Here is a 122,376-nt window from a genome sequence, read left to right as displayed (position 1 = left end):
CATCCAATGCATCCATATTCACATCCAATGCATCCATATTCACATCCATTGCATCTATATTCGCATCCAATGTATCCATATCATGGAAACCCATACTCCACTTTTCTATATCAACCAATAGGTCTGCCCAGTAGTTACTACTCGCAAGAACTGTCCGACGGAACAGTAGTTGTTCCGCAAGGTTTCGATACGCACTCGCGTTTTGACTCAACGGCGCGACCAAATATACCGCCTCCACCTCCCGGTGTTTTGCCAAATGCTGCACAAGTGGCACAAATGCAGGGAAAGAAAGTATTGGTTGGGAAGAGTGGCTCGTCATTGCTTTTCGACGACAGTGACACTCAATTTAATTTCTGGTAAATTATTAGTTAAATATTAGGACACTTTTATAAACTAATAGTTTTAATTAATTTAAAATTAAAGTCAATTATATATATATATATATAATCTATCAATATTTAATAAATAATGATAAACTCAAAATTTTAATAGGAGTAAATAAATTGACATTATCTAATAAAATATTAAATCTAATCTTTTATCACTTTTTATAAAAAATAAATATTACATTTTTCAACATTTGCTATTTACTATCTATAGGTTAGTTTTAGTAATATTAAATTTATTAGCTTTTATACAGTGTTTTTATAATATTACAATATCTTTTTATCATAAATTGTCACTAACATCATTAAAAATAAAAAAAATTATTTTTAAAAATTGATTAATTCAATTGCATAAATAAAATTATTTAATTAATTTAAATAATGTGTAATATAGTTATAATTTATATAAATAGTAATTTAAATATCAATGAATATTTTTTATTATTTGTTATTAAAGATATTGATTAGATTTATTGATTATACAAATTTTAATAATAAAAAACACAAGTTTAAAGTGAATTGAATGGCATATAAATTAATATTTTAAACATACTTTTTAAAAAAAGATTTGCTATTTATAGAAACAATTTTGAGGTCCACTTATGAGATAATGATTTTTTAAAATTTATTACTATTATATATGTATTATCTTTAGATTAAGACTTGTACTACAGGTTAGCTTTAAAGGGATAAATATATTTTAACATAAATCTAATTTGAATTTTAGATTTTTTATTATTGTTTCATTTTTTACTTTTTCAAGTGTATGTACACTATATATAAATGTGAAATCTTCTCACATATGAAAGTAAACAAACTTTTGCTAAATTTACTTATGTTTTATTAAATTAAAAGTATTTTATTGAATATAAATTTGTTAACAGAATGATTGCAAAAATGTTTTTCACAATTTTATATATAATGTTATATAATAGTAAATTATGTTTTGCTGTTTCACAATTAATATCAGCCATTTCATCTACTGGTATAATGCGTCAAACTGAATTAGGCCCGCAATCATATTTGCCGGGTATGGGTCATACAAATACCGGTACTCCTATCAACAGTCAATCACTTTATAATATGCCATATAATTCATACAACAATATACCACTTCAGTATTCCGCTTCATTTATTCAACCAACCATTGATATACCAAGAGGTAAGTCATTAATCAATTAAATAAATATTTTTTTTGTAATGTTATTCATATATCAAGAAAATTAATTATATTATTAAATTATTTATTGTCTTTTAAAATTTATTTTATATATAGTGTACAATAATCTTAAGAGTATAGTTGCTTCAAATGCTAACTCTAATAATAACATTAATTATATAAAGAATAATGAAAATCAGTTAACTTCTCGACCAATATCACCAGTAAATAAAGTAAATCATAATTTGCCACAAATTTCGGGTACAAAATATGTGTCAACACCTGTAATATCAGCTGAAAGACAGTCAAAATCAATGTCTTCTTCACAATCGGTATCCATAGCTAATCAAAAGCCAATCAATTCTATATTACTTAAAATACAGCCAACGGTATCACTAATGCCTCGACGGTATCGTTCAGAAAGAGTTAGTAAATCTGTTGTTACCTCAACTATAGCACCGACGACACCAAAAGCTAAAGAAACGAACCAAACATCTGGTTATTCAAGAGTTTATAGCATTTACTACAATAATTGGCCAAAAACTTTGCAACAAATTCAAAGAGATAGACAACAAACACAACAGAGAGATGTCGATAAAGAATTGAACGAAAAAAATGTTTTGACTCAACAAACGTCTGAAGTGATCACTGAATTGCCACAAATGAGGACAAAAATTCAACCACTCGTTAAAACAGATTCAATGACTACCACAACATCAACGACAACAACTCCGACAACAACTCCGACAACAACTCCGACACCAAAAGAAGAACAAATAACAACAACCATTACTGTCGAACAAAAAGATGATACAAAAGATTCAGAAAATAGAGAAAAAATTGATTCAAACAATTCTGAACAAACATATCAGTTCATCGACAACAACAACAACAAAGAATTAGCTTCAAGTTATGATATTATACCACAAACTGATGCAATTGATGCCAATGATGAACCAAATATAGATAATTATCCTTATTATGGAACAAATGTAGAATCAGATATAGAATCAGAAACAGAATCAGAAACACCCGATTCCTATGAAAACAGTGGTCAGATGTCCAATGATGAAGACACTAATGCATCACAATTTAAGTCACTTTTAGAGCAATTCATACAACAAATTGAAATATTGAAGACAGTGGCCACTAAAGAGTTGACCAAATCTAATGGTGATTATTATGGTAAACAAAACGATGAATTAATTACACAAAAAGATATTCAACCATCAGTTTTGCAAAGTGGTGTCTCTTATCATGATTATCAAAATGAAAGAAGTTTTGAACAAAATGTGGCAAATCTGGACACCAAAGCATATAAAGATACTCACGATAAGTATTTAATGTAAGTTATAATTATTAACAATAAACATAAATATAGAAAAATTTATTTATTTTTATTTCAGTAAAAAATTATGCAAAAAGCCGTTCACATAATCGACTAGTTTTTCATATTCCGGTCTGAATTCACTTTAGATGTGTCCATATAATTGACAAAACATTTTTAAATCATTAAAATTTTATTATGAATTTAAAAAATCTAATGATATTATTAAATTTATTAAACATTATTTTTTAGTCATATAAAAATTAGTAATTTGTTAATAATAAGAAATTATCAATTTTATAATTTATTAAATATTAAATTTAAATAAATAAAATGATTATTAATCACACAATAATTTAATGTACGTTTATATAACTTATACATTATAAATATAAAAATTAATTGATAATTTTACATATAAACTTATATTAGTATATATACCGTATATAAATAATTATAAAATATTAAAATATTTGTTGTAAAAATATGTTAATTAAATCATAAATAAAATACACTTTTTATTTAATTTATTGGTTTTTTAAATTTAAAAATACAGTTTCTATTTTCAAGATGTTTCATTAATTTTTTATAGTCTTATAAAATTTAATTATTTAAAAACTTGTGTATCAACTATTTAAATAGGTTATTTTTTATAATTTGTAAATAAATTTTAATATGCTAAACACTTAACCTATATACAGTATTTGTATAATATATAAAAGTTATTATTATAGTCTAATCTAAAATCTAAACTGATTTTCTAAAAAGTATTATTAYACATAATTTATAATAATATAAATTATATTAATAAATATTAGCATTTTTTAGAAATCTATATTTAAACAAATAATAAATTCAAATTTTATAATAAATGTAAGAATAATATATGATATAATTTACTAATTAATAAATAATAATAATAATAATACAGTACTCTTAATAGAAAAATAATAATAGAAATTAATATACAGTAATAATACTTGAAATATATTGAAACAAATATGAATAATATTTTTACTTAAATGTAACCAACTTTTCGGGATCAGTTTCACCAAAATTCTGATTTATTACATAAAATCGTTCGGCTTCTCGACACGGAGTGGCAAATGTCTCGTCCTGACAGACCAACAATCTCTGGTCAAATATGGTCTGATTTGGACAGAAAAAGCTGAACTGTTGTGCCGGAGGAACACATACATGAAATATCTGACAATTGTTGTCCGAATCGGCGTAATAACCGTAATCACGATTTTCACAACTGAATGACTCTCTAATATCAGGAACAACCAGATCGATGCCGTCGGCAAATCTATAGGCCAATGATTGCCGTTTTACCTATTAATTCATAAAAAAATTTTAGGTTAACAAAATTGCAATTTACTTTCAAAACATTATAAATAACTCTCAAATGATTTTACCCTTGATTTTAAACTAAAACTTATAGAAAATAGAGATAAAATTAATATAAGAGAAAAAATACAGCTCAGATGTTTTGACATTTTTAAAAATATCAATTTAAAATTTGCTTTAATCAAAAAAGTTAATTACAAAAAATAACTTTCTCTGAGATAAAATCCAAACATATATATAGTTTTTTGAAAACAACTTTCACTTAATATTTATTTAAGTGACTCTCTCGATAAAAACAGGGAACCAAACCAATTGTTTTCGTCATTAACACACACCTGATGTTTGTATTTTTTAAATATTTTTTTTTCGCAAACAATTGACTTAAATAAACAATTAATACGAAGAGTCTTAATATTCATAGCGTTGGGTATATTTCTCTTGAAAATTTACAAATTAAAGTTCATATCAAAAATTCAATTCAATTAATTTACAATTAATTCAAATTATATTATTTAAAAATTAAATAGTTAAAAGTTGTAATATTTATAAAATTAATAATAAATAATTTAATTACAATTATTTGTTTAATTCATTTACAAATATTTTACTAATAAGTTTTTTCCTACAAATATAATTTTTGTATTTTAAATTTTATAGAAACTTTTTAGAAATATTCAAAAATAATATTATTTTACATTATAAGCATAATTTCATATAGTATCTTCAAATCTTATTAATTTTAACAATAAATCACCAATTAAGCACATCATATAATAAATTACAATTGTAAAATATAATCTAAAGTATTAAATTTAATCAACTATTATGGCATCGTTTACAATCAATGAATAAAATAAAACTTATATTCAGTAATTTTTTTATTTAACTTTACAATTCAAATATTATAATTGTGACAAAAATTTTAATAACAAGTTAACCAAAAAAAAGTCATATTATTTAATTTTTATATTATTTAATATAAAATTATTTTAATTAATAACAATATATTACATAAAATCATTCAAAAAATAGTTGGAACCTTAATAGAAATATTTTTAAACAGTTAAAAATTCATATCTATTAGAAAAGATTAAATTATTTATGAAACTATATTATATTAATATTTTAAATATGTATTTTTATGAATAGACTTAATATAAATTACAAACAAAATCTCTAAAAATATTTTTCTATTTTGTTACCTATTTTTATGTATATTTTATAAATAACTATAATTAATAAATACTGTACAATTAAACATAATTACTATTAGAAATAAATTAAATTATCATAAATTTATTCAAGTAAATTGTAAAATATATTAAATATACAATTAACAAAATAAACATTTTTAAATAATAAAGTGGACACAAGTGGACGTCAAATAAATATTTTTATCCAATAAAATACTTGACACAAATAATTTTTACAGGAATTACAGTACTTTATAGTTATAATATAAAATATATTCAGATATTGTTTTTGCATAAATCTCAATTATAGACTCTTTAAATAATATATTGTATTTTATAATTGCACTGGAACAATTAATTTTCATGTATATATAAATTTAATTACTTCCGGTAAAAATAGTTATTTTTTATTAAAAATGATTAAATATTATTTGTATTTTATTTTAAATGTTTTAGTTAAAATATAGTATTCAGTAAAAAATAGTTATATAATACTAATATAAAGGTATATATTCTATAATTATGATATATTTTATTCATATATACTGCATATACTACTACATATAAATTATCTCTAAATAGGCTAAACAGTGTAATAATTAAATATTGACATAACAGTAGCTATTTTAATAACAAAAGATGTGCCAAATGTTTATATAATTTATTATTTTGAGGTCAAGAACAGTGAACAACAGTCTATAATATATAATATTTGTTTTTTAAATCAAAAGTCTCAAAATTCAGACACAGTTTTGAAACTGAAATCCCAAATATTGACAAAAATGCTAATATATTAGCAATAAATGATTTTTTTTGGTAGTTTTTTGTGTGCAAATGTGCCAAATTGTTGTTGACTTTTATAATCAAATCAAACACACAACACATGTAACAACAGGTCAATCAAACTAAATTAAACTTTTCCTTAAAAGTCAACCTAATATTATATAACAATTTGATGTTTGTGTGTATACTGGTATTTACATATTAATCTCATTAAACATTTAACTTTTATTATTATATATTATTGACTGTTAATGTGTTAAATGTTTATATATTTTTTATTTGCTATAACAATCAACATATTTAATACTACTTAAAAAGTTTTTATTAATTTAATAAAATCAGATATAATAGAAACATGAATAATCTATAAAATTATAAACATCAAAATTACATTAAATGATTATATATATATATATATTATATTAATAATCTATTAATAATTAATACAATAATTGAAAATAATTAAAACAATGATATACTTGTATAATATACAGTATATATATAAATTATATATAACTTTTTACAATAATTTTGTGCCATATAAGATGTATTATATGTTATAAATATATATTTAAAAATCTAACAAACAAAGGCACCAATTCATGTCTAAAAACGAGTTTACATTTTTCAAGCAATTGGTAATACATTGTGTGTTTTCTATGCGCTTTAAGTATACATAAAGTATAGTATAGTAAATACAGTAAAATGACTATAATTATTATAACAATAAAAACTAATAAATTAAAAAGTAATTTCAAAATAATATTTCTATTATTATCAAGAATTAGATTGAAAGTTGATTGACGTTAAGTCTCATCTCAACCATACCATTGATGCCATTTAAGTGGACAATTGCGGCCAATACGACCAATATATGAAATAATTGGTGCGATTGAAACCAATAGTCACACTTTCCCGGGAAAAATCGTTCGGGTATTCGGACAACATATAAGAGCGCACCGATTATATATAGGAGACCCTGGAGTATGAATAGCAGGAATGAACTGAATAAATGGGAATCCAAGACAATAAACCAATGAATGCCTGGAATGACATTTGAGAGACCAAAAGCCAAGAAGACTGCCGTACGTAAGGGACGGAACTTTGGTTCTCCAAACTTATCCCATAATGATATCACAATCGATATGATACACAATATTACGCCAAATGTTATATAAGTTAAATACATGGCGTGGTTGTCATAAAAGCCATAATAGAGAGCGGGAATCATTGATCCGATAATCTGTATGGATATACCGCAATAGTCCAGTTTTGAACAAAATTTGGACACTTCGCGGGAATGACAACTACATGTATGAAATACAGTTGAAAATGACAGACATGTAATGGCACCGCAAAAATAGATGGCCAGCATTAGACGGTCAACATATGTATAGTGATCTTTGAATGTTATAAACGTATAGACAAACAGACAAAGAAAGAGGACGGCACCCAATCCATGGGTCCATATATTACCAGTTTCTGTGTGCAGTCTAAAGATAGACTTAAAACAGACCCAAAACGATGGTAGGGGTGGTCTGTGTCCTCTGTGCAAGAAGTCGTTGTCCTGAAGCCATTTGGGCAGTGCGTTGAAGTGACAGACATGCCAGGCCTCAGTACATAACTTAATGACCGCCTGTTCGGCCACCTGTTCCGCTTCGGTCACAAACTTGTGCACCAATTGCTCGGCGTTTTCCAGTCGTTGCCTAAGAGACGCTGTCCGTCGATGTGTCTTCACTTCGGGTTTAATAATCATCACATCGTCTGACATCGACCGCATGTGTTGATGCAAATCATCGCCAGTCGTGTCCACTAAGATGTCTGTCGTCGATGATAACTCTGTTTGCATTTTTGTTGGTCTGATCAGACAATCGCTGGTATCTAATGATTATCACAATTGGTTTTATAAGTCATTTTTGATGACAATTATGTTTAAGACATTACTTACAGAGATATTAATGAAAACAAAAAACAACTGATTTGTCGATTAGTTGTTTTGTTTGACACAACTGTTAATTAAAAGATACTTTTGATGACTAAATGTATTAAACAATTAATTATAATATTAGACATAAAAAATAATTAATTAAAAATAAAAACATTTAAATTGATATTTCCTTTATAGACATCAAATCATATAATTTTTGTCTACAGTATTAATATTAAACAATATAATTAGAGTTCGAGCACTTTATSAGAGAAAGAAGTTCCCTAATAAAATCCCTACAATTTTCCCTAAAATATTTTTTAAAAATAATTTTCCCTTCCTTCATAATTAGAAATGGAAAAAAATATTTTATATTATTACAATAAATAATACAAAAAGTTAAATATTTTACAAAAAAATAATTAATTTAATTTAATAAATTGAGTCATACTATTTATATAATAGGTTTTATTCATTTTACTTTAAACCATTCAAAATAATTTGTGAACTCAGATACCGGTGCTAAACATCCAAACTATTGAATGACAAGTCAGAGCAATGATACTAAATCTCTTAAGAATAGGTAACCAAACGATAATCTGTATCTTCACTTAAGCCGAGTATCTCTGGCGCCGACATGTAATTCATCACAACTTTATTTTTTCATTGATTGCATAAAGCAATTATACAATCCTTTGATGTAATTATATATTTACTTATTTGTAATTTAGAAAATTTTATTGATTTTTTAATTTAACATTTATTTATAATAAAAATTAATTAAAAAAATTAAATTTAAAAAATTAATAAYATACTAAAGAATACCCAAAATACAGTTTAATATAATATTTGTTTTCAAAGATAAAATATGTTGTTTTGGGTTCAATAAGTGGTAACACAAGAAAATAAATACCTTAGAATTCCCAGAGAGCAGGAAAAACTTTTGTGAGAACTTTTGGATTGTAAAACAAGCGGGGAATTTGATCGAACCCTAAATATAATACAGTAAACAATATATGACATCAATAACGAGATATTATACAGTATTACATATACTGTACTGAAATTATAAATATTATTCAAATGTTTTAATTAATTGTTTTTATAAAAATAATTAATTATTGGCTAAAAATGTATTTTATATATATAATTTATAAATTTTATTTGATATGTTTATATAGTTTTTATAATTATTATATATCACATAGTTTTTCAATCAATGCTAAAGAGTCTAAAGTTTTTATAATATTTACTATCCGTATCTGCAAATCACTGGTATTTTATTTTTTAATTAAATGTTATCCAACTATTAGCTCATAAAACTAATGTATAAATTAGTTAACTATATATGAATATTTATAGTACAGTATATACAGTAAAATAATAAAAATTATTATTTGTTATTATTAATAGTCGGATGTGATTATCAAAGTATAAATTATTTAAAAAATGATAACCAATTGTCATCTATGAGTACATTTCAGGACATTTCAAATCCCAAAGTCATTCAAATATTTTATTTATATATTTTTATTATTTATTTAATTAATATTATATATAATAACTAAATTATAGATTTTAAAGTTTATTTATAACAAACAGTAGAGAAAGAAACTAAATGACATTTTTAAAATAAATATTTTTATTGAACATTATTGTGTAGTAAACCTACAGTACTTTATACAGTAGATATAATATTTAATATTAACATTATATAAATATTATAGTTCTAATATTACATTATCTTTATAAAGTGATATTTATAAATATTAAAAAAAAATTTAGACTAAATTAAAAGTTCATAGATTTATTAAAATTAAAGCAATTAATGTCCAATAAAATTGTTTGTTTAGTAATTTATTAAACATTTATTTATAAACTTATATAAGTTTATAAATCTAAAACTTGTATAAGTTTATAAAGTTATAGTTTTCAATAAACTATTAATTGGTAGTTAGACCTTGAGCATATATTAAATAAATATTAAATTTACAATGAAATCTATATAATTAGTGTAAAATTACATCAATTTGTTAGTTATTTCATAATAATTGCTATCATTATATTATATTATAGTATTTATTAATGYGATATAATCTTTTAAAAGTTTTGAAAATAATGAAGTGTTAATTATATAYTTAATTACTCATTATATGATTTTGTTTTAAAATATATAAAATAAAAGGTGATAATTTGATTTATCGTAAAATTTTATCAATAAACTAAAATTATATTATTTCCAAAAATAACATATAGTTTGATAAGATTTAATATAAACTTTCTATAAATCACATGAATTTAAAAGCTGATGGACTCTAAATTTAAATTAATTTGTAAAAAAAATAATCAAATAATTAAAAATTTATTATTAATTATAAAATTTATTTGAATAATTATACTACTAAAATATTAACATTTGAAAAAATAGTTACCTATTTATAAAATAATAAATAAATAAATAAAATGATATCAAAACATTTTAAAGATATATTACAATTAAAAACTATATGCATTGGTATAATAAAATTGATTTAAAATGTAATATAAAATAAATAAAATGAGTGGTGACAGGGGGTCCGTCCGTATGTCTGTCTGTCCCTTAACGGGAGGAACTGTCTCTTGTCATTGAATAGAAAGTCGATTGTTTGTTTTGAAGCAAACTATTTGGTGAGTCATACTCGACAATGGATCCGCTGTCCATAACAATCACTTTGTTGTAATCCATTATAGTATTCAATCGGTGGGCAATCGTAACGATAGTACAATCAAAGAACTCGTTCCTTATTGTCTTCTGAATCAATTCGTCGGTCTGCAGATCGACGGCAGCCGTCGCCTCATCTAAGACTAGAATCTTCGACTTCTTCAGCAATGCTCGCGCCAAACATACCAATTGTTTTTGTCCGACACTCAGATTGTCTCCGCCTTCAGTGATTTGATGGTCGAGACCGGCTTCAAGAGAAGAAGCGAATTGTTTCAAATGAGCCAACTCTAAGGCAGTCCATAATTGTTGATCAGAATATCTGTTAAATGGATCCAAATTTAGTCGAAGACTTCCTGTAAACAAAGCCGGATCCTGTGGTATGATTGTCAGTCTAGACCGGAGATCTTGTAGACCTAAATCAGCAATATTAATGCCATCAATTTTTATAGAACCGGCGGCCGCTTCGATGATCCGAAATAAGGCCAGTGTTAGTGACGACTTGCCGGCACCGGTACGTCCAACAATACCGACTCGAGTTCCAGGAGCTATGGCTACATCAACTCCTTTGAGTATTAAATCAAGTCCCTCCCGATATCGGGTGCTATAATTGTCAAATTCAATCACTCCGTTTGTTGGCCAACCAATTGGCAATTTGGATATATCGCCGAACCAATTGGCTTCTTGAGGTACTTTTGTGTACTCTATTATCCGTTCGACTGAAACAATATTAGACTCCAAATCAGTGCTTCCTCTGACCAATAAATTGAGAGTTGCCGTAATGGTCAGCGCAGATGTTATGGATAACGCAGCGCTTCCGGGAGATAAGGTTCCTCTGTATAGTACAGCAAATAACGCCGTGAAAAATACCACACAATTGCCTGAAAAAATAAAGTAAAATTTACGGTAATTAAAAAATATTAAGATTACCGGTAATGCCATAAATTTATAATTACCTAAAAACTCTAGTCTAACAGTAAGCCAACGACTGGATACAAGACTTGCATAATAACAACTATGATTTTCATCGACTTTAAAATGGGATTCTTCTATAAACCTATTAACGGCGCCGTAAGCTCTGATAGACGAAGCGCCGGACACTGTCTCAGCAAAGTGCGAATAAATCGGCGAACGGGACACTGAGTCCAGACGTTTCAATTGACGCGACGTCGAGATGTAGTACTTTTGAATTCCGTAATAAAGAATACCTAACGGTATGAATGCCACCAATACGATAGGTGTTCCCATACCGATGATGACAATACTACCTAACGCACGGAACAATTCAATGACAAACGTACGCAAAGCCACTAAAAGTGTTATATCAGTGACATCAGTGTCCTTTGAAAATCGATTCAAAATACGACCTAAAAATTTAATTTTTAAAAATGTATTAATAACTAATTTGTTTGTTTATGCATTTTYGACAAACCTATAGGTGTGGTATCAAAGAAAGACATCGGAAGACGTATAACATTGTTGAGCATAAGCTCATGAAGAGTAGTTGATCCACGAAGACAGGCTAAGTTGAGTGTTATTGTGGCTATCAATATGAAAACAGTTTGACCACAACCAAGAAGAGCATAAACATCGAGTCTCCAAGACGTCGACATAGTATGTGTGGCATTCTTGTTATCGTCATCTGACCACTCACTCAACCAGACATTGGATCCAACATTGAAAGCGTTGGCCACAATATATGATATAATAATAATAACTGTACCTAATATGCCAATGGCTTTCATATAGTCGTAATAAACAGCGAAACCAACGGAACCGGTTTTCATCTCTTCATTTGATATAAGTTTTGAGTTTTGCATTTTGATTTCGTCTTCAGATTTTTGRTTCACCACTTGTTCCAACATTTCCGATTCGGCGACACTAATCGTTGAGTTGCTTCTCATGGAAAATCTTCGTCTAATACTTCCTCTGTTTGAATAACGTGACAGTTGTCGCTCGATATGAGTGGCCATCTCTTCGATAATTTCCATATCTTCCGGTTCTACTATTTCTTCGGGTCCCTCAACCATAAACTCSGCGAGAAATTCTGCAAAACTACCGCCGTTTCGGATTAGTTGAGAGTAAGAACCAATTTCTGATATGTATCCATCTTTGAGTACAACAATTTCATCGACATGTGGCAGAACCGCTATCTTATGTGTCAACAATATTCTAGTCTTATTCTTAAGTAATCCTTTGGGTCCAATAGCTTTGTCAAAGATATGTTTGCCGACGTGAGAGTCAACTGCGGACAATGGGTCATCCAATAGATAGACATCGGCATCGCTATATACAGCCCGAGCCAAACTGATACGTTGTTTTTGGCCACCGCTTAAGTTAATACCTTTCTCGCCTATTTCGGTCATATCTCCGCCTATTTGTCCGAAAAAAATAAAATTAAAATATATTTTTTAAAACTGTTTTCTCAAACCTGTTAGCAAAGCAAAGTCTGGTTCAAGAGCGCAGCTATGGATCACTTGATTGTAAAGATCTTTTTTGTATGGCTTTCCAAATAATATATTATTTCTTACGCTAGCGTTTTGGATCCACGCCTGTTGTGGCACATAAGCTAGAGATCCAGTCATATAAATATTGCCATTAATTTGTTGCATTTCACCCAAAAGTGCCGACAATAGCGATGACTTTCCGGTACCAACTTTGCCGACAATTGCAATCAATTTATTTGGTTTGATATCGAGATTAATGTTTGACAATATAGGAGTCGTGTCCTCCAAATCCCATTTAAAAGTGGCATTTGTTAACACAATCTGTGAATCATTTGTTTTCTTGTCATGGATTAAATTCTTCTCTTTAAAACCATTTTCCAGATTATTTCCATCTTTGGATAACACATTAGGTTTCAATTCATCACAATTTATAAACTTATTTATTCTACGAATTGATACGAAAAACTATTTTTTAGAAAATAAAGTTTAGTTTATAAAGTTTAGTAATAAAAATATGTTATAAAAAACTAAAAAATCATACCATCATTGTTGATGTAATCAATTGTGGAAAGAAAGCAAGAGGTCGACGAAGAATATTGAATATGGTTTGAGAAACAAACGCTTTTTGGGCGTCCAATACATTATTGGAGTCAATYATTATATAAGTGGCAAAACTGGCGACAGCCACCTATAGTATACATTCAAATATAGTTTTAATTTTATATAAATTATTTAAATTATATAAATTGATTTAATAGACATACGAAAAACGGGGCCGAATTGAAGGCAAACGTAATGCCGGCCGAAAGGAATGATTGTTTTCTGAGATTCATTAACTCTTTCGACCGAAACTTCTGTATCAACTGTACGAATGATGTCTCCCACGCGTATAACTTAAGAACTTTAATACCATTTAGTATTTCACTCATAAGTTTGGTTCGTTGATCTCTTTGTTTCAATAGATGGATCTGTTGTTTACGCATCAGTGCACCGATGAAGCCATTGATGGGAAGCAATAGTAACATTACTCCGAGTCCGGCCAATGAACCGTAGCTAAGCTTTTGCCACAATAAATAAATACTGATTCCTATTTGAAGGGGACATATCCATAAAAGATTGGCGATCTGGACGTACTCCATGACCCGTTGGGTGTCCACTGACATTATGTTAACAATCTCTCCCGTTGTGAACACTTTCTTACCATTTGACGACAGTTTCATCACTTTGTTATATATAACTGATATGAGTGCCGATCTTATTCTCATTGCAAGAGTAAAGATGTGATAATCATATTGTGAATTAAGAAGCGATTCCACTGTTGATGACATAAACATCACAATTGCAAATAAAAATCCGTGCCATAAGGGTTGACTACAATCACCGTATTGACCTATTGGTGCAAATATCAATTATTTTTTATTCATTGTGTGTGTGTGTGTGTGTGTGTGTGTGTGTGTGTCTGTGTGTGTGTGTGTGTGTGTGTGTGTGTGTGTGTGTGTGTGTGTGTGTGTGTGTGTGTGTGTGTGTGTGTGTGTGTGTGTGTGTGTGTGTGTGTGTGTGTTGTGTGTGTGTGTGTGTGTGTGTGTGTGTGTGTGTGTGTGTGTGTGTGTGTGTGTGTGTGTGTGTGTGTGTGTGTGTGTGTKTGTTTGTTGCTATCGGTATAATTATAATTAAATAACATCATACAAATAATCTTTAGTCTGCAATAAATTTATAAACATTTTGAAAGTTAATAAAAATTTAAAAATCCTATATAAATATTTAGTAGTTTAAGATTTGTTTCAATGCATTTTGCAATTTTCAAACATTCAATTCAATATTGGACTTTGATTTTAATTTTGAAACTATTGATATATATGATAATGTTATTGTGTTATATTAAATAACAGTACAACACTTATGATTATTAATTTGTAATATATCTAATAAATTATATATTTATATATAGTGTTATAAAGTATAATAATTAGGTGATAAAATGTTAGTATTACTATAATAAAGATAAAAAGTAAATCTATGTTACCCATTATTATCTAAGCTAATGTTTACAGTTATAAAGAAATATTATTATTAAAATTATTTAAGCAAATATTTAAATTTAGCAAAATAAGGTAATAAATAAACTAGTATTACATGTTTACGTAAACTAATAATTTCAATATTTATGTGCATTAGAAATAATTTTCCTAAGAATGCTATTGTATTTATTGTTATATTTAATAGGAAATTATCTAATTTCAATATTACGATAATATAGTATTATTGGTAATTAATTTTGTCTGATGATTATATACTGTATATATTTATATATAATAATAATTATTATTTTTTTATAAAAAAAATTGTAAAAATATAATATTAAGAGGACTGACTCACCAGATCTCATGAATTCAATTAATTCATTTAATATGAGTGGACTGACAAAAGTGAGAACACTTGGGATAAACTTAATAAATGCTATAAATAACAGATATGACCAATACATGCGAAATATAGGACATATGATGTTCATGTCATTGACTGAATTTATATTATTATTATTTTTATTAATAGTTTGATTTTTTAATGTAGATTTTTTATCACTATTTCTTTGGTTTTTATTTAAATAATTGTCTAATTTGTTAGCTATAAACTGAGTCCTGTTTTGTTCACTCAATTGCCACATATCTTGTTGTATTAAAGATTTTTTGAAGCCTTTGTATATCATTGAGGAAAACCAGAAAAACCATAACTTTGAGAAATAAGAAGCCGTTTCTTTGGGATTACGAGTCTATTAATATAAAAATGCAATTATTTCTATTCATTTTAAGTATTATCATAAAAATTTTGTGATATATCAAAGTTATAAATATTTATTATTGTTATTTATAATTACTTTTTGGGACTTATTTAGCGATGCATTAGAAAAACAGCTCAAAACAAGTTGTGCCAAAACAAGTGGAAAGTTAGCAAATGTTGTACTTATCTTCATCTGATCCGTCTCTATGTAATGACTGGATATTTTGCTATCCATTTGCAATGTTTGGCTTATTAATGAATAAACATTAATTGCATTACATATGGATAGGAGACACCAAAAAATAAATAGTGATCCACAAGCGATAATACCTTTCTTACGGTTAAATATCTGTATGACTAACACTAACATCTGTCACACAAAATAAAATAAATCATTTCATACAATACATTAATTTAGTTAACTTTATATAACGTTTTAGGTATTTTTGGCAATCAATTTTTATGTCAAAATACATAATTTATATAATATTGTTTAAAGTTAATAAACTTACATATGTTAAGAGTTGGATGAATGACGATAACAATTGGTATTTATAGTATGAAACATATTGAATATATTTAATTATTGAATTAATTGTATCACAAAAACTAAGAACCGTTAGCAACACAGTTAATGACTGTTTTTAATAAAAAGAAATTTATTTATTATTAATATATAGTTTTAAATAAATTGAGTTAACATATAATAGGTGTAATGAAAAATTAAATCATATGATACATACAATTTTATATTTACTGATTTGATTGAATTCAAATACTTTACTAATTGTGCGCTCATTATAGCGAATGTAATTAAAAACAGCTATAATGCAGACGAAGACACAAGGAATCCATACAAGAAGTGTCTCACGAAAACACAAACTAAATGTTGGTTCAGATGACCACCAAATCGATGAGTCCTTTATTAAAACAATCATTTTTTTAAAAAGTTATTCAAAACTTAATGATCACAAAAGTTATACAACATAATACACACATCATTAATATTACACTGAAAGTCAAATAGTAAATGTTTTATATTAAATATGAGAAAAAGGTTTCCCTTAATTGCTCTCATAAGTCATTTAATAAAAAATATTAAGAAAAAGTGTGAGAAAACTATATGAAAATTATAATATATAAGATTTTTTTCGTATTATCATTGAAATAGTTAATTCATATGATATTGAATTATATTCAAGTATTTTAAAGCACACACACATCGAGACAATTGGGTTACAAAAAAGGGTAGTTTTCAAATGAATTGTTAATGAAAATGATTATTATTTTAATAATAAAATACATGTAATTACTGATCTCTATCAAAATTTATATTATAAAAGTATGGGATTTTTTTTAAAAAAAGTTTAACTGAATGCCATTAAACTTTTATTTTAAAATTGAAAGCTTCTTTAGATTATAATATATATTAATACATAGAAACTTGATATCTATTACAATATTGATGTACATAGAAATATGATGCACTTTATTTTTTTTTATTTATATGCACTATAAGTGCAAATGTACTATATTTWAAATAAATATCTATAATTTTATTAAATAGAAATGAATTAAAAACTTGAATAGTTATTTTTAAATTATTATAATAAATTCTTTAAAAAAAATTTACCCAAAATTGTGTGCCACAAAATTCGTCCATTATTCATTAAAATTTTAACAGGCAAACCAATTACTTTATTATTATTAATATTAATAATATTATTATTATTATTTTTAGTATTATTAATTTATTATTATTATTATTATTATAAATAAATATTTTATTCATTTAAAAACTCATCACGTTTTGCATAAARTTTTAATAATTCATTAATAGTTTTTTTTTCTAATTATTAGCACAATATATGTCAACAGTTCACTGAAAGTTAGAGAATCAAACATTTAATTATTAAAACACTTTCAATGCATTAAATCAAATGCAATTAAAATCCTAGAAAAATGTGTATAATAGCAGTGATATATTGATATGCTTTCAGGTGTGTGTATATATATATATGAGAGAGATAGTAATTGAAGTAATTAATACTTCGATATTTTTATATTTTAACTTAACTTATAATATATTTATAGTACAGCACAGTTTTAGTCAAAACATTTATTGAGTCTTTACGGTTGGTTATGTGATTTGATAGGATTTCAAATACATTACACAATATATATATAGATAGTTCAATCACAATACAGGTTATTATTGAGACAAACCCCCACAAACTACTGATTGATTAATCATCAGTAATAAAGTTGCACTAATATGAAGTTCAAATGTAAAACATTTTTTAATGAGATATAAAGTTCACATTTTAACAATATTGAAACAACAAATATTGATAATATTGATAAAATTAACTTTAAATAATGATCTCCACACTTATAATACATTAATTTATTATTGAAAATGTATGACAAASTTGTTAATTACCAATTGAACAAACTTTTGACAAATTTTATCATGCTCATTTAAATAATTTATTTACACTGTTTATATACTCTAAATGCACCAATAGTACAATTGTTTTTTTAAAACTTGATTAATAACTATAATTTGTAATGGTATACTCAGTGATTAAATTGTTTTTCAATAAACTAAATGTAAAAGTAGATAAAATTGATGATTATTTAGACATAACATTTAATAACATGGAATTATATGTAATAAATTATTTGGTAAGTTAATGGACATTATTTTTAAAATAATAGTTTATTTTTTATTTTTGATTGTAATCATCATTTAATAAGTCTGTCCTTCAAAAGATTATTTCACTCCACAAATAAAAAAAACAATAAAAATTTTGATTAAATTAAATACCAAAATAATGATAAATCAGAATTAGATATAATTACAGTACTGTTTTATTCACATAACAAAACAAATTACACTCAATTATTATTATTATTATTATATTTAAAAATGTCGATTATTTAAAGTTATTTATATATTTAATATATAATTTTATACAAAACGTTAAGTTATAGAAATGAACTTGAAATGGAAAAATTTATATTTCTTTAATGATAATATAACTTATGTCTGATTTTATAATTAGAAATTGAGATTTTTATTATTTTTATTTGTGATTTCTTAAATAAAAACTTTTATTTTATTTTATTTATTACAGAAACAAAATTAAATGGTTATAATTGATATTACTATAGATAATTATTTAAACCAAATTTATTTAATTATCAAATCACTTTTAACAAAAGCTTGTATTTAAATTTTTTTTACAGATTTATTCACAAAACAATAATTTATTATTTATTCAATTAAAACAATAAATATTTTAGATATTATTACAGATATACAAAATATAATATGTTAGAAATGTCAACATTGAAATACATTTGATTTGCTGTTTAGGATAAAATAGTTTATTGGATCACCAAATGTGTGTAACATATAATTGTGTTTAACATCAAATAAAAACATAATAAAATGTGTTACTATTGAAAAATATTACATTTATAATAAAATAAATTTWAAAAAATAAATATTAAAAATTTTATGGCATTTATTTTTGTTATATACAAAAATTTAAGCAATAAATAACTTAGTTGTTATTATTTTGTGTCTTGTTTTATATTGTTATTATTGTAAATTTATTTATTATATATTTTATTATTATTATTATGTATTATATTGTAAATACAGTATTTTCATTATTTCAATTTAATTATTGAATGTTATATATATATATATATATATAATAAAATAATTTTTAAGTTTCGTCCTTAAAGACAAACAGTCGGTGAAATATTTTTGGAAAATTTTTATCTAATATTTACTATTAGTTTTATAAATAAAAATTGAAAAATATTTCAATAAACTTTACATCAAAAAAAATATATATTTATAATTAAAATGTTCAAAATTATCTGATGTGTATAAAAAATACCGGTTTTAATTATTAAAAGTAAAGCATGGTTTTGACATTTCTTACATTTTTATATTACAAAAATCAATGTCAAACAAGTTATAAAAATCATTGTCACTGAGGCATCAAAATTTAATTATAAAAGATTCACTCAAAACTAAATTATTTAAATAAAATACTTGTAATAAATTTTAAATTATTTAATCAGATAATTACCAACTAACTTAACGACTAACTTATTTATTATATTTTAAATATAAAACTGTAAATATTGTAATATTATAAATAAAGTACCTGTCCGGAAAAGATTTTGAAATATATTGTTATGGATATTAAATTTATTTAAAAATTAAATATTTAAATATAATTATTATTTGAAGCCCACATCCAATTTAATGGTTCATTGCATTGACTCTGTGATCCATTTAAACAATTATTTGTATTATTATTATTAATAATAATTTCACCATCATCATTCACCAAATTAGTGTCATTTAATTGTTGATAATTTTGATTTATATCTTCATAAAAAAGTTGATAATTTAAATTATTAGACAAATTACTTAATCTGAGACTATCGTATTGATGTGTCGGTTCAATTTCATTATAAATATCATTAATTACTAAATTTTGTTTCGTTTTAGATTTTAACCAAAATATTAAAACCATTACAACTAATATTATAATAATTAATAAAATTAAACAAATGATAGTTATTAATAAAAATTTATTGTGTAATAAACTACTGTAAAAGTTATTATCATTGATAATACAACTAAACTCGGAATCAGTCCATTTGCCTCTAATACATGTCCTAAAAGATTTGTCACCAGGACTTAGCTTTGTTTTCATGTCATCGATGGTAATGTTTTCACACGAAAAGCTAGCAATTGTGTTATTATTAGTTGTGTTTTTACCATTAATTACTTCAAACTCATTATTATTATTAAGATAAGTAATTTTAGGTGAAGTTTGCGTTAAATTATCAAATAAATTACAATATGTTTTCTCCAAACAAATGGGAAAATCTGAGTCCCACTCGCCGTTGACATTACAAACTACATGATAACCGTTGGACCGAAACGGACTCAACTCATAGCCTTCAAGACAACTAAATTGTTGGTAATTATCTTTAGACGACACTATTGAGTTCAATGGTTTRTCGGGTTGACCACAATTATTCATATCATATCTGAATAATTTTACTTTGCATATCATTACTTTAATAAATGATAAATTATTAATTTTATCATTTAATTGTTTCATATCAAACTGTAATTTAATTTTATTTATTTTATGAACATTTTGTAATTTTTCTCTATTTTGTAGAATATTTGTTTCATTAAATTTGCATTTTATTGAAACTGTTTCGTAAAAATGATTGCTTTGATTATAAAAAATATCTTTTTTAATGCAATTCAAAATATTTGAATGAATCGATGTTTGTAATGTAATGTTATTTGGTTTATTAATATTAGGAAAAGCAATAGATAATTGAATATAATTAAAAAATATTTTATTACTTAATTGAATATTTATGAACTGTTGACCAACTATTGATGAATTATTGATTGTTGTATTGATACAGTTGTATGGCCAGTACGGGGCCCGATATGCGGCTTGCATTGTATTGGTTTGATTTGGTCTAATTATATCCAAACTAATATCTTTGTCATTATCTTTATAATAAACTTCTATGTATTGAACAACAGTTTTATTATCTAATGATTTAGCTATCAATTAAAATTTGTATGAATTTCTATTACTTATAATTTAAAATTTGATTTACTGTATAATCAGTTAAGTAATATATGACTGACCACATTTGTGTATGCCCCCCCTGGACCATTTACCATTGTCGCATATCCTCATTGATTGATTGRTTAGTTTGTCCATTATTTCATCATTTTGATCAATACACTCATATTGAATAACAGTGCCATTAATAAAATTGATTAATTTATTACTTAAACTATAATTATAGCCAACAATTGTATATTTTGTTAGATCATAAACACCAGGTGTTCCACAATTGGTGTCAGTGTTATAAACTTTTTGTAGCAAATAATTGATTACTAATATTACACATATTTTAACAATATTGTTAGATGTAATCATTTTTAAAAAATTGTTTTATTATAAATTAATTTTATAAAAATTTTCTAGTAGTTTATTATTATTATTACGCTATATTGAGTCAAAAAATCGTTTCATAAATGTAGAAATGATGTCATATCCAGGATTTTACTTTCTGTATTAATTTAATCATTTTTATTTAATACACCTTTTATTAGTTAGAAACATATTAAGAGATAAATAAAACTAAATATTATTTTAATATAATAAGTATATAAAAGGTATGTCCGGAGACTTACTGGTCCGACATAGTAGTGATCCAGACTATCGACGGGTCTGAAACAATTTAATAGCCAGTGATTACTCTATAATTATTGATATCTAAAATTATTAATAATTCTATTGATTATTATAATTATCAATCAAAATCAATTATTAATATTTAAAATGTAGATACAATGTAAGTGCTAAAATGCAAGACTATCGCGAGATTATATGTAATTTCAAAATAAATGGCATTACAGTAAAACACAGACTAAAAAATATTTGATAAATAAGTTATGAACATAAAATTGTGGTACACTTGGAGAGTTGTATCAGTTTTAATACATCTAATAGCTGTCGGATGTTATGGTTTTGCACTACTATTTCAATTGTCTCATCCAAAAGGTTATTATTGGCAAACAAACGACAATGAGTTGGCTCTGACTAACACTACATTATTGCCGGGAGAGTATACGTTTGGTTGGAAATTGAAATACCTGACCATTTGGAACCTGGTTTAGATTTTTTAAAAATAATATTTAAAATATTCATTTAAAATATTCAATTAAAAATTTTTCAGATCATAAACTTTATTGTCTTTTTATTTTGTTTGATATGCGATTGTTTTAAATCAAATTATATGTTTGATGAGCCCATGAAAAGTCCATCAATTGAATGGATGTACAAAATTCGCGATACATTATTTCATTCACTAGTTTTTCCATTGGGAACGGTATGTTCTACCCATAAATTCAAGTAATTTGTAAATAAATAAAATAATTGATTATTTTATTGAAAAATATTTAGTTTGTATTTGTCATGTTTTTCCTGTTAATATCAATCAAAGGGAAATTAATATCCGATCAGATATTTCATCGACGAAATCCTGTTTTCTTAAGCCATTTAACTGTAAATTACAAACATAACTATTAAACAACATTTTTGCTGATCTTATAAATAACTTTTTCAATTAATTACAATTTGTTTACATAAAAGCATACCATTATATTTCCACTACTATTATCTGAAATACTGATAACATATCACAAAAAATGGGTCAAAAAACTGATAGAAATTGCAATACTTATGACAACTGTCTTATTGTATAGCATTTGGTGTCTATATTTAGGACTTATTCACGATCTCTGGCCATACGGTATACTTCGACACATGAGTTGGATATTAAGGATTATATTTATGATTATTTGTGCCGTTATAGCCATTGTTGTCTACTTTGTCGGTGTATTTATTCACATGTATTCGTGGCCAACAAAAAGGATCAAACAATGGCACACAAGTTATGACAATTGATTTTATCAATCAATTTTATATATACTTTAAATTAAATATTATATAATATATATATTTCACACAAAATAATTAATATTAATAGTAAAATAAAATATTGTTTATAAAACTTTTTTTTAAAAGTAATAGTCAAGAATATTCTGTAGAAATAATAAATTTTTTAATAAAATGTTTTTTTTAAATAAATTAATATTTTAAATATAATACTACTTTAGACTACTTTTATAGTATATTTAGTATTAAAATAATAATCGATAGACTGTTTGGACACTCAAAGCAATTACAGATCACTAACGGGTCGTTACGTATGAGTAATGAGTAAACTATTGGTCTATTAGTCCGTCATTTAATTCAAACGATTAACACATTTAGTGACGCAATCATTGACTCAATTAATTGATTCCCAAATCAATTGTTATTATAATAGATATAAATATTTGTTGTTTTGTTTGTTAAGAAAATGTCACAAATATTTCCAACGTATCGACAAACGGGTGATTATAGACATACCATCAGTTGTACGACAGATATGAATGGATATCATGACATGTTTGGTACGAATGGCAACAAAACAAGTATCGATAGTCAAAACAATCTGTTCGGCGGATTGCGACCACAAATGCCCGGACTGTGGACAGAGGCCGCAACTACTATAACAACGACAACATCAGTACCCAAATGGTTACCAAATGAAAGACTTATCCCAACCACTCGGACACCAATTTACAACCCAAACAGTACTGTTAAGACGTCATCGATTACCAGTCATAGCGAGCGGACGGTCATAATGGCAGTGACCGAAGGCAGAGGTCGTGCCAAACACGTCATCGGTTTAGCGCTCATTGATCTCTATAATCCGGTTCTTGTGTTGAGTCAATTTGAGGACAATGTTGACTACGACTACTTGCGCACCAAATGCACTGTCTTTCGTCCAAATGAAGTGATTGTTCCCAACTCTATCTGCAACAGTGACAGCCGTTTGGTCGCCATACTTGTCGATCACTGTTCGCAGTCATTATATAAATCACTCGACAGAAAGCATTTCAATGAACTCTCGGGTTTGGATACAATCCGACGGCTTTGTTGTGATGACTATAAGAACGTTGAGATCGATCTCAAAGACAAATATTATTGTTTGTCTTCGTGTGCGGCACTCATCAAATACATTGAATTGAATGAACACATTATATATGCGGACAAATCTTTGCGAGTGATGTACCAGTGCTCAGACTATACTATGTCTATTGACTCGAAGACAGCCAAACTCTTAGAACTGATTGTCAACTTAAATGATCCCAAATCAAGTCACACACTGTTTGGTGTACTTAACCGAACTAAGACCCGGTCGGGCTATCGATTGTTGCGATCAAACATATTACAGCCGTCGACCGATACCAATGTCATCGACAAGAGATTGGATATGATTGAAGAGATAATCAGTTCACAGACAATGTTTAACAATTTGGATTCACTGTTGGCTCAGTTGACATCGATTGAGATGGAGAGAGTTATCACTCAATTAGTCCAAACACCAAAAATTAAGTCAACAAAAAGTGCTGAAATCAAGATCGAGTGTATTATAATTATCAAACATGTGGTGTCACTGATTGAATCGTTAATTCAAATACTGAATACGTCTGAAAATGATGTGTTCAACGAGTTCACAGACCTCTTAAGTGATCCACGATTTGAAATATTAATGACACAAATAAATAAAGTGATCCTCGAGTCGTGTAAATACACGAAAAATGCTCACAGCATGAGACTCGAGAAATGCCATGCAATCAAAAAAGGTGTCAATCGGCTCTTGGATATCGCCAGACAGGTCTACTCGGAACTGGTCGATGACATCAAATATATTAGTGATGATTACAGCGCTAAGCTGTCGATGCCGTTAAAAGTTATTTACACTTCCAATAGAGGATTTCACTTACAAATTGCCGTCAAAGAGATCCACAAAATAAACCTTTCGCTGCCACAAGACTTTATAAGAATTGAATCCAAAAGAAATGTATTGTCATTCACAACACAAGAATTGATTTCAAAGAATAACAGAATTAATTCTGCTGTCGAAGAGATCTTTTTGATGAGCGATGCGTTAGTTTTATAACAGTATTAAACATTTTAATCACTTTTTTATGTTTAATTTGTTAGAGTAATATCTGAATTAATTGGAAACATTCGCCAACATATCGGATGTCTGTATAATTTATCGGAAATTATTGCCAAAATTGATGTCATATTTTCATTGGCCTATCAGTGCTCTGTTGGCAATTGGGTTCGTCCAACATTTGGCTCTTATTTTGCTATAAAACAAGGCATTCATCCAATTCTTGAGAAAGTTTTGAATACTAAACCAGTGGCTAATAAAACGGTATTATTTTTTAGGTTTAAAAATTTATCACTTATTATACTTTATTATAATTTGATTGTATTTAACATTAGTTTATATGTGAAGACAGTAATTTCACGATAATTACCGGTCCAAATATGAGTGGAAAATCCATTTATTTAAAACAAGTAGCACTACTTCAAGTGATGGCACAAATTGGTTCATACATTCCGGCAGAGTTTGGGTGCTTCAGGATCTGCGACAAACTGTTCTCACGAATCGGAAATAATGATGAAATCGAGAGCAATGCGTCAACATTTATGGTAGAAATGAGAGAAATTAGCCATATTTTGCATAATTGCACCGATAGTTCATTAATTATTATCGATGAGTTGGGACGAGGAACTAGTGTTGATGAGGCAATTGGTCTCTGTTGGGCTATTTGTGAACAACTTATCCAAACAAAAGCATTCACTTTATTTGCCACACATTTTATTGAATTAACAAAACTTGAAGACTTTTATTTCAATGTTTCAAAGTTTGTATGAAATAATAATTTTAATAAAATATTAATTAATTATCTTATATTTAGTTATCATTTTGCCGTTGAATACTTGACTATAGAGCGTCCAAATTGTGATTCCTATACTTTCACACATATCCTGGAGCTGGGAGTCACTCAGGAAGTACTCTATGGCTTACGTTTGGCACATCTCACTTCATTGGATCCATATATACTGAAAATGGCACAGATTTTTGCACAACAATTAAACGAAATTCAAGATCAAGTATTTAACAATTTTATTACATTGTATTCGTACAGTATATGTCATGACATATTAATTGAAAATTAATTTTTTATTTATTAATTAAAGCCAATAATAACTGGAGAAACCAATAAAGAAAACAGAGCTAAATATAGGTTGGCTATTATGCTGAAGACATTGACAAGTTATGGACAAATACCAAACAGAGATACTTTAGATGAATTGAAGCGCCAGTATTATAGCGAAATACAAAGTTCATCTCAAACAGAAAGTAATGATTTCAGTCTCATATAAATTATTTTTTTTGTCTAATTAATTAAATATCGTAATTATTCAATATTATTATTAATCAATTTATAAATCATTTAAATATTATTGTATAATTAACTACAATTAATTTAGTAGTAAAACAATTTTATATATAATTATCACTTTTAGAATTTTTTTAAATCAACGATAATTACAGTTTACTCTCTTCGAAGAAATTGTTTTCGACAATCTTCTCAATTGTATCCATAATATTTGACTCATTTCTTTGAATATCATTCAAAAGTAACTGAAAATTATATTAAAATAAATTAAAAAATTGATATTTATATAAAAAGTTAATAAAATGCAAAACCTTTTGAAAAAGTGTTAATTTTCGGTTATTGACCACTGGTTCATAAGTTTGGCCACTTTTTGATCGCTTACTATTGTTATTATAATTTGCTGACCTCTTATTGCTCTTATCTTTAGACTTCCTATCATTTTCTCGTCGATCACATTGTTTTGCAGTCATTTCTTCAGACAATTTATTTCTCCTTTCAATGTCTTTGAGTTTCTCTTTTTCTTTAACTTCGTCTTTAAGACGAATATTATCTTTAGTGGGAAAATGTTTTCTTCGTTCTTCTCTCCACTTTTTAATATCCTCTTCGGTATCCAATGACATAAACTTCTTGATCTGAGTCTTATCTTTAAAACAAAAGTGTTGCATCTTTTGGTGATTGTCAATCACTTTGGGATGTGCTTTGAATGTACAGTCATCTAAACCACACTTTTTTATCATAAAATATAAGTAATTGTTATAATTTAATTAATGATTAACTAATAATTTAATCTTAATATTATAATTAGTTAATCAAATCATATAATATGTATAATATATTAATACAAACCACTATATGTTGACTAATGTGTTGATCTAAGAGCTGTTGGTTAGGAAACTGACGAACACATGTGTGACAACTGAATGTCTTTTGATTGTTATTATCAGAATTAGATCCATCGGTTACTGTCGTTGTCTTAAATGACTTGTTATTATTGTGATTGACATTTTGTATATAATTTTTATGATAATTATTAAATTTATTATTGAAATTATTTTGATTATTAAATTGTTGGCCATAATTGCCGTAATTAAAACTGTGTCCATAATTATGATGAAAATTCATTTGTTGTGGTTGTGATTGAAATCTTTGATGATTTTGTTGGTATTGTTGTTGTCTATGATAATCAACTGATCCATTCAGCGATTGATTGCGATTATAATCAAACCACGATTGCGATGACTGTTGCGCTGATTGTTGCCATCCATGGCTTGTATTGACAGCAGATGTGTCTGAATTAACATTGAACTTAGGTTTGGGAAGCATTTGGTGATAATTGAGTTCACAATTAATTAATTGTTTCAATTATATCATTGATTGATGTATTTTAGGATTTGAAAAAAACTTGAAATTAAAAGTCGAGTGTAAAACATGTGATTATATATCAAAACACATGTTATTTATTAAATGCATATTCAATATAATATACATTTGCGCCACGTTTTTACACATTAATAGTATTAAAGGAGGAGCTTATTATATACAACACTGTACTATACAATACATTATTTATATTAATCCAAAATTGTATGTATATATAAACTTATATAATATATTAATATATGATACAAATTTTGGCGCATATACTGTAGTCAATGRTGAATATTTTATTAASACTGTACTGTTGAACAACATGTTGTCAACATTGTTAATAATAATAGACGTCACAGTCTATTACATTAATTAATTAATTTCTCTAAGTTAAGCCCTTTTTTCAATAAACTACTTACTTATTAATGCTTTGAACAAATTATATAAAAGGCATTTAACATTTAGAATTGTATTAACAGTACATGTGATTACTATTGACAGTATTAATACATTCAAAGTGTATATTAATATTGATTTAATTGATTATACATTAGTTTTATTGACTGTCACTTAACTGATACTAATAGTTATTATTACAGTATTATTATTATTGAAATAATTGTTGATATTATCTTTGGTGACAATGGTATCGACCAAACAATTAATCTCTCAGTTGTCTCGAAACACAATTTATTTGTCGTGTATTTCATCGATTGGTCTTTTATTGTCAATATATTCGCTGTCCATTGAAATCCGTCACCAAAATGGCCAAACATATGACGCCTTCTGTGATATTAATTCATATATCAGTTGTTCAAAGGTTTTCCTCTCGAGGTTTGTATCCATTAATTAATTTAAAGAAAAGATTAAATTTAATTTTAACTATTTTTTAAATACCGTTTAATTGTTTTTGTTATTTGATTTGTATTTCCCAGTTATGGCAAAGGTTTTGGTTTGTTGTCCGCACCGTTGGATTTGCCGAACCCTGTGTTTGGTGTTATACTATACTCATTACAGGCTATTGTGGCCAACATTTTGCATACAAACCTTTTACTGACCAAACTTTACATAATAGTGTCGTTAATATCAAACTTGGGTTCATTATATTTGGCATATATTTTGGCATTTGTTTTAAAAAACTTTTGTATAGTTTGTGTTGCAATATATGTAATCAATTTTTTACAACTAATGATTGCTTACAATAGATATCGTATTATAACATCATTTAAACGATTAAAAAAAGACTAATTTATTATTATTTTTTAATAAACAATAATATATATAAATATAATTTTTTTTTAGTTTTATACTGTATGATGCATAATAATTTAATTGTTTTGTATTAAGCTTATTGTACATTAAGATTAATTTAATTATAAATAACAAATTATTAAATATTTATACACTATTATGATAATGTATATATCTATTATAATTACCGTAATAATTATAATGTTGATTATAAGTGTGCTTAAAGTATGTAGTTTTATGAAAAGATAATTAATATAACGATAAATAAAATTGTTTGTATAATTTTAAATAGAAAATATGTAATTTGAATCTTACATCTATAATAAAAATAGGTTGAAAATTGAAGGTAAATTTATTTATTTCGTTAATGATGTTAGAAAATATTTTTTTTTTAAACTACATAYTATTGATTGATTAAAATAATTAAAAAAGAATTAACAGTATTTTTATATAAAACCAGTTAAGAATGCTAGAAAGCATTATCAGAAAAAAAACTGACGACATAAAATATTATCTTCGACAGTTGATTTAAGACATAAATCAAATATTATTACAAAATATACGCCAATTAATTGTCAGTTGATTTAAGACATATAATCAAAAATGATTCAGTATTACAAAATATACTTATAGTCAATTATAGTCAAAATATACTCAACAATAGTTGTTGGTATCAAATGATTTAGTATGACAAAATATACTCAATTATAGTCATGTTGGGTATCAAATGATTCAGTATTTATAGTCAGTATAACAAAATATACTCAATTATAGTCATGTTGGGTATCAAATGATTCAGTATGACAAAATATACTCAATTATAGTCATGTTGGGTATCAAATGATTCAGTATAACAAAATATACTCAATTATAGTCATGTTGGGTATCAAATGATTCAGTATGACAAAATATACTCAACCATAGTCATGTTGGGTATCAAATGATTCAGTATGACAAAACATACTCAATTATAGTCATGTTGGGTATCAAATATTTCAGTATGCCAAAATAATACTTTTGCAACCATATTTTGTAAAAATAAAAATAATTTTGAGCTATTATCTTATTTTTGATGCTCTATAAAATTCTAATCGTTAAAATTTGAATAAAATTTTCTATTTTTTTTGCCGCCATTTATGAAAAATTATAAAAATAATTTTGAGCTATTATATCTTATTTTTGATGCTCTATACCTATACAATTCTAAAAGTTAAAATTTTTACTTAAAATTTTTTACTTAGGCCGCCATTTTCTCTGTTCCCGATGAGATATCAAAATTTTAATGCATATTTCTTATGCTTGATTTTGATACTTTATTCAAATCTATACTTTAAAAAAATTTTCTTAAAAATTTCTTTACTTTGGCCGCCATTTTTTCTATGTTCCCGAAGAGATATCAAAATTTTGATGCAACTTTTCAATACATTATTAGTAGTCCTCTAACCGAATCTGAAGTCAGAATTTCAAAATTCGCAAAATGAAATGCTACACACACACACACAGACAGACAGACTCAAAAAGCCATTATAGATTTCAGTAAACAAAACTTTTCAAGTTTTTTTTTTAAAATATTATATTATTAGTAATATAGTTATTTAAAGTATTGATGAATAATTATTTAATCTATATCAAATAGTTGTTATAATAATTGCTAAAATACAAATATTTATTGTAATAGTTATTTATTTTTTTAATATTTGCAAATGATATATAATTCATTTGTTTTCAGCATATTTACAACAATAATATACACAAATATACACAAATTATTTCTAKTGTCAACAAAAAATAATTTTAATTAAAAACATTTTGCTTTTTATATAATTTTTATAAATATTTGTGCAATATTTTATGCTTATATATTTTCAAAATCATTGAATTAGTTATTTATAGTTATAATAAAATTTAGTGAATAACGTTCACTGGTTATGTTTGATGGACACACTAACAATAATTGTAAGTCTCATTTATAAGCGTTAAACCAATAAAATAGTTTTTTTAGTTCAAATCAAAACACTAATTATTACATTCAAAGTAATGCAATATTTGTACTTAATATAAGTTAAATACAATACATAATTTATATACTGTAGATTCAATATACTCTAATAGTAATATGTATAGTATTTAATAATTATTTTAACTATCAATTAACTTTTCTTACATAAATAAGTGAAACAAAAATTTATAAATAAAATTCTAAATAAATTTATACTATATTATAATTGTTTTTATAAAGTATTTTTTAATTATATATTTTTAAGTTTAGTAAAAATTAAATAGTTTTTATAAATTTAAAGAAATATTTCGTAAAATAATGAAAGTTACTGAAAATGTTTTTATATTTTAATGGAAATTTTGTTATATCAATATATAAATGTAAATTATTGAGAATTTATAAGTAATTGTCTTTTAACTTCACCTTAATTTTGACATTTTGAAAATATTTTTTAAAATTTAATAAAAGTATAATACATGAAAAGATTTTTTTTTAATTTTCCATTTTATTTGACACAATCTTTTCACGAATTCCTGAAAGGAATACGTATATGCATTCTATAAGTCTGTCTGTCTGTCTGTCTGTCTGTCGGTCTGTCTGTCCCACGAGGACATAGGTTCGAATCCACTATCCGCTACAAATTTTTTTTTGAATTTTTTTTTGTTTTTTTTCTTATTTAAGTTTATTTTTTAGGAAATTGAAGAAAATGGTGTCCAAAAATTAATTAAAAAAATTTTGAATTTTTTTTTTGAATTTTTTTTTGAATTTTTTTGAATATTGATTTTTTATTTTTTTCGTTTTTAAGTTTATTTTTTAGGAAAATAGTAGTTTATTTTGTAATACTGAATCATTTGATACCCCACATGACTATAGTTGTTTATTTTGTAATACTAAATCGTTTGATACCCTACATAACTATAGTTGATTTTATTTTATCATACTGAATTTAATTTTTAATTATGATTAGGAATTCGTGTGGAAATGCTTTCTAGCATTCTCAACTGGTTAGAATTGAAAACTTTGTTTAACTCTGATTTTATATTGTAATTACAATTATATATTAAATCTATTTAAACAATTATTTTATAATTATTTTTTAGTTTAGAAACAATTGTGATTCAAGCCTAGATTCAAAGCCAAGTCGATTGATTTAAACAGTAATTTAGACAATAAATATTATTTAATAAATAATTAAATATATTTAGATAGAAAATTTATTATTTTAAAAATATAAAAATGTTCATATTATTTAAATATACAATTAAAATTTTATTTGTATATTTTAGCTATAGCTATTTTAGCTTATCTGAATATTCAATAATTCAACAATTATTCTACAAGTAGTTTAAGCAATATATTATTGATAATAAATTAATGTTATATATTGACATTACACTATATGATTGCCATAATAATTATTATTACGTAATTATATCAAAATTATATAACTTTACATAATTTAATATATTATTTAATAAATTGTTGTTTTTGTTTTTAAGATTCTTTTATATTTATAATATGATCAACTTTTTTATAACAGTATAATAGTTTTAAAAAAGCTTTATATTGACTGAACATTTGTAATAACATCATTAGCATAAATATCACCAAAATTTTAAGATAAACTAATGAAATAATGTTAAGAATATTTAAATAAATTTTTGCACTACAATAATGTTTATTTATTTAGAAAAGTGAAAAAATTATATATAAATTAATTGAAAATATAAGCAAATACTTAGTGCCAAAAATTGGTTTATTTAGTCTTAATTTAGAAACAATCTATTTTTAGTATTTATTCATATATTTTCTGCCATACATTGTGTTGATGTTATCTCTCATTTCTAAAGGTGTATTGAAAATTCACAAATTGTTTTTACTGTATTTATTTAACAAGTTTTACCATTAAATATATGATATATTTATTATTTATTAAATATTATTCTAATAATGATATAATAATTGATTGATTGATGGATTATTTCTTTTTGAATTTTATTATTTATTTGATTAAATAATTTGATGACAATTAGTAGTGATGGCAGTTACGGGTCGTAAACATCTGAGTCGATGCGGAAAATGTTGTTATTATTGCCGACAAGTGACCACTTTCTTGTTCTCACACATAGGTCTCTGTACTTTACTTATTGGTTATGCAGTGATGGGTGCCTTCACTTTCCAGGCATTGGAGCTCAAGAACGAAGAACGACAGCGACTGGAAATGTTGACAATTAGGGAACATATGATACAACAACTCTGGAATATCACACAAGAGAGTACTGTTCTCAACCAACTTGAGTGGACACAAGCGGCCAAAGACACATTGGATCACTTCGAGAAAAATCTTCTCGAAGCTGTTCTCCGAAAAGGATACGATGGTATCAATTGGTTTTGTTGTTGTTATTATTAATATTTTCTTAAATATATTAATTATATTAATAAAACATCATTATATCTAATTATTAATCAAAATTGTTTTAAAAAAAATTATTGATTACTTTAAGGCAGTGATGATTTGATCCGAAAGTCGTCGCAGTGGTCATTCTCTGGGTCTTTGCTTTACTCTATAATAGTTATAACAACTATCGGTTACGGAAACGTTGCTCCGAGAACTGGTAATATTTCATAATTTATATATTTTTAACTAATTTTGTAAATTAATTAATTTTTTATTGATAAGATTGGGGCAAAATAGTGACGATATTGTACGCTATAATAGGTATACCGTTAACATTGTTTTGCTTATCAAGTATTGGTCACGCAATGGCCCATTCATTTAAGTTTATATACTGGAAATGTTTGTGCTATCTATGTATTGCACCCAAACGTCACCGAAAACCGTCCCAAAAGCGCAAATCATTGCGTCGACGGCACCTTCAAGTGTGCCAACAAATTGAAATGCAACCCATGACTACTCATACAAGAAGTGGTTTATTATATATGCCATACAATCAGTCATCAAATTGGCGGTCAAACAAATACAGCGATTATCGGGACTCAACACCAATCATATGCAATAAGTATGCACTTAATGATGAGATTATGGACATTAACTCAAGATTTCCAGGTATAATCAATTGTTGTCAGTTATCATTAAATATAATAGTAATTGTCACTATCAGGTCCACCTCCAACACCATCGCCCACACCCACCACAAATCCTCCAAGTTTTCACACAGCAATCAATTCAGGACTCAATCATCCTATGGCTAAACATGTAAATTCTGTCCGATTTTTCAATGATACCGGTGCTCAACCATTATATTCGGAACAATCAATAATACCATTACAGCAACAGATGAGCACCGGTTCCAGCGATGAAAGCGACGAATCAGAAGACGAAAGCGAAGGAACACAAAAAAGTATTCCCATAACTGTTTGCTTGACTTTAGTAATCAGTTATATCTGTGGCGGCGCCTGGTTTTTCTCCAACTCCGAGGACTGGACTTTTCTCGACGCCTCCTATTTCTGTTTTGTCACTCTGTCGACAATCGGCTTCGGAGATCTGGTTCCCGGAAGAACTGTATTGTCGACACCGGCCGACGGCCAGATAACACTAGCCATCTGTGCTCTATATTTACTGTTTGGTATGGCTTTACTCGCTATGTCTCTTAATTTGGTAAAAGAAAAAGTGACAAAATGTGTCCGTTTTATTGGTCAAAGAATCGGTATATTAGTCAAAGATGATGACGACTATGATTTCTAAATGTTTCTTATATTTTATTATATTTTATTTATTTTATTGTTATTATTATTGTTATTGTTATAATTTAATTTATGTTAAATGATTTTATTTTAAAAATATGTTAATATTATATTTATATTATTGTATTACCGATACTGTTTATACATTTACATATGTATGCCGTTGTAATTTACTTTTACTATATTATGTATAAATTATTATTATTAAATACAATTACATTGTATTCTACAAACTTAATTTAGTTATAATATATAAATTGAATGGTTGTTTTAAATATTTCTATTGATAATTAAATATCATATAATAATATAATATGCTTTATATACTTTACAGTATACTCACTAACCTTGTTTTCTGTGACTTAAGTCATCGGTGGTAAATCTCCAGAACTCATTGCTGTCCAATAAAATATGGTGTTATATTATATTTTGGATAATTATATATTATAATACATTTTATACCACAATGGAGTCGGACAACACATAGCCGATAATATTTTCAATAATTTGTAAAATATGACATAACTCAAATATCACTTTTGAATCATTATATTCAACATAAATTTATATACTATTTTTATTGTAATAATTTATTTGTTGAAAAATATATTGAGAAATCTATGTTGTATTAGTATTGAATTTAAAGAGTATTTAATTTTTAATACCACTAAATTTATTTAATGAACAAATCCCTATTATTATATTAGCTATAGTTAGTAATTATATAATTATATAAAGTTAATTAATTTTTGCTAAATTAAAATTAAAAATACTTCTAATATGATATAAGTTTATGCTATTTCCTTGAAATAAATGCTAAACTGTAGTCATTTATAAATCATAAGTATTTAATTTAAAAGAATTTAATATAAATTGAATAAAATGTAAATATTGCATAATTTTGATGGTTTATTGTTAAATAACTCTTATATGTTTATAAAAATTAATTGTTCAGTTCAAGTTTGCAATTATAAGTAAAATAATATTTATATATTAGTAATAATAAATAATAATTATATTATAATGATTACAATTAAGAATAAAGAATTTTTTTTAATTATAAGATTTATAATTAATTAAATTAAAAATTAAATTAAAAAGATAATTTAAATAAATCAATAATAAATATAGTTATATAATTAAGTCGAAACATTCGTAAATTGGGTATATTTTAAAAGTAAAATTTTAATAACATTTTTAATTGTTATTTCAATTTTTCAAACTTTAAAATATTCATGAATTTCCTAGAAATCAAAATTTTTATTTTACTTTGTATGAATATTTGCTCAACACTCAATATAACAAAWATATAATATATAATATAATTTATATGAAATAATGAAAGAAAATAAATAAAAAACATCATTATTTGAAAAAACTGTCAATTTATTTGATTGCAATTTGAATAATAAAAGGTCAACAATAGGTCACAATGTTCTAAGTGTTTATACTTATAAAGTAATATAATGTTATCCTTGAAATGTACTTTTATTTCATCAAAATACTAATTTGTGTAATAATATAATAATAGGTACAAACTTGTCATCAATAGCCTTGTATTTTATATAATATCATACTTTTTTTGTATAATATTAATTTTTTAAATTTTGCATTAATTAAACTTAATATATTAAACAAAACAAAAATCTGATCTGAAAAAGTATATAAATAAAAGTTTAGACCACAGCTTACAATAACTTAATATTATTGTACGAGTTATATAATATTTTGATATTTTGATATATATATAATTTGATAATAATTGTTGTATAAAAATGTATAAAAGTATATTATTTACATTAATTGGTATGTAATGAAAATTAATAAAAACTTTTATAAACTAATTTAAACTGTATTCCCAAAAACAGGTATCTATTTTGTGATCCAAACTGTGATCAGTGCTCCACAAGAGAAGAAGTGTCCAAATGAGACATTAAGAGAGACATGCGTTCACTCGTTATTCATAATAGGATCGCCTGATTCCAAATTTCCCGATTCCTCTGACCAATTGAAAGCTTTTTGCGGTAAACTTAAGGACACCGATAAATGTGTCAAAGATTATACAAAAAGATGTATGAGTCCAACGGGTAGAAGAGCTACTGAAGTAGCCGTCGCTGGCATTTCACGACTTCTTAAACGGATGTGTAAATCAAATGAACGAAGAGCTGGTCTGTAATATAATAATAATTTTATAAATAATTATATGAAATAATGTTTTTTTTTGTCTTATTTGATATAAATTTACAGAATTTGTGAAGAATGCTGGCTGTGGTAATGCTGTCATACCTGACATGAGATCATGTCTTAATAGTTACAAATTGTCTTTATATGGCGCACAAAAAGCACCACTCAGTGATAAACTACCGATCCTTTGCTGGTAATTAATGAAATAGTGTTTTAATAAATGCAATGCTAATAATAATATTTTTTTCAAATTATAATTTTCAGTAAATTTCATGATTTCCGCGGATGTGTCCGCAAAGGCTTCGATAGAGTTGGTTCACAAGTGTGTCCGGAAGAGTCGAGAAAATATTTCGGTCACATCGCCGATGCCTTCCAGTCGGATGTGTTTGACCTGATTTGCAGCAATTATGACGCAGACTCTGACAAATGTAAAGCCGTTGTAGTGCCAGAAGTGACCGAATCAGAAGAGACCCGATCACTGTTGAAGCCATTGAGAAATGTACTCAAGAGTGTACTCGAAAGTGATAACAACTGAAATAAATTACAATTTGTGTCAATCAATGTCTAATGTTTTACAATAATTCAATAAATTTTTCCAATTAATTAAGTTTGTAGTAAACTGTTTAATGTTATTATTAACTTATGACTAAATATTGAAATAATTTTTTTAAAATTGTAAACTTGATTTGTCTATAAATTATACTTTTAAAAAATAATTGATTAAAATTTAAATAAAATGTCTATTACTTACATACAGTACTTTTATTATTAAAATTTTATAATAAAATTATAATATATTTATATAGTATGTATTTTTACAATATTATATTTAATGTTCATTCATAGCATTATTATCATAATTAATGACACTTTCATAACATTCAAATATTAGTAATATTAGTAATGATAATATTGATATCGTATTAAAATAATACTAACAGTTAGTCGTATAAAATATTTAAGTAATCAATGGTAAATCTAAGAAAATAATTGTTGAATATTATTGAGACCTTTTAAATCTAATGAGATATCAGTTATATTTTATAACATTTATTTTATTACATTTAAAATTTATTACTTTTCGCAATACTTATTTAATATTTTATTAAATAATTTGCCATTAATAGTAACGAAAAAACAAACAATTAATGCAATTATTGTTGTCATTCAAGAATAAACACCTGTTATAGTAAGCAATTTTTATACATTGAAATCAACAACAAAAATAAGTTACAATATAAACATTAATTGAAATATATATATATATTCATTCATTTCATTATAAATATTTGTGGTATAATTAATGCAATGGGACAGGCAGTGACACAATTGATAAAATAGTTGGTATATCCCGGGATAACAGGCAAACATAAGTTTTTATTCAAACACTTGACATTACCCTTACATCCCTCAGCGCATAACAATAAATATAAAAACTGAGTGAACTGTTGTTTGTTAATCAGATCACTAGTCTTGAGAAGATTGCATTTCTGTAGACAACTGACACAGTAGTCATCAGCACATCTTATATTAGGTTTTTGTGTTTCACCGGAAAATTTCAATGCATTAGTAATTACTGTTGAAAGCGAAACGTCAGGATTAATGATATCTTCCAACAAGTTTTCGTCAGTATATTGTTTGCTCCGAAAATTAAGTGCCGAATAGACTTTGTTTGGGTTCACATAATATCCATCTATCGGATCGTAATTTTGGTAGAGATTAGAAAACGATAATAATGATGATAACAATATTACTATTATAATTAAAATTGTATTTTTTAGTTATTTATTATTAATTGTCTTATTTATTTTAATCATACTTACAAATAATGCAAATTTTTGATATCATATTAGGATTATAGTGCAAAAAAATATTTGATTATAATATTGTAAATAAACTATATATTTAAATGTAGTTTTAATTAAAACATAAATTATGTAATTTTTTCTAAACTATTTGATATTAATTATATAATATTTATTTCTTCAATTATTATAAATGTTTGAAACTGTTCTTATAATACACAACGGTGTCAGTGATTGTAATACTCTTCTACTAATAGGAACCACATATCGGTTAAGAGGAACGTAACTCAAGACCCGCTTTTCAACCAATTTGAAGATGCGATCAAACGATTGTTTTTCTTTATAGTTTTTGTCATACATTTCGAAATCAAGTCTTAATTTTGTCAATTTTGCGATCTCTTCGTTCATCTGTTGAGTCTTTGCCATCAGTTCTTCATTTAAACGCTTTTTCTCTTCCAACGCCTTCTCGATATCCAAGAGTTTGATGTCAAACACTGATTCAAAAGACTCTTCGTTATCATTATAATCGATTGAATCGAGTAATTTAGTCAACGTTTGGTTCAAGTCGTCAATTGATATGTTGGACACATTACCGGCATTATCGTCGTTATTCATGTCTTCACTCTTATAAACTTCAATCAATTGAGTCAACTCTTGGTTTTCTGTTAATGTGGTCTCATATTGGTTGCGGTAAAACTCGCGCTCTTTTTTAATATCATTGATTTCTTTAATTATCTTATTTTGTTCATCAATGGTAAACAAACACGATTTCAAATCCTTTTTTAAGTTCTTGATTTCATCTGATTGTTCGTAACTTTTTTGGTKAAGAATTTCTATTTCATTCAAATCTGTTGTCACGCGTTTGGTCAGCGACTCGACTCTGGCTTCACTTTCGGTCAATTTGATGGACAATTCATTGTTATTATCTTTCAATATCACATATTCACTCAATTTGACACAATTGTCGCGAAAGTGTCTCAACTCTTGTATAACATTTTTCTGTACTTCGATTTGCTTCTCCATCACTGACTTGTCTTTTGACATCTGATCCAATTGAGTCTCCAAGTCGTCCATCCTTAGCATATCCTCTCTTAACGTCATTTTATTTTTAATTTATTAATAACTTTACTCTAGAAAAATGAATGTTAATAATTATCAAACACTTTATATCACTTAAGATGTGTGCCTTTGGAACCAATTTCTGGTGTGGAAAGGGATGTAAAAATTGTGACAAAAATTGTGTTTTTAAAACAAACAAATGATTGCGACTACAAATAGTCGTTTAATAAGTACTGTCGTTAATCTTGAAACCAGTTTATAGAGATATTGATTAGACATTTGAGGAAAAATTAGTCAAATTTTTATATTTAAAAAAAGTTTGACTAAAATAATAATTAAATGCCTTTCTCTCATTGGTTGCAATTCAATGCAGTGGTAATTAAATATCTATATGAATATTAATACCTGTATTTGTATCGACAGTGTGTGTAATCGTTTAATTTGTATAAATATATTGTAATACTATAGAGTAAACTACAGTAGTGTTACTGTACATACAATATCATGTATTAATTTTATATTAATCAGTGTTGGCAGAGACAAAGTGTATGTATAATACAAAGCGTATTATACAGTATAATACAATGTAAATTACATGACAATTTTGGCTTACAAAAAAAATTTAGCGCCACTTAGTAACAAAAATACAAAAATTCACAAACAAACACATGTTTTGTAATAATAATAATTTTTTTATCTAAAAAAATTTGAAATTAACTATTCAATTTAATTCTGGTATTGAAATATATTAATAAAATAATTAATATTAATTTTTAATAGTTTTAGAAAACAACGATTCTAATAATAATATTGAAATTATGTAATAATAATAATTTTAATAAAAAATAAATATTTTATCATTGTTAATGTAATTTTTCTATAATTGTAAAATACATCCAGTACATTGTATTTTACTGTAATTTACAAAACCAAAATTGAAAACCTTGTATTTTTCCAACCCTGATATTAATAAATATAAAAGAATCTAATAGTAGAAAATCAAATAAATAAATATTTTGCTTTTTGAAACACTGGTTTTGATGATTATATTTATACATTTACATGAAGATTGAAATAATATTTTATTAATTATTTTAAATATATAAATAAATTAAACTTTAAGGAAAATAATATTAGTTTATAAATAATTATATAATTTGTAATAATTTCACAAATATACTAATAATTATTATTAATTACAATTTTCAATTATTATGATTACTAGAAATATTATAATTATTTTCAAAAATAATTTTATACTGAAACAAATAAGTGGGGCATCACTGGGAAAATGTTGCAACTATTGACACAATAGACAAAATAATTGGGATTTTCTTTCATAACCGGCAAACAATTCTTTTGTTTAAAACATTGAATAGATTTACGACAACCGAGAGAACAGAGAATCTGATAGAAAGCATGAGTTGCCGGCAAATGAAGTAGTGATGAGTACTTGAGATGATCGCAGGTCTTCATACAAGAGGGACAGTCATCATCACAATAGTCATCATTTGAGTTACGGTTTTCAGATCCGCCAGAGATTGCATTCGCCACAACCGATCGGTCCAATACATCCGAAACGGTTTGTCTCGGATTTATTAAATCATTTAATAGTTGATCGTCAGAATAGACTGACTTTTTATCAATTGATACATCATTTGCAAAATTCATTACATTATTATCATAATCTCTATCATAATAATAACTGTACTCATCTTCATAATTATCTAATGGATAATTATAATCAGTATATCGTTGGTTACAACTTATCGTATTCAATAAATTAGTAGATATTAAAGAAACTACAAAAAGTTTAAAAACTTTATTACAATAGTAATTTATAATGAATTTTCATACTTACTGATGAAAGTATTGACAAATTGTTTAATAGGCATTTTAATTAATTAATAAAAATTATATTATATCGTTTAAATTATTTAAATACTAAAAATGATTTCCATATGGAAATTGTTATTAACTTAGTGTTGGCAAAAAAGAGAAATTTATAAAATAATAGAGAAATTTCTAGAAAGTTTCTAAAAGAAATTTCTATTTATGGGATCCCCATGGTTAATTTTGTTTTCTCGATATTTTTTATCTTTAACATTGTTTTTATAAGTAATATTTAAATATTAGTATTAGTATTTTAATTATTAATTAAAGTAAAAAATTTATTTATTTAATTATATTAAACTATGATATAATAAAATAGTGAATAAAATTTTACAAAACTTATTATTATTAAAAAATTATAATTATTTATATAGGTATCCCATTTGTATAATATAGTATTATACAGTAATCTACATTATATAGTATAATATTATATGTATAGTAGTGTCTCATTAATATATTTATAGTTTTACAATATCTATAGATATGGGGATCCCATAGTATAACAAAAAAGTTAAATTTCTATAGAAATTTATTCTTGAGAAACTTTCTAGAAACTTTCTCAGGGAAATTTATTAGAAACTTTCTATTTGCCCATCTCTATATTAACTGCTAAATTTATAATTAAGTAATTCATAAATGATGAGATATTTTTATTTAATTTAAAATAACTATTAAATTAAAGATAGTATAAAATAATTTAACAATTATTGTTTATTATTATATTACTAATAATTAAAATCATAAATTATTATTAACTAACAATTTTCTTTAGATGATTTAAACACTTTGCCTACAATATGCATAATTTTGCAATTAATTTCAATACAATGATAGAAAAAGTCAGGATTTTCTTTCATAATTGGTATACAAGAGTTATCTTTAATACATGGTATCAGTCCTCTACAGGCTTGTGTGCAAACAGTTAGATACATATATTGTTTCAATTGATCCCCTTTAAGATTTTTGGCATTTTTCAAGTAATTACAGGATCGTTGACATGAATTGGGTGCTCTTGAATGCACTAATTGTTGAGAAGGACTCTCTAAATCCATTGAATATATAGGTTCCCAATCATCTGCTTCTGAATCTGATTCATCATCATTTTGTGTACAATAAATTAACAAATTGATTGACAACAAAATAAACAAAATATTATTTGTTTTTATTGCACATGACATACTGTATTAAACAAAATTAATAATTATTTCAATTTTAAAAATTAAAATGTCAATTATTTATTATAATTTTTATAAATAAAATATTTAAATTGTTTAATATTAAAGTATTAGCTTATTCTAATCAATAGTTTAACATTGAATACTATACTTTATTAGATTATCTAACTAAATACTATAAATATATTTAATATATTATATAATAACAAAACAGGAAATTAAACTCCATTTAATAATTCAAGATATATATATATATATATTATATATATATTATAAATAAATAATATATACTATACTATAGAATGTAAATACTTTAACATATTAAATTATATAATTATAACTATTTTTTCATAATGTATTTATATTTGACTATTCTAAGTAAGTAAACCTTAGTTGTGATTTGATATATTAATAATAGTTAGCATAATTGAAATATTTGAATAGATATAATAATTTTACTGCAAATAAAGCCAAACGATAATTATTACGATAAGGATTATAACGATGATTATTATAATTACAATTGGTATGAGAATATTCCTTTTAAAAATTATTTAATGGAAAACTTTGAAGTGTATGACTTATCTGGTCGATCAAAAAAGCCGTTACCGAGTGGACAGTTAGATGACTTTCTATTGCCTATGTCTATCAAATCCGATGACCAATTGATGGACGATGTTTTGAAAGTCAAAACCGATCCATTAGTAAGAAATCCGTTTTCCAGTTCTACTTCTACTTGTGATAAGAGTTGTCTCTCATGTCTTGACACTTGTAATTACATCAAAGGGGCTAAACTGGCCAAAGATGTGCCTCTCATTCAATACATGTATTTAGTTGTTTGTGCAAAGGGTTGCAAACGACTACTCAATTGTATTAATGATAACTATTGCTTACCAGTAATGCAGGAAAATCCCGACTATTTTATTATTTGTGGTAAATAACAACTAATAACTTTGATAATTATAATTTTTCAATAATTAACAATTGATTTTATTTACATAGTTAACAATTGTCCACTTTTTCCAGTAATACCCAAGGTATATTTTTCACAAATATGATCAAATATATATAGTATTATATAATTACATAAAACAAATTGTTTAATTAATTGTATATTTTTTATTTTATAGGTTTTTCTCAAGTAAAGAATATTTGAATATGTGTTTAGTTAGTGTGAAATAATTATTTTAAATGTACATAATTTATAAACAAATAAAGTGAAAATTACTTAATTAATTAAATTATATCATTCAAAAATTTYTAAAGTTTCTAAAATTAAAAATACTTATCTAAACTTAAATACATGAAACACAAATCAATATATCAACTCAATTAACTTTGGATTAAATTTCACTTTTACTATCACCTCCCGGTGCATATTTCAAATATTATCTCAAAACTTTTTAATTTTTTTTATCATAATATATAGTCAAGTTATAAATTAGAACTCATTTTTTAAATTTTTATTTAAGAAATTATATTATATTTTATATTTAATTTTAATTTTTATATTATAATTAGTTAAATAAATTGAATTTTTTAGTTAAAGTTTAAGTATTTTGATTTGAGTACAGCATTTGGGGTATTGAACTAAACATTTAAGTGAATATATTTAATATTTCATTTTATTTATTAACTTTATATATTTTAAATATTATGTTGTATCTTCATATTATCAAAATTTTAAATGATTTTAATAAACAATATTATAACTTAATTATATTAATTTAGTATAATTATTTATTATATAATACTTTATGTAGAGGAAATTAAAATATACTGTATTTTTACTTCACTATAAGTAATAATTTATAGTATAAACAGTTAAATTAAATTGTTGGAAACAAAATGTCTCTCAATATTTATTTATTTATAATAAGTAAGTTTTTTATAAAGACAATTGTATATTATCAATATAATACTAATTTTAATACTGTTTAATACTAGAGTTAATAATTTTATTGCAAACTAAGCCTAACTACAGTATTTATGGTTACAATTATTACAACGATTATTACAATGATTATTATGACTACAATTTGAGTCCAAAGTTTCTGGAAAATTACGATAAAATTGACAACAATTTACCAAATGATGAAAATTCAGTTCTCATTATTAAGAATCCATTGGCAGATAAAGTGCTTCCACTAAATCCCGATCATATAAACCAATTAAACGAATTGACTGATGAGATACTAGAGCCGGGTATAAATAGAAGAGACAAAGATTCATGTGGTCAGACATGTCGGTCGTGTTTAATGTCCTGTAATTACATCAAACAAGTGGATATCGTCAGAAATATGCCACTCATAGAGCTATTGTATCTAAATGTCTGCGCAAAGGGTTGTAAAGGGATTATCAATTGTATTTCAGAAAGTTTGTGTTTACCGGTTATGAAAGAAAATCCCAATTATTTTATTTTATGCGGTTTGTTGTCACTGTTTTCTAATATTTGTTAAATTTTTATAAAAAAATATACTGTTTTAATACTGATTTTTCTCTAAATAAAATATTAATTTTATTTTTATAGCTAATCGTTGTCCTCCGTTTTCAATTTTTCCAAAGGTTTGTATCTATTTAATTATATTTTTACAAATAAAAATTTATCATTAATTAATTAATAATTTATGTTTTTTTCTAACAGATATTTATTAAATAAATTATTTTATAAATATTATTAAGTAATATTGTTTGAGAAATGCGATTATTTGTAATTTATATAATTAAAGTTTTGATAATATAATTAAAAATATTTTTAATATAACTTAAACTAAAATTAATCTTATTAAAACTATTGATATAAAATAAAACTGTAATATAATGATAATATTGTAAATTAATTAGCATTAGTTAACTGTTAGAAACAACAAATAATGTGAATTCTATTAATCTATAAATTTAATTCATATGTTTTGCTTACAAAATGCATTAAATAAATTTTTTTTAAAGATTTTACGATATTAAAGTGTTTAAACAAAAACTATTTGCATAACAACTTTATATTATAGTCAATAATTTGTTGATAACACTTAGAATATACTGTACTTTTGCAAAATAAAAATTTATTATAATATTAATAATAATATTTTACGTTATATATGTTTGTCAAATTTTAATTTAATTAATTAATTAATGTTGTATAAATAATTAACTAATATTGTAAATTGTATTGTAATAAACATAGAAAAACTAATTAATTAATTAATTTAGTTGATTTTTAATAAACAATTGTTAACCAACTTATCAAAAATACTATGAGATATATAATTATATTTATTATTATTTTCTTTATAATTGATACAATAAATGGTCAGTATTTTAATGCTATGAATAATTATGACAGACCAAGATATACAGCTTATAAACTCCAGGACAGACACAGGGATCGGTATATTAGACAACTGGAAAATAGGTTACAAAGATTAGAAAGTTTTGTTGAAAATATTATTGAAAATAATAACAGAATTGCTGACGAATATATCGATTTGTTGGATACGGGAGAAGCAATTGGAAACAAACCTTTAATATCTAATTATAAGAACAAATTTGATTCGTTTAACTCATATCCACACGATTTGAATGAAAGTTTGACTAATCAGGAGATGTTAGACTCAGTCTTACCGATAAACAGCCGTATCTCTCATGAAGGATGTATGCGTTCCTGTAATTACATTAAATTTGCGAAAGGATTTCAGGGATCAAAGGATTCGCTCAGTCAGTACATGTATTTGATGGTCTGTGCGGAGGGTTGTAAGCAAACCATTCCGTGTCTAAACCAAAACTTTTGTGTTCCCGTTATGCGAGAAAATCCCGAATTTTTTGTACAATGCGCTAACACTTGTATGTAAACTAAACTAATTGTTAATTACTGTATTTTCTATGRATTTGATTATGAGTTGCAGTAAAATTGTCAATCAATTCAAAACAATATAATATGTAATTGATATCAAATATCTTAAAACCACTTTCAAAATCATATACTCAGCCCAACTATAACTAATACAAATTTAAGAAAAATGTTAACCAATTTTTATCAGATATTTTTTGTGCAATATTTATATGCAATCAGTTTTATTATCATATTTTGAAACTAAATTTACTTTTTTAGAGTAAAAATATTATTTTAATATTAGTGTTTTAAATTTTAATCTAAGAATAATTATTTTTTTGATAAAATTAATTATACTTCAATTTAATTCAATTTAAATTAGTCTCAAAAAACAATAGTTTACATATCGGTTGTACTATTTTATTGTAACTCATAATTCAATACTAAAATTATTATTTTATTGTAATTTTAAAGTATAATTAATTAATTATTTACTTTATAATTATTTTTAGGTGAACTCTTCAAAATTGCTCCAAAAATTTTCAAATCTGCTAAATGTTAATACTGTGTTAATACAATTAACACTTAAATTATTATCTATTTTTATATATAAATTATTTTATTATAAAATAATAAAAATAAATTAAACAATTATTGACACGTAATTATATTGTTATTTTTAAATTATAAGTTACGGTTCAAACAATTGTATGCAATTGTTTATATTAGATGACGGTTAGTCCACACAATTTAAGGTCCCGACAACAGTCCATCAGTTAGAGCGCACCGGTAGGAGAATGAGTCATAAAACTAATTCAAGTTCATCACAAAAAAGTGGAAAACCAAAACCCAAACCCAAATCACTACCATCTCCTCCGTCACGTCCGCCGCCACCGCCGCCGAAGGTATCTGAGAGCTTGAAAAACAAATCGGAAAATTTCAAGGCTCAGGACAAGAGTGCCAGTAGTCCTTCATTGAAGACCTCATCAGACGCAGCAGTCAATGGACAGTCATCATTAGCTCAAAGAAAGTTTCTGGGCTTAAGACCAACAGTTTGGGTGATTATTGGGTCCACCGTTTTCATGTCAATTGTGGCCTATGGTGTCTATCGTTACTGTTACCGATCAAAGAGCTGATCCATTAGCCATCCTATGAGAAAAAACTAACAAAGTCTTGAATTCATGGATTAGATTTGTGTCTCAAAAAGTTTTTTGTTTAGAAATACATTTATATGTTGTTTCTATTATTAATCTATAGAAATAAATGATTAAATATTAAGCAATAGAGTACTGTATATTGAAAACAATAATTATTTATTGTTTGGTAATTTATTTTTATTTTTATAGATTTTAATTAAGGATAGCTTAACATAGTTTTTAAAATTTTTCATTGAAAAATGAATTTGTTTTATTTATCGACAAAAAAGTTATTGAAAACAGATATTTTTTAATAATAGAAATAGCATTTTTGATTTATTATTTTGATATTAAAACTAAAAATAGGTAAAAAATAAATAGGTTTTCAACTCATTTTATTGTTTTAACAAATATAAAGATGAAATATGTTATTAATAATAACAATAAAATTAATCACTGTTTGATGCAATTATTTTATATACAATAAAATACAATTGATTGCTAATATTTGTTTGCAAAACAATTGTAGCAGTTTTGAAATATCACTAACAATCAAATATAGTATAAATAGATGCATACTATTGTATAAAAAAATAAAAAACTATTAATTTAAAAGTTTTAATCAAACTTAATAACTAATTTTGTGATAATTTTTCTTTCAATTTATTTATAGCAATGAAACAATTATCAGTAATCGTAACGTTAGTATTACTGGGAATCATTCAAACCGAGGCTCAGCCACAATTTGGAGCGTTGGGAGGAATTTTTAGTGGACTGGGAGGTCAGTTAATTAGCGCTTTCACCAATGCTACCAATTCTAGTCTAACAAATAGTTTGGGCGCTATTACCGGTGCTGCCGGACAAGCAAATAATATATTAGCCACCACAATTGGACAAGCTCAGGGTGCAATTTCTGGTGCTATTGGACAGGCACAGAGTGCCATTGGACAAGCTTTGAGTTCAGCCAATTCAACTATAAATACATTGCCGACTAATATAACCAATGCATTCAATCAGTTAACCAATACATTGACGTCCACACAAAACATGGTTACCAATGCTTTACAACAAGCATTTAATGTGTTGAACCTGATTCCTAATACCGGTGCTACCAGTAGTGCCAGTGCTAGTTCACAAGTATCTACTGGTCCTAAAGTTAACTAAACTATTACCGGTAATTGTTTTTTTCAAAATTGTAAAGTAATTTTATTATTTAAATAAATAATGTAATAGATATAATAAAAGAAAATAATTATGTTTTAAAATATTTTGATCATAATTACTGTTTTTCTCAAAATTTGTTTATATTTATGCTCTTAATTCTGAAATAAATTTATTAATTAATTGAGAAATGTTTTAAATGCAGTAATTAATTACAAGTATATTGTGTTAAGTGTTATGTTGATAATTGGTGTACAATTAAACAATTATTTCCTATTCAATTAATTGTTATATATCTATATATATTTAAAAAGTTTTATTAAATGATAAAACTTAAAAATTGAATGTAAAAGTAGTATTACCTTGATACATTTACCATTCAAATTTGGCTCATAATGTTCATATGCATAAATAAACGCTAAATGAGTACTTTTTATTAGTTACATTTACATTGCGTTCAATGCTATAAAATGTATGAAATTGATTAAATACCGGTAATGCTTATGTGTTATAATGATTAATACGTTAATGTTATGTATAGTATATTATAGTAATAAATGTGTCGATAAATTGTAAAACAAATATAAATTACTAAATAGTGATTAACAAAAACTAATTGTTAACTAATACTAACTAAATATTTATTTTGAATTTGATTATACAATCGGATGAAGTGATGCCCATAGAGTCCAATGCGTTAATCATTGCCGGCATTGGCTTTGCATTACTGGTTGTGGCCTTTAATTCAGCGATTCATAAGATAGACGAGGGTTTGGATTACTTTTTATATACCGATTCTCACACTTGTTGTTCACTTAAATTTAAATAAACTTTAATTAATTTTATTATATGACTAAAACTATATGTTTATATGATTTGTCGACCACTTTTGAAATGACATACAATTTATTGTTTTTTGAATTATAATGACAGGTCATGTGGGGGTCTACTATAGAGGGGGTGCACTCCTCGACGCGATATCTTTTCCTGGATTTCATATGATGTTACCGATACTGACATCCTTTCGGTCCATTCAAGTGACTCTACAGACGGATGAAGTGAAGAACGTTCCGTGCGGTACATCGGGTGGTGTTATGATATACTTTGACCGAATAGAAGTGGTCAACATTTTGCAATCCAAAGCCGTGTAAGACATCGGTGATCTCCAGAGTTGCCATTTGAATATTGAAAGATATTTGTTTTTTGGTCATTAAATAGATACGATATTGTCCGCAATTATACCGCCGATTACGATAAGGCTCTCATCTTTAACAAAGTTCATCACGAATTGAATCAGTTTTGCTCAATACATACACTACAAGAGGTTTACATTGATTTGTTTGATCAAATCGATGAAAATCTCAAGACTGCCCTCCAGAGAGACCTCAATGAGTTCGCTCCGGGTCTTTACGTTCAGGCCGTTAGGGTTACCAAACCGAAGATACCGGAAACTATTCGTCGCAATTATGAACTGATGGAAGGTATCACTTGATTTGATTATCTTAAGTTAAAACTTAAAATATTTAAAATATTAAAGTATTTGTGTTTTTAAATTTACAGAATTTTTATTTAGTAATAATTTCTGAAATATTGTTTAAATGTTTTTAAATTTTATAATATCTTTATATATTAAATATTTTTGTTTTATTCTGAATCTGATTGATAGGTGAGAAGACAAAGTTAATGATTTCGGTTCAGAGACAGAAAGTGGTTGAAAAAGACGCTGAAACGGAACGAAAGAAAGCTATAATTGAAGCCGAGAAGAACCAACAGGTGGCCAAAATTATTTATGAACAGAAGATTATGGAAAAAGAATCGCTTAAGAAGATGTCAATCATAGAGGACGACATGTTCTTCAATAGAGAGAAGATGAGAGCCGACGCCGAATACTACAGCAAAGAGAAGTTGGCTGAAGGAAACAATTTGTTGCTAACGAAAGAGTATTTGCAGCTTAAGAAATATGAATCAATTGCTCAAAACTCTAAGATTTACTTCGGTTCGGACATTCCGCAGATGTTTATGGAGAGATACTCTTCAAGTGATTCAATGACTGATTCATATCTCGCTGCCATCAAACAGAATAACAAAGACGRCGCCTTCTCAGCAAAAGCGAGGAAACAATCGGCTGAAAGTAGTTCCGGGACTCAAGAGACTGATTAATAGCTAATTATTTAATCGCTATATTTTATAATATATCATATAATAATTGTTTGCAAACAATTTTCAAGTGATAAATGATAAGAAATGTTTTAATTTTATATATTATTAATTTACATTACATTACTTATTATTATTAATTATTGATTATTATTATTATAAACACACAAATCAAATGCATGTTTAAATTTTATCATATTATTCTGTATCCATTATAACAAAAAAAGTGTATCATTAGTCATATTTTGATTACTGTTTTGTTTGACTGTAATATTAGATAAATTTGTGAATGGTCATTTATATACTATTCCAGCTCATTTTTAAATTTTAGTTAAATATTATTGGTAAATTTTTTATATTGAATTAATTATAAAACATTAGATAAATAATTATTAATAACTAAATGTTATTAATAAAGTTAAACAAGAAATAATATAAAATAATTTATAATAATTAAGATATTTGCTATTTATTGTACTTAATTTCAGTACAAAATTATTAATATTCTACTACAACACTGTTTTAATTAATGTTATTATTGTAAAATAAATTGATACTAAACTTAATCATTTAAGACACCCATTGTATACCCCATGGTGTATAAGACAGTATGTATGTATTTTATCATAACTGCCCGACATTATTAAATAACAAATCACAGTAACACACTCTCTATGAACTGTTTGTTTAAAAAATGATTATATATTTTATCAACGATTACTACTGATTATACATATTATTACATATTTGTTATTTATTGTACGGTATTATAAAAATATAATAATTTAATGCCAAACAATTTATATATTGATTTTTTTTTGTATTCAAATTACATTTAAGTATAGTTTAGTCTGTAATTAGCAAATTTTGTAATCAGAAATTAAGATTTTTTTACATTTTATACTATTATAAGATACTTTTAATTTAAATTAATTTAAAAAATGTTTTAAACTAATGTTTGTATATTAATTAACTCAAAGATTATTTAAATAATTTAAATTTATTCGTTGCAAAAATGAAACAATAAATTAATTACAATTGAAAATAATGATGTGAATTTTAATTCATATAAATTTTATATTATTTATGATATAAATAAATGAAATAAATTATGTTATACAATGATAAATAAATAAAATAATTTATATGATAAATAAATAAATTATAAACTATAAAATATAAATATATTGATAAATTATATAATATATATTTAATATTAATTATCAAACGTTTAATAAATTTATAAATTATTTGCGATCAAAATTTTAACACATTGGGGACTGATTGATTGGTTAGTAGATAGATCATATGCTAACCAATATTTAAATATATTATAATTATTAAATAAATGCATTAATAAATAAAACAAATGTTTTTCTGTAATATTCAATAATAATAATAATTACGGTAATAATGAGTTGATAATCAATATTAAATTTTAAGTACTAAAAGTCCTTCAAGTATTTAGAAAATTACATTTTCTTTTATCTATATGTAATGATTGAAGTTCACACTTATTTTGTTAATAAATAATAATTGATTTGTTAGATGTTATTGAGATTAGTTTAAAAACAATTAAAACTTCAGTCATAAAACTTACAGATAATTTTTTAAAAAATAATAAATATGAGTATACTGTAACATATCATCATTTTTTCCATTAAAATTTTTGTCTATGATATGCAAACAGTTTGCTGATGTAATCAGTTGTCTGTACATACTGTTTGAGTATCAGATAGTCTCTGAGCATACGTTTGGACACTTGTTTGATGTTACGATACTCGTTGATCATAATATCGCGGCCCGTATTGGTCAAGAAGTGCTCGTCCACTGAGCCGAACACCAAAGACATGGCTGTCCTGATCTCACACAATATGTTATAGTTATCGTCATCCATGTTCTTGAACTCTGTTGGATCCAACCAATCGTAACCGGAGTATATATCCTGGTCTGTAATTACCTGTTCAATGGCCACAGCAAAGCTTTCAACATACCGGTGCACTTTCAACAACGATATCTCTTTCTATAAATATGTGTTAAAGCAAACAATAATTTATTAGACAATTATATATTACAAGTGTTATAATTTAATCAACATTTTGACAACAAAGTTGTCGACACACGAACAGGATTTTCTCACAATTGTTATATTAATAACTAAATTGATAACAATATGCAATTTATTGGAGTGGTGACCAACTCCATGAGCTTAATATCAGCATATCTAACAGTGTTTTCATAGACTAATATTATATATCATGAAATAATAATTTAAGTAATTTAAGTAGTGATTAGTGCATATAATCTATAAATAAATAGAAACTTAATAAGTTTATAAATTATAATTTTTAAAATTTCATATATGAAATATTTATTAATTATATATATAAATATATTAAAATTATCTATTGTAAAATAAATTAAATTATAGATAAAATAATATATCGGTAATATAAAAACTAACTTTTTAATGTTAACTTAAAATTATAACTTTTCAAATTTAAATTATTAAGATTTTGCTTTTGTCTTAATAGTAGTTTTACAAAATTATAAAACTAATTGTCACATATTATAATTTACTATACAATAATTATTGCTAATATATTGTCCAAATTTTACTTAAGCTGTAATAATTGTAATAATAAATTATGACTACACTTACGGTCATATCTTTGAGGGCCACTTCAGAAAGCGGAGGTATTTTTGGTAACCATTCAAACATCGGCTTAAATTTCAAGCCTTCAAAGTCTTTTAATATGTGCTCCAAATCAGTCTATAATTATAAAACAAATAAATTATTAAATTGATAAACAATTCCTGTTTTTTTTATCTTTCTATATCTTTCTATATTTTTTGTTTTAAAGTTTATAACTAACTCCTATATTTAGAAACACTTTATTATAGATAAATATTAAAACTAAAATATTATAAATTTTATCTATAATGTTAAAAAACTAATTTAAAATTAATATAAAATAATTTAGTAAAAAATACTAAAAATCCTTAACAACTCTTTTGTGTTAAAAATATTTATAAATGATTTTTTACTAAAGCTTAACAACAAGCGTCATAAGTTAATTCATATTTAAATCATAGATTATAGAATCTATAATATAGATAAATGATTTTATTTAAAAATARAAACAAAATAAAAGTGGAGATGCGGGGGATCGAACCCCGGGCCTTTCACATGCAAAGCGAACGCTCTACCACTGAGCTACATCCCCTAATTATTATATACTTTTGTTTATCTCAATTCTGATTACAGGTATTCAAATCCCCGTTAAAAGAAATTAATTAAATCTAATTAAAAATTATATTTAATTTATATACAAAATACATACAAATTTCTGTTTGATATCTTCGGCTCTTTTCTTAGCAATTAAAGCGCTTTTCTCCACTTTATTAAACATTTCTTTTATGTGTTTATTCTTGACATCGGAATCGGCGCTCAATTCTGTTATTAGATGACTGATAGTCCGATGCGATGACTTGGGACCCACTTTGCAATGATTATACCATTTCGGTGGATCAGGTAGTGATTGTCCGGCATTTAATATCTCTGTGAGTGACTCCACTAAATTGTTATCATTTGAATCAGTATTATCATCACTATTATCAACAACCGGTGCCAAAACACATGTTTTAAACATCAAATTAAATGATAAAAATATTAATAAAATATTATTAATTGGTAACAACATATTAAAAAATATTATATGTATATAACTAAAAAATATTAATTAATTTTCATTAATAAGCAATAATTAAATAAATAATAAAATAATTTGATTTTTTTATATTTAGTAGAATTTAACATATATATAAAGTATTGTTTGCACAAACTATTAGTTAATTATTTTATAAATCATTTTTTCATAACAAGTTTGCTTTTTTATAGTAAGATTGTATGAACCCACCCTTTTTATAAAATAGGAGTTAATATTGCCATTGCTTGAAGATTATCTATAAATGATATAAAAATTTTTTTGTATACATTTATTGTTGATATCCGTATTTTACATAAATTAATGTATTCAATGCATCACTTATCATTTTTACAGTATTGATTGATTTTTATAAGATTGATGAGTGCTATGTTAACAAACAAATAATTAAATTATGTTAAAACAAACAATATTAACAATGGTATTCAAAATTAGTTTTTATTTTATTTTTTTGTGATTTCCCGCTTGTTTACAATGATTTTTATATTTTATTATTTTTCCATTGGCAATCTAATAATGTATTTTTATAGTCTTTTACAGTAAATATAAATATTTTTATTATTGTGGCTTATAATGACCTTTATGATGACCATGGTTATCTTTCTAATATAGTTAAAGGCAATGGATAATAATACTATTGTTTTATAATGATTGTAAGGTTAATTGATGTTTTTATATTAATTTACACTAAAAAGCTGACAAACTTTTACTTTGTGTTAATTGATTACATTTTAATTACTGTATTGTACAGTATGTGGTATTTTCCCAAACTATTTATAGATTTATTATATATCTAATGTACTTTATAGGTATTTATGTATAAATTAACATGCAATATATTATTACATCATAAATATGTAAATATATAATTGTATAATTTTTTTAACAATATTAAAACTTTATAAAATAGTAAATATTTACATTAGTCTACGATGACGTCTATGTAAAATACTATTATGAATTGAACTCACATTCATGTCTATAGCATAACTATATTTAGTGAATTGATATTTTATTTTTAAAATTAGTAAATATTTTAATTTACGTAAATAAACTCATATATATATATATATATACTTCTATAGGTATAAATTGATTGCAAGTACATTGAAAGTTCAAATTCTATAATATTATAGTAAAACATATTTGAATTTTTGCTTTTATAAAATATTAAAATAGTTTTAGTAATATTCTGGTCATAGTCTATAGTAATTAACAATTAACGTAATAAATTATATAATAATAAAAATTATGTGTAGATATAATCTAGTTATTTTAATACATACAAAAACAATTATAACAAAATAGTTATTTTATTTAATAAATAATAATGTTTTGATGTCATATAATCACGTAATAAACTAGATTAACATTGGTATTTTAGTGATTATAGACACATGTAAGACAATGATAAATTAGCAATTTATAGTTTAATTAATTTATATCAGTAGTTAAGTAGTGACATACATTTTAATAATGATAATGATTGCACTATTTAGTGACATATTATCGAAAATAGATTTATTGTATAATGAGTAAATAAAATCAAATTTTTAGCATTTTTCAAATACTATAAGATAATCATTATTGTAATGTTATAATGTTGAAGACATCCTTATTAAAAATCATTATTAATTCATTTCATAATATTATTGCAATTTTAGTTTCAAATAGAGTTCAATGGGATTTTGTGTGTTATTTGTTTATTTTAGTTTTACTCTCACCTGTTGTTTGTATTTTGATATAACAATGATAACTATAATGTCAACAAATAAATAATTGAAATTTCATTAAAAAAATATTGAAACTTATCATTATAAATATAATAATTATTTTTTATCATTATACTTTTTAGTGAAATTCAATAATATAAATTATTGAATAATTTCATTAATGTAATAATTTATAATAAGACTGCATTACTTAATATATTGTATACTAATAATTGTCTATAAGATATTATTTATGCAATATTTTAACTAATAATAAATTAATAAATCATATCAAATCATATAATAAATAAATCATAAATAAAAATTAATAAATATTTAATGTGTAATTTGTGTAATATAAATTATATTTATAATATTGTATATTGAATATACAATGAAATTAAAAATAATGTTTACATATATTGAATTTGATTTATTACCATTTTCTATAGATTTTAATAATAAATATAAAATTAAATATATTTACTATATTAAATATATTATTACAGTATTATATATATATTGTCATTTTATTGTTTGAATAATAATTATTAAATTAATGTCATATCTTTACAATAATCAACATTTCAATCCAAGATTAACTTTTAAATCTTTTAATACATATTAACAATCAATTTAACATTACATTACATTGTATCAATGAAGTCAATTGATTTATTATTTTCTAAACATATTTTAAGCTTATATATTAAAATTATTTATATAATATTTTTGTCATTTTAACACAATAATTGTAATACTAATCTATAGTTTGAAAAATGTTTATAGACTATATAAAAATTATAGCGTATTATTTGATTGTTATTTTTTATAAGTAAATTTATTTAAAAAATACTATAAATATGAATGTTGTAATTATGAATAAAAACTATTGTAAACTTATTTTTAAATCACATTGTATTATAATTTTGATGAGTTATGAACTAATATAAATTATTATTAATAATAAATTATCATGATCAAATAAAAATTTATTATTTGAAAAATAAGTGTATAATACAGTAGGCATTGAAAAATAGCCCTAGCTTATGTACTATAATAATCTATTTTAATTATATTAAAATAAATATTTTCAAATAAAAAATTTGCCGTAAATTAAATAGAAATTTACTATTTTTAAATTATATTGAAGTGTATTAGTGGGCAATAAAACATATGGCAATCACTTGTAGGATATTTGTCTATTAAACCACTCTTACCTTTAATGTGAAGGCGTTAAACAAGTTATTAAAAAACACTATTGATATCAATATATCATTATATTGTGATAATAGACAAACATTGCATTTTATTAAGTGATTTCATTTGATTGTTAATCAATATCTTATTGACAAAAAGTTTCATAAATAAATACAAACAAACAAATAAATAGATGATTACATTAAAAGCCAAATGAATATGCAATGAAATTTCAATACCGGTAGCTATAAGATTCATATTATCATCATTTTTAAAAATAGATTCATTTAATACATATAAATTATTTTTTCTATCTTAACAATATAATGACAAATTGATTTATTGAATAAACTTTTTTTTAGTAAGATTTTTAAAAATAAATAATTATATACTGTATATACACTATATATTATACAATATATATATATATAAATAAATTTTATATATTATAAAGGACTTCAGGGTATTCGGAAAAATTAGATCTGATTTTTGTCAGAATACAGYAGAATATTATTTTAAACAGAATTAAAGGTTTATATTGATATAAAAATTTAGTTTATAGTCTAACGGGAAATAATACAATTGCTTAAAATGTATATATATTTTAAATTGCTGTAACTTAGAAATAATATGTGAGATTAATAAATTGTTTTTAGATTCATATACATAAGTCTAGATGATTAAAGTGTATGTTGTTTAAATTGATTATAAAATAATTTTCAATGTATTGCCATTGAGTATAGAAAAATGTTTAATATTATAAAATAATTGAAAAAGATGTATATAATTTTTTTAATGTAAACTCAATGACAATACATTTAAAATTTATGTTGAAATAAAAATTTTTAATATGTATGCATTTAAAATTGATGTATTTGAGGCATATAAAAAATATATAGTCACAGTTACTAGTCATAGTGTATAACATAGCATATAAAATGTTTAAAAATCTTACCCTACTTATTTGTATATTACCCCATATAAAAATGTCAAAAATATAAAAAATAAATTTTCTAATAATTTTACTTAAAATAAAACTAAACAAAATATACTTCTAAATGATGACAATATTTACAAAAATTTCTCAATACTATTAATATTATACTATAGTAATATACAGTACTATTACATTAACTATACTATAACATGTATCTAAATTAATGCACATAACTATTTAATACAATGAATTGCTTTTTACAATAACTTACAGATTAATAGATTAAAAGATTAAAAGATTAATATCAATTAATATGTAAGGTTTACACTGTAAGCTATTGGAAAAATTTATGTATTGATTATATAATAATTTGTTTTATACATAAAAATCTATTGATGATATAAATTATAATGATTTAAAAATAAATAATATTAACTAATATATAAAAAATAAAATAAATATTTTGACAAATTTTAATTTAAAGCATTTTATCATTGATTGAATAATACTGTACTTTAGTTTGCAGTCAAATAGAGACACACATTGACTGCAATAGAAAATAATAGTAATGTTGTTATTATTGACACATTTGTGACAATCATGTGATGCATACAAACACAGACTAACCGACCAAATGATTGTTTAGCCGAACACATAACGACCGCCCGAATCGGTGGATAACACGAAATGTCAACAAAAGTCTTACGATTTGTGGACAAAAGTAACGACAGACGGGTCGGTATAAAGTGTTATTCATTTGATTCACGCGATAAAAGGGTCACACGTTTGACCATTAAATACAAGCCGTGGACAACATCACCGGTTAYTAACACTAACGATGCATCTGATGGCATAACAAGACAATATACAAGAGATAGTTTCAACCGATTCGGTGACGACTTATGTGAACTTTTGTTAACGTATTTGCCGTTTGAAAAGAAGTTGATCTTTGAATGTGTTTGTCGTCAGTGGAGACAATTGATATTTAATGGTCAGCACCGGCTGGTTATCACCAATGGACCCAAAACAGGAGCGACACGTATGGACTCAATTGACGCGCTAATTGTAGGCCAAACTGTCACCAAAAACAAAGTTTTAGATTATTTTGTTAACACAGACTTATTGGCCCTATTGTTGACCAAATGTCCAAAGATTACCGAAATTTACATTAATTTTAACAAACGATACTCAAGTAATAAATCATATAAAATAAATGGCAAACTCTTTGAAGTGCTTATCAGTTACGCTAAGCTTTTGAAAAAGATTACCATTTGTTCTGATGTTAAAGATTTAAGCGAAGAAGTTATGCATAATTTTGGTCATAAATTTTGTGAGTCTTTGACTGATATAAGACTCAAATATTTATCCGATAAATATGTCAAACAATTGTTTCAATCAACTGATAATTTTAGGTGTTTAAAAAAATTAGACTTCAATTCAATCGGACGACAATTAAATGAAGACATGATGACAAACTTTGCCGCAAAATCAGTAATCATTAATCAGTTGCAATCAATTAAATACAAGTTTAACAGCTTTGATGGTCTTCAAGTGATCACACGACCTGATCTTCGACAACAACTTCATACACTAGATATAGTATTGGACGCCGAACTCAATTCTAAACTTACCGGTGAAGGCGTGAATCAAGCGCTCATTCAATTGTCTGAATTGAAAAATCTAGAAATATTTAACATTAAGATCTATGTCGTGGATGAATACATTAGACCTCTGGATTCAGGTCTGCAATTAATGGCCAAAAATTGCTGTAAACTTAAACGACTCGACTTTATTATGGATAGTATTGAACTGAATGGCAAACTGTTTGATATATTTAGTTGTTTTCGTTCACTTGAATTCTGTGAGATATCCATTGAATACAATGAAAATATTGTAGACTACGGACAGCTAAAGAATTTTGCTAAATGCAAGAATCTTCGAGTATTTAATTTGTATTTGTTTAATATAAGTGATAATCATTTGGTTGATATTGATCTTTATGTACCAAATATGACAAACTTTCATTTGAGATCCAACACCGCAATCACTGACAAGACATTGAATTATTTGCAAAAGTGTTGTAAACTGGAAGTGTTTGAAGTGCACACATATAATGATAAGAGAGATGTTATCAATATTACAGACACTGGTATTAGTAAATTGATTGATAACTGTTCCCAACTTAGATATATATTAATTTTTAGTCGACTGAAAAATTATAATTTTAACACTAGTATTATAAAGTTCATCGAAAAGGCTAAACTTAAGCCTAAAGTGAAACATTGTTTTGGCAGTTCTGGTATCGTAGAAGTCTTTAAAAATGTGGCCAAAATGTATCGCAATTCAATCCAAACATCAGTATGTCTGCCGCATAACATAAAGTTTGTTGAATTACCCGATTGGACAACAATTAAGTACTTCGAGTTTAATTGTAACGAATCCATACCTAAATAAAATTACCGATAAAGTAGTAATTATACAAAATAGATACCGTAAGTCATTGATATCAGTGAAATGTTAAATTTGTTATGAACAGTATATACTATATAATACATGTATTTTTATTTWAAAATAATATATATTTAATTAGTTTTTATACACCTGTATATATCATATACTTGATATACAGTAAATCAATAATTTTCAAAGAATTTGTATATTTATATATAACATTTCAATTAGATTTAACACGTTTTGTTATATCTGATATAAATTGTTTGATCCGAGTGTCGCCAACATCACGTTTAGCCACTTTGATGGCCATAAATATTAGGACTTCAATCGTAAATTTAATAAAAACTATAAACAATACAATAGTTGTCCAAAAACTAAAACCTATTAAATATACAACAAATTTGAGATAAATGTTATACAAATAATGAGTTAAAAACTACTGTTTTAACCTTTAATTGGAAATAAAACGAGAAGAATTCGAGTGATGAACATAAACTCAGTGATGGTTAGAAATACTGACAATTTCATGTCATACGACAAATCGCTTTGTTTGATCCCATCTTTGTTTGAACAGTAGTGTACATCCCATCGGAGCTTTAGTTGACAATATGCGGTCACCAATGAGTGCACAAATAGCAGCCAATTATATTCAGGCCGTAAATAGACTCGTATTTTGAAAAACAATTCACAAATTAGATTAATGATCGATATAAACATCAAAAGTACTGTCAAAGCCATTACTATTAAACTAAGATTATAAACAATATTGGCTATGATTTTGAATGCATTTTTAATTTTAGGCTTTGATTGATGGCTACTATTAGTGTGACTTTCTTTGGATTTGATTTGAGTTATATTAGTTTCTTCTGGTTCTTGCAATTTAATGGTATGCTTTTGAGGTTCTTTAGCCGACTGTAGCTTTTTGATTGACATTTTCTTTTGCGATTTAACGTAGCCTTCATTTGATGAAGACTTGGAGGATGACCACAATGATGACTCAGATTGACTGTCCATTTCTGTATCGGTAGATGTATTTAAATCACTACGACTAGGAAATTGTACGAATGGTGTACTTTCAGTGTTAGGAATTTGATGTATCTTTTCGAGATCTTTCTGTAATTCAATCGCTTTCCATTMCTCATCGTCTTTATCGTCATTTATGGTAAATTTTATCTCCTCTTTAGGACCGAAATTATTTATGTAATCAGTTTTTTTGGAGACATTTCTTTGCAAATTAAAAGCCGAGTCGTCAACGCTTTGTTGAGAACCAGATTTCGACTCTTCTTTTGACTTTCGCTTAAGATCTGAGTCGTCAACGCTTTGCTGAGAACCAGACTTAGACTCTTCCTTCGACTTTTGTTTAATGCTTTGGTTTGAACTACTTCTTGATTGAGACATAATATTTCTAAGCAAACATTACTGTATTTTTATAATTTAACTAAAATCAAAATAATTTGAACTCAATTAAAATAATCGCGTGAATCACCATTTACTTTGTATACTAAGATTTTTTTATTATAATTTAATTTTAATTATTTGTATATAAAAATGATTGACTTTTATTAGCAAATAGCCATTAATTTATAACTATTTGTGATTATCACTAATCAACTGCGCGATACATTTTAGTGGTACTTTGAGCGGCAATTTTTCGTAAATAAAACATCCGTCGTATGACTTCTTCATCTTTTTCAGTGATCTCATCATCACTTTTCCAGACACTGTTTGGCAAAAACATTTTGATTGCTGTTTCCATATCTCCATAATCGCGCAAAAATGACAATATTTCCAATGTGTTGGACACCTCTAAATGGAAGCCCTCTCTTACTGTTCCGTACTCTTCAAGTGGGATTCGTTTCATTTGAATGCCCTCTTGTCGGACACGCATCTGATAATAGGAACAAGTATTTAAAACACAAATTTTAACAAATATATACAAATGTATATCAAATACCATAGAAAGTGGAGGATTCATCAGATGCTGTACAACACCGGGTATTATATAAACCATATTATTATCATATTTGACAAGTGGTTCATCTGCTTGCGGACATATATAACAAAGTCGGTTGACATCAAAATGATTGAGATATGAGTCTTGCGTAACATTTATATAACATTCATAAAGAGATTTATGAAAATAATTTTCCGTATATTTCTTAACAATTCCGTAAGGGTTTAGACTGCAAAATGYTATGTCAAACGATTCATTCAATTCATTTCTGAAAACAATTTTAGGACATAAAAAACAAAATTTAATTTCAATAATCAAATTAAATAAGTAATTGATAACAAACTTATTATAAGTAAACATTTTGGATAAATATCCCAACAATTGTTTGGCCGCCAATTCATTTAAATGTTCTTCAAAACTGAAATCAATGACCACTTTTTGGCCAAACAGTGCGGCATTTTTCAGACGCGTTTTTGCGATCAACTCTCGTCTAACACGAGGATTGATTCTCGTGAAGAGTGTGTTATGCCATAAACCATAAACTATTTCGTTTGGATTTTTGGCGTCAAATATGCCTATTCTTGAGGTACGACCGGTATGTTTCATCTCCAGTTTCCATGAATTTTCTATGGCCTCTGCGGTCAACAAATATATCACAAAATTGTTAATAAAATCAGTAATCAAAACGTACGCTCTTTTTGCATGAGTTTCTGCGCGTACTTCTTGAACTCCAAGTCATACCAATAGTGGATCTGTTCTCTGATCTCTCGATGCAAATCTAATTGCATGAGTTGTCGTAAGTGGTCAGTGGTCAGCCGTACGGGAACCCGAAATGTTGTGTTCAGTATTTCATTATAGATATCACATATTATGACAATCTTTCGATATCTTCGGACAAAGTTAGTCGACTTCTCGACGACACCCAACCGATGACACCAATCAATCAGCCATTGCTGGTACTGTTGGACACAAATTGGTGACAAATTGTGGCGCCGATGATCTTGAAATTGGTCTTCATATTTAACTTTTGTGTTGATCTCTTTCAGTATATTTCTTCTCTTTGATTGTGTCTCCCATTGAATACGTTTCGTCTTCGGAAGCAATGATGAAGACATCTGCTGTTGGGACTCATTGTTAGTGTCAAATGTGGTGTCGTTTTGTTGTTGATCTGGTCGTCGGTTATGATAATCATTTGACAAACTTCTGAAACAAAAATTGGTCAATACTTTTGTTGTCAAATGTCTCGCATAAAGACTACCACCGATTGGTAATAGTCTTAGACATAAAGTACTCATATTATCGATAATTTTAATGACATTTAAAATTTTATTTGTGATTCAAATTAACATTAAATTTATTTCAACAAAAAAAAGTTTATTTAATTTGTTTGTAAACAATGTTTTACTTTAAAGTATTTCAATTTATCATATATTATGAACTTTTATATATAATCATTTAAACGAGTTTTATATAAATATATATAGTATTCAATGGAACCAAATAAGCGGTATTGCAGACGATAAGTACAGCAATAATGAATGTGTTATTAAATTTATAATAACTTATTAATACTGTATTTAATGTGATTATAATACTGTATAATAATGTAATAATGCATTAAACCATAAATTAAAATTAATTTCAATTAATTTTTCTCGATTACAATAATTGAAAAATAATTTTATTGAATTAATTGTTAAAAAGAAGTGACTATTGACTTAAAAAAACAATTATTGTTGAAATACAGTTTTATAAGTTTATTTATCGATAACCAATTTCCCGATGAAAGTATTACCCGCACCGCCTAAATATAGTGTCCGCTGTTGTCCATTATTGTACACTTCGGTGACCTCCGATATCGCGGACACTTTATTTTCCGATGAAGATTGAAGTGTTCGCAATATATTGCCGTTTGAGTCTATTTCTAAGGCCATTCCCGGGTATTTAATCAAATCGGGTAACATTAGTGATAATCCGGTTTTCAAATTGAGACCATAAGTAGCCAATGTCTGAATACCTATAATTTTGCCAATTGTTTGCAATAGTGAGCCTAAAAATATCAAAAACTTAAATATAATTTTATATTTTAGTTATATTTGTAAGTTTTACCCAATATATAAGCACTTCTTAGCAAAAGTTTTCTCTGAATTGGTTTATCACTCAATCGATCGCAAAGTGTTGTGTTTAGCGAGTCTCTGGTTAGGGCCAGTCCTACCCAATAGGTTTCATCTTTAGCTAAACTGCGACTAAAAACATAAATTAATATTTTTTAAAATTATTATTTTTGTCTTTAATAAAAAATGTAAATGAAATATAAATAATACCGAATATTGTCGGGTTCTCCACAGAGACCATCAATTAAGACTTCAGTGGTTCCCATCTTAGGACCCGAGATGTAGTGTTTAATTACACGACGTTTTGTTAATTCATTGATWAAAAGTGCATCCTTTGAATCGTTTATTTCAATACCGTTGGGAAACCATAAGTGATCCAAAACTACCGACACGTTTCTGGTTTTGTGATCATATTTTAATACTCTTCCCGTCGGGTCGGGCTCTAAGTAAACATAAGACCAGTAGTCAAGAGAAAACTTGCGGCTCACATCTGTCAGGTAAATGGTTAGGCCGTCCAACGACTCAACCAAAACTAAGTCATCAAAAAATTTAGACATTTGTTTATCGGTTCCTAATTTTGTGTCCTCAAAACCAATTAGTTTTGTCACACTTTTAGTAACTAAATCAGTAACATATAGTCCAGAGTTTGATTCTGTAAAATATAGATTTTTTTSTTTTGCATCCAAACGCATACCAATAGGTCGGCCGCTAGGAATCGTAGTGTAAATTTCGGCACTTTTATCATCCCTAAGCYGCCAAACATGTCCACCATATGTACCGGTATATAGCGTTCCATCTTTAGTAACGGCCAATGATTTCGGACCAACCAATTGGTCGCGAAATAATATTTTCATATCATTTAGCAATGAATTTGATGTTAATTTTGTGGACACTGTTTCTGGTTTTGGTAATAATATTCTAATCAAAAATAAAATATTTTATCAAAATTTATTAAACTTATTACTAAAAATAAATTTATTTTATAAATAATTAAATTATATATGTAAATAACMTAAAAAATTATTTAATTTAACTCACTTATAATTAATTGGATTTATATCAATCAATAATTTATTTTTAGGCCAATAAATCAWAATAATAATCAAAATCAAACTAATTAAAATAGTTATAATTATTAATGTAGAAAAACAACAAATCATGATTTATGTGATTATGTTATATGACTAAAATTTAAATGTAAAATAAAATCAAAATTGACAAATTTGACTAAAATATTTTGAAATATTAACCACATTGCGGTTTAATTATATCATTAAATATTGTCRTCTGTAATGTAAGTTATTTATGAATATCAGATAAAATATTTTTATATGAGTCAACTAAAATTCAAAATTTATTTAATTTTTCTTTTTAATATTAAGTATCTCTATTAACTAATTTTATAATTAAAATATAATTTTTTATTTCAGTATTGTTATAAAAATATACTATACCACAATTATTAAGTTATATAATAATATATGTAAAGTAATATATAAAATAATAATAAAAACAGGAAACAGTAATTTTTTTAAAGATATCTACWGTATAAAAATTAGACATAAAAAATTGTCTACAAAAAAACATTTGTAATAATTTTCAATTTCCTATATTAAATCTTTATTAGATCCTAAAAATTATCAAAAATAAATAAATAGTGTATTTAACAATATTTYTATATTTAATTTTGACTATATTTAATATTTAGAAATTATGACATTTTGTTACATAAATTTGAATTTAATCAACATGTTTATTAGATAATTAGTTGAAATTGAAATTAATTGATAATTAGTTAATCAGTAAACAATACAGTCAACATATAACAATTATTGCTTAATATCTTATATAATTTATCATAAATTAATGCCATAAAATTGGATTATATCCAAAAAACCTACCTTTCTTTTATATTATCATTTAAGTACTTTAGATCAATATTTTAATATAAAAGAAACAATTTATTTAAAGTTTTGTCAATTTGTATTAAAAATATTTTTAGTTATATTTTAAACCCAAAAAAAATGTTAGCAAACAATATGCTACAAATTATACMAATTTTAATAATTGTTTTAAATGTACTGTTGATTAACGGTAGTCCTAATAGTGACCCACACTTTGTGGGCGATCGGTCAGTGATTGTCCATTTGATGGAATGGAGATACGATGAGATCGCTAAAGAGTGTGAAGAGTTTCTCGGACCGTATGGTTACGGAGGAGTTCAGTTGTCRCCAGTGGCCGAGTGTGCAGTTATAGACCGTAGGCCGTGGTGGGAGAGATACCAACCGGTCAGTTATAAGATTGATGGTCGCAGTGGTAATGAACAACAGTTTGCTGAAATGGTTCACAGATGTAATAAAGTCGGTGTCCGGATCTATGTAGATGTAGTACTCAATCACATGACGGGTCTTCAATCAGGTATTGGTTTTAGAAAACATTTTTATTTGTAAAAAGTACTTAAAAATATGTTTATTTATTTAAAAAGGAAAGGGAACATCTGGTGATACCTATGATGGTAATAGTTTCAGATACGATGCCGTTCCCTATACGGCACAACACTTTCACGGACACGAATCATGTCAAACGTCGGACTTGAATATTCACGACTACGACAGTCCTACAGAAGCTCGCAATTGTCAATTGGGTGGACTAAGGGATCTCAATCAGGGAACAGATTGGGTCCGTACAAAACAGGCCGAGTTTCTCAACCATCTTATAGCATTAGGTGTGGCYGGCTTTCGGTCGGACGCATCTAAACATCAATGGCCACAGGATTTGCAAAATATAATATCTCGTTTGCATGATCTCAACGGCACATACTTTGGGGTCAATAGTAAACCGTTTTTCTATCACGAATACATTTCTGGCACTAGAATTAAGGCCTCCGAGTATACACCGTTGGGTCGGGTCATTGAGTTCAAGAACTTTGACAATTTGGGTCATGTTTTTCGTAAATATGATAATCAACGATTGGCTTATTTGAAAAATTATGGCGAGGGCTGGGCTATGTTGCCGACGGGCGACTCATTGATAATGGTGGACAGTCACGATCTTCAACGTGGACATAGCGGCGACCTCAGTGTGACCATAACATTTTTTGAGTCGAGACTTCTAAAGTTGGCCACCGCTTTCATGCTGTCCTGGCCTTATTCGGTCACTCGGGTTATGAGTAGTTATTATTGGCCGCGAAATATTGTGGTAAGTAGTTTACGGCTGATATGGGTCTAAACTTCTTGATATAACATATAATCGGTTTATATAATAGGGCGGTAAAGACACTAACGATTGGATTGGTCCGCCACACGACTCGGCATATAATATAATTGGAGTCAAACGTAATCCGGATCTAAGTTGTGATAACACTCAATGGATTTGTGAGCACAGGTGGCGACAGATTTATAATATGGTTAAGTTTAGGAATGTCGCCGACAGTGATCCGGTAGCCAATTGGTGGGACAACGGCTATCATTCAATAGCTTATAGTCGCGGAAATAAAGCTTTTATTGCCATCAATAATGATATCCAACCAATTAATGGAACTTTCAAAACGGGATTAACAGCCGGTATTTATTGTGATATAATTTCGGGTAATTTATCGGGTAAGTAGTCTTATTGTTATTTCAAAATTAGTTATATTGAAAATTAATTTTCAATTTAATAAATAGGAGGCAAATGCACCGGAAAACAGATTACAGTGAATAGTGATGGATCGGCAGTAATATTTGTCGACAACAAATGGGAGGATCCGATCATTGCATTTCATATTAAATCCAAACTTTAAGTTTGTTTTTAAATAACAAATATACACATTATTTATTTCAATAACTGCTAAAATTACAAATAACTAATTTTTATACTTATTGAGTAAATATTTGTAATTATTATTGGCTAAATTTTTTGCTTTACTGTTTAAACATTAAAAAACATTTTATTTGTAATTAAAATCATTTAACCAAATTAACAAACAATTTATAAACGTTATAAATCATTTTATTATACAGTATTTAAATCAAATATAAATATAAAGCAAAAAATCATATTTTAAACGCAAATATCCCACAGTAATTCAATTACTGTAATAAAAATTAAACAAAACTAATACTAAAATGCTATTCATTAAAAATATTAATAAAACACATTTTGTATATACAACTATGTACTATAAAGCAAATAACAAATATTCATTCAATTTGTCACTATTAAGAGCTATCGCATGACTCGCCATAGTCTGCAACATCCCTGTCCTCATCCTTACTCAAAGAGCTGTCATCACTTTGTATATCACTATCCGATTGGCTAGTTTTGTGTATAATTTTGACACAACTGTGTTTACAACTATCTCTCTCTTTTAAAATTGATATTTCATTACTTTTGAGTGAAATAAAATAAAAATCATTAGAAAAATAAATTGATTTCAATTTAAGACACATTTGGCACAAATTGATAATAACTGATTCATCAATCTGTTTATCAGATGAATCGCGTCTAATGTCTACACATTTAAGTGCAGATAATTTAGACAATGAGATAAAAGTTTGATCCAATAGATTAGTATTTTCACAACAAATGTGTTGCAAATGCGGTAAATGTTTGTCGATATCATCAAAGAAATTGTCTTTTATAAGACAAATATTTGATGACAGAGTCAAATGAGTCAATTGGTGGCAATTTCTGAGCGCTCCACAGCTCATGACATCGGGAATGTCGTTCAAGTTATAGAAAAAACAGATTAAACGTAAATCAAGTCTTTTTAATTGTTTAAACTCATTCATTGAATGATAAATATCACCAATGATTTCAACGCTTAAAGTTTCGGTAAGTATTTTCATAGATTTCAGATTAAGACTATTATTACTTAATGTGGACAACGCGTCAACAAAACTATTGTTAACTATTTGTTCACATTTGATACTTAATGTCTTCAATTGCCTGACTTTTGACAGCTCTTCAAATAAAATATTGTACTGATTCTGAATTAATCCAATATCTACTGTAATCGTGTCTAATGTCTTCAGATTGTTATCAATAAACTTCTCAATCTTATCAATATCTTTGATAGTAAAAGCAAATGATATAGACTTTAACTTATTTACTAAAACTTGTTGTCCATCAAAAACAATAGACATATCTCTGCATTGATTTATAGCAAGTGTTGATACATTTGGACACTTCTTGAGCACCTCTTTATTGTTGTCATTGTTCAGTTCAAAGGTCAACGTCTTAATTTGCGGACCAAACTTGTGGCAAAAGTCTTCAACAATATTGATGGAAATATTGTCAAAGTTGGTATCGATGGAAATCAAGACATTACAGAATTTGATGATCAGCTCAAGTAATTGATCCCTATTTTGATAATTATGAAGATAAACGCTATAAATATTTTTACATTTTTTTAGTATTGTCTCCAATGAGATCAGATCAATGTTACGATGATTATTATCTAATGAGATGAGTGTACCCTTCAATGGGTCAAAGTTATTGATAAAACCTATCTGAAGATCGGTCTGTCCTCTGAATACCAATTGTTGCCATTGTTTAGACACACACTCGACGGCAAATCTCTGATCCGCGTCGAGATATCTGAAGATTAAGTCACACAAGTCGTCGCCAAACCTGTCTAATGAACTTCTCTTCTGGTGATAAGCAATAAGTTTTGATGTCATGTTTGCTCAAGAAATTAGTCATATAATGGACACAATTCAGGTGACAATTCAGGTGACAATCAATGATCACAAATGTATTGACAAAAAACTATAGATCTGTAAACATATGATATAAACAAAACATTTGAGGGATTGTCACACAATTGCAGTCCTATTCAACAATTCAATTGAAATTTTCAAATTATTCAAACTTTTTTTAGTTATTTTTGTGAAATGTTTTATTTGGTATATTTTGTTTGACTTAACATTTAATGATATAATAGTTTTTACTGATTTAACTAATTATTATTTTATAAAAATTTTTAAATAGATTTTAATTAAAAAAAATATATTCTAAATGTTCGATAAATTATTAATAAAATGATCTCAAATTTAAAAATAAAATATTAATAAAATTTAAAAACAATTATAATCAATTATATAACAACTAATCAAATAAAATATTTAGCAATTTAACAATTTAATATTTTATAAATAAAATAAATAAAATCCCAGTTAGGATTTAACATTAGTATTAAAAAATTGAGTTTTGAAAAAATATTTTTATATGACTTTTTATATTAAAAATTATTATCACAACTGATATTTCTCTGGAGTTTTTAAAAAGAGATATTTGTCTTAATATATAACAAAATTGAATTTGAAATCAATTTCAGGCTTTCAGCCAATGTTTTCTATACTCTTTGTGTTCGAGAATATCTCTTCTGAGATCTCTTCGGTGTAAAACAGCTATAATTAATACTAAAAGACAACAAATTGATGTTAAAGTTATCAATGTTTGAAATGCATAGTATTTGGGATCTAAATATAGTTTTTGTATCCAATTGTCAGGATTATCGGCCGCTATAATAATAATACTGGAGTCGGGTATTAACTCTTCCCAAGTCCTCTTACGAACTGTTTGTGAACCACTCGGTATCGAAACCGTTAGGCTTTGGACAAAGTTGGGGGTATCGCCCAAACCAAACAATACAAATGGCAATTGAAGACTGAAATGTGAGCTCTGAGACAACTGTCCCCCACAACTGACACTATCTCCTTCAGCTGGAGTGTAGCACAGAAAGGGACCGATTAGTGGTGTCCTTATATGCATTTGTGGAGAGTCATCATTGCTAACACCAGTTGTGACTAAGACTTTGATAAAATTTGACGATAATTTTTCGCTATTTTTATAGGCATCCAAAATGAATGTCATTTCATCCGATATGTGACTATTGATAATGATTTCGAGTTCTCCGTCTTCGTTGAAGTCAAAGAGTGACACTAAATCTACATTATGTTTACCGATCACACCGTTAGATAAGCTGTCGTCACTGATCCATCTGAATCTGAATTCTCGACCAAATTTGTTGTCATCAGTTCGACAGTTCTCCAGCCAAACGGCTCGAGTAGTTTCTGACCCAATTTCCCGCATAACGGTAACGGCATCCGGATAGCCATCTAAATCGATATCACCGACTCGTAACATAACATTTAGGTCTAAATAGTCAAACAATTTTATGAGAGTAAAAGTTAGGTTAATATCTTGTTTTGTGTGTAAAATTTCTATCCATTCATATCCAGATTCACCCAAATTTAACACTAATATCTGTGGATCAGTACAGGTCTTGATATCACTTTTACAAACAGGTATTAAGTGATCAATAACACCATCAAAGTTGATGTCTGCAAACGTTGATTGACCAATAAATTTATAAATATTACGATTTGGATAACTTATATTATTAACATTTTTTGAGTCATATCCCTGATTACTAAACCAATACTCCAATTGATTTACACCTCTAATCAATATATCGGCCGCAAAGTCATTTGGTTTGCTTAAGTCGATGAATGCATTGCTGTCTGGATATTGCATGTGTTGTGATGTCTTCAAGTACTCAAAACACTCGGATTTCAGTGTTTTTCCGAAAACTATCATTTTCTGACAATCCTTTGTCTCAACAATAAAATCTGTTATCATATCTCCATCAAAGTCTGTACAAAATTATTTAAATTTTAATAAATAACAAATATATTTAAATATTTCAAATCCTGACCTAAAACTGTGGGAAAACTTTTGACATCTTTAACAATTGGCTGCAAAGTATTGCATTGAAGATATGTTTGATTACTTATAAATAGCCATATATTGAAAATCTTGTCATTACTATCAGCTAATACTTGTGATGAATGAATATTTTGGGTAACAATCAAGACATCCATATAAGAGTTTCCAGTGAAGTCCGATGGTATGACACCTACTATTTGTTCGCCAAATTTGGGATCAAATGAACATTTAATTTTTGGCCACTTCTTCAGATATTCTTCATCGTCAATGTTTCCTTTAGCCAACTCTAATGATAATCCTTTATCTGTAATTAAAAAGATATCCGTAATGCGGTCAAAGTCAAAGTCGCCAAATGCGGCAATAAGTCCATTGATGTCCGGAAAAGACAAGTGTTTGTCAAAGATTTTGTCCGCACAACTACTGTGACACCAGAGATAGGAAACCGATAGTAATATCAATATTAAGCATTTCATTGTTGTTTAACACTTTTTTTTTAATGAGTCACTTATATTATACAGGTATATAAAACAAAATAAAATAATAAAATTTTTAATATGTTTTATTTTTAACATAAATAAAATGTTTAAGATATTGAAAATTTAAATATTCATTTAAACAAATATCCATTAATATTTCTAACTAAATTAAAATTTAGTATAATTTTATATTTATTAATTTACATATTTAAAAAATTAAGCTTATTTTTGTTGAAACTATTAATTTAATGATAAAAATTTATTTTCAGTTACACTTTTTATCAAAAATTCGAGAGTTTATTATAGCACTGTATTTAAGTTGAGAAAATATTTAAATATAAAAAGATTATTTATATTAAATATAAGTTTAATTTACAATAAAATATGTTTTGTTAAAATATATAAATAAAAAATCCAATTTATTAACACTTTTATTATTTTAGCAATTCATAAAATAGTTAATTAAAAAATTATTAAATAAAATGGCTGATTTATAATATATTTATTACTTAATAATAATAATATAAAAGTTACTTATAATTATCAATGTTAGGTGTAGTAATAACAATATTATTTTATTACTATACAAATGCCATGAATTGCTAAGTGAATAGAGATAATACATAATTTGTAATAAATAACTGATATTTTTTATAGGTATACAGTATTACTTGTGATAAATGCAATCCCAGATTGATAACAGATATTATGGCTTAAAATCTATTTGAATCATCCATTAGTTTCATTAAATATTGTCAGATATTAAAAAATGCTTAATAATGTTTAATACATTATAACTAAAAACTTGATTTAGGAATTATGCTAATAAATATTGTTTAAATATATATATTTTTTTGCATTTTACTCTATTATAAAATACTCAAAACGATTAGTTGTTAGTCATAATTAGCTATATTTACAATACAAGTTAGATATAATTATTTTAATTATCAACATTTTCATTAAAGATTTATAATAATTAAGTTGACTTTGAATAATAACAATTTAATGCTTAAAAATAAAATATGATTTATTATTTATCATAATTATTTTTACATAAAGACAGTAATTATAAAAGATTTGTCAAAATTAATAATTTAATCAATAAAATAAAGCTTATTTTTACTACATAATATTATAAACAAATTAATTAAATGATCAATAATAACAAAGTATAATAATTATRTTTATTTTTTTATTATATATACAATATATTATTACAATAGATAATTTATTTAATTTTATGCACTTTTTACAAATAATATTATACTGTACTAATAATATACTGTATGTATATTGCATAATAATTTTTTTATAAATGTAAAGTATTACTTATTACATATTACTTAGTTAATATATTTTGAATTTTACAACTACAATATATAGTATACAGTAACAAAAGTTTAATTTACAAATAATATCTATTATACAGTATATAATATATACTGTATAATAGATATTATTTGTAAATTAAACTTTTGTTATCTCATACAAAATCATCGATGTTTATAATTATAATTTTGTTTGTATTAATAGTTTATAACTAACTTGATTAAGCTTTTATTTGTTATCAATAAATAAAAATTAATGTTTAATAGATTTTTAAAAAATAATAAATACAATATAAATAAAATTTTAAATTTTTAACTTATATTCAATATTATTGTTAAAAATGAATCTAAAAGAGTGTCTAATACTGAATGAATTTCATGAAACTAATATTTCGGATCAATTAATATCCAACAAAAGTGTGTCATTTCAACCAATTTATTCAATGCCAAACATTTTCATCAACAAAACAGACGGATATTATTTGTGTGGACCACTGGTTATGATTATCAAAGAGTTGGCACTCAAAGAAAAAATACCGTATGTTTTGTCTGATTATAATTAAATATATTTACAAATATAATCTTATGTTTGATTTAGTCTTAAATATATAAGAGCACCGAAAACACAAATTGAATTTTATGATAGTTTAATGACTCAAATGCCAGATATACTACTTTTAAGTGCCGATACATATCTGTATACTTATTATAAAAAAAAGTTTGAATTTTTCAATATTCATATTATGAGGACAATTGTCATTGACTTTGTAGATATGGGTAATATTGCTTTTAATGTCATACCTGGAAATAAACCTTTATTTACATTCTTCCACTGTTTCGATGGCAATGTCTGGACTTTTATTTTTATTTTATATATATTTATATCAATAGTATTAATATTACCTAAGATTACATTTAAAAAGTTTTTGTATAGCTATTGGAATTTATATGCAATAGCTTTGTCTAAAAATATACCAAAATCTGTATCATTAGATCAATGGATGAATCGTCTAATTGTTGGCATTTCGCTATTATTTCTCTTATTTTTATCGATAATGTATTGCAGTTATCTCTTGGATCATATGATTAAACCCATCGACGATATAGTCATAGACTCTTGGGATGACTTAATTGACAAAAATGAAGTTAAAATACTGACTTCAAATAGCAATGAATTGGTGACATTTGTTGAGGAAAGCAACTCATCGATGGCTTTAAGTTTTAGAAACCGATTGACAACATTTGATAGAGAAAAGACTGATTTGTTTAACCAATGGTTATTTGATAATATGATTAGCGGACAGTTTGCTTATGTGTCCAATAAGTGGAGTCTTTTGGAACAAATGATAGATATATCTAATGGCAGCAAACAGTTCCTCAAAAGTATTCACATTTCAAGACAAGGCGGCGGACAGTTGCCATACTTTTTAACCGTAAAAAGTAATATAAATACTACTATTTTTAATTCATTAAATCAAATGTTAGTATCAATTGATTTGTTTAATAAATTTTAATTAATAATATTTTAATAATTTAACGATTATTTTATAAAGAATTCTAAGAATATTAGAAACCGGTTTATATATGAATTGGAAAAATAGATTTTTTAGACTTTTGGGAAACAATGAGTTCGTGGATAAGGATCTGTTTAAGGATTGGGATGAAACCGATGATTTCATATATAAACAAATAATGTTTACTAATATTATCGAAGTATTCACTTTATGTACCATCGGTTTCATACTGGCCTTAATTTCACTAACTTTTGAATTATTTGTTTATTATAATTACTATAAATTAATAAATTATTTATCTTTTATTAAACAGTATTTATACGCTACATATCTCTTGTATATAGGCTTTAAATTTAATGATTATTAATGTTATAATTATTAATAATAAATAATAATATTTGATCAAAAACATCATGTAATGTATACAAATGGTATATATATTTTTTAATTAAATAGATTTATTAAATTATTTTTATTTTGTATTATAGAATTAAAATTTTATAACTTAATTATGTGATAATATTTTATATGAAATTCATTTGAATGTATTATACAGTATATGTCATATAATCCAAATAAATGGAAAAAATGTAATTTTCTTTGAAAAATGTTTGAATATACAGTATATCTTATATTTGTTAATCACATGAAGGTATAGTTTAAACATTAGTATTTAAATTATAGCAATTAGTATTTAAAACATAATTGAAATTTTATATTTATTTTAGTTTACTTGCAAAAGATTAAATGACAAAACTTTGTCTCAATTTGATGACAAAAAAGAAAAATATTTTATTTATTGTATACTTTATATAATTGAGTTTATTTAACATTAATAAAATTAACAAGATAATTTTTTTTATAAAAATTTAATTAAAATTTATAAAATATAAAATAAATTAAAAAAATAAATATAACAATAAATTTATTAATGTTTAATTCGTCTTTAATACCATGGATATACTACAATTCATGTCAGTATCGCCGATATAAAGTACTATACATAACGGGTTTTTAATGTATTGTTTGGACCCTTTATAGATAACTATATCCTATACATTACAGTTAGTATTGGCTGACGTCTGATATATTGTACATTAAAGAGATTACATATCTTTTGACAATAATTTCGGACAAAATTTTATTTAATAGTTAATTAAAGTTTAATATCTCTTCAATTTATATTTAAATAAGTTTTTAAATTTAAATATATAGGACAACAAAATTTTAATAATTATAAATATATTGATGATTTCAAATTAGTTTAATATTATTAGTTTAATCATTAATTTAAATCATTGTATTTCAATTTAATTTATAATAAATATTTTTGTCAAAACATAGACTATTTTATTACAGAGTTATTAATCATTAAAAAATATTTCTGACTTTAATTGCATCACTTGATTGCCTGACAACCAGTTTGTTTTGATATGCGATACAATCAAAACACATTACAAGTGACACATAAATGTAAATCAATTTTTTGTTATAAAAATCATTGCAAATGTCATTAAAGTCACGATTAGAGTCACGACAAACATTGGCCACTATTCGGGCCAATAGTCGGTTGAATGCAATGAGAGAACAGATGCAATGGAAACAGTATTGCCGTCAAGTGATAGCTAACTGTGCCCTCAATGAAGACAACTGTAGTGACAACTGTACAGTCAATTCATGTTTTGATGACATCAAGCATTTGAATGGCAATCAAAACAGTGAACAACTGTTAAGTGATTGCAATAAAAGTCAATTAAGACAACAATCCGATCATAATTTGGTCGCTAATAAAGTGGACACTTCTGTGTTGACTAAACACAAGCCAGACATCACTGAACGGATCAATCGTATGCAACAACAGCTGACAGACTCACAACTCTTTAAGTGTTTATTCATTGATTGCTATTTGAATGAAAACAACTCATCGACCGGTGATAACAACAATCAACGGTCAATGATATCAAAGAAACCAAAGATCGGGAATAAGTCTGTTGTCGTGAATAACACTAAAAGTTTTAAGAAGTATCGAAAATCAAAGGGTTTTGGAGATACTTATTCATACATTGACACACATGTGGTCATCAATGGTGTGATTACTGGTGATAATAAAGATTTTAACAAAATGAAGACATCTGAAGACTCAAAACTAACTGATAAACAGATTGCAAATCAATTGATTAATGATATGATTATTGAGATATTTGTGGCCGAAATGGATGGTGTATTGAATCAATTACACCATTAAATTATTTTCATTTATTTTATATGACGTGATATAACCATATATTGTAAATATTTAGTAATTCAGATAATATTTTAATAATATTAATATTATAATACTTTTAAATAATATTTATATTATAATACTTTTAAATAATATTTATATTTTGTTAAATATTAATTTAATTGTGATATAAAATTGAAAGTTTAAGTTGTGATATTTAACCGGTAAACTAATAACTATAATAATAACTAATGGATACAATTATCAACGATATTATTGAAGTGGACAACAATACAGTTGATTCATATGAAAGCCGACGGAGACGTCGGCCAAGCATAAGGATTGACCGCAAAAACAATTGGCATTTATATGTCTATACTATTGCTATGTTTTTCAATCATTTGGCTTATGTAAGCAAATATTAAATATTATATTAAATAAGTGTAAAAATAATGTTTTTAAACATATTTTTTAATGTATTACTTTAATAGGGTATAATAGGGGGATTAATTGGTCCAACTCTTGTAGATTTCAAATATATATTAAACACAACAATGGAAATGATATCTATTAGTCTTATAATGAATAACATTGGATACCTATCCGGTGCACTCTGTAAGTAGTAATTACCCATATTTTAAATATGAATATAATTTAGATTATTTTATTTCTACATTTCAGTTGGATTACTATATAAATATGTGAACAGACAGTTGGTTATAGTGATAACAATGACCTCAATGGCCACATCCATAGCACTGATGCCACACTCGTCTAGTATAGCGATGCTATTTTTCTATCAATATTTGAATGGATTGGGTGCTGGTGTTTGGGACGCGGCTAATAATGTTTGGCTCATTGAGATGTGGCCACAGAATAGTTCACCTGTCCTTCAATTCAGTCAATTTTTTTATGGTTTAGGTTCAGTGTTTGGACCGATTTTGGTTAGACCTTATTTGACTGGAGAAACACAAAGTCATAACAGTACACAAAGTGGAGTATCTTTAACAGCGGATATTACCAATGATGTAACAACAACTCCAGCACCTGTAGATCGAAAGACACTTCTCAGTACACCATTTCTTATTAGTGGAATATTACAAGGATTTAGTAAATAATGTTTATATAATTTTTAATTATTATTAGTATTTTATTTAATTTGTAATACACCTATAATTTTTATGATAACTTAATAGCCCACTAACTAATGTATGGCATTATTTGAATCTTTTAATTATAGTTCCCGTAGTTTTACTTTTTATGTTTTTTATAAAACAATATAAAAATCCWGAAGAAAGACTTAAACGCAAAAATTCTTCCGAAAGCTTACTAAGCAATGAAGGTATTGACGACCAGACAGTCTATTCAGAACAAGAGGACGAATCATTGGAAATGCTATATACATCCCGAACCCGAACTTTTTTGGTTATATTGTTTTCCCTATTAATAGCCATATATTCCTCAATAGAAATTGCACATTTTAGCTACAGTTCCACATACTACCAGTTCATACCTTTGCACGTGTCAGCCAAAACAACTGCTGAAATATTATCGGTTATGAGCACCAGTTATACTGTTGGTCGTTGTATTAGCGCTTTTGTTGCCATCAAAGTCGGGCCACAAGTTATGATTGTCTATCACTTAATTATTGTAATCATCGGAATGGCTATACTTTATTACGGTTCACATCTGTTATCGTTAATTTGGTTTGGAAATGTTGTATTAGGTTATTAAATAATTATATATTATATACTTCATATACATTCATGTACTTAATAAACAATTTGATTTTAATTAGGTTTTGGATTTTCAGCCATGTATTCGGCAATTATAGCGTTGACTGCTATGCACTGTAAGATGACTGACACAGTTAGCACATTAATGGTGTTTACAAATGGTGTTGTATCTGCATTAACACCGTATATTTTGGGCCCAATAATTGAAACCAATCCGTTTTCATTTATTTTATTGGAACTCATTTATTTGATTATTAGTATACTATTGTTTCTTATGATAACTATTATTACCCGAAAACCCGTTAATCGGTCAACATCTTTGTCGACATTCATAGTCGATACATAACTAGTCTAATGTAATTAATATTTAATAATTTATTTTTATATAATATATTGAATTTTATTTTTTTAATATGCGAATTAAATCGAAATGTAGAAAATTTATATATTAGTTTATTTAAATTAAATATTTATTTCATTACATTACAGTACAGTACATAAAAAGAACTTATTTTAGTAAAAATTATAAACAAATAAACTCAACTAAATTTAATATATATTATTTATATCTAAGTTTTTAATATTTCTTAATTGCAATTTATTAATTTATAGATTAAAATTATTTAATTTTTACTAAAAAGTTTAGATTATTTAAATATATATATTATTATTAATTTACGGTAATTAGATTTTTATTATATTACTGGTGCATACCAAACTCAAGTGTATATTTTATTGTAATTTTATATCTTATTAAAACTAATATTAAATAAATGTAGAAATATAATGTTATATTTATATTATTATTGCCTTAAATTACGGTAATTAATTAATTAAATTGATTGATTATATTAATTATAAAAACTCAGGTAAACTTATACTAAACTTAAATAAAACCAATGAATTTGTGCAATTTATGTGTTTTATTATTGTTTATTATTGTTAATATTAAATTGTTTGGGTATGTCTACAACTAGATGTTAAAATAATGCTAAACTCTATATATCTTTAATTGATACAAAAATCTAATTGTAAAGATTTAGATATTAATGTTAATGCCTATGAATTAACACTGGATGAGGGTGTGGACAGTTGCCTGGTCTGGGCTTTTGTGTTGGGCGATCCCAACCGGCTTATCACTCCAACTGATAAATTATTTCAAAAGAAGTGCAACGAAATCAGTGACATTAGATAATTGTAAATTAAACGGTATTTATATCATAATATCTAACTTTTTTAATATAATAAAATGTTTTATTATTATTAGTAAAACATAAATATTTTTATTAATTTGTTATTTGAAAACTTTTCAAATAAAGTGATGCAACAAAAAACTAAAAAATAATTTTCTATTTAAGGGAGAAGTTTGTGAATAATATACTATTAAACTTATAAAATGATATAATCAGGCATTTGAATATGTTTTGCGAGAAAATAATTAACGCAGAGATTATGATATTCAATGGATTTAACTGTAAAATAGACGAGTTGTCCAAAATCAGAGATAAAGCGATGAACGCTATGATAGAGGAGTCCAGAAAATTATATTTTAAATTTATTTGTTATCTTTTGAAAGTTTGATTTTTACGCCAAAATTGGGTCAACAGTTCTTCATTCAATACTTTTGTCACACATTTTTTTAGTGATATTTACTAATTATGTAATAATTTTTTACTGAATCACTTTTTCAAAATTTTAATGCAATAATATTGTCAAACTCACTCTAGCCTAAATATTTTTAAAAGTTTTTTCAAGATTTAATTTTAATTTAGATTAAATATGATTATATTTAAGTCTATTCTAAACTTGTGGCATTTGCTGTACTTATTTGTTTTTAAAAATATCATACATTGTACTGAAATTGCAAATTTTATGATATATTAATTTATAAACTGAATATTACATAATACTGTATCAAATTGATATCATATACGGTATAAAATGCATATTACAATAATTGAATAGTAAATTGAGCATTAATTACATAATTAATAATAAATTATATAAAATTTTATTGTTGATTATTTGTCTCACTTTGACGACACACTCTTTTCTCATCCGACTACATATAGAGACAAAACAATTGTTGTTTACAGTAGTGATATCTGGGAATGGGTTATCAAATATTTTTATACATTTCATCAGATAATATAACTTTTGAAGACATTGATTGACCAAAGCTGATGATAACTGTTCATTTGATGGCATACCTAAAACTGAAACACTTGGACCTCTATCTATATATTTGGCAATTATTATTGCCGTTCAAAACTTAACAGAAAACATAACCAAAGCGTATTTATTATAATTACTAAAAAAATAATTATGAATTAATTTTTCAAACTAAATAGTTTAACAAAGCTTTAACTTTTATTAGGTATTAAATATTTAGAAAAAATGTTTGCTTATTTTTTTATATTTTATTAATTAATTTTTATCTGATTTGTAAATATAAATAATTACTCATGTAATAAATTAAAGATAATTTTAAAAAATATGTTTCTATTAGTCAATCATATGTAAAATAAAATAATAATTAATAGATATTTAATTTCTAACAAACTATTTCTTTGTAAGGCATCATAAATGATTAAAAAAATTATTATATGATATTTATTAAGTTTTAGTACATTTTTGATAATATTATTTGTTAGTATTTATTTAAGAAGAAAAAGATTATAACTTTTATATCATAAAATATTTTATTGGATTGTTTGGCAATTATTTTCAAAACAACATTTAACTTATACTGTATTACGTCTTTTGGACAAAATATAGTTTTTTTGTGACAAAATTGATAATAAAACAGATAAGTCAGTGCTTCTCAAAGATTACTTAAATTATTAGCATTACTTGCAATAAATTGATTAACAGAATAAGTAATGGTTACACTGAGAAAAATGCTATATTTTAATGAAGTATATAATATATAAAATATTAGAGTAAAATAAAAAATTATAACAATTAATTTTAACAATAATAATAATAATAATTATTATTATTATTATTATTATCATTTGTGTTGATTTTAGTGTATTTAATGTATATATGCCATCAAAAGTTAGTGATCAATAGTATCTGCTTTTAAATAACATCTTTTGTTTTTTAAAAAAATTATTTGTAAATGAAATTCTATATAAAAACTTATTTATTGAAATGAATTGATCGCTTTAGATAGTACTGGCATTATTTACTTATTTCTAAACCTATTTTCACTAATGTTATAAATTTAATTTAAGTTTAAAAACATTTTTTAAAATTCACTAAATTTATAACATTAGTGAAAATAGGTTTAGAAATAAGTAAATAATATAGTAGTTTAAACATTAACTAAAACATTACTACATTGTAACTAAAACTAATAAAAAAAATTATACTTTATTAATTATTAAAAATAATGATAATTTTAAATTATAATATGTATATAAACTATATAAACTATTTAAAAAGGTTGCAATGTTGAAATAACATGATAAATATTATCAACCATGTTCAATTTTGAAAACTAGCTGTACAACTAAAATAGAATTATATTTTTATTAATAAAAATCATTAATATGTTAGTTATTAATTAATTTAAAAGCACAATAAAATTTTCTTAAAATTCATTTAAAAATTAATAATTAAAATTTTTATTATATTTTCTAATTAGCATTATTTTTTTAGACAAATAAATATCACTAAATACTTATTAAATGTTATTAAAATTAAAAATACCCCTTTTTAAGAATTATTTTGTCTTCAATTCTACACTTTTTGAAAAAAGTTTTTAAATATTTATATAACACATATACTAAATTCAATTAATAAAAGTATTATATCTAATATATGTTTATTTAAAAAAAAAATCTCAGTGTAATTAATTTTATAAATTAAATATCATAATCTGTGCAATCAAATTATTAGTTAATTAGTTAATATCATAGTTATGAATTCAGCACTTTTTAATGATTTTTACTAATATCATAGCTTTCTTAACTTTTATAAAAGCAGAAATATATTTTTTGAAAATTTAGTTTATATTTTTGTTGTGACATAAGTGTATAAAATATTTAATACAGTATAGTGTTTTTGARAATTATTATAATTTTAATAAATATTATTAACAATTATTATAAAATTATGGATTTTGATCCCGAAATATATGATAATTCAAATAATGATACACTAATTCCGGCAAAACGATTGATTAAAATCATCAGTGAATTAAAGCCAAATAACAAGTATTTAAAAAATTTAATCTAAAATTTAAATAGTTATTCATTAAATATAATTTTTCTTATTATAAAACGTTTAGTAAATTTTCATTAATTTTGGACATCGGTTGCGGTTCGGGTAATATGACAAAACTTTTGGCCGATGAGATAGAGTGCGACCATATTATCGGTTGCGATATCGACCAGAAAATGATTGAATACGCAAAACGGGAAAACAAAAAATCAAATATTGATTACTTAGTTCAAGACATACAACGAGATTGGCTCGACTTTAATACAGAGCTCAAGGATTTGAAGGGAAAGGTGTCTGTCATAACATCAAACTTTGCATTGACTTGGATTCATGACATCAAAACAACGGCTGAAAATCTTTCGCATCTCATATCGGATGACGGCTTACTTGTATTGAATATTGTTTACGACGGAGATATTTATGACAGACTGGAGCCAAACGAGAGACTGTTAGCTGAGAAGTGTCTTAAATATCCCACTGAAGAGGAAATGATTGGAAAATGGATTACTTGTTTAAAGAAGTCTGGATTCAAGCAAATCGATATCACTTATTGGGAACCAAAATCTATATTTAATGAAAAACTATATTTTGAAGGTTTGTTTGTTTTCAAGGCCTTAATTTTTGAATTTTTTTTTATAAAATGTTATTTTAAATTATATTTTTATCCATTTTTATTACTGTTATATACAGAATATTTAAATATTCCGATGAATTGGTATAAAAGTTACGCAAAACATAGTAATGGCATTACTATGGAAATGAATGAACTATTGAAACGATTATTAATTGAAGATCGATGTAAACCATTGAATGTAAACTATAGTGACGGACAAAATATGATTGAAGTAACAAATTATATTTGGCAGATAATTGCTACTAAATGTTAATATTTATGTTATCAATTTATTTTTATTTTTTAAATTAATCAACTGATATATACAGTATTATGTTATTTAATATACTGTAGATAATTTGCTAATTTATATGTAAATGACATAATGTTTTATGTTGTTGTTGTTGTAAAAAAACTAAAAATAATATAAAAAGTATTTATTAATTATGATTATAATTTAATTATTAATATTCTAATTATTTTAACTTAGTACTTTAATTATTATGCTTGTTTTTATTTTGTATAATATTTTTTTAGGTTTAATCTAATTATTAAACAAAATGTATAAATATATAATAATAATATGATATTTTTATTTGTATTCATTAAGCATTTAATTGTGAGTTGTGACTAAAATTTAGTAATTTGATAAGCATTTAAATAATGCTTATTAATATCTATAATATTGTTGCTTAACATTATTTTTATTAGTTATGCCAATAATAATCAGCAATGATATTCATAAAATTATATGTAATGATAACATTAATATATTCTATAGTATAACTTATTAGATTACATTAAATTTATTATTTCTATTGTAGTTTAAATAAAAAAGTTTACTCAACTGTTTTACTGAATATAGAAAATACAGTAAACTGATTGATACAATTTTATCTTATAAAAAAATATTATCACTTTAGATATTGATCGTTAAGTAAATATTATTTTGTGACAAAAAATGCAATACTTCTGTGAATCAATTGATAATTCAATACAATAACGGCATTTAAGATGAAAGACAAACTTGTGTTACAGATTTTTAGTAAAATAGTTACAATTGAGTGCATAAATTGCAGTCAAGTATTATATCGATGATATACAGTATATAGTATATACTATACTGTAGTTACAGTACTGGGCGGCGTGTTATCAACTAAGATTCGTAACTTGCGTGCACTTAACTCCTCACTTAAGTGAAATCCTGTGTTATTAAACATTTTAGCAAGTTAGGTTTACGGGTAAGTTAGGAGAGGACTTAAGTATACAAAACTGGTTTTTAGGTGAAAAGTGTGTTAAGAAAACAAGTTAGTGCTAGAGTTAGGTGTAAAGTTAGGATAGCTTTAACCCAACTTTAGCTATACTTTAACATTGATAGTAATGTTTATTTTATAGTTTAAAATATTTATACTTATAAATTTAATAAAACACTGTATTATTATCACTACAAAAAAGAGTTACGTTTGCGTAAAGCAAAATATTTTGTAGTAACGCTACTCTATACTTAACTTAAGGAAATCGCAAACGTAAACCTAAGTGTATTCCTTATGATAACACTCACCCCTGTACTGTATATTACAAGGACTTAACGGTATTATTATTATAAAATATAACTAAACTGTTGGTAGCCTTCAGTAATGTAAACAAAGTTTTAGACATTTTATTTTTTTGCCAAAACTACATATTTTTTAATTTGTAAATAATTATCACCTTTTTTGGTATATTGATTGAGAAACAGTATAAAATTGTATGGATTAATCATTTAGTTAAACAATTGATCCTGGTCACACATATTCTACATATATATATATATATATATATATATATCAGGTATATTTTATATATATTTATTCTATTGAAAAGTGTTAGAAAAAAACAAAATATATTTGTAAAAAATATATGACACAACTTATGATATTATATAATCATTATATAAAGAAATATCATATAATGTGATTATTATTATTTATTTAATAGTGTAATGTTGTAAATGTACTGTTATTACAATTATGTAAATATATTATGTTTTAGATTTTCAAATTAAACTTTTATAAAATATTTAAATGTATACACAATCTACTAGTTATTGAAAATGTCGGTATAATTTAGTATTGATGACAAAACCGACACAATTTTTCCTATTATATGTACAGTCATTTCATTCATTATCATATCATTCATTTCAAATTAAAACTTAAATAATATTCAAAAATTAAATATAAAAGTAAAAAACGTTAATTTTTTACTTGTGATTTAAATTATTGAAAAATTAATAGTTTATAAAATAATTGTAAAATTTTATATTCAATTTTAATATACTATCATGATGAAATCACAAAAATTCAAATTAAATTACTAAGAAAATATTTTTAATTTTATTTATTTTTTGTGTAAATATCAGATGATATCCTTCTGTATTATAATATAAATATTTTAAATATCATGTAATTATGTTATAAATTTTTTAGGCCAATAAATAATTATTTTTTTAAAATTATTAGTCATCTCTTAAAGTTGTTATTTGTTTCTTATTGAAAAAAGTATAAAATAAATACATTTATCAAATTATAAAAATATAAATTAGTATTAAATTTATGATTTACGGTATCATAATTTTTATATAAAACTTTTGGTGATAGATTTTTTTTAATAACTACAAATAATTTGAGAAATAAATAACAAAAAAGGGATGGACTTTGATCCGGACACTTACGAAAAGACCAGTTTTGATGCTATACTTCCCGCAAAAAAACTCATCGAAAGCATTAAAGCCAAGAATGAGACCAATAAGTGAGATCTTTAATACAATTATTATATCAAATGTTTGTTTTTATGTTATCTACCGGTTCTGTAATGTTTGCTGTAATTTAAAAATATTTCTAAAGTAAATACACGATAGTATTGGACGTGGGATGTGGTCCGGGAAATACCGCAAAAATGTTGGCTGAAGAGCTTCAACCGGAACAAGTGATTGGTGTGGATATTGATCCCGAAATGGTGTCATTTGCCAGAACTAACAACTCAATGGAAAATAACAAATACTATACACAAGACGTGTCACGACATTGGGATGACTGGGATGTAGAGCTAAAACGTTTGGCCGGAAAAGTATCGGTCATATTCTCCAACTATGCTCTTCATTGGGTGCAAAATAGTGAGACAACTGCCAATAATTTTGCGAAACTCTTATCAAGCAATGGTATCGTTGTGTTTGATTTTTTGAATGTCGGAGATATATATCGTTTAATAAGTCCTGAACTGAGGACTGAATACGAACAATGGCTTCGGTATCCAACAGAACAAGAAATCATTGGTCGATGGATTACAGATCTCAAGAATGTTGGACTGACTAACATTGAGATGAAGTATTGGGAACCCATATCTATATATCCCATAAAGGTTTATGATGGTCAGTCATATTTATTGTCATATTTTAAAAGCATAAACTATTTTTCATTTAATTTTATTTGTTTGCCAGAGTTTATAAATATACCAATCAAATGGTTTAAGCAGTATTTGAATGACCAAAAGGTACCCAAAAATGTCAGCGTCGATGACATACTCAAAGAGCTGATCCTTAAAGAGAGAGGTAGAATAATGGCTGAAAAATGTCCAAAAGGTGACGATTTGATTGAAATTAGACAACATTTATGGGAGTTTGTGGTTAAAAAATAAATTAAAATTTTTTATATTTTATTTTATATTCAATATTTTATATTTTTACAGTAGCATTAAGACTTTTTAAATAAATTATTAATTATTTTGATATTTAACATTAAACTATAATACTGTAGTGATTTAAAGCAATATGTTTTACATTTATAAACATTTACAGATATGTATAAATATTGTACTGTATATCATAATATTGAAAAATAAATTAATTTCAGTCGACATTAAATACTAAAAAATAATATAAAAATTTAATTAATATTCAATTTAATAGTTTAGTCAGTATTGAATTCAGTTTTAATGATTGATTTTATTTGATTAATAAGAAATAATGTACTATTAATATATTGTGAAATAAATAAAAATTTTAAAATTTAATTTAATGTTTAAAGATTCAAAACAAATTTTATTTGTTTCCTAATGAACTATATTACGGTAATAATTTATTATTATATTCTATTAATTTTTTGTTTTATCTACAATATTAGTAAGTATAAGTATAAATATTAAATTTATATTTTTTTTATTAACAATAAAAAAACTGTTTGTTTAATAATCTCAATTGCATTGCTAGACTCACGGTTTATATATTCGGAAATATATCGGTGCGAAATCGGGTCCTATTTTAGTAAAATAAGCCGTAGTGTTAAAACAGTGCCCACAAATCAAACAACTTGTGATCTAACCATCAATGAAAGTGTCGGCAAAAAGATATTTGATGTTTCAACCAATCGGGATGAGGGAGATATACGGGTTAAAGTTAAATACACAGTGTTGGCTAATAAAGGTTTTGATTAAATATTTATAAATGTATAATATTTTGCATCAATTATACAAAAATTGTCAAATAATTAAATAATAGTAAACTATTTTCAATTATTTTAATTCATTTAGGTAATGAAACAGTGATAATAGCGGGTCGGGTAACTAAATCATATTTCAGAGATTGTATCGGCGATTATTTCATTAGCAAACAATATAATATAGTGACCGACGGAACATGCGGTACAACTATACGGCGTATGGACTCAAAAGTAGCCGATATTCAGATAATAGGCAATTGTAACTCATATTGTATGGGAAAAGTCGTCTATTATAATAAAAATCTGAGCCAAAGCTCGAAAACAAATATCGGTAATAATGATACCCATTGTTTCCGACGGTTTATTTCAAAAACGACATCAAAACAAAAACCATTTTAATGTATTACTTTATAATACAATTTTTGAATACAGAATACTTTTATATAARATATTTTAAATGACATTATATTATAACTTTCTTTATCGTATATAAAATTTTTATTGATTTTTCCACAGAATTAAGAAATCGTTTCGAAGAATTTGAAAAGTTTTTCAGCGAAAACAGTAATAAAAGATATAATAATAATAATTTTGGGATAAAATAAATGGCTTTTTAAATATTTTAAACTCTTTGATGTGCTATTTATATCAATTATTTTATGTTTTAGATAAAAAAAWTCATTAGTTATATAGAAATTTATATATAAAATTACACAAAAGATATTATTTTCTTAAAAAATATTGATATAATCAAATTAATATTTCTAAACTAGTATATGTAGTTGATTTTTTTCTATTTAATTATTAAATTTACTATTAATAGATTTATAAATAAAAATACATGATAGATTAAAATTAAAAATTATAATATGACTAATTTACTAACTTTATAATATAATTCAAATTTATTAACTCTAATTAGTTCAAAAAACTATCAATAAATGCAAACAAACAAAATAACAAATAAACAGATATCACATGTTTTTAATTTTGCAATCAATGTTTTCTAAATAACATATTGATATTATAAAAAGTTTTTATTATTTAAAAAAATAGTTTATTACTTAATCTATAGTATAATAATTTATGTTTTACTTATCTATAAAGACAAAGTGCAATATCAATTGGTTAAAGTGAATAAGTATTTTCCACTTAATATCTTAATAAACAAAACAAAATAGATAAATAATAAATAGGTAAAAATAGGTAAAATATACTATAATTGTATTATAATATTTAAAAGATAGTACTGTAATTTATTATAGCAAACTATAAGATATATAAATAATATACAATATTTTAATAATATGATATAGATATACAGTATATTAAATAAAAAACTGCTTACTAATGGTTTCAATATTCAATAATCTAATATTGATTTTAAAAATGAGAAATTTTAAAATCACAAAAATTCACATTAAATTACTAAAAAAATATTTTTTTATTTTTTGTAAATATCAGATGATATCCGTCTGTATTGTAAGATACAAATATATCATGTAATTATGTTATAAAATTTTTAAGCCAATAAATAATTGTTTTCTTTAATTATTAGTTATCTCTTAAAGTTGTTATTTGTTTGAAAAAAGTATAAAATACAAACATCTCACAAATTATAATTAAATAATAATTTATGATTACTTTTATAAAAAGTTTATGATTAAAATCGCATTTTAGTTTAAATACTTTAATATTAAGCAAAAGAACTTTTTTTAAAATAATAAATTTGAACTTAAATATGGATTTTGATCCAAATTATTACAATGACTTTACTGACTCCATACTACCAGCAAATAAATTAATTAATAAAATTAATGAAATGAGCAATAATAACAATAATATGTAAGTTATTGATAAATGTTATGCTATTATATTAATAATTGCTTTTTTATGATTACAATTATTTAGGATCGTGTTAGACATAGGATGCGGAACGGGATCGACAACAAAACTGCTGACACAACTCAACCCCAATCGTATCATTGGCTGTGATATCGATTCAAAAATGGTTGGTTTCGCGCAAAAGTATAACAAAACTTCAAAAATAGATTATTTGGTACAAGACTTTGGTGTCCAATGGGACAAACTTGACTCTCGGGTCAAACAAATGGCAGGAAAAGTAACCGCAATATTCACTAACTATGCGATGGCTTGGGTTTGGGATAAACAGTGTGCGGCTGAAAATATTGCCCGACTGCTGGCACCGGACGGTATATTTGTCGGTAACATACTATACGACGGCGACATTTTCCAATCGTTACCCGAAAGTGAGCGCTTAAAAGCATATGAATTAGTACCGTATCCGACGGAAATGGAGTTTATGGGCGGTTGGCTTATGGCACTCAAAAATGCTGGTCTGACTAAAATAGATGTAGAATATTGGGAACCAAAGATTATTATGTCGGAAAAATTGTATTTGGATGGTATGATTAAATTATATAAAAAATAGTGTTTTATTAGTTAGCTTTTTCTATAAATAATTCTTTTAAATATTTTATTCATATTTTTATTTATACAGAATATATAAATATTCCAATGAATTGGTTTAAACACTATTCTCAAGTGACTAATGAAGACATGGACTCATTGATGAAAAAATTAATTTATGCCGAAAGGTGTAGACGTATTGATCAACTGTCCACTGATGGTATGCAACAGATCGAGATTATTAACAGGTATTCAAGTATTTTATAAATTAAAAAATAATAATATTGTTATCTAATTAACCAGATTATGGCAAGTGGTTGCGCAAAAACATTACTAATATTTTTTTAAAAATCGCTAATGTAATCAAATTTATTATTTTTTCAATAATTCTTAAAATTAACTATTTACAAATATAATTTTGTTTTTATTTTTTAATCTGTTAAATACAATACATTAGTGTTAATTTTAATAATAATTTTTACTACCAGTATTTTTTTATTACCGGTAATTTTTATCAATATAATTAAATAATAAAACAGATATTTATATAAAAACAAGTTATAAATTTTTTTACAGTAAACAACAACATATTTTTTAATAACATAATAAATAATAATGTTATTTATTAAAATAAGCTAATATAATATTTTTAAAATTGTTTAAAGTTATAATATATTTATGTTATAATATTAGATATAATTGTATTTATTTAAGTATAATGAATTGTGAGCTAAACTTTATTATTAAATATTTATTATGTTATTTATATTAAATTGTGCCATAAATTATAAATATAATATCATTAATATAAATATAAAATAAGTTCTAAATATTGAAAGGATTTGTACTTAATATTATAATAATCAATAATAATAATAATATTTATTATTATTTCTACGATTTATTACCTACAAAATTTTTATTTATTACTAGTAGATATTTATAATATAAAAAACCTTTATATATGATTAAATTTTACAAATATTTTTAATATACTAACAAAATAAAAATAAATATTATAAATAACATTTTTAATAATTCACCTGAGATTTATTACTAAAGTTTGTGTCTATTACACTATTTTTGACGATATACTAAATTTTTAAATTATTAAATTATTTGACAAAAATTTTTTCATTAAAACATTATTTCATAAACTAATCAATTTTAATGTTGTGCTTTTGTATAGCCATAAAACATAAATATAATATAGTACTCAAAGAAGTTGGTCCACAATATATTGACAATCGGAAGAATAAAAAAAATGATGAGTTATTTTTTTGAGACAATTGATTGTTTTGAGCGATTACTTGACAAAGACAAAGATGTCGATATGTCAATGAAGTTGTCAATCAAATGTGATTATTGAGTATCTTTTTTTAGAGCACATCCATTATTACTGATAACTTAACATTATTTTCTGTTTAACAAAATATTTTTTAACAGTTTAAAAGTGTTTTGTAACAAAAAAACATTTTGCAAATAATGTCACTAAATGTCAATAAAATTTAAAATTTAAATGACTAGAAAAAGAAATTTATCGTCAAATAAAATTTATATTTTGTATAACTCTATTCTCATGTATTTTTTTAAATATAAACTCATTTTCATATATAGTCTTCAAACACAACTAGACTTTTGTGACAACTATTTATGACTATTTATTAACTATTACTATATATTTATGAGATTTAGAAGAAAAATCAATGATTTAGTTAAACATTAACTTCACTACAAGTAGTGTCTGATATGTCTTTTGTATGATTAGTATCGATGCCATCTATTCTAATATATTGTTGATTATGATTATTGTCACCGTTTGGATCAAAAGTTTGGACACTAAGGTTAAGACAGGACGTATCGACGTTATGTCTGTTATCAATTTCAGGGACCGATTCATCGCCAACACGACTAACATTGACAACGGTATTGGCATTTATAGCTCCGGGAGTTCCGTAATCATTGCGAACAATTGATTGTCATGTAATAGAGTCGGCCATTGATTCACAATAGTTATCTAAGCGACGGTTTGGCGGTAACCTCAGGAATATGTAACGCGATAGCAATGATAGCAATAATGACTCAAATAATAGCAATGAATTTCTTAAATCTGTTATAATAATTATAAATGTTATAAAAAATAATTTTAGTATTAATAATTCAAATAATATTTTAATATTTTATAGATGTCAGAAATATTTGTAATAATGTCTAAATTATTTGAATTTTCATTTTAAATGACTTAAGTCCATAAAACACAGATTTTATAGATATTAAAGTATTAATTTTATAGTAGTATGAAATCTATGAGAATTTTCAAAAAAAATCATTACATTATTGATTAATACTATTATACTGTATTACAGTATATTGAATACGGATCTATATTTTCAATAGTTTTAAAACATTGAAAACTTTTATTTTATACATAAAGTTTATAACTGTAAGTAGATTTATATGTGCTTATTATCTTCAATTTTATAAAGTGTTTGTGTTTATATATACTGTAATTTGGTTAATATATTATAGTAAGAGCTGAGTGAGATTTAGTAACTTTACAATTATGCAGATATAAAGTATGTCACATAATATACATGTTTTYTATATTATCCATCACTTATTCACTCACTCAAAGATAGTCACTTTCACTCACTCACTAACACACACACACACACACACACACACACACACACACACACACACACACACACACACACACACACACACACACACACACACACACACACACACACACACACACACACACACACACACACACACACACACACACACACACACACACACACACACACACACACACACACACACACACACACACACACACACACACACACACACACACACACACACACACACACACATTCATACAACTATAATATAGGAATAATAAATAATTTTGAAAATATCAAATGAAAACTTATTCTTAAACATAACATAAAGTCTACGAAAGTTGCGATAAGAGTTGACAAGAATAATGATTCCGAATATTTGAAGGCTATTAAAGATTATTAATATTACTATTACTATAAGTAAAATCAATAAATAAGTTATTTGATGTCCAAATGAAAGATTTTTCTCCAAACATTAATAATAACATTGCATTATTGATTTCTATGTTATATATACAATATATTATATTTAATATACTGTATTTACATAATGGATGTTTTTATTGTTGTTTTACATATATTTAACTATATTTTTAATAAAAGATGAATTATTTTTAATTGCAAAATTTATTTATAGTATTAAAAAATTGTTTCATTTAAAAATAACATATCAAATGTTAATAAATTATTAAAACTAATTAAATATTTTAATTAAATCTCATAGCTAAATAAATTTTTAAAAATATTATACTTAATAATGTAATTCATTATTAAAACTTATTTTTTTACTTATACTTTACTTATATATTTTTTAAATAATTAGTTTTATTATTTACGACTCATAAGGATAACATATAAAAGCTATTAGTTTACTAAAGCTTTCAATACATTTAATAATAATAATAATAAAATAAAACACTTTTTTCAATAAAAAGTCACTAATAATGTAATAGTGATTTGACTTTACTTGAGATTTCTTTTTTGAAATTCACTCAATAAAAATAATCACTAATTTAGATAAGAAATAATATCTTATATATGTTTCTTTAATTCAAGTATACCGGTATATAATAATAATAATAATTTATTATTTGTGTCGATATATTTTGTTTGAAAAAATTAGTATCATTTTTGGCAAAAAATTAATTTGTCAAAGTTAATGATCGATAACTATCGTAAGTTATATTAAGATAAAAATAATTATAAAGACAATAGATTTGTAATTGTGATTTGCTGCTTAAATAATAGTATCAAATGTTCAATTTAGTAATTTAAAACTAAAATAAAAAATTAATTATAAGACTTACAAAGTCCGTATACAAATGATGAGATGGGGGGTCGACAGGGAAGGAAGCCATTGGTACCCAAACCGTCAAATATTAAGACATGAAATCTTGTTATTACAAAATACATTTGCAATATATAGTATTTGCTTCGTATGTAGAAACCGGGTAATAGTGTTTGTGTCATCTTATAGTATATTTCCAATGAGTATATTCCCACACAAAACGAAAGGCCGCCCAACACCAGGATATATATGGCGGCGTTTTCAAAGGAAAACTATTTTTTTTATTTAATAAATTTATGTCAATATATTTTAAATATAAAAATTGTCTAAATTATAATTTTGCTCTATTTTTATACACGATTTCTTGTTAAATATACTTAATGCTTATTACCTGACCGGCCACATAGACTCCCGTTTTACTGGCCACCCCCATAGCAAAATATAGGAAACAGGGAGCCATAAATAATTGATATATACAAGCTTTCATCAAATAATATAACTTCCTATGAGAAGTGCAAAGAAAATGGGAAGGAAAAGAAAAATACATTTAATACAGTTATAAGAAAATTGTTATCAAAAATTATGTCATCTTTTTGTTGTAATCCTATCAATAATTGCGTGTATCTATCATTTTGATGTATAAAATAAAACATTGATTAAACTCAATTGAAAAGCATTATTCATAATATTTCATAATAACAACAATAACAGTCAAACTTATTAATGAAAACGTGATATAAATAAGTAAGAGATATATAATCTGTAATGATATCTAATATTATAGGAGTTAAGACTTTAGAGAAAAATTTATATCATTTATACAACATATTAACATTTTATTGATAAAATAACTGTAAAACTTATTTCTAAAATTTTTTGAACTATATATCAAGTTTTAAATTAAATTATACATCTTTAATACTATTATTAAATGTCGCTTTTGTATTAAATTATGTTAAACATAATAATTACAACAACAAATAACATAAAATAAATGAACAAATCTTTTTTTATAAAATTAAAATTATAAAAACTAAATAAAATATTTAACTTAATGTAAAAAAATCTTATATAAATAGACAATAATTACTAAATAATTTGATTATAAGATTAACTCAGTATTTAGAGTTTATATTCTACTTTACAACAAAACATTAATAAATAGATAATTATATGTGTTTTGTGAGAATATTCTGTAATATTCAGCAAATGTAATCTCAATGCAAGAATTCCAATAAAACAATACAACATTAATAAAAATAATAGTAAAGTAATATACATAATAATAGACTTGTATTTACTGTACATTTTATATATACAGTAATATAAAGTTATTCTACCAAAACATTATCAAACTGACTGTTGTGTTGTGCAAGTGATATATGATTCAAAAGATATATTTAATGAGTTTTATTTAAGTGAATATCTTTTAATATTGTATATTAAATGATTATAAAGTATATGAGAAATACCTATTCATATAAGTGGTTGGAAAACAAATGCAAAGTTGATAAAAGGGCGGTCCTTTCAATGGCATCAGTTGGCCGTCTAGTGTTTGTTTTAGTGTTTCTTCTCTTCCATAATAACTGATTACTAATTTGTAAAACAATACCAAACTTAAGGGCTGATAGAGTGTGGCTGTAGTAGTGTTGACATCGTGAGCGCGAGGCATCAATAGTGACAGTAGAAAACATAGCGATGCAATCTATCACATCGATTAATCAAATGGATTAGTAGTGGACAGTTGGGCACAAATATATACAATTTATTGATCATCGGTCAGTTAGTCTGGCACCGGGCTATTTCTAATCACTATTATTGACATTACAAATTAAGCTAAATGTGTGCACACAGTTAGCACATTTTTATTAAGTAATTACTTGAGTAAGCTATGCAATACTACTCTATTTGTTTTATGTATTGCTTATAAGTTTAATAAAATTAATAAATTTTATTTGATATGTAACTAAAGTACAGTACAATATATTAATGTAAATAATATAACTATAATAGTTTAAATATTTTTATAAAAATAATTTAACGTTTAAATCTACTACATTAATAAATCGTTTATTTTTTAACAAATAAATAGTGAATATTTTATGAGTAAATATTGTAAAAATGCAAATAAAATTTTAATATAACTATAATAGTAATATGGTGCATAATATACTGTATTCATAAAATATATGTATTAAAATTTATATAAACTCAATAATTAAATTAAGTAAATTTATTAATTATTTATTAATGAATGAATGAAACATTTATATGCAACATTAAACCTGTTTATCCATCAAAATATCAAATGTTTGATTTTATAAATTTATATTAATATTTTATTATTCACATTAAATTAAATTTCCCAAATATCGATTATTTTTGCAATTTTCTTAAAAAATCATTAGTTTAATACTACTATTATTAAATATAAATCATATTAGACAGATTTGCTTATGTATTATTATAGAGTAAATTATTTATTATAAGAATATTAATATGACATTCAAAATAAATAAGATATTTTGGTTAATACAGTATAAAAAATAAATATTAAATACCGGGAAGACAGCAATTGTGGCGACGGATATACAATACGACTTTAAAGACCAGTTTCGGTAGATTCTGAACATTCCTTCAATAAATATTAGGCTAATCAACACACTTATGATAGCGGAGCTCACAATTAGGACTGTGCCTAAAGTTCCCATTTCTGTAATTTAATCGATTAAATTTATAAAATACATTTATTTTAAGCGTAAAATATCTTTATTAAAATTATTAAAAATATTTRAATAATTAATTTTTATATTTAGAACAAAATGAAATTAAAATTATTTATACAATTATTTATACAATTATTTATTCTATGTTAYTTTATGTTATTTTATGTTATTATATTTAATATTCTAGTTTTATAACTTTATACAGTATATATATATGAAAACTTATATTATATGTAATTTAATTATATGTATATTTTTTCAATATTTGCTTAATAATATGCTACAATATTACTTTAAGCAAATAAATTACTAGTGTGTGTAAAAATAAGATAAAACTTAATTCAAATATAGTAAATATAATATTGAATAATATCTAACACAATAGACAAACTATAAGTATAATACAAAATTTTATGATAAAAATAAATTAACCATACATGTTTATTTTAGAAAACTTGTAATTAAATATTATATATATATCTTAATTACATATTATATGAAAATGAAAAATAATTGTTATATTAATAATAAATATTTGAATTGAATACCTGTGAGCATCATTGGCAGAGTCGGTATGTATTGCACTCTAATAAGATCATCGCAATTAAGTAGACTATAATTGACCACAAAATTTGAGTCAAAAGACATTTGATATGATTTTTAATTGTGGTGTTTATTGTAATTTTAATTAATTAGTTTTAAATTATTATTATAAAATATTAGTTTAGATGTTTACTGTAAATGTATTGGCTTTAACGCTCTTAGACCTGTAAAATATAGCTATTTTTACCCTTAGCTCCCGATTATTATAGCTCGCGATATTGAATTAATACTAAACCAATCAAAATTTAGAAATAATTTAAATTGTTTAACGGTTTCACAGTCATTAATAAATTGTTAACTCATACTAGCAAAACCCATAAGCATAATCTAATGGTAAAATCAGCTTAAGAAGTTGAGGAATAGATCATATTATCATTTAATGGTAAAATCAGCTTAAGAAGTTGAGGAATAGATCATATTATCATTTAATGGTAAAATCAGCTTAAGAAGTTGAGGAATAGATCATATTATCATTTAATGGTAAAATCAGCTTAAGAAGTTGAGGAATAGATCATATTATCATTTAATGGTAAAATCAGCTTAAGAAGTTGAGGAATAGATCATATTATATTTATATCAGCTTAAGAAGTTGAGGAATAGATCATATTATCATCTAATGGTAAAATCAGCTTGTGATCTAAAATTATACATTTGCTATTAGTATTTCCAGCTATTTTTACCATTAGATGATAATTGATCTAATTATCATCATCTTCAGCTATTTTTACCATTAGATGATAATTGGATCTAATTATCATCATCTTCAGCTATTTTTGCCATTAGATGATAATTGGATCTAATTATCATCATCTTCATCTATTTTTACCATTAGATGATAATTGGATCTAATTATCATCATCTTCAGCTATTTTTGCCATTAGATGATAATTGGATCTAATTATCATCATCTTCAGCTATTTTTACCATTAGATGATAATTGGATCTAATTATCACCATCTTCAGCTATTTTTCCCCATTTTATAATTTGTGACTAAGTATAAATGAAAAAATTTAAACAAATTTTATAATTGCTTATTAAAGACATACATAAAATAAATCTTTATTAACATATGGATAAATTTTTAAAATCAACTATAGTTTAAATTTAATTCGATCAATTCTGATTGGTTGATTTGCTCTGTGCCGACGGCACACTTTAGGATTCAAAGGTATACATCGATTTGTGCCGATGGCACACGTTTGTTGTTAGCGCGTTAATAAATAAATATCATTGTATATAGTATACATGATATGATTGTTATAAAATTTAGTTTAATGGTGTAAAATTGAAAAATTAATTTTCATTATTTTCATCACAACGATAATCATCCATTTATACACCACATTATTGAGCAATATATGATAATAAGTATTTTTAATAACATAAAAGCCTTGAATCCATTCACAAATCAGAGTATTTCATTGTATGGTATTATAGTTTATCTCATTTAATCCAAATTAACATCAAATAGGCATCATATTTGCTAAATCCTAAAAAACATCAAAAACGTTAATTATTTTAGAAATATCTAAACATACAAATTCTAACCTAAATATTTATTATTTTAATAATATAACATTTTAACTTTTTTCTTAACATATCAATACAAAAATAAAATATCAATAGAATGTATACTTAATAAATCGATAAAAAAATATAAAAAATATTATTATAATGTATGTAATGTTTAAAAACTAACTAAATATTATATACAAACTCTTTTATATGTATAAAAATATTCTGTTATATGTTATGCAAAACTAAACAAAAAACACTATTTTTACAATCATTTTTACTATAAGTCTTTTGAAAATAATAACATTTTTAGCAATCAAAACATATGTTTGACATAAAAATAAACATAATGTCTATTATTATGACTTATAGAACAAAATAAAAACATTAAAATTTCAATCATATGTTTGTTAAAATACTAATATAAACAAAATGTATATAATGTGTAATTTGCTGAATAGAAAATATAGTATTTGAAAGAAAAAATAAATAAATTATAACAATAATTATTTCAAATATAATAATAGTATTTAATTTATGTTAAAAATAGTTTTTACTTTATAATTATGCTATAAATAAGTAAATTAAAAAATAAATATGGAAACATACAACTAAAATCAATAATATGTTACATATTATAAAGTATGGGACATCATTTGATATACTATATAGTAGTATATATGAAATAATTAAGTATTTTTTATCAATATTTGACGTCAATAATAGTAAACACAAAATTACAATGAATACAATGTATCTACAAATGTAATTGAGATAAAAGCATCAAACATTCAATGCATGCAAGAATCGTGAGTAAAGCTATTATCTAAATGCCTATAAATTTTATACATATTTTCAAACATTCAATGTTATAATAAATTTATGATTTTCTTGATAAATACTTCAAACATTTAATTAAAAAAATTACTTACAATTTATTAGTCGATAAAATCAATTTATCGGCGAATGTGAGGGTTTGCTCTAAGATATAGACACCAATGATGCAGACGACTGTCCACACATCATGACTATCAGTACTTCACACAAACAAATTATGTGACTCAATGCAACACAAATTTTGTTGTATTAAATATATTGTACAGTAAATTCAATATTTCTCTCTTTCTCTCAATATATATATATATATATATATTTCTCACTGATTTTGCTCAGTCCGTCCATTACATTGAATACTTCTTGCAAAACAACACATACAGTACTATTTGGTAACATATGACAAGCCTTTTATAAAAATCGATTTTTGCCATTGAATTCCACATAAAAATCATTTTTTTCTCTCTCAGAATATATAGAAAGTTTACAGAATATTCTGGTGTATTGACTGCACATGTATTTTAAGAGCGCCGGCAATCTGGTGCTCTCTATCTGCTATTTTCCCTCAATTCCCTTGAATTTGTTTTTTATATTTGTTTTTGTCTTAAACTTGTAGTAATATAAATGGTATTATATAGTTGTTGTACAAAATATGTCAATATTTTGTAATCTACTATTATTATTATTTGTTATTTTTGTTAAAATATAGTCTGAATGTCTAGCCATTTGATTTTGCTCTAAATTACTGATAATAACAAATGTATAAATAATTATCGCTTTTGTGTGATGACTAAAAATCTGAGTCATAATAAAATTATTTGTAAAAATGTTATATATTATCATAAAGTGGAAAACATTAAAATTTTTTAGGAATGTATTAGTTAAATATTGATATTTATTACAGATAGTTGTCATATCACTCCTAGAATTAAATAATTTTCTAAAACAATTTAATTTTGTGTTAAAACAACAGTTTTTCTTATAAATTAATTAATTTACTTAATATATAATTATAAATAGCATTATTATTTAATTATTCAAATTGCTCATTTTCATAGAATCAAAATTTAATTTAAAATAATTTATTTATAATTTTCTATTTACTTTATTATTATACTAAAGTAACAGAGAGAGAGAGAGAGAGAGAGAGAGAGAGAGAGAGAGAGAGAGAGAGAGAGAGAGAGAGAGAGAGAGAGAGAGAGAGAGAGAGAGACCATTATAAATAATGAAAATAATATAAAGCTCATTTGCATGATTGTGTGTGTCATATATTCTTTAATAATGTATTAATAGATTAAACATGTTTTATATGATTTTTAATCAATGGATTTAGAGATTATGTTTTTTAATAATGAACAGAAAAAATAATTTTTTCAATACAATAGTTAATATTGTTGATTAAATTTTACAAATTATATATTTTTTAACAATTATTTATATAACATATACAACTTGTGTTAATCATTTATTACAATAATAGTTTTTATTAATTTAATAAACAAAATTAATAATGTTTTATAAGTTTTAATAATTATGATTTATCAATACAATCACAATTTGTCCTATTAGACAATAATATAAAATTTATATAATAAATATATAGTAAATATTGTTATATTGTCATACTGTACTGTATTTTAAAAATATATTTTAATTTAATTGACAAAACTAAATATTTTATTACTAAAATAATATAATGTGATTAATTCTACGATATTATATATGATTATTGAATATTATAGTAGATTTTAAATATTTATAGATAAACTATTTTTACAATTAAATATATTATAGATTTTTATTTAATTAAATATTAATATATATAGTTTAATAGAGATGTTTATATTGACAATAAGTACAGTAGATTAAATTAATATAGATATGTACATTTATATATAAATATATATATATATAATTTTATATATTATTATATGTAGTATTTAAATAAAATACACTAAATTTTATCGATACTTTTATTGTTAATTTTTAAAACTTACAAATAATTTTTTGTTAAATATAAATTATTTGTGTTATATAAAAATTCAAACTTAATAAATGCAAATAAATGACAAACTATAATACAGTATAATAAACAAATTCAATTCAAGTTTTTTCTTAATATAAATTTGAATTTTTAAATTAAATTATTAACAATAAAGTAACAATTTAATAATTGATTAATTTGTACGATTTTATTGTAAGATTTATCTAATAAAAATATATAATTTTAATTAACTGTAATAATACATTGTAATAAAAACATCAAATATAAGTAAATATCTAATAGTAATTTTTACTTAATAAATCTATGCGATAATAATATTAATAAAGTTTATTAAAATACATAAATTGCAAGATTATATTCAGTTTTTATTTTTTTATTAAACTATTATAAAACAATATTATACTAATTTCTAAGTATACTTAAATAATAAAAATAATAAATTGACAAACATTTCTTTTGAATTATTTTATAAATATTATATAAAATTAATATAAGATGAGTTAAATTTTATTAAATGTTATTTATTATATAGACAGTGTTATTGTAAACTATTTAAAATTGATTAGATTATAAAATAAAACTAATATTTTGAAAGTTAACTAAAATATTTTTTCAATTGTTTGTAAAGCTGTTCATCAATGGGAGAACATTACGGATCATATCAATGCTATGATTGCATAAAAAGTTAAGATAAATATAATCCAATTGTGTCAACACATTAGTGTCAGTGAGACAACAAAATTGATTAATAAATTTTGAACGATTTATATCAAACCAATAGTTAATCTGCCGGTCAGTGTCAGCATCGTTGCTAGTATTGCACATTTCGTGCACCGGTATGTAAAATGCTATCATCTGAACAATAGTTTTCGATTGATTTATTTGTATTGACGGTTGTGTCAGGTCGTGACCAACTGAAGCAAACAACGAGTTAGGCAACAGTTTGGCTAACATTTGCGATAAAAACTGGTGAAGTGTTATTTGGGATCCGATATTACTATCGGTGCTGTCATTATTCAATGGTATAATTAGTAGGATATCATCATTGGATGCGCCGATAATTATTGTATTAACGATATTTTCAGGCAATTGATTGTATCGRTGACTCTCAAAATACTCTAATATAGAGTACAATTGGAGTATCAATGAGTTGATCTGTTTTTGTTCAAATGTCTTTGCGCTCATTGAGTCCAACAAACAAAATTGGGTCCATTTGTAGTCCAATACAAGAACCAGTTCATTGTGGACACGAAATTGGTTGACAATCGGTGCACAATAACAGTCAGATAATACCTATAATTATTGTAATTTAATGGAGAAATTAATTTTAACATTGATTTTAATTAATAGTTCTAATTTAATATACAATTAAATRATATATTGTATATACAATTATTGTCACTTAAACATGTATAATAAAAAATTTTCTGATTTTTGATTAATTAGTTTTATAAATATCACGTTATTGTAATTTCATAAATGTATTGTATTTAAATGCATTTATATTTACAAGTTTGTCTCCCATAACGACATTAAATTGACATTATTTAAATACCAAAAATATTATATCAATATATTTATTGCAAATATTAATGTTTCTAAAAGTAATTAATAAACAAAAATAATTTTAATTATTCATGTTTTTTTACATGTTATGTTATGTTTGTCATTGAATATTTGTTTAAATTGTATGCAAACATATCTAATTTTAAGTTAATTTTTTACATTCAAACAAATAATAATAAATTGATTTCTTGTGAAACCTTTATTTAAGTAGATATTTGCTCATAAAAACTGCAATTAAAATACTGTAGTTAATTATGTAGTTTTTATACAATATAAACTATTACAACTGTACAATAGATCTCATTTCAAATGTATACTATTATTAATAATAGTTATTAAATAGTAAAAGTGAACTAAATATATATAATATATTTAAATAATAATTATTAAGTGAAAATAAATTGTGTAATTTATATGAGTTGTGTTTGTTTAAAAATATTATAAATTAGTTTTCATTTCAATGGTTTTAAAAATATGAAAAAATGCTTAAATTATAAAATGTTTTTTTTTTTTTGTAAATACAGTATTTATATTCAAAATGAATCATTGAATCGATTCAATAAAACTTATAATTTTGTACAAAAATAACTTTAAACCTATTATTATAAATAATGATAATGTGTGATAATATTTATTAGTTTTTAACTCTTAATAATTATAACTAATAAATATTTTCATGTTTTTTTAAATAATCATTAAAGCGTTTAATTTATTAGAAATACTAAAACGGAATAATGTAATTAAAACAATATTTACTATAAGATTATATAAAATACTACTACAAAGATAATATGTATTTACTGTATATATATATATATTGTAGTATTATTTAAACTAAAACTGATTTAAAATTCATAATCAATAACAAACAATAACTAAAAATGACAATTATTTATAATGAGTTTGGTATTAAATTTACTATATTATCTAATCTTTTATAAGATAAAATTTTATACAAACATTTATAAAAACTTTTTTTTAAAAATTATTTTATATTTTTTGTAAATCACTAAATTTTCTATAGTTTTCAGTTAAATCATGTTTTTGCGTATATTTTTTCATTATTAATTATAAAATCAAATTATATTATTTAAAAATATGCTGAAGTGTAAATACATTAATAAAGTAAATTTTTAAATATAATTTAACTAATTAATAATATATAAAATTAATTAAATCAATTTATGTGTTAAAAATTAAGTTCAATAAAACTGTTCCGTTAATGAGATTTAAACTTTTGTATCTCAAGACAATTGGTCACAACTTCCGGAACATTAATGTCATAATAAAAGCAATTGTTTATGTCTTAATATATTTGATTAATGTCAAGGATTGCAATATTAAATAAATTTATTAAAATAAAAATTTAATTGTTTTTTTCAACATTAATATTATTAGTATTTCAAGAGAAAACTTAGCAAAATACTCAAATTTTTCATTAAACTATACAAATGTTAACAAATAATATATAATATTCTATAATATGTACATTAAAAACAATTATATAAATGAAGTTAAAATTTATAATCCATGAAAATTATGCTTCAATATATCGTCATGCTTATGTATTATACTGTATTATAATGTACTATAATGTACTATAATGTACTATAATGTACTGGATACAATTATGAAAATATAGTTATATGAATGGACGATCTGAAAGTGTCATATTGTTAGGTATGGGTAGACTCAACACTATAGTATATAGAGGACAATGACTTGTTATGTTAAGTAACGTGAATCATGATTACTGTCATTCATATATTGATTTATTTCATTGATATTTTGACCAAATTTTATAATAATTTTAAATATTTGGTGATAAAAATAGAAATACTGACCACTAGATTGACAAACTTTCGTGTATCGGAAACAATACAATCTTTGTATACTTTAACCGAACCCAACGTCAAAGCGGTGGTCACTTCAAAATCTGTCCACTTGTATAACTGTTGACTACACTTGGATTCAATCTTGAGCTTAATRGCCAACAAATTAGACAAATTWGATTTCGCCAATTGATTGTACGCTTCATTTAGACTGTTCTGGACAGTGGTTTCAGCTATCGGTGCTTTTTGATGTATTGAGGTATTTGTAATATTATTGGCAGTAATTGTGATATTTGTGTGAATAGGCAATGAACTACTCTTTTCAAGTGTTTTGTGATGTAAAACCACGGGCACGGGTGGCGGTGGCTCGCGCTGGTGGGCTAATAATCCCGTATTGGGAACAGACTTATTTCGCCGACGGGCAGGTACTGATGGCCGGTTGACTTTTGGAGCCCTTGGAGGCGCTTCTGGAGGTTGTTCAGATGATTGTTCGTTAGTTGTGTACTGTTTTACTTGAATATTGGTGGTCATATCGCTGGGATGAAGAATCTTAATGGTTGTTCTATCAAACTCTGATTGTTTCCACGCTTTTCTATCACTGGAAGTGTCCGGAGCTGTTGATAGTGTCGGCTCACTAATTGTAACTTTATTTTTGTCGGATATCGCTTTGTCGATCTTCTTGTGCAATAACTTTCTAATAGATGAAAATCGTTGTTTCATTGGTGTCGATGAAGATGTGTTTAATGCAGAAGACGAAACCAATTGTTGTTGTTTTGTTGTCTCACTTTTGTTGTTAAAAATAGTTAGTTTGCTTTCAGTTGCTGTACTTTTATAGTCGCTTTCAATCGAGTCATCGCTWATCTCTGGCGATGAACTGTTTGGCGGCTGCGGTGCCGGCCGTTTCACTTGTCGACACTGTTCCAGTTCTTGTGCCAATTCAGCCAATTTGATGACTCTGTGCTTGTCRTGTGCTTCAGGCGATATCGATTCTTCTTCTTTATTATCAACTAAATAGTTATTATCAATACTTTCAGATAGACTGCTATACATGCCATCCATGCCATTCATTTCCTCATTGGATTCATTGATATCTTGATAATCGGGATCACATATTATTTGTGTCACACAGTTATCATCAGTTTTGAACATTTCTTCATTAGTAAATGTGTCGTTAATTTTTTGTATTGAATTTACATTCATCTCTTCTTCTTGTTCTTCAACTGGATTAGTATTGTTTACAAATAAAGTCATCGGAAGTACCGATTGTTTAGCTGATGGTATCTGCAATACGGGTGCCATCGGAGTTGTTGTTGTTATTGTTTGTGCATTTATTTTACCCATATTTGGTTTCATCGGTAGTTCCGGTTTGGATCTGACTTCAGGCCTATAATTAGCTTTAATATCGAGACTTGAGTCAGAAGTTGTACTAAAAGTATCGGATTCTGAATCAGTTTTCAAATGTTGTATACTATTCGTTGATATCGAATCTTTGCCAAAATCTAATGATTAAAATTAAATTACAATTAAAAATAATTTAACAAACATTACAGCTATTTATAAAGTTTTTAGATATCATTTTAGATTTTTAGTAGATTAGACATCGACTATAAAACTATTAATTTAAAATACCTGAAGAACCCGARTCATCTTTTTCATCGCCAGATGAATAGCTATCACTAGAAGTAGACATTGGACTGATGTCACTGTTACCCGAGTCTGGTGTCGGCGCCTGTGTATCACTACTATTATCACTACAATTGCTTCCACTACTCAAACTATTATCAATAGTTGGGTCATTGAGTCCAATCTCGACTAACTTCTCGCAAACTTTAGGTAATGTTTCATCAGTATTACTGAACCTCACTATTGACTTCTGATAGGAATCATTGCTATTATTATTGATAATATGATTAGCATTATCAGCACCGGTTGACCCACTAGTGGCCACTTGTTTACTGTCAATCAATTGGGTTTCTGTTTGATTGACAGTCTGTTGTTGAAGTTGTTGTTGTTTTTATACTTATTGTCGATAAACTTCTTAAAGTTGGCATAATTAGCGTTAAACAATGTATTTTTATACGTCAAGTCACGCAACTCTTTATCATCGCTGCTGTAAATGTAGTCATCCTCTGTGTCGTCATCGGAGGCTTCATAATCATCATCTGAATCACTGCTATACTCGTAGTCAATATCTCCACATCCGATAACCAGTGGATCTCCGTCTTTAAAAACAATGCACCGATTCTTCGGTCGATATTTGATAAGATCTTCATTGGTCTGTGACTTCAATATACCTTTGGTTAACATTAGAGTACTGTTTGTGGCCGACACTGGGGAACCACAACCGTTAGTGTCTTTATTATGGTTTAACACATTTGTCACATTTGGCACATTTGTTGTCACACTATTATTAGTACCTAAGTTGTCGACAACAGCACTCTTATTGTTAGTCTTAAGATTGTTCTCATTGTTTGAAAAACTTTTGTTTTCGGATTTCGACGATTTTTGTTGTTGTTGTTGAAGTAGTGGTATAATACCGTTCCTTTCAGTGCTGTCACTATTAACAGTATTTTTCACCAATAGCTTGTTGTTGCTGTCGGTATCGGTATTGTTATTATTATTTGAATTACATTTACTATAAGTTGTATTATAATTGACACAACTTTCCTTCTTGTCGTTGACAGTACTACTACTACTACTACTGGTGTTGTTTTTGTCTGTAATACCAACTTTCCTAAAGTCATTACAATTATTATTAATATTATTACTTGAATTATTAACATTATTATTATGTTTGACATTTATATGATTAGTTGCATTATTATTATCTTTAGTTGTATTATAATTTAAGCCATTAATCATTTGTTGATTTGTTACCAATGATTGCTGTGAGGAAACATGAGTTGAATTTAATTTAATTTTCGTATTATTCATCACTATTTGTGAGTTTAATTGATTATTATTATTCCCACTATTTATTGTCAATGTATTGATATTAGTCGAAAACTTTTTAACATTTATATGATTGCCATTAATATTACCACTAGTTTTGATACACTCTTTGGGTACCGATTTTTGTATTGAGTTATTTGTATTAATTTGTTGAATAAAATTGTTTGATGTGAAAATATTTGCCGATTTAGCCAATGGTTTGATTGCCGAGTGATTTGTTTTGCCGTTGGTTTCTATGAATAGTCATTAAAAAATTATATAACAGTATTTATAATAAAATCTTAATAATTAATGACTATTAGATAACATACAAATATAAACGTGATTTTCTAAAAAACTTTTTAGTCGCTTAATAAACAGTGCAAAAATAAAATTTAATTGATTTCTTGTAATCAACTAATTTATACACAAAAATTAATTATCACTTAAATATAATTTTATATAAAAAAAATTATATTATGATATAAAAGTTGTACTAAAAAAATCTTTCATGCATTTATTCACGAAATAATTTTAATTATATTTAAATGCTATGCATAGTATCGTATAGTTAGCAATAAATACTGTATGTCCTAACCATTAATTACTATTAGACATAATATTCTAATGTTCCTGTTTTATAATATTGTAAAATATTTGTTATTATACTATACTGTATTATATACATAATAGTTATATATTGGAYTAATACAACAACATGTCTAATGTTATCAAACGGCATTACTTATTGACTTATATGGCTTGTTAGTAAAAAAAACATTAACACATATATCCAAGTTGATTTTTTATGTTTACATAACATGATTAAAATAGGAAATCCGTCAAAAAATCATAACTTTTTATGGGACAGTTGTATTCATAGGTAAAAAATCATGGATTGGTATTGTATTAACTTTCATGTTTGGGACGCAACAGCTGTACAGTATATGTGTGCTAAACTAAACATACATTTTTTTATTATAAAATACAAACATGTAGTGGCATAATATCAATTAATTTATTTGATGTATCATTTTTAAATAAATAAAAAAAATTAAATATAAATTAAATAATAATAAGAAATAAAAAGCTATGACTAGTATTTAGATTTTTAGTTCATAGACCATTAAACTGCGATACAAACAGATAATATGATGAAACTAAAAAATGTTATTTTATCGTTATTTTAAATTTTTTATCACAAAAAAACGTTTATTAATATCTGTTAGATCTCTACTGAATAATACTTCATAAAAAATATTAAATTGCATTTCATTTAAATTACTACTATATAATTAAAAATTATAATTAAAATTTAGTATCATCATGTGAATTATGAATAGCTAAAATTTTAACTTAAAAATTTAATTTTAGCAATATTATTATTATTATTATTAGTCATCAAGATAACAATCTCTAATTCCTGTTTATAAATTATATTTTATTATAATTAAATAAATAATATTTCGACCTTTTGACAAAATAATAATAATAATAATAATAATAATAATAATAACATTGTTTGTTATAATTATAATAATTATATGTCATTGTCATTTTATGAAATCATCATCAGTAATATTATTATTATTATTATAATTATTTTTTTATTATAAGGATTAACATTGAAAATTTGGTGATAATTAAAGCTAAATAATATTTTTAAATAAATATTTCCAAATTGAAAGCATAAGCACACAATCCTTGACGTGAAATCCTTTTTAATTTTATTTTGCAAACAAAAATTGTATATTTTTTATACATATATTTGTGTATTTATATCTATTTGAATAATAATATGATAATTATGTTTATTCATAATAATATTAAATTATAACAAACCTTCATTAGTATGAAAATGATTATCGTTTTGTTTGTCAGTTTTGGTCAGTGTCTGTGTTGTTGTTGTTGTTGTTGGATGTGATGACCCAACTGAGCAATTGTTGTGTTCGACTTCACTTTTGAAGCAATTGCTACACAAATCCTTTTTCCAGGCGTTTTGGGCAAAGTTTGTACATATTATGGATGCCATCACCGGTTCACTCATAGCTCATACCTATGATGTGTTTATAATAATTTATGGGTCTGTTGTTGTAGTTGTCCGGGTGTTTTCAAGTTACCGGTGCTATCATACAGTATTTGCAACAATTTATTATTACTTTTTTATTTGTTATGAATCACCAAATTCTGTAGAAAATAAAGGAAATCAACTTTAATAACATTGTATTTTTTAAAAAAATTTATAAATATTTTGCATTAAAATCTATATTTATAAAGATTATAATCGATTAGTTTTAATATTATAAATAACATTATAAATAATTTAAAACATTTATTAACTGATTAACTGACATAAATATCAAACTTCACTATAAGAATTTAAAATAAGAAAAATTAAAATATATTTATAAAATTACATTTTCCGATAAAATATTTTACGTCCAATAAATAAAAACTTAATGTATGTGACTTATAACAACATATCAATAGCTAATAATAAAAACAAATATAAAAAACCATATTATAAATACTGTATAATACATCTAATTTTATATATAAACACATTATATTATTTTGCAATACCATCTGTGAATTAATGTTAGCTTATAAAAGTAATAACTAGTAATATTAATATTAATATGACATAAAATATATAATTTTATATATATAAAGTTTATATAAAGTTTAAAATAATCATACAAATATTAACACAAAAATTACTTTTAAAACATATAAACTTTAATACCATACATACTGTATAAATAATTGTCAACTAACGAAGCAATTGTGTTGAATAAAATTGTTGGTAAAGTTTAAAAAAAATGTTTTTCATTAAAATGAAAGGTATTAGAGATAAGGTACAGAATATTAATGTGTTTGGAAACTAATTGACATTTCCGTAAATTTGCCATAACTTTTACCTCACTTTCTTTACCTCAAAAAAACAAGAAACAGTTGTTATGTTTTATGTCTCGACTTTTTTTTATGTGTGTGTGTGCTGTCGGTTACCGTAGTCTAGCAATGAGAGAGTGCCTACATTTGTGTGTTATATAATAGGCCATTGACCATAACTTTGTGTGTGTTTTTGAATAAAATGTAAAAAACATTTGTCGTGTGATTATCACAATGATTGTGATAACATAACATAACATTAAGTATTAAATTTTAATATTTATTTGTTTCTTACAATGTGTTTTGATTTGTTGAAGTTTTAAACATTTTTATTATGAGATATATGTGTTTTTTAAATAAAATAAAAATTATGAATAAATTTAATAAATAATACAAAATATTTTTGTATAAATAAAAAATTCAAATCTTTATTTTTAAAATATTCCGTTGAGATTCATGTTAGTGTATATAAAAAACAATAATTCATTAAAATTTATGTTTATAGTCCTAAATTTATAATTGACATTAATTTATTCACCAACTAATTTAACATTATTTGATATTTTTGTTGTTTTTCTATTGTATATAAATTAATGTTTAAATAATTTTGTTGTTGTTGTTGTTGTTGTTGTTTATGCCATTAATTATAATGATTTCTAGTCTAACATTTCAATCCCTATTATATAAATTCCGGAAATTTTACTACTATATAAAATGACATCTTATGTATAGCTAATATTAAAAATAAAATGATATAATTTATATATGAAATTATTATTATTATCATATTTAATGATTTTAATAAACATAGTATTTTGCATGTGATAGTTAAATAATAATACAATGTTTAATTTATTGACATATTAAAAAAATTATTTATCATTAAAATTATTACAAATGTAATTTGACTTTTTTTGAGAGATATTGTAATAATCATTATAAAAATTATAAAACATGACAAATAACCTAAAATTTAATATCAATATTTAAATGTTTAGATAATAATATACTATTACTCATAATAATAAAGTAGTAAAAATTGATACTAATGACTATTATTGACATTAATATAATTTTTATTTAATTTTAATTTATTTGAATTAATTCACATAAATTCTATATTAATCCAAAAATATTTTAGTTATTTCATAATATGTATAATTAATATTTATTATTAAAATATTATAAAATAAAATTAGTTTTTTTAATATTTAATCAATTTATTAATATTTAAAAATGCAAACTTAATATGTTCAGCAATTTCTAAATACTTGAAAATTTAATAATATATATGTTACTATGATTTTCAAATATAATATTTATTATTTTTGTTTTTATTTCAACAAAAAATTACTAACTTTTAAATATAGTATAATATTTGTTATTATAAGTACCGATAAAATAAAAAACAATTGTTATATAACTTTGAAACACAATCTTTGTATAAATCAAAAAACACCTCAATCTGTGTTCAAATTTAAAGTTTTAATACTAAATACCAGTAATTAGTGGTTATATAACAACAATAGAGGAAGAGATTAGCTATAAATTTAATTATAGACTTTTTCCAGAAACTGATATAAACAATCAACTATTGTTTTTGTATTATTATTTTTGTTATATTTTTTTGATGGGATTGTCATACAAGTCAATGGGTTTGGTGCCAAACACAGTATAATATATATTTATGTAGTATATAGTACTATACAAATTATTACTAAACAATTATATCATTTAAATTGATTTTCAAAACGTTAAAAATATATCATTAAATAGTAATCAAATCAATAATGCAATGAAAGTCTAATTCTTGTGCCGACACACACAATGACATCAGTGCCGGTAATATTGTGTGAATGCTTTACATTATGTAAGTTAATATTTAAGTTATATAACACTCTATTGTTGTTTAGATATTAGGGGACAACCTTTCTATGAACTGTGTGTATGTATGTGGTGTATATGTGTGTGTGAGAGAGAGAACATTTATATAATAGTAATGGCAATGACTGGTCTCGGGTCAGGTATGCTCATTGAAAATTTAGTTGTTTTCAGTGTTTAAAAGATATATAACAAATATATATATATATATAAAAATATAAATACAATTTTAAAATTTATCGCTATAATATAAAACTACCCGGAAGTTTACTGTCATTTCAATTTTTATAATAATAACTAAAACTACTATAACAAAATGTATATAAAAATTTCCTTAAAAAACTAAGAGACTAAAATTGTTAAATTTTTTATTATTATTAAATATCAACATTGTTTTAAAGTTAAAAAACTAATTTTACTATTATATCATGGATTTCTATAAATTGCTCAATGCTTTATAAGATTTATAAACTTAAATATAATATCTATCTTATGTATTTGATTGTATCAATTTGAATACAATTATCCAAATAATTTTTATCATTTCAAATAATATTATATTATAGATATTAGATGTAATGTTGTTGTTATTATTGTTGAATAGTAATTTTAGCAAAATTAAGTATATTTTTGCTATAGTATTATTACTATTATTATTATCGTTTAGATTATTATAATATAAATCAAACATAAATTTATATACATATAAATATTAATAATGTAAAACATGATTTTTACTAAATATATTAAACAATAAACAACTAAATATATACATTTTTATATAACTATATTTTATTACTGTTATATCTGTGGGCTATTGTTTGGCCAAATATCATAAATATTAATTATAGACAAAAAATAAAATATTTTTTCGTTTTGAATTTTAGGACAATTTTGACATTGTATTGATCTATCAGATATACCATTAAAATATCATAAAAAACATTTTACAAATAAAATAATCAATATCTATATTTAAATATTAATATTAAAAATTATTATTTTAGTACATGAATTACTGATAAGATATTACAGTAATAATAATAATAATAACAAAAATAATAGTTTAGAACAAAAAACATTTTAATCTATTTTTGAGATAATAATAATAAATTTATAATATAAAAGAAAAATAAATATATAAATGAAACAAAACAAAAACAACAACTTTAATATCAAAATAAAAATCAATTTTTATTTTCTAAAAATAATAGTAATTTATATTTTGCTTATTTTTTGTTGTTTTTTTCTATCTCAAATTATTATTATTATTATTTATATTATTATTATTATTATTGACTAACATTGAAAAATTTGTACACATTTTTTAAAGATAAAATATTAAATCTATAAAAATAAGTATTAATATACATAGTATTAAATAATCTCCTGTGATTAATTATTTTAGTAAAAATTGATATATTGATAATAATAATAAATAATAATAATATTAAATTRAGATTTTCATTTTTCGAAACATTTAAAGAAACAAAATATAAAACTAATTAAAATATTTAAATTAAAAAATCAAAAAATAATGYACACAAACCTAAATTATTTATCTAATCAAATTGAAACTTGTTTTATAATATAAATCAATAAATGTATTTTAGTAATGTAATTATTTATTTATCGTTAATATGTGTAGTATTGTGTACATTGATATACAAATTTCAAGTGTTAATCTTAATTAATCCTAATAAATTAAATGTCAAAAACAAAAATATCTTAACTTGTTTATTAAAAAAATATTATATTTATAAAAATAATGCAAATCATTTATATTGATTAATGGAGACTAAAAATAATATAATTGTTTTTTAGTTTAAAATATAAGTCAAATACATAAAACACGAGTGATTTGCTGATCAACAATACAACAATCATTACAAATGTCTTAATGTTTGATTACAATTGCGTTAATCTCTTCTTAACTATTTATTTATTGTTAGAGTTTTGAAATCAAATTATAATTTAAGACAATTTTTATTGAAAAAATTCAATAAAAGGATATCACTATTTGAAAATATGGGTCAAAATCGTAAAAATATTAACTTAGTCTATATCGTTAAAGATAAATAAAATACTTAGTATTAAATCCGTTAGTTTTAATGGAGAGAAAGAGAGAGAGAGAGAGAGAGAGAGAGAGATGWACTGTATTTAATAATAGGTTGCCTCATATATTTAGATATGCGATAACATACAGTATAAAATTTATACTGAATATTTTAGTATATTTATAGTATATGTTAAAATAAAATCAACTATTAGGCCAGTCCTCACTCATCCCTACCATTAACGACAGAGCTCTTTATCCGTACTAAATATATACAAACTAAATAAAAATATATATTTTGTTTTGAAGCTAAGAATTTTAAAAATAATTTTAATTTTTCCTATTTTTCACACAATAACTTTATAAGCAATTATTCTACTGAAATAAATAAATTTTATTTTTATGTTTGATTTTTCAAAATTACAATTAYAGTATTTACAAACAGTTTTATAAACCATTAACTTTAACGTATAATTTTAATAAAATTAATGATATTCTGACATAAGTTTTGTTTTTTTTGTTGGTTTTGATTATATAATTTTTCTATGATTTTATAATATTGTTTTTATGCTCTTGAATGGCATCATTTGGATCACGATTTTTGTTGATTTTGTTAGCACTTTTTGTAATAGTTTTTTAAATGTTATTAACATATACTTTGATAAAAAACACTATTTTACAGTTATTAGGTGTGTATAAAAATATCATATACCTATTTAAAGTACTTAAACTTAAATATTTTATTTAATTTTTACAGATAAAGTACTAAYATTTTAGATACACTATTATTAAGCATATTTTTTATAAATAGAAAAAAATAAAAGAACATAAAATTAATAAATTATTAACTTTTATACAAAGTATTAGTATTAAACATAGTATTGTTTTTTAAAAAACAATTAAATAAAAACTTTTTGTTTAACATTTTTGACTAAAATATTAGCGCAATATAAATCTTATTATTYTATAATATATTAAATGCCAGTAATTTATGGTTTTAAAAAACATTTAAAATATGATTATATTCTATGATACTGTATGTATATAATATACGTTATTATATAACTCAAGTGTTTTAATTTAATAAATTACAATATATTTAAATTTTTACTTAGTTAGTCCATGTCAATATAATTTATAACTATCAAAAACATATTTATAATGTATTATTTACTGTTTGACATTTCAAAATTTTCAGTTAGTTATTTCATTTTTATTAAACATAATAATTGTTTTAACAGAAATTATATTAAATATTATAATGCAAAGTCACATTATTATTAAAATTTTTATAATTTAATTATTAGTGTAAAATACAATTGGGAGAGAGAGAGAGAGAGAGAGAGAATGGGTGTTAGCAAAAATGCAATATTTTACCTATTAATTTATAAAATGATTCCTACATATTAATACATCAAAACAAAATTCAAATGATTTTTTTTTTGAAGACACATATTTTGATGAGTCCTATATTGGATGTTGAAATTGCAAACAACAATTTCAACATTACATTAATACAAATCGCATGCAAACTTTCAAGTGATAGTTAATCAGTGTTAAAATCATTAAAAGAGAGGTAAAAAATATATTATATAACACGTATATATTTTTATTATTCCAAAAAAATCTATTATTCATTACAAAAAAAATGTTTTTGCATATTATTAATGAATAAACATTTTTCGTGAATTAATTTTTTATTATTATTTTAAAAGATTTTTATATGTTATCTAATAATTTTGCATATTTTACGGTTAAACAATTGCTTCTATCATATGATGTATTATTTGAGGGACAGTTAGATAAAAAACACGGCACACAATAAAGTAATCTATTTGTAAGTCCAGAAGCATACTTATAAATATGATGTTTATATAACTTATAAAGTKGTGCTCTATATTTCAATTTATTATTATTTGCCAAAAGGTTATATAAGGCAACAAAATTAGTTGAATGACTATATTTTATTGCAAAAATATTTTAATTTCTTACAACAATTGGTTTGTTTTTTATTATACTTGAGATTCTACTCTTTCAATCATTGTGTTGACACCAATGCTTAATAATACAAATAACTTTGGATTAAACATTAATATGTGTTTTGTTATTTGTATTGCCTATCAATAAATTAGATTTATATTTGCCATTAGCGTTGATTTTTGTTGTTATAAACTTTACAATACAAAGTTAATCTCAAAATAACAATCTTATCAATACTCATATTATAAAAATATTAAATACAATATAATTAAATGTATTTAAAAGTAATAAAATATAAAAACTCAGTGCATATTTTATATTATATTTTAGTTAATTTAATGGATGACATTTAAAATGAATTTGTTATGTGTTTGATTGGGTTGTCTATCTCTTTGTCGTCACCAAAGGGCAAAATTAAAACCTAATTTTTAAATATCATATATATATATATAAAGTTAAATAAAAATTTATTTTTCTTTTTATGGTTAAATTTAAAAAAAAATTATATTGAATACAATATTTAAAAGAGCACCTTTAGGTGTGTTCAAAATTAATAAAATTGATTGTTATATCTGTGTTTAATTTTTCATTTCATTATAATTTGGAGACCCTTTTAAATAATACTTATGCTATAAATAAAACTTTTCTAAACAATTATTTTATAAACAATTATTATAATATTATTAATATTACTATATATGAAATTATTAAAACAAATCACAAACGCAATTAAATAATATAGTATAATATAATTCAGAATAAACTTTGATATGAATAGTATGCATATTATAATAAAAAAGAGGATACGATATATAAAAATGTCAATGAATTCAACGATTTAATGGTTTATATACTTTATAATACCCTAAGAAAATAAATGCAATGATATTGCAATTGTATTAAATAAAAAATTGTATTTTTAATATGCTTTAATGTTGGGCATAAAAAAATTAAATTTTCTTATATCATGAATGACACGAATAATACCGGTGTTTGCATCATATATTTATTTTTGTTTTATTTATGTTTATCATATTATTTATCAGATGTATGTGTGTCTGCATTTGCAAACAGCTAATAGTCTTCAAAGATAGTCTCTGAGGGATCACTATTTTTTTAAAATGTTTTAATAGTTAATAAAATCAGGTTTTCATACTATTATCATAAACACACAAAACTTAATTCACAATTAATAAGACGCTATTATTTTATTTTATATATAAATTAAAATAACAATTATAATAAAAAAAATGCAATACTGTTGAATGTTTTCAGTATAAATTATATGGATTATTTCTATGTAATGAATTTGTTATCATTTTATTAGATAGATAATTATTTATATATTATTTTATAAATTAACTTTTAATACACTAACATGTATAATATAAAGAACATTATTATATTTTTTAATCTATATATTATTGCAATAACAAAAATATAGATTTTTTATTATTCGCAAAAAAAGGTATTACAGGATTATATAGTTAATAAGATTTTTATGGCTAAATTATTTGAAAATCATATCAACATTGAAAGTTATGGCATGAATTCAATGATTGATAATACAGATATATATACTATATATATATATATATATATATATATATTATTTCAAAAACCATAAAATATTGTAAAAACCATTTCCGATGAATAGGTTTTTTGGCTTTAATAAAAAAAAGAAGTTTTTTATTAATAATTTTTTTATCGCCAACTAATCTATAATACAGTATATTTCCAAAATTTAATTTCTATTTCAAAGTTTTGCAATTTTTTTTAATAAAACATCTATTTTTATGCCAAATGTGTGGTCTTTTCTCAATAAAATATACTTTATATTGTGATAACATTTTTTTATTCTATTGAATTGTTGTCCTCTATTGTTATGTAATTTTATTGATACAAAAGCAATGTTTTTCACTAAAGAAGCGTTTACTATTCATTGATTAATTTATAATAAAATAATTTAATCATAAAATTTATATTATAAATACAAAATTTTATATCTATTATTTTCACTTACTTGAATAATTGTGATTATAATAAATTAAATTATAAATTCTAAAGTTAAAAATATGAAAATATAAATGTAATAATTTTGCTAAAAAACATAAAAATATTTTTACATGTAAATTATCTTTAAAACATACATAACAAATATGTAAACTAAAAGTTATATACTAAAAACAAATATAAAAACTTTTTCCTATAAAAGCCATATATTTTAATGAGAGAGTGTATCTAATCTTATGTTTAGATTATTACATATACAGTATGTTAAAAATCGTGTGAATAAAGCATTAAATGTTTTTACATAAATATTTTTAAAAATACAAAAAAAAACAAATATAGTTTTATAAGTATTAAGTTTATGAAAAATTCACATAATATTATTAGTAAAAACAATATACTACTCATACAGTATATACTGATTATATAATATAAAAGGCAAAAGTGTAGTCAAAAAGGTTAAGGAGTTATGAAAGCGGAATAATGATAGACCTGTAATGTCACAAAAAAATTGAATGAGCAGTCATTTGGTATGACTTTTGCATTATATTTATTATTATAAAAAAATTGTTGAAATTAATGGATAATTTTGTTAATGTTTTTCATACAACAATAAGTGACAGTCGAGAGGACACAACATTTTGACAACTAGTCTTAAACAATGTTAATAATACTACTGTATAGTATACAGTGTATACTAAGTTATAAATTTAAGTTTACATACAGTACTGTACATTGAATACAGGTATCCAACAATAAACAAGAGACCCCTTTTCTTAGTGATAATTACCTCAAACGCATAATAATTTGCTCCTATTTTTAAACACATACAAACTTTATTGTTAATTCAATTATTGTTAAAAATAAGTTTTTTTAAACTATAAATACAATTTTAATAAATTTATTTACAATTTTTTCTAAGAATACATAAAAATACAACAAAACTTATATAATTATTTAGGAGTAGATTATTACATGTACTATAAAAGTTAAATATATATATATATATATATATATATTAATATATTTTTCTCTACAAAATACTCCCATATTTTTTA

General features: G+C 24.5%; 24 protein-coding genes and 1 non-coding gene across 25 annotated transcripts; 14 read left to right on the top strand and 11 right to left on the bottom strand.

Moving 5' to 3' along the window:
• Window positions 1-3,886: 3,886 nt before the first annotated feature.
• On the bottom strand, window positions 3,887-4,371 carry LOC128964081 (U-scoloptoxin(01)-Er1a-like). Its single transcript, XM_054310639.1, has 2 exons — window positions 4,291-4,371; window positions 3,887-4,207 (listed from the first exon to the last, which is right to left on the bottom strand). Exons 1-2 carry the CDS (start codon window positions 4,369-4,371, stop codon window positions 3,887-3,889), a joined length of 402 nt encoding a protein of 133 aa, XP_054166614.1.
• A 2,366-nt stretch (window positions 4,372-6,737) lies between these two features.
• LOC128964279 (adiponectin receptor protein-like) lies at window positions 6,738-8,327 on the bottom strand. Its single transcript, XM_054310859.1, has 2 exons — window positions 8,147-8,327; window positions 6,738-8,079 (listed from the first exon to the last, which is right to left on the bottom strand). Exon 2 carries the CDS (start codon window positions 8,045-8,047, stop codon window positions 6,983-6,985), a length of 1,065 nt encoding a protein of 354 aa, XP_054166834.1. The 5' UTR covers window positions 8,048-8,079; window positions 8,147-8,327; the 3' UTR covers window positions 6,738-6,982.
• A 2,312-nt stretch (window positions 8,328-10,639) lies between these two features.
• Window positions 10,640-17,736, bottom strand: LOC128964268 (ATP-binding cassette sub-family C member 3-like). The gene is made up of 11 exons (XM_054310846.1): window positions 17,682-17,736; window positions 16,792-16,968; window positions 16,561-16,686; window positions 16,146-16,418; window positions 15,647-16,040; window positions 14,035-14,660; window positions 13,812-13,958; window positions 13,255-13,735; window positions 12,256-13,197; window positions 11,780-12,190; window positions 10,640-11,704 (listed from the first exon to the last, which is right to left on the bottom strand). The coding sequence occupies exons 1-11, from the start codon at window positions 17,709-17,711 to the stop codon at window positions 10,725-10,727; spliced, it is 4,587 nt and encodes a 1,528-aa protein (XP_054166821.1). The 5' UTR covers window positions 17,712-17,736; the 3' UTR covers window positions 10,640-10,724.
• Window positions 17,737-22,540: 4,804 nt separating this feature from the next.
• On the top strand, window positions 22,541-23,595 carry LOC128964080 (androgen-dependent TFPI-regulating protein-like). Its single transcript, XM_054310638.1, has 4 exons — window positions 22,541-22,799; window positions 22,865-23,017; window positions 23,092-23,193; window positions 23,281-23,595. Exons 1-4 carry the CDS (start codon window positions 22,581-22,583, stop codon window positions 23,593-23,595), a joined length of 789 nt encoding a protein of 262 aa, XP_054166613.1. The 5' UTR covers window positions 22,541-22,580.
• Window positions 23,596-24,019: 424 nt separating this feature from the next.
• LOC128964079 (mutS protein homolog 4-like) lies at window positions 24,020-26,985 on the top strand. The gene is made up of 5 exons (XM_054310637.1): window positions 24,020-25,689; window positions 25,747-25,966; window positions 26,038-26,462; window positions 26,517-26,712; window positions 26,800-26,985. The coding sequence occupies exons 1-5, from the start codon at window positions 24,053-24,055 to the stop codon at window positions 26,983-26,985; spliced, it is 2,664 nt and encodes an 887-aa protein (XP_054166612.1). The 5' UTR covers window positions 24,020-24,052.
• Window positions 26,986-27,151: 166 nt separating this feature from the next.
• Window positions 27,152-28,325, bottom strand: LOC128964076 (FMR1-interacting protein NUFIP1-like). The gene is made up of 4 exons (XM_054310635.1): window positions 28,097-28,325; window positions 27,849-27,964; window positions 27,314-27,727; window positions 27,152-27,247 (listed from the first exon to the last, which is right to left on the bottom strand). Exons 1-4 carry the CDS (start codon window positions 28,323-28,325, stop codon window positions 27,152-27,154), a joined length of 855 nt encoding a protein of 284 aa, XP_054166610.1.
• Window positions 28,326-28,895: 570 nt separating this feature from the next.
• Window positions 28,896-29,618, top strand: LOC128964287 (vitamin K epoxide reductase complex subunit 1-like protein 1). The gene is made up of 2 exons (XM_054310868.1): window positions 28,896-29,204; window positions 29,306-29,618. Exons 1-2 carry the CDS (start codon window positions 29,014-29,016, stop codon window positions 29,616-29,618), a joined length of 504 nt encoding a protein of 167 aa, XP_054166843.1. The 5' UTR covers window positions 28,896-29,013.
• Window positions 29,619-33,658: 4,040 nt separating this feature from the next.
• On the top strand, window positions 33,659-35,326 carry LOC128964075 (TWiK family of potassium channels protein 7-like). The gene is made up of 4 exons (XM_054310634.1): window positions 33,659-33,998; window positions 34,125-34,235; window positions 34,301-34,687; window positions 34,743-35,326. Exons 1-4 carry the CDS (start codon window positions 33,659-33,661, stop codon window positions 35,324-35,326), a joined length of 1,422 nt encoding a protein of 473 aa, XP_054166609.1.
• Window positions 35,327-37,023: 1,697 nt separating this feature from the next.
• On the top strand, window positions 37,024-38,166 carry LOC128964285 (uncharacterized). Its single transcript, XM_054310865.1, has 4 exons — window positions 37,024-37,131; window positions 37,194-37,493; window positions 37,573-37,702; window positions 37,774-38,166. Exons 1-4 carry the CDS (start codon window positions 37,101-37,103, stop codon window positions 38,042-38,044), a joined length of 732 nt encoding a protein of 243 aa, XP_054166840.1. The 5' UTR covers window positions 37,024-37,100; the 3' UTR covers window positions 38,045-38,166.
• Window positions 38,167-43,992: 5,826 nt separating this feature from the next.
• On the top strand, window positions 43,993-44,589 carry LOC128964074 (uncharacterized). The gene is made up of 3 exons (XM_054310633.1): window positions 43,993-44,377; window positions 44,447-44,481; window positions 44,575-44,589. Exons 1-3 carry the CDS (start codon window positions 44,002-44,004, stop codon window positions 44,587-44,589), a joined length of 426 nt encoding a protein of 141 aa, XP_054166608.1. The 5' UTR covers window positions 43,993-44,001.
• A 677-nt stretch (window positions 44,590-45,266) lies between these two features.
• Window positions 45,267-46,134, top strand: LOC128964286 (uncharacterized). The gene is made up of 4 exons (XM_054310867.1): window positions 45,267-45,323; window positions 45,392-45,871; window positions 45,975-46,009; window positions 46,089-46,134. The coding sequence occupies exons 1-4, from the start codon at window positions 45,293-45,295 to the stop codon at window positions 46,101-46,103; spliced, it is 561 nt and encodes a 186-aa protein (XP_054166842.1). The 5' UTR covers window positions 45,267-45,292; the 3' UTR covers window positions 46,104-46,134.
• Window positions 46,135-46,758: 624 nt separating this feature from the next.
• Window positions 46,759-47,835, top strand: LOC128964073 (uncharacterized). The gene is made up of 2 exons (XM_054310632.1): window positions 46,759-47,284; window positions 47,786-47,835. Exons 1-2 carry the CDS (start codon window positions 46,771-46,773, stop codon window positions 47,833-47,835), a joined length of 564 nt encoding a protein of 187 aa, XP_054166607.1. The 5' UTR covers window positions 46,759-46,770.
• Window positions 47,836-50,085: 2,250 nt separating this feature from the next.
• Window positions 50,086-51,836, top strand: LOC128964278 (erlin-2-B-like). Its single transcript, XM_054310857.1, has 4 exons — window positions 50,086-50,340; window positions 50,504-50,717; window positions 50,789-51,051; window positions 51,237-51,836. The coding sequence occupies exons 1-4, from the start codon at window positions 50,247-50,249 to the stop codon at window positions 51,728-51,730; spliced, it is 1,065 nt and encodes a 354-aa protein (XP_054166832.1). The 5' UTR covers window positions 50,086-50,246; the 3' UTR covers window positions 51,731-51,836.
• A 3,046-nt stretch (window positions 51,837-54,882) lies between these two features.
• On the bottom strand, window positions 54,883-54,954 carry Trnaa-ugc (transfer RNA alanine (anticodon UGC)). Its single transcript has one exon. It is a non-coding gene; the product is annotated as a tRNA-Ala (tRNA).
• An 8,407-nt stretch (window positions 54,955-63,361) lies between these two features.
• On the bottom strand, window positions 63,362-65,021 carry LOC128964072 (uncharacterized). The gene is made up of 4 exons (XM_054310631.1): window positions 64,404-65,021; window positions 64,056-64,347; window positions 63,713-63,980; window positions 63,362-63,646 (listed from the first exon to the last, which is right to left on the bottom strand). Exons 1-4 carry the CDS (start codon window positions 65,005-65,007, stop codon window positions 63,362-63,364), a joined length of 1,449 nt encoding a protein of 482 aa, XP_054166606.1. The 5' UTR covers window positions 65,008-65,021.
• A 448-nt stretch (window positions 65,022-65,469) lies between these two features.
• On the bottom strand, window positions 65,470-67,648 carry LOC128964071 (adipocyte plasma membrane-associated protein-like). Its single transcript, XM_054310630.1, has 4 exons — window positions 67,635-67,648; window positions 66,037-66,744; window positions 65,822-65,958; window positions 65,470-65,762 (listed from the first exon to the last, which is right to left on the bottom strand). Exons 1-4 carry the CDS (start codon window positions 67,646-67,648, stop codon window positions 65,470-65,472), a joined length of 1,152 nt encoding a protein of 383 aa, XP_054166605.1.
• Window positions 67,649-67,810: 162 nt separating this feature from the next.
• On the top strand, window positions 67,811-69,674 carry LOC128964273 (alpha-amylase-like). The gene is made up of 4 exons (XM_054310853.1): window positions 67,811-68,244; window positions 68,312-69,024; window positions 69,092-69,425; window positions 69,492-69,674. Exons 1-4 carry the CDS (start codon window positions 67,851-67,853, stop codon window positions 69,605-69,607), a joined length of 1,557 nt encoding a protein of 518 aa, XP_054166828.1. The 5' UTR covers window positions 67,811-67,850; the 3' UTR covers window positions 69,608-69,674.
• A 2,406-nt stretch (window positions 69,675-72,080) lies between these two features.
• LOC128964271 (T-cell immunomodulatory protein-like) lies at window positions 72,081-74,116 on the bottom strand. The gene is made up of 2 exons (XM_054310850.1): window positions 73,529-74,116; window positions 72,081-73,466 (listed from the first exon to the last, which is right to left on the bottom strand). The coding sequence occupies exons 1-2, from the start codon at window positions 74,010-74,012 to the stop codon at window positions 72,142-72,144; spliced, it is 1,809 nt and encodes a 602-aa protein (XP_054166825.1). The 5' UTR covers window positions 74,013-74,116; the 3' UTR covers window positions 72,081-72,141.
• Window positions 74,117-79,292: 5,176 nt separating this feature from the next.
• Window positions 79,293-81,166, top strand: LOC128964274 (sodium-dependent glucose transporter 1A-like). The gene is made up of 5 exons (XM_054310854.1): window positions 79,293-79,494; window positions 79,576-79,699; window positions 79,766-80,194; window positions 80,325-80,810; window positions 80,883-81,166. The coding sequence occupies exons 1-5, from the start codon at window positions 79,336-79,338 to the stop codon at window positions 81,164-81,166; spliced, it is 1,482 nt and encodes a 493-aa protein (XP_054166829.1). The 5' UTR covers window positions 79,293-79,335.
• Window positions 81,167-84,840: 3,674 nt separating this feature from the next.
• LOC128964281 (trans-aconitate 2-methyltransferase-like) lies at window positions 84,841-85,995 on the top strand. The gene is made up of 3 exons (XM_054310861.1): window positions 84,841-85,043; window positions 85,118-85,644; window positions 85,741-85,995. Exons 1-3 carry the CDS (start codon window positions 84,943-84,945, stop codon window positions 85,935-85,937), a joined length of 825 nt encoding a protein of 274 aa, XP_054166836.1. The 5' UTR covers window positions 84,841-84,942; the 3' UTR covers window positions 85,938-85,995.
• A 2,307-nt stretch (window positions 85,996-88,302) lies between these two features.
• Window positions 88,303-89,387, top strand: LOC128964282 (malonyl-[acyl-carrier protein] O-methyltransferase-like). The gene is made up of 3 exons (XM_054310862.1): window positions 88,303-88,453; window positions 88,549-89,072; window positions 89,142-89,387. The coding sequence occupies exons 1-3, from the start codon at window positions 88,353-88,355 to the stop codon at window positions 89,336-89,338; spliced, it is 822 nt and encodes a 273-aa protein (XP_054166837.1). The 5' UTR covers window positions 88,303-88,352; the 3' UTR covers window positions 89,339-89,387.
• Window positions 89,388-91,768: 2,381 nt separating this feature from the next.
• LOC128964284 (uncharacterized) lies at window positions 91,769-93,048 on the top strand. Its single transcript, XM_054310864.1, has 4 exons — window positions 91,769-91,983; window positions 92,050-92,564; window positions 92,660-92,816; window positions 92,872-93,048. The coding sequence occupies exons 1-4, from the start codon at window positions 91,880-91,882 to the stop codon at window positions 92,903-92,905; spliced, it is 810 nt and encodes a 269-aa protein (XP_054166839.1). The 5' UTR covers window positions 91,769-91,879; the 3' UTR covers window positions 92,906-93,048.
• Window positions 93,049-94,302: 1,254 nt separating this feature from the next.
• Window positions 94,303-99,973, bottom strand: LOC128964280 (uncharacterized). The gene is made up of 6 exons (XM_054310860.1): window positions 99,761-99,973; window positions 99,048-99,199; window positions 97,959-98,191; window positions 96,878-96,989; window positions 96,506-96,758; window positions 94,303-94,678 (listed from the first exon to the last, which is right to left on the bottom strand). The coding sequence occupies exons 1-6, from the start codon at window positions 99,858-99,860 to the stop codon at window positions 94,548-94,550; spliced, it is 981 nt and encodes a 326-aa protein (XP_054166835.1). The 5' UTR covers window positions 99,861-99,973; the 3' UTR covers window positions 94,303-94,547.
• A 4,736-nt stretch (window positions 99,974-104,709) lies between these two features.
• LOC128964270 (uncharacterized) lies at window positions 104,710-109,264 on the bottom strand. Its single transcript, XM_054310849.1, has 3 exons — window positions 109,198-109,264; window positions 107,581-109,067; window positions 104,710-105,463 (listed from the first exon to the last, which is right to left on the bottom strand). Exons 1-3 carry the CDS (start codon window positions 109,256-109,258, stop codon window positions 104,783-104,785), a joined length of 2,229 nt encoding a protein of 742 aa, XP_054166824.1. The 5' UTR covers window positions 109,259-109,264; the 3' UTR covers window positions 104,710-104,782.
• A 266-nt stretch (window positions 109,265-109,530) lies between these two features.
• On the bottom strand, window positions 109,531-112,671 carry LOC128964070 (putative uncharacterized protein DDB_G0286901). Its single transcript, XM_054310628.1, has 4 exons — window positions 112,342-112,671; window positions 110,446-110,753; window positions 110,295-110,302; window positions 109,531-110,161 (listed from the first exon to the last, which is right to left on the bottom strand). The coding sequence occupies exons 1-4, from the start codon at window positions 112,544-112,546 to the stop codon at window positions 109,531-109,533; spliced, it is 1,152 nt and encodes a 383-aa protein (XP_054166603.1). The 5' UTR covers window positions 112,547-112,671.
• Between the last annotated feature and the right edge of the window lie 9,705 nt (window positions 112,672-122,376).

The sequence above is a fragment of the Oppia nitens genome, unplaced genomic scaffold (genome assembly GCF_028296485.1).
Source record: "Oppia nitens isolate AA-2021 unplaced genomic scaffold, nextdenovo-longstitch-racon4-pilon3 scaffold8_pilon_pilon_pilon, whole genome shotgun sequence".
In the NCBI taxonomy this organism is placed as follows: Eukaryota; Metazoa; Arthropoda; class Arachnida; order Sarcoptiformes; family Oppiidae; genus Oppia; species Oppia nitens.
Note: the sequence above shows the minus strand (reverse complement) of the source record. Positions and strands in the feature narration are given on the sequence as shown.

Coding starts and splice junctions, on each gene's coding strand:
- LOC128964081 (XM_054310639.1), bottom strand. CDS start 4,371: ATGTCAAAACATCTGAGCTGTATTTTTTCTCTTATATTAATTTTATCT. Junction 4,208..4,290: donor GTTTTAGTTTAAAATCAAGG/GTAAAATCATTT, acceptor ATGAATTAATAG/GTAAAACGGCAATCATTGGC.
- LOC128964279 (XM_054310859.1), bottom strand. CDS start 8,047: ATGCAAACAGAGTTATCATCGACGACAGACATCTTAGTGGACACGACT.
- LOC128964080 (XM_054310638.1), top strand. CDS start 22,581: ATGAACATAAAATTGTGGTACACTTGGAGAGTTGTATCAGTTTTAATA. Junction 22,800..22,864: donor ACCTGACCATTTGGAACCTG/GTTTAGATTTTT, acceptor AAAATTTTTCAG/ATCATAAACTTTATTGTCTT. Junction 23,194..23,280: donor TTTTCTTAAGCCATTTAACT/GTAAATTACAAA, acceptor TTTACATAAAAG/CATACCATTATATTTCCACT.
- LOC128964079 (XM_054310637.1), top strand. CDS start 24,053: ATGTCACAAATATTTCCAACGTATCGACAAACGGGTGATTATAGACAT. Junction 25,690..25,746: donor ATCTTTTTGATGAGCGATGC/GTTAGTTTTATA, acceptor TTAATTTGTTAG/AGTAATATCTGAATTAATTG. Junction 26,713..26,799: donor TAAACGAAATTCAAGATCAA/GTATTTAACAAT, acceptor TATTAATTAAAG/CCAATAATAACTGGAGAAAC.
- LOC128964076 (XM_054310635.1), bottom strand. CDS start 28,325: ATGCTTCCCAAACCTAAGTTCAATGTTAATTCAGACACATCTGCTGTC. Junction 27,728..27,848: donor ACATTAGTCAACATATAGTG/GTTTGTATTAAT, acceptor ATGATAAAAAAG/TGTGGTTTAGATGACTGTAC. Junction 27,248..27,313: donor AATTAACACTTTTTCAAAAG/GTTTTGCATTTT, acceptor TATAATTTTCAG/TTACTTTTGAATGATATTCA.
- LOC128964287 (XM_054310868.1), top strand. CDS start 29,014: ATGGTATCGACCAAACAATTAATCTCTCAGTTGTCTCGAAACACAATT. Junction 29,205..29,305: donor TCAAAGGTTTTCCTCTCGAG/GTTTGTATCCAT, acceptor TGTATTTCCCAG/TTATGGCAAAGGTTTTGGTT.
- LOC128964075 (XM_054310634.1), top strand. CDS start 33,659: ATGGCAGTTACGGGTCGTAAACATCTGAGTCGATGCGGAAAATGTTGT. Junction 34,236..34,300: donor AAACGTTGCTCCGAGAACTG/GTAATATTTCAT, acceptor TTTATTGATAAG/ATTGGGGCAAAATAGTGACG. Junction 34,688..34,742: donor CATTAACTCAAGATTTCCAG/GTATAATCAATT, acceptor TGTCACTATCAG/GTCCACCTCCAACACCATCG.
- LOC128964285 (XM_054310865.1), top strand. CDS start 37,101: ATGTATAAAAGTATATTATTTACATTAATTG. Junction 37,132..37,193: donor TATATTATTTACATTAATTG/GTATGTAATGAA, acceptor TCCCAAAAACAG/GTATCTATTTTGTGATCCAA. Junction 37,494..37,572: donor ATCAAATGAACGAAGAGCTG/GTCTGTAATATA, acceptor ATAAATTTACAG/AATTTGTGAAGAATGCTGGC.
- LOC128964074 (XM_054310633.1), top strand. CDS start 44,002: ATGGAAAACTTTGAAGTGTATGACTTATCTGGTCGATCAAAAAAGCCG. Junction 44,378..44,446: donor CGACTATTTTATTATTTGTG/GTAAATAACAAC, acceptor TTATTTACATAG/TTAACAATTGTCCACTTTTT.
- LOC128964286 (XM_054310867.1), top strand. CDS start 45,293: ATGTCTCTCAATATTTATTTATTTATAATAA. Junction 45,324..45,391: donor TATTTATTTATTTATAATAA/GTAAGTTTTTTA, acceptor GTTTAATACTAG/AGTTAATAATTTTATTGCAA. Junction 45,872..45,974: donor CAATTATTTTATTTTATGCG/GTTTGTTGTCAC, acceptor TTATTTTTATAG/CTAATCGTTGTCCTCCGTTT.
- LOC128964073 (XM_054310632.1), top strand. CDS start 46,771: ATGAATAATTATGACAGACCAAGATATACAGCTTATAAACTCCAGGAC. Junction 47,285..47,785: donor TGTACAATGCGCTAACACTT/GTATGTAAACTA, acceptor AATTATTTTTAG/GTGAACTCTTCAAAATTGCT.
- LOC128964271 (XM_054310850.1), bottom strand. CDS start 74,012: ATGAAATGCTTAATATTGATATTACTATCGGTTTCCTATCTCTGGTGT. Junction 73,467..73,528: donor AAGTTTTCCCACAGTTTTAG/GTCAGGATTTGA, acceptor AATTTTGTACAG/ACTTTGATGGAGATATGATA.
- LOC128964281 (XM_054310861.1), top strand. CDS start 84,943: ATGGATTTTGATCCCGAAATATATGATAATTCAAATAATGATACACTA. Junction 85,044..85,117: donor GAATTAAAGCCAAATAACAA/GTATTTAAAAAA, acceptor TAAAACGTTTAG/TAAATTTTCATTAATTTTGG. Junction 85,645..85,740: donor TGAAAAACTATATTTTGAAG/GTTTGTTTGTTT, acceptor TGTTATATACAG/AATATTTAAATATTCCGATG.
- LOC128964282 (XM_054310862.1), top strand. CDS start 88,353: ATGGACTTTGATCCGGACACTTACGAAAAGACCAGTTTTGATGCTATA. Junction 88,454..88,548: donor GCCAAGAATGAGACCAATAA/GTGAGATCTTTA, acceptor ATATTTCTAAAG/TAAATACACGATAGTATTGG. Junction 89,073..89,141: donor TCCCATAAAGGTTTATGATG/GTCAGTCATATT, acceptor TTTGTTTGCCAG/AGTTTATAAATATACCAATC.
- LOC128964284 (XM_054310864.1), top strand. CDS start 91,880: ATGGATTTTGATCCAAATTATTACAATGACTTTACTGACTCCATACTA. Junction 92,565..92,659: donor GGAAAAATTGTATTTGGATG/GTATGATTAAAT, acceptor TTATTTATACAG/AATATATAAATATTCCAATG. Junction 92,817..92,871: donor CAGATCGAGATTATTAACAG/GTATTCAAGTAT, acceptor CTAATTAACCAG/ATTATGGCAAGTGGTTGCGC.
- LOC128964280 (XM_054310860.1), bottom strand. CDS start 99,860: ATGTCTTTTGACTCAAATTTTGTGGTCAATTATAGTCTACTTAATTGC. Junction 96,990..97,958: donor CCAACCACTTATATGAATAG/GTATTTCTCATA, acceptor CACTTCTCATAG/GAAGTTATATTATTTGATGA. Junction 96,759..96,877: donor GAGTCTATGTGGCCGGTCAG/GTAATAAGCATT, acceptor TAAAAAAAATAG/TTTTCCTTTGAAAACGCCGC.
- LOC128964070 (XM_054310628.1), bottom strand. CDS start 112,546: ATGAGTGAACCGGTGATGGCATCCATAATATGTACAAACTTTGCCCAA. Junction 110,754..112,341: donor TCATTTTCATACTAATGAAG/GTTTGTTATAAT, acceptor GACTATTCATAG/AAACCAACGGCAAAACAAAT.